The sequence below is a fragment of the Panthera pardus genome, unplaced genomic scaffold (assembly GCF_024362965.1).
Source record: "Panthera pardus isolate Hobbes unplaced genomic scaffold, ASM2436296v1 HiC_scaffold_22, whole genome shotgun sequence".
NCBI lineage: Eukaryota > Metazoa > Chordata > Mammalia > Carnivora > Felidae > Panthera > Panthera pardus.
In genome coordinates, this window is record NW_026526788.1 from 51,167,206 (window position 1) to 51,311,384 (window position 144,179).

At 40.4% G+C, this 144,179-nt stretch overlaps 1 protein-coding gene across 4 annotated transcripts; it reads left to right on the forward strand.

Annotated features, from left to right (window-relative positions):
• The first annotated feature begins 27,950 nt into the window (after positions 1 to 27,950).
• On the forward strand, positions 27,951 to 106,275 carry HECTD2 (HECT domain E3 ubiquitin protein ligase 2). 4 transcript variants are annotated; one of them, XM_019445063.2, is made up of 21 exons: positions 27,955 to 28,281; positions 47,509 to 47,638; positions 63,878 to 64,016; positions 64,720 to 64,822; positions 65,485 to 65,574; positions 67,612 to 67,676; positions 71,651 to 71,696; positions 73,433 to 73,542; positions 74,958 to 75,106; positions 75,673 to 75,796; positions 78,076 to 78,172; positions 82,256 to 82,363; positions 83,223 to 83,355; positions 84,283 to 84,371; positions 88,101 to 88,259; positions 91,364 to 91,438; positions 92,528 to 92,615; positions 92,702 to 92,808; positions 94,080 to 94,195; positions 101,817 to 101,960; positions 103,785 to 106,275. In XM_019445063.2, the coding sequence occupies exons 1-21, from the start codon at positions 28,144 to 28,146 to the stop codon at positions 103,903 to 103,905; spliced, it is 2,331 nt and encodes a 776-aa protein (XP_019300608.1). In that variant the 5' UTR covers positions 27,955 to 28,143; the 3' UTR covers positions 103,906 to 106,275. The 4 variants fall into 4 exon arrangements, 3 of the variants coding, with proteins under 3 accessions (XP_019300608.1, XP_019300613.1, XP_019300610.1); XM_019445065.2 differs by lacking the exon at positions 27,955 to 28,281 and adding an exon at positions 36,847 to 37,154; XM_019445068.2 differs by lacking the exons at positions 91,364 to 91,438; positions 92,528 to 92,615; positions 92,702 to 92,808; ... (1 more) ...; positions 101,817 to 101,960; positions 103,785 to 106,275 and having other exon boundaries at positions 27,957 to 28,281; positions 88,092 to 88,203.
• The last annotated feature ends 37,904 nt before the right edge of the window (positions 106,276 to 144,179 follow it).

Genomic DNA, 144,179 nt, shown 5'->3' on the forward strand with positions numbered 1-144,179 from the left:
ATATTAAGCCACTCGAAGTTGTTCATTCCAAAGCTCTTCAATATTCTTTAGTGTTTTAATGGAGCAATTTCCATGCTATTTTCTTTATTTTTTATTTTTTATTTTTATTTAAAAAAAAAACTTTTTTTTAACGTTTATTTATTTTTGAGACAGAGAGAGACAGAGCATGAACGGGGGAGGGGCAGAGAGAGGGAGACACAGAATCTGAAACAGACTCCAGGCTCTGAGCCATCAGCCCAGAGCCCGATGCGGGGCTCGAACTCACGGACCGCGAGATCGTGACCTGAGCTGAAGTCGGACGCTTAACCGACTGAGCCACCCAGGCGCCCCATTCCGTGCTATTTTCAAGTTCACTCATTGTTTTCTTCTGAAATATCTAATCTGCTATTAATTCCATTCAGTGTATTTTTCATCTTAGACATTGTATTTTTCACCTTCAGAAGTTCAATATGGGTCTTTTTTACATGATCTAGATCTCTCCTAAAGCTGCTCATGTTTCCATATACATGTTTGAGCATATGGAATATATTAATCATAGTTATTTTAGCATTCTTCTCTCTTAATTCTATCATCAGTGCTATTTTTGAATCTGTTTCTAATTGATTATTTTCCTCCTCATTGTGGGTTATCTTTTCTGCTTCTTTGCATGTCTGGATTGATTGGATGCCAGAAATAGTGAATTTTATATGTTGGCATGCTAGATTATTTGTGTTTTCAATATTCCTAAATTCTGTTCTAGAATGCAACAGAGTTTTGAAACAACTTAATCCTTTTGCAGCTTGCTTTTAAGCTCTCTTAGGCAGGACCAGAGCCACTTTTCATCTTAGCAACTGCTCTACCAGGGACAATTTTGACCCTAAGGGAAGGACACATTTGGCAGTGTGACACTTCCAGTTGTCACAACTAGAGGAGTGGATGTGCTACTGTCATCTAGTAGGTAGAGGCTAGGGATCCTGATAAACATTCTATGATACACAGGACAACCCCCAATTATTTGGCCTAAAATGTCAATAGTGCCAAGATTAAGAAACCATGGTCTAGACTATTGGGGCTCCACTACTGAAATAGTACCCTTCTGAATGTTCTATGTGATGCCCCATTTATTAAGAGATTTCTCCGTTCTGGCTGTTGGAAAGGCGAACTAGTTCAGGTTCTTTGGGATGTCCAAGCATTCTTTTCCCTACTTCCCTCTGGTGTCCTCAGGTAGATTCCTCATACATACATGCCAATCAGTCTTTCAGTTGAATGGTGAGAGGACCCCTGTGATGCTTCTCCTCTGCAACACTTTGCGTGCTGGATTCTAGCCACTCTGACTTCTCTAAATTCTCAATTCTGTCCTAAACACAAGGCCCTGCCAGCCTCAGTTTGGGATTTCCTTCCCTGTGCTTTGGACTGGAAACTCTCTGTGAGCAGTAAACTGGGGTAATTGTAGGGCTCACTTCATTCATTTTCCTCCTTTCAGGGATCACTCTTTTGCACTGCCTGTCACCCAATGTCTGAAAGCCATATATTCTGGCTGTATTTTTAGTCAACTGGTTTTAAAAACAGATGAGTTATATGAAACAGTGGCTTCCATCTTTAAATAGTGGTTAATGTCCTACCTAAGGCACAATATGTGGTTAGGTCAGGATTCATCTTTAAACGTATTTCAAATAGTCTTGGTAGCTTAGAAGATTTTCCCCAGCTTCATGTCAGCTCTAATGAGATTATCATTGTTTTTATCTTAATCATTAGATGGCTGATAAAAGGCTCATACTAGGAAGAATATGTCAGCTCTGCTATTTTCTTGTTGGTATTTGCATTATTTGTATTCTCTTCAATCTGTTATTTTTTATCTATTTTATATTTATGACAGAAAAATTCAATCATATACAAAGGTAAGAGGATAGCATAATGAACCCTGATCTTCCCTCCACTCAGGTTCAACAATTATCAATTCACAGCCAATCTTGTCTCATCTATATTCCCACACACTTCTCATAGCATCCTCCTAACCCTGGATTATCCTGGAATGAATCCCAGGTATCACATCATGTTGTCTATAATTATTTCAGTGTGTATATCTAAAAAGCAAACCACAGGTCCATTACCATTCCTAAAAATGTCACAATAACTCTTTAATATGATGAATATATAATTGAGACTCAAACTTTGCTGATAACTTTAGACCTCTTGTTTTTTTGTGTGTTTATTTATTTGAATCAGCATCCAAATGACATTCATACATGGTGATTGGTTATATATCTCTGAAGTGTCTTTTAATTTATAGTCTCTGCTCCATCTTTTTTATCCGCCCCCTCCAATTTATATGTTAAAGAAACAGAGTCATTTGTCCTGTAGAATGTCAGGTGTCATTTAACAAACTCTTCAGTTCCCTGTACCAATTAAACACTGGTAATTATAGGGGTGCCTAGGTGGCTCAGTCAGTTAGTGTCCAACTTTGGCTTAGGTCATGATCTTGCAGTTCAGTGGTTCAAGGCCCGCTTCCGACTCTGTGCTGACAGCTCAGAGCCTGGAGCCTGCTTCGGATTCTGTGTCTCCCTCGCTCTCTGCCCCTCCCCACTCACGCTCTGTCTCTTAAAGACAAACATTAAAAAAAGTTTTTTAAATTTGTAATGATACGTAGAGATTTTCTCAAATTCGGGTTCAATTTATTTGAATACTTCATGAGTGATGTGTGATTCTATCAGGAGGCACATTTGGTAATGCTAGCTGCCCTGGATAACCATTGCATAAATCCATTAATTGATTAGGGATATGGTATTAGTCTAATCTTATCATTCTTTCTTCATTTATTAGCTGGAATAAATGTGTAAAGGCAATCTTTTCTTCATGGTTATATTCTAATTCTATCATGCCCTCTTCATTCAGTAAATTGAATACTTCTATAAAGTTAGTACTTCTTAACTTCAACTATTCCTTTTCCCAAGGGTTAGGAATTGTATGGGAAAAGAATATATGCTCAATCCTTTCCCTTCATGTACCAGTTTTTTAAATAATAATTGTTTTCCTATGATGCTCCATATGTAACCAAAGTTTTTTATATCATTAGGAACTCATGGATTTAAATGTATTTGAAGTATATCAATCCATTGCACTCATTATTCTCGTCAATACTTGACTTGTTCCATTTCTCACCAGTGGGAGCCTATTCAAGTGAACGCTTGTGGTCTTTTGACGTGACCCCAGTAGTCTTTGATGGCTTCCTTGCCACTTGGCTTCACAAGATATTTCAGGCTTCTGTGCTGGTTTCCCCATAGCTTCACCAACTGAGCATTGAGTCAAACTTGGATATTTAGAAATCTGATAGGTGACAAATAACATCCCTGTGCGGTTTTCATTTCCATTGACTGCCATGGGTTAGACTGATCATCTTTAACATGGTTAAAAGCCACTTGCTGTCTATATTCCAGTCCATTTTGCAAAAAGCTTCTTCGTAAGCTATGGTTTCTTTTTAAGACTACCTTCAGCCATGTGCCTGTCCATTTTGTAAAGTCAGTTTAGTGAAAATGTAATATAATCTATCGGTCCACTTAACCAGGCAATATACATTTAAATGTGTGCTACTGCTAAAAGGCCCAAGTGATAGACTTTGAACTATAGAGCTGCCATCTCACTCTGTCCTTGTGATACTTCATGCTCTACATGTGACACTTTGGACCGAGGAATTAAGTGAGGGGGCCACGGCCAATGCACACGTTGTAGTTTAGAAATCTTTATTTTTTTAATTTTTAGATTAAAAATATAATACAAGATACCTCAATAAAGCTAATTTATTTTATTTTATTTTTTATTTTTTTAATAAAGCTAATTTTTTAATGAGCATAGGTATATCTAAATTTGCTTTTCATACTCTAGTAGCTCACTTTACACATCCCCAATGAGTAGACAGAGCCCATCTTGGAGACCACTGACTGCAAGATAAAGTTTAAATCTTTTGGCTTGGCAGAACAGAAAGACCATCAGAATGTGGCCCCTGCCCCTGTTTCAGCCTGTCCCGTGCCTCGGGCCCCCTTGCTCTGGCTATATCTCTGTCCTTGTAGTTCCCTATCCTGCTGTCTGTTTCAGCAGTTTAGGGATTTACTGACCAGCAAGCTCCTACCATGGGCTGCCACATAACCTGCACATAACCACATAACCCCAGGAGCCCTGTTCCTATTCCACTAGGGAGAGACAGCTCCTCTGTGAAACCATCCTGACTTTCTCAGACTGACTTAGGTCGTATCTTGCTCTAGGCTCACCATGAACACTATGGCAGGACTCCTGACATCTCTGCGGAGCATCTAGCAAGCAAGCGCTACTGGGCCTCTTCCCTTGACTTGAGAATCACCCTACAACTCTCCTCCACTGGGAAGGCGGCTTCGGAGGAGGCATAAGAAGAGGTGACTGAGAACAAGTTCCCACCTGCACTTGACTTTCTCTGTGACTTCCCCCATTGCTAGTGATCTGCCCAGAGAATTGGCTGAGGGCTCAGAACCTGGAATGGTTACTTGAAGGCAGGCCAGAGGCGGAAGTCCTCGCCAGACACAACGGGGAAAAAACTGAGCTAGTAGAAAGAACTAAGCCAGAAACCGGGCTTGATAGGTGAAATCTGAAATTCATGGAGAAGTCAGGTGGAATCCAACTGAGAGTAGCTCAGGGAAGCAGAATATAATGTGATTCTAGAAGGGAACTCTTCTGTCAGCACCTGCCCTCTCAGAGACGGTAAGGATTAGAATGAGGGACTCACGTTCACACCTGTCTACCAGGCAGAGTTACCATTTTCCAGCATAGCCCAACCTCTTGTCTCTTGATTCCTCTGGACCTACCCAATTGTACCTGACCCTGCCCCCACCCTTGGTGCACAGAGGCCTCCTAGTCAGGGCCTCCCTGCCGTTCTTCATTTCAGATTCTGAAAGCCCCCAAATCTAAGATCTAATAGAGAGCTGGGAGGCACCTGCCCACTTGTCAAACTAAGCCTGATCAGAGAGTGCTAACTAAAAGCAACACTTAGATCCCCATTTGACTTCTTATATTGATTATTCAATGAATTAGAACCCAGAGGGGAGGAGAGATGAGCTCCTGGCTTCCTAGATGTCACTCAATAAGTTTAACTGGGCAAACCTAATCAACCAAGAACACTTCACTTGAAGAAAGACTGAAAAGATAGTGAATGGTCTGGGGTACCTGGGTGGATCAGTCAATTGAGCACCTGATTCTTGATTTCAGCTCAGGTCATGATCCCAGGGTCTTGGGATTGAGCCCCATGTTGCTCCCATGCTCAGTGTAGAGCCTGCTTTAAATTCTCTCTCTCTCTCTCTCTCTCTCTCTCTCTCTGTCTCTCAGAGCACCTGGGTGGCTCAGTCGGTTAAGCATCCAACTTTGGCTCAGGTCATGATCTCACAGTTTGTGGGTTCAAGCCCCACATCAGACTCTGTGCTGACAGCTAGGAGCCTGGGGCCTGCTTCAGATTCTGTCTCCGTCTCTCTTTGCTGGCACTCTGCCTCTCTATAAAAAATGAATAAACGTTTTAAAAAAATTATTTTAAGATTCTCTCTCTCTCTCTGTCTCCCCCTCTGTCCCTCTTCCCTGCTCATGCTCTCTCAAGAAAAAGGGGGGGGGGGGGGAGGGAATGGTCAACCTAAAACTACATTCAGGCTTTATACATCCTATGAAGAATTTCTAAAATGCAGATTCTGGGGCCCCTCCCTTGAAGTTTTGGCTCTGAAAATCTCGGATACCTGAGTATCTGAACATTACTTTCCTCGGTGAGTTTGGATGCAGGACCCTGTCCAGATGACAAAACAGGGAATTTAAACCTGAAGTTAAATCTGAAGTTGCTGGGGTCATCTAAGCACTGCCCTGGGGATAGTCATTCTGTGTCAGCTGCAACCCTGTTGTGAATTGTGTAGCAAACTACCCTTGTTCTGGTTGTGGGCTCATCATAATTTGACTTCCCTCCTCGCTTGCCCACGGGGACATAACCCACAGATCTGCCCACATGAACACTGTCCACAGCCGTCTTTCTCATTATAAATCAATACATGGGCATTTGCTTCCTTGTTCATTTCTGTGGTTTTGTTTACTACAGGCCGCTCCTGAAAAGTAGAGCTTCTCTCACGGTGCGGGCGCAAACCATTTCCTGCCATTACAGAAAGTGAGCCTTAACTGCGAGCGAGCTGATCAGTCTCACACCCCGACAGGTCCAGAGGAACGTTCCGAACACTAACTTCCTGCTGGAACCATCTGCTCGAATTCCATCAGCTCCCACCGCGCTCAGCGCTCCGCCCCCGCCCGGCCTTTGTTCTCCACTCCCGGGCCACCCACACTGTCGCTCCCCTCCCGGGGCCCCCGGGAGCCCCCTCCCCCCTTTACCGAGTTCTTCCAGTTCCCTACCACTCCTGTCTTTTCAGTCCCTCCGCTCCTGGCTCTCTGATCTCATCTCTTCCCCTCCTCGGCTCTTGGTCCGTCTTGTCAACCATTGCTTTCCCCTCTGCTTTTTGTAGCGCGCAGCTACTTTCCAGCCCCTGCTGGTGGCGGCAGTTCTGGCACAACAAAAGACCCCTTTCTGTCATCCTCGCCTAGTGCGAGGACCCCGGTGCACGCCGGACCCCCGAGCGGGGCTGGGTGTGTGCCATGCCCCAGGCAGAGGAGGGGAGGAGGGGCAGACTCAGCTGCCAAGAGGGTTGAACCAGCCCCTTGGCTGTGTTCAACTCACTACAGTGAATGTCACCCTGTGCCGTCTTGGCAGCCAGCTGGCTTTCCTGGGCGATTCCCCTGTGAATTGCCTGAACTGCGCGCATTAGCATTCACACTGCATCACCATTCAAGGAAAAGAACAGAAGAAAAGCTCCACTAGATTAGACCAATCTTCCTTCCCAGGCAGTTCGGGGGGGGGGGGGGGGGGGGGGGCGGTGTCCTAATAGGGGCCATGACTGACAGGCTGCCCTCCAAGCTATTTACCTCAATAGATTAGGGACAGCCTCACACAGCTTCTTTCCTTTGGTAACCTGTTATTTAAGCTTCTCCTTTATTCCCCTCTATCGAATTTGTCATCATGCCCTGCCAATTTCTGCTGCCGCCGTCCTTCTAATCCTCATTTCCTCACATCCTGGCTCTGGAGAGGGTCTGGCTTCTGTGATGACCTCCCCCCCACGAAAAGCGATCTTCAGCATTTTCACCTTCCCTCTCGGCCCTCCTCGGGAGGTGGAGCCGTTGCCCCTTCCCAGATCTCAACAGCCTGGCTCCACCTGAACTGACCCCTCTTCCCACACATGTTCCCCACTTGCAGTCCAACCCACTCTGGTCCAGTGTGCAAAACTTCACATTCATATCTGCTTGCAGTGGCCTCACCTGTGTTTTCTTTGAAATTCTACCACTTTTTAAAATGCCCACTACAAACCTTGTGATTTCCGTTTTTTTTTTTTTAATGTATTTTGCTTATTTTTGAGAGAGAGAGAGAGAGAGAGAGAGAGAGAAACCAAGTGTGATCAGGGGAGGGGCAGAGAGGGAGACACAGAATCCGAAGCAGGCTCCAGGCTCCAAGCTGTCAGCACAGAGCCCGATGCAGGGCTCGAACTCATAAACTGTGAGATCATGACTGGAGTTGCCGCTTAACTGACTGAGCCACCCAAATGCCCCAAACCTTGCGATTTCAAGTGGGCCACTGGGATAGGATGAGATGCCACTGGGCGTGGTGTCACAGGTCCTGGGTTGCCAGCTTTAAGACCACTTTTCTGAGCCTGTGAGCGTGGGCAGCCTGGATTGGATGGGGATCCACCAAATGTGGGGCATCCCGATTGGATGGGGACCAGCAGCATGGGCAGTGAAAGAATTCACCCACGGCAGAACAAAAGAGTTTATTAAATACATCGCAAGGGAATGACTGTCTGCGACAAGGCAGTGGTGAGGGGCCACAGTTACAGGATGGAGTGAGAGAGTATGGGAATGTATGGAATTTTCCCTTTTTGGTAATCTTAGGAACTGCGCTGGTTGTAATTGGTCAGTTAGGGCCTATGGCTGTTTCCAGGTGGGCCACTTAATGAGCCTGTTTATATTCAGCTTGGTGGTCACTGTGGGCCATTTGGCCTTGCTTAAGTTTCCACTGCTCAAGCCTATTGCCTAAAAGAGGCCTCTACGGGCAGGTAACTTAATGTCTCTGAACTGCAGCATTATTAGATGATAATCATACTTCACAGGGTTTTGTACTTTGAACCAGTTTGTTAACAATCTGAACTTGATGAGGGATACACAGGATATGGTGTTATTTCGCTCCAGCTTCCTGCCTTCCACCAGGTTATATCAACTTGAACAACAGGTTTCTGGAAACTTTGGGTCTTAAGAACAAATCTCAATTCCAAATACTAAAAAGTCCAGTCCAACCCGAATGCAAACCTAAAAGCTTCTCCCCTGCCCTCACGTTTCCCCTCCCACCAATTCAGCTTGACTGGTGGCTCGGGGACCAGCTGGCATCTACCCTTTTTATTCCTTCTTGCTTTTCCATCCCTCTTTGGCCTGCTTCTGGGTCTTCCAGAGTCGAGCAAGGGGAGGCAGAAACAGAAGAAAGGTGGCTGTCTTTTTTCGTAGCTGGCACGGTCTTCACCATGGAGGCCCTCTCCCATGACAGGAAACGAAAGCCTGGGTCTTGTGGTAGCAGATGCCTGGATTCTTGGGTGGCCCCTTGAGGACGGAGCTCTGCATTGCACAGCTCCCAAAGGAAGTCAATGCATTCTTCACCTGGCCTCTTGATCCCACGCCCGGCAGCACACAGCACGTAGCCTCTTCTTGGCAAGAAGGCCCTTTCAGTGGGGTCCCAATAAGATGGACGGAGCCTGGTTATCTTCCCCAATGTCTGATTGACCCAGGAAACCTTTGCGTGTTTTTGCCCTCTCAATACCAGTCATGCAGGCTCTCCCCTCCTCACACTGTCTCTTTCCCTGCCATGGTGGGCAGCTCTAGCCCAGCTTCTCCCCACAGGATGTTGAAGCAAGAAGCTGCTGTTTCACATCATAACCAGCAGTCAGTTAAGGCAAGAGATGCCAGTCTCCCCTAATCGTTCTGGGACCTCACTTCGCCCGGCTTAGGGGAAGGTGGAGCCCAGAGCTTGCCAGTAGGTCAACGAGTCAACAAATCTCTGCCTCAATGACATTCTCCATCATCTGTCTCTTCCAGTCTTTCCCACAAAAGGTGAGTAATGACAGCGAGAGATGAAAGACCAGCCTGTCTGTGAGTCTTCGCAGGGATGTAGCTAACGACTCCAGTAAAAAAAAATGTGGGGCTACTATTATCCACTGTTCTCAGATTTGGAGGCCTCATCTAGAAGTCCAAGACCTGAGGGGCGCCTGGGTGGCTCAGTCCGTTAAGCGTCCGACTCTTGATTTCGGCTCAGGTCGTGATCTCACGGTTCACGGGATCGAGCCCCACATCGGGCTCTGCACTGACAGTCCAGAGCCTCCGGGGGATTCTCTCTCTGCCCCTCCCTTGCTCTCTCTCTTTCTCTCTCAAAAAAATAAATTAAAAAAAAAATTTTTTTTTTTAAGTCCAAGACCTGAGGAAAAGCCCCTTTCAGTATTCATCCCATGTAGAACAGAACAAATAATGTCAAATTCTCCACAGAGCCTGGCATGGTATACACTTAATAAGTGGTCATTTTTACGTGGCTGTCCTCTATGAATGCTAAAAACAGTATATACACATGAGGTCATCTGATGCTAGTTCTCTGTCAACTTTGTGTAAAATTTGCTATCTCTACGCTGCAATAGCAGTCCATTCTATCTTATTCAATCATTTTTTTCATATGTATATGCGTTGGATTTTTCATTAGAATGTAAACCTCTTGAAAGCAATTATGCTTTTTCTCTATTTCATATACCATCAAAAATGGGGCTGAGCATGTCATAATTGCTTAAGTAATATTTATTAATTTGTTCTCTTATTTTCCTTTACTTGATCGTCGATGATATTCAATTTAGAATTCTGTCATATTTTTCCTTCGGGACTTGCCATTGTTTTGTGGGTGCATTTTGCTATACCACGAAAGCCATAGAGTCACTGAGTGTAGGCATGCAAACGTTTGCCTCTTTGCCATCCTTCCTCGGTCTAATCGGAGAGCAAAGGTGAGTAGACAGGAATGGTGGACCACAGGCTGCAGGAGAAAGGTGAGGCCCCACGAGCACACTGCATGTAATGTAGAACGAGGCCATTAGTGACTTTCTGAAGAACGGTTCAGGTCTTAGAGATTCCTAGAGGGAAACTCAGACTCGTTGCAGGTAAGGGTTGTAAGCCAAGAGCAGCAAGCCCATTTCACACTTAAAAGGAAGAAGGCAAAGAAGAAAAGAGAAGACCCTGTAGAGAAAAACTGCCCTAAGGAAGCAAAGGGGATGTTGGAGCAAGTTTATAGATCAAAAGAAAGGCACGCTGTGGTGCGTCCTAAGGGTGACAACGGGTGCCAGCAATAAGAACCTAAGCGGTGGGGTGCCCGAGTGGCCCAGTCCATTCGGCATCCGACTTCAGCTCAGTTCATGATCTCAGGGTTCATGGGTTCAAGCCCTGCATCCAGCTGTGTGCTGACAGCTCAGAGCCTGGAGCCTGCTTCAGATTCTGTCTCTCCCTCTCTCTCTCTCTCTGCCCCTCCCCTGCTCGCTCACTCTCTCTCTCTCAAACATAAACATTAAAAAAATAACATCATTAAAAAAAAAAAAAAAAAGAACCTAAGCAGAGATTGGCCTGGAACAGGCACTCTCAACGAGGGGCGATTTTGCCCCGCAGGGGATATTTGTCACTTTCTGAAGAAATTTTTGATTGTCATGACAGTGTGAATTATTGGCATCGAGTGGATAGAGACCAGAGATGCTGTTAAACCTACTACAACGCACAGGACAGCCTGCCCACCTTCCCCCTGCCCCTCAACAGCAAAGAATTATCTTGCCTGAAATGTCAGTAGCACCAAGGTTGAGAAATCTTGGCCTAGAAAAGGGCGACGTGGAAAGTCAGCATGAGACAGACACCCACTAAAACTAGCACAAGGAAAAATGGAGGGCATTTGACAGGATTCAGGGGAACTTCCCGGAACTCAGGTTTGGAGGCACAGCCTCGTAGGAACTGGAGAGTGATTTGGAGGCCATTGCCTCCATCTTGCTCAGTTTGGGGTCACAGGCTTCCCTTTTCTTCTCTCTGCTCACCTGCTGGGTCTCCTCCTTCCACTCTGCTTTCGCAGTACATGGCCCAGGCTCCCAGTCCCAACCCTGATCCCACTCCTGGCCCATGGTTTATGGTCCAAGTCTGTATATAGGCATTTGTTGCAATCTTGGTGCTGGGAGACCCAGATGGGCCAGTCCCGGCCAATGAATGATCTGGCTTTGAGTCCCACTGTAATCGACTATGGCCAGAGGGCAAGACCCTACCCATAGTCCTCTCAGCAGGGCTGTGGCAGGCAGAAGTGGTTTTTCCCTCAGAGACATGAAGAAAAAGAGTGGGTGAGGCAGAGAGAAAAGTATTCTAAGGAGTTCAAATCAGGTGGCCCGAAATCTTGCTAAAATGGTTACCTGCCAAGACCAGGGCCTCTGAGAAGATCATGGGGAACTGCAGAAGTAGGTGAACTGGAAAAGAATAGCTGTGGGGGATTTGATCAGGATCTGACCAAGAGGCAGGGATTGCCAAGTGGCTCTAAGAGTCTCCACTACAACTGGAGAGGCGCCTGCTTCACGCAATGAAAAGGAGACGGCCTTCCCCTCCCGGATCACAACCGCTGGAGAGCCATTTTTTGGCCTGTGGAGAGACTGGGGCAAGTTCGGTAAGCGACCGAACAGGTGAGAGTTATAGGGGGAGACACTCCAGCCAAACAAGACTTCCCAGAACAGACGGTGAGAGGCTGAGAGCTCACAGGGTCTCATCACTCCTCCCTGGGAAACCAGACAAAGGGGCGCTGCTTCCGTCTGAAGTTGGCCTCCCTCAAATCACCCGAAGTGGATGTCCAGAAAGGCTTCCTGCCTCCCCTCTGCTTGTGTAGTGGGCAAGTTATCAATTTATTGCCTCTCAGTTCCAAATATACGCTTCATTGCCTGCTCTGTGATCATTCAGGTGGGCCCTCTAAGCATTTTTCCATTGCAGCAAGCACGGTGTTACACATGATCAGCATAGGACATTGGAGGGACTCGAGGAGAAAGAGGCTTCTCTTCCTACATCCAGTATGCTTTCATCTGCTTCTTTCTGATCGCACTGCAAAACCTACGGAGCTGTGGAGTGTGGAACATCCGTGGCGTTCCACCCCAGCCAAGAGCCCAGACCTACAACGGCTTGACAAATTCACACCCCTAGCCTGGTGACCACCTTGTGGTGGCCCTCCTGATGGAACGTGGCGTATGTTCTACACACACAACATATACACACGTGCGCACACATGGGACGTGTGCACCTGTCAGCAATCACTCTCTCTATGCTGTGGGATTATGGGTAACTTGTATTTTACTATTACATATATATGTCAGGAATCAAGGCCGAAAAAAGAGGTATGAATTCTCAAATGTCAAAAGATCATCTTTCTCCTGTCTTTTAGAAAGAAAACTTCCCCTGGGGCACCTGGGTGGTTCGGTTGGTTAAGTGTCTGACTCTTGATTTCAGCTGAGGTCATGATCTCACAGGGACGGAGCCCTCCATTGGGCTCTGCGCTGACAGCACAGAGCCTGCTTGGGATTCTCTCTCTCCCTCTCTCTGACCCTACCCACCCCCTCTCAAAATAAGTAACCTTTTTTTTTTTTTTTTTTTTAAATTTTTTTTTTTTCAACGTTTTTTATTTATTTTTGGGACAGAGAGAGACAGAGCATGAAGGGGGGGAGGGGCAGAGAGAGAGGGAGACACAGAATCGGAAACAGGCTCCAGGCTCCGAGCCATCAGCCCAGAGCCTGACGTGGGGCTCGAACTCACGGACCGCGAGATCGTGACCTGGCTGAAGTCGGACGCTTAACCGACTGCGCCACCCAGGCGCCCCACCTTTTTTTTTTTTTAATTAAAGAAAGAAAACTTCTCCAAGTTAAGCTGGTATATATCGGTAGGTTAACTTTCCTCATGTAAGTGCATAGAATTATTACACTGAGCTCTTATATTGGTTTGGAACACATGGAAATATACAGAAACAGAGCAGGCACTTCAAGTCTATTTACCTGCTGCCAAGGACAATAGCAGCCCACCTGGGAGGATATTGTACACAGAAAAATACATCTTGTATTTCTTTCTTGAAACTTGGGATGTGGGAGGAGAAATGAAAAGAAATATGGAATGCAAGCACATAGGAGTAATTATATATGCAAATGTGTAGTTACTTATTCATTTGGGGTGTTTCATTTGCCCTTGCAAATGTGTATTCTGAAACCACACAGGATTAGTGTATACCCTGAATCTCTACCTTAATTGCTTTATTGATTTTGGCATTCCGGGAAGAAAAGCCTCAGGAAAGACAGAGGGGTGGTATGTTGGGGATGGGGTTGCATTTGTGATCATAATTGTGCTGTAATACTTGTGAAGCCCAAATTCTCTGCCCTCTTTTCCGTGGGTTAGAAATGTTTGTCTGTAATATCAAATGAATTTATTCCTTGACATTTAAAAGAAACACTCAAGTAACATAGTTTCAATGGGTTAAATCAATTTCAATTTCTGGGAAATGAAGGAGTGTGTGTGTGTGTGTGTGTGTGTGTGTGTGTGTAAATCATTTTCCAAGCCTCTTGGATTGTGCTGACACCATTGTTATTTCTTGAGAATAGATCCTTCCTAAGTCACCCACTCATATTTTGAAACTTGCCAGGATTTGAAATAACTTGATGCATTTTCAGTGCTAAAATTACCCTTGGAGGAAAAGTTCTACACACCAAACGTTACCCAAAAAAAAGGACTCTAAAAATGCTAATTTGGGGTTGTTCATGCCAGGAAGCAAGGCTGGAGAAGAAGTGAATTCATCCCTGCCCGAGTTAGGGAGGGAAAAAAATATCTGCTGTGCCTCTCGAAGCACAACTCTGTTACCATCGCAGCTTGGAAGCCTGCTCGTCATGCTGCTGTGTGTGCTCCTTCACCTCTCTTTGGCATTCTGATTCTTTAGCTAAGCAAAATGAGGAGTGAATCCAAGATGTCCACATCTGGTGAGTAGCTGGGGTGCAGGGATGAAATGCACAGTGAATAAATCATATTGTTAGCTGAGAAACTTTTTCTTCTTTTTAAGGCAGTTGTCGTAGTCTAGAAAATGCATGACTTTCTTTAAGGAAAACTACATCGCAGGAATATGCATGTATATGAAACAGTATTGGCACCACGATTTCATGAATAATTATCGCTACTTTGATTAGGATTAGAGACACTGTGGTTTAGCTAATGACTTTGATCTGGCTTTAACGAGACCGTGGCTAAGTTGTTTCAGGTATAGGTGATGGTTTTTCTAAGAGGCTTCAGTTACCTGGGCTACAAAACCCACTCATTTCACATCACATCCACCAGGCACATAAATAAATGACCAAAATATGATGATTTAGAAGATTCATTTGATCACAAATACGGATTTTGTCTTCTAGCCTTGATACTCTGTGTTTCCTCTTTCTGGAAAAGTCCCCTCTCTCCATCTTCACCACTCTCTGGCCCCCCCTCACCTTCCACCTTCCCTCCACCCCCAGCCCCCATGCATACTTCCTTTCATTTCCCACAAGACAAACTCTTCTTCCTGATTCACTTTACGTGCCCACTGCATCCCAAAGACCAACTTAAATTAGGTGCCCTTCTGTGCTCCTTCAGCACCCCCACCTATATCAGCACTTATTAAGCTGAATCGTATCTGGTTTTCTCATCTGCCTCCTCCCGCCTGACTGGAGGGCTTCTGGAGGGCAGTGACTGATGCTTTAATCCTAGCATTTTATTCGGCACAGAGTAGATTCTCAGTAAACGATGGTCAAGAGATGTTAAAACGCTGTGCCTCACAGGATTGGCCGAAGATCCAATGAAGTGAGGCAAAGGAGATTGAGTTTCAAATGGCAAAGCCCTTTCTGAGTGTTCGATAGTTTTGACAAAATGGAATACACAAAAAAGTTGTTCTGTTGTGCTCATGTTTAAGTGGAAGTTTGGAACAGCCTACGCTTGTTACAATGAATAAAGGGAGTTGGGAAGGGAACGGATCTTTGCGCATCGTTTTCCCTGTGCCGCACACTTTTTCATATATTCTTATTAATCCCTTCAGCAATCCTGGAGGCGATATTAATATCCCCATTTTATAGAGGAGGAAATTGGAGCTCATAAAGACTAAGACACTTGCCAACATCACACAACTAATAAGTGGCAGAACCAGGATTTGATCCCCATCTGTCTGCCTTCAGAACCCACGTTTGCTCTCCTGCAGGATGATGCTGTTGCAGAGGAAAGAATCTTGGGCCATTCATAATTACCTTGCTCTTTCCTATCCTACCCATCCCCCATTCCACAGACCTGGAAAAAAAGGAGGGGGGGAGGTGGTGGGAGGCAGGGGCGGGGGGGGGGGGGGGGAGAAATTACCCAAGGGCGAAATTGCCTAAGGCATGCAACCCAGTAGTGTCTGAGATGGGGATGGCCCAGGAATCTGCACAAGTGTTGATGCCCAGAAGCCAGGAAGGTACTGCATCTTTTGCACAGCAAAAAGAAAAGGTATTCACCCATAGGGTAAATCAGCAAACCCACAAACCACTGGAGTCTGATAGTCAAATAAGTGTATTTTTCAAGCTCTGTTTTTATCCCACAAATTAAGGAACATAGGAATTTTTGTTTGTTTATTTTTCAGGTAGCCTCCAGCCCAACATGGGGCTTGATTTAAGACCCTGAAGTTAAGAATCACATGCTCTACTGACTGAGTCAGCCAGGCGCTCCAGGGTTTAAAATTTAGAAATTCTAAAAGGGATGGTAAACAGGTGTGCCTGGGTGGCTCAGTTGGTTAAACATCCGACTTCAGGTCATGATCTCAAGGTTTGTGAGTTCAAGTCCTGGGGTCTGGGCTGTCAGTGCAGAACATCCTTCAGATCCTCTGTCTGCTCCCCCCCCCCATCTCAAAAATAAACATTTAAAAAAATATTTTTTAAAAAGGGGATGGTATATGTTTTCACTCTTATGTGGATCCTGAGAAACTTAACAGAAACCCATGGGGGAGGGGAAGGAAAAAAAACTGAGGTTAGAGTAGGAGACAGCCAAAGCATAAGAGACTCTTAAAAACTGAGAACAAACTGAGGGTTGATGTGGGGGTGGGAGGGAGGGAAGGGTAGGTGATGGGCATTGAAGAGGGCATCTTTTGGGATGAGCACTGGGTGTTGTATGGAAACCAATTTGACAATAAATTTCATATATTAAAAAAAAGGGGGGGATGGTAAAACAAAGTCAGTATTATATATCCAAGAAGGGGAGGATGAGAACCATAGCACGTGTTATAACAATAGTCTGGATTATTATTAAGAACACAGTCACTTACATATTATTATATTAATTGTATTATATTATATATAATGTTATATGTATTATTATAATCATGATAGATACAATCAGGGTAGAACAAAATCTTGACTATGATATATAATTAGTGTGTCCTCACATTTCCAGTAGAAAATCTGCAGTAAGGTTGGGAAATGTTTTGTGGGTATACATGGGGAGGTAGGATTATTTTAACATCAGGCTGAAGCACGTTTGAACCTCACATGGAAGGCACCTAGCCATCACCAGAACATCCTGTGTATTCTAATAGCTAATAAAGGACCAGCTTCCTTTACTCAGGCTGCGCCTTCAGTCATGAAGGAACACACACACACACACACACACACACCTCAAAAACTCCTATGCATTTTTGGAGGTGCTGCTCCAGTGTTATGTGTCTGAAAAGCCCTTCCAGACATACTTAGGGAGAATTAGTTACTACTGTCTCCTCTGCGTGCTCATGCATCTTTGTACATACTTCTGCTGTAGTTCCGTTTCACACTGTGCTATGGTTAATGTCCTTACTGCTGGACCAAGAAATCAACAAGAGTAAGAACTAGGTCTTAGCATCTCTCTGTTCTCAGAGGTGATCTCTGAGTGCTATGCAGTAGGTGCTCAATAAATGTTAAGAAAGGCGACCTAAAAGGAAATGTTTACTGCACTTTATACCCTCTTGCACCACTAGAGGGCAATGTAATCAAGATTACTGAACACCACTGTTGTAGTTCCAGATGAATAGATTTGTTTCTTGTTTTTGTTTTGTTTCGGCCATGCCTTTTAATGAATTCTGTACTTCAGGGTGAGCAAACATTTCACAAGTGTAAAAAGAACACTTGAAATAGAGGCTAAGTGCTGGAGTGCCGAGGAGTCTAGGGATTAAGTCCCTGGCCTGGCAAGAAGAAACCACGGACTACAAATGGGATTAGAGATGCTCCTTAGCCCTCTCAGACGTGAAGCGGCGATCTGAAACACTGTAGCTACATCTTTTCACATTTTTACATGCTTGATCCTCCACATTAACCCCAGGGTGAAGTTAAGCATCACTGCGTTTAAGGGAAATCTGAGGGATAAGGGAATTACATTTATGGGGTGCGCGCTGAGGGGATACAAATTGAGCGCAAATTTCAGTCTAAGCAGTTTCTACATGTCCGTTCTGAGGCGTAGCAATTCCACAGCTGGTTTTCCTCCTGTTCTCATTTCAGGCCCTTGGCAGGACAAGAATTCGAGGGGCAAGTTTCTCATGAGACATCTCCTCTGTCAAATGTAATACGCTTTGGAGGAAACTCCACTCAGTGACCATTGCCGTGGTGCCAGAAGATACCTCCAGGAACCCTTTCCAGGTCTCTTCCACCACGGGGAAGCTCTCCACCCTTTCAGCTCCCGTAGGGTTTGTTCCCCGTGAGAGCCCCCGTCACACTCCACCTTGTACTGTATTTATGCGGGTACCTGCGTCTGCCCCCCTCTAGACTGTTACTCCTGTAGGCGGGTTTCTTCATCCTCATAGTGCAAAGAGTGTCTGTTAATACCTTACATGTAGTAGGTGTTCAGTACATTTTGTTTCATTAAACCAAACGGAAATGAGTTTGTGTTCCACTAGCCATGAATCTGAACCTATTTTTTTAAATTATTTAATTTTTTTTTTTTAAGCCTGATTTTTTTAAGTCTATTTCCACTTTCTTTTCACACAGCTGACTCAGCAGCAGCACCTGTCAATTTTAAATTTGGATAGATGCTTGTTTGATTAAACAATTTTTTATCATAAACATTTAAAACCGGTCCAAGATTTAATTAACAGTTACATACTTATTTGGCCTAACTAGTTCCCTCATCTCTATATTTAATGGTGAGGTGTGGACAAAAATAATAGCTTTTTTTAAAAAAAAACAAACAAGTTAATAACTAATGTCCCTTTTCTTACTGTCTCCTGCCCATTAAAGCTATGGTTTGAATGATTTAGCCAATCTAACTGCATTTCGAAATACAAACAAGTTTATTATTGTCTAATGTATTCAAAACATAAATAATTGGCAAACCGTTGAATAACTGTGGTTATAGTACAGACTTGATATAATTCTAGCTCAAATCATTTATTTGTTTCAGGTTCTGTTCTTAATGTTGGGCCTAATGGGAATAACTTCTAGTGGGGCTGAAAACGGAGAAACTTGATGGTTATCAAGATTAAGTAAACCTGTGTAGCAGTACTTAATAATAAATGCGTGACTTAATATAGGCTTTAAAATTTGGAAATAGCTTACAGCTTAATATAGGCTTTCAAAATGCTTCCTGTGTCTAGAGACCCTCTTTGTCTAGGTAACCAGTGGACTAGAGGCATTCTGTGGTCCCTTCTACCTTAAATATGCTGGCATTTTTCTCGACCGTATCAATTCTATGACAAGGCAAAAAATTAACACAAACTTAGCTGCTTAAGACAATACCCATTTTGATCTTACAGTTTTGTAGGTCAGAAGTCTAGGCAGGCTTGGGTGAGTTCTCTGCTTGGGGTCTCACAAGGCTGACGTCAAGGTGTCGGCCAGCTGGCCCTTCCGTGGAGGCCCTGGGAAGAACCCACTTAGGAGCTCATTCAAGCTGTTGTTAGAATGCAGTTAGTTGCAGTTGTAGGGCTGAGGTCTCTGTTTCCTGGCTGGCAGTCACTGAGTCCTCTTGCTCAGCTCCTTCAGGCCACTTAAAACTCCTTCTTGTGGGGGAAGGCCACGATGGCACGTGAAATCCTTCCCGTACTTGAATCTTTCTGACTCCTGCCACCAGCCAGAGAAAGCGCTCCACTTTTCAGGACCCATGGGATTAGATGAGAGCCAGCTGCATAATCACCCTATTTAAGGTCAGCTGTGCCACATAGCACAATCACAAGTGTGACATCTCATCACATTCATGGGGGCTGGCTTTCAGCGAGGGACCTCTTTGAGGATCATTTCAGAAATTCTGCCTTCCATACTGACCAATGGAATTTCCACCTCAAGCAGTCAGTCACGGGGACACCTTTGCTGCCAGACAGGAAGATTTCACCCACGCCAGAATCATATAAGATTATTTTATTTAATTAAATGGACGTCTTTTAAAAGTGCCTGTTGGAATTTTATAGAATCCTTTCTAAGATTGTTCTGGTCCCTTTTCCTTCATGTCATTTCCTCAGAAAACATTACCTTTTTAGGGAGATAATAGGTTAATCACAGATACAATAAGCAGCTTCAAGTAAAAAGAATATTCATATTCATGAGGTGTCATTTACAGAAGTCTTTTTATGCCTAATCGTCTAAGATAGGGGTTAATAAACAATGCAATTCTCTTTTGGCTATTTTCATCTGCCACTCATTAAATTTTAGCATTTGGCTATTTTTATCGGCAGAGTACAGATGTGATGAGCTGGCACCTGAGGGAGGAAGATGACGATAAATGTGCAGATCACTGTTCTAGAACATTTTTTACTTTTGTGGAGTTGGAAGAGTAAAGGAACTGTTAGTTTTGTTTAAGTGTTCTCATCTGACTGTCGACTGGTTGACAGGTGACAGGTCACTTTCCACTAAGTAAACTCTACACTAAACACTACATAAAACTCATCTTCTCCACTTCACCCTGTAAGAGGCATTAACAATTGTTGTCATTGTGACCGCAGCGAACCTGGCTTTTCTGGCCTTATAAAACTAGAGTTTCATCAGCAACAATGGACAAAAGAGCCTAAAATCATAATAAGGCCATCACTAAGAATGCAGCTTCCTCCTTAGAAATGGCTTTCCAAAAGAGGTTTGTAATCATGATGATAAAAGTATATGAGTATCAAGGTAGTCATGGGACTTCTTGACTTTCACCATGAGCTTCTTTACCAATTTATTACTACTTCTATGTTGATAGCATTCCCCCCTCCCTCCCCAAGAAGATGTTCTAGTGCCATTTAGTATTTTGTCACTAAGCAAAGCTCCTGCATGGTGAAAAGAAGGGTCAAAAGAAAGAAACAATGCATCAGAATGCATTAGTACAGACCCTGAAGCCAGGAACCCCTTGAAATTCTGGAAGATGTCCTCATGTTAGCAATCCTCAAGTCACAGGATACTGTTACCTTGTAGGTGATGAAATGAGTCAGTACTTCAGCTCCCTATGAAGAAAAATACAGTAGAAATAGAGTGGACCTAGGAAGGTTTAATGCACCCTCTTTGTTTTTAGAGGAAATTTACCAGGTGAGTGCTAATGACTCTGCCTAAATAGTGATACTGGGAGCCCCAGTTCCTTATCTGTCTGCCCTTTAATAATGAACTCTAATACCTGATGTGTTTCAATAACACAGGATTTACTACAAATCTTTCCAAAATGTCCTCTGTTGCTTTCTTGATCAAAATCTGATTATAACATAGTACGTTGGCAAAGCCCACAAAGGCAGAGTCTCTGTGAAGCATTTAACATTCTTCTGTTTAATAATATTTGTTGAGCCTCTGGGCCAGAAGGTTGCAAAAGGGATTCTCTGTACCTGTTCCAAAAAACTTCCAGAGGCAATAGAAATTATTAGCCAAAGATGCTTAACTTGAATCACCACCTCAATAAGAGCTGATTATTTCAATATCTCTAGTAGAAAATGTTCTATTAAGATGTTAGGCAACAAGGAGGTGCTGGATAGGCCCTCAGTAGCAGTATTTCATTGTGGCCAAATCTGAGTTTACAACATCCTAAATGGTATGCAATTCCTCAAAAGGAATAAAGTGCACCTCTATTCCTGCCACAAACATTTTTTGAGCAACTATTCTGCACTTTTTGGAGAGTAAAGACATGAATCTGCACAATTTACTAGATATGATTATTTAATTTCCCCATCTGTACAATGGGTTTGAGTTCTACGAAACAGAATAAAGGAAACCTTATTTAAAATAGAGTCTAGACGCATCTGGGTGGCTCAGTTGGTTAAGCCTCCAACTCTTAGTTTCAGCTCAGGTCATGATCCAGGCTCAGGTCATGATCTCATGGTTTCCTGAGTTTGAGCCCCGTGTCAGGTTCTGCACTGACACTGTAGAACCTGCTTGGCATTCTCTCCTCTTCTCTCTCTCTCTGCTCCTCCCCTCACGCTGTCTTAGTCTCTCTCAAAATAAATAAACAAACTTTAAAATTGAATCTGGAGGCCAAAGTGGGGAGCGCTCATACTCTACCACTTAGTCAATCACGGATGCAAACTTGGAAGAATCCTACTTTACTACTCCCACGGGAGGAGGTAGGAAGAATTTCTCCTTGCCCAGCAACTAGCTCAGCCAATAAGAAAATACCACAATTCGGCCAATGAGAAACTGTCATTAGCCTGAACTCTCCATTTCCTCCAATGGATGTTAGTTCAAAGCAGCTGCTCCCAACTTCCTTCTTCTCTCTATGAAGTTCCTCTCTTTTGAACTCCAGACTTGCCTATGTTTTGCCACAGCTTGCATGTCCTGGATTGCAATCCCTCTGCTATTCCCAAGTAAACTGGTTGTTTTACTTTTAAAGTCAATAGTCCCTACTCTACAGCAATATTAAAAGTAGGTTCCTGAGAAGAATACATGAGCCAATCCTTGGAAAGTGCGTAGCACAGCCTCTGATACCCAGTACGTGCTCATTGTTAGATTTATTAAAATGCATCACAATTCACAAAGCACTTTGTATGTTTTCTCATTTTGCCTCACAACACCCACGCAAGGATAAGGAAACTAACTCAAAGACAGAGTGATTTTGCCGAGGCCACATAATTAGTTAAAAATTGGAAGAAACAGAAAATCCACTGTTCAAAACTTCTAATTTTACTCTTTCCAATACCTTGCATTGAAATATAGAGGCACCTTTTCTAACTCTGAAGGGAAATGTTCATACTTGTACAGACGTGATTGCAATTTCTGAACTATTCATCTTAGAATTAAGACGACACATTTTACTTGATGAGGATTGTGTTTTCATAACTGAAAGAAAGGTTAAACTGATAGAAATTCAAACAGTTTACTAGTTTTGGGATCAACTAAGATGAAAACAAAACAAAACAAACCGTGTGTGTGTGTGTGTGTGTGTGTGTGTGTACGTGCACACGTGTGCAAGTGCGTATACACACACACACACTGTGTGTAACAGGAATGTGTTCAGCTGCAAATGACAGAATAAGCAATTAATACTAATTTAGGCAAGATAGGGACTTGTCTCATAAAACAAGAAATTTAGATATAGGTAGTCCAAGCTGATGCATCAGTTAGTTCCACAACGTCAGGAATGTTCCAGATGTCTTCCATCTTGTGACTACACTGTCAGTGTTTTGGCATTCATCCTCATACTTGCATCCTCATGGTTACAAGATTGTAGCACCAAATCCACACATCATACACTAATTTCAGGTGGGAAAAAGGTAGCAAAACTTTGCCTAAAACACTCAGCTTACACTTCATTGGCCTAAATTGTCATATGGCCACATGTAGCTACAAGGAAGTCCAGAAAAAAAGCCTCTTTTGATTGGGCATACTGTCATCTCAAATTGAATCAGGGTTTTGTTAGCAAGACAAAGGGGAAGGATGAATAGCAGCGTCTGCCACTTTGACTTATTTTGATGTCGTCAGCAACCTTAGAACATGTAGTTTCTTTTATTTTTTAAATGTTTATTTTTGAGAAAGAATGTGAATGAGCGGGGGAGGGGCAGAGAGAGAGGGGGGACAGAGGATCTGAAGCAGCCTCTGTGTTGACAGCAGAGAGCCCGATGCAGGGCTCAAACCCATGAACTGTGAGATCATGCCCTGAGTTGAAGTCAGACGGTTAACCCACTGAGCCACACAGGTGCCCCAATTTTTTTAAGTTTCATTTATTTAAGCAGTCTCTACACCCCATGTGGGGCTCAAACTTGACTCTGAGATCAAGAGTCACACACTCTTCTGAGCCAGCCAAGTGCCTCCATATAGTTTAAGTTAGATTCATGAAAATTTGAAATAGGTGCATCATGCATGGGATGTTTTTGTTGTGCTATTGTTTTATTGTTGTTTTTTGTCTCATGAGTAGAAAACAAATCTAAAATTGGGGTTAAAGATTTAAAAGAAGTATTTACCTGCCTATACTGAGGTATCTAGGGGTGTCTATGTGTGTGTTGACATACTGCTATTCCTTTGGAAATATCGAAAGATGGAATCCAAAACCAACTTGAAACACTCCATTTTACTGCCATTCACATTTTCTTCTATGTAGCACTGGGCTAAGACAAGATGTTTGTTTCATCCACAAGTGCCGACTCCCATGAAAACCAAGGGAAAAAAAAACTTAAAAAAGGAAGAAATTATTGAGAGTGTTAGGCTTGTTATCAGAACTCTTTAAGATCTGCCCTCATTATCAGGGAAGGTTTGCCTGCAGACATTCTAAAGAGTGAAGTTGAGAGGCAGTAAAGCCCATTAATAAAGATGCCAAACTTAAAAAGTTGAGATGTGACTCCAGAGCTATGCTGTGCAATAGGGTGACCATTAGTCACATGTGGCTGCTCAAATATAAATTAACTAAAATTTACAATTCAGTTCCTCAGTCACAATACCCACATGTAGCTAGCGGCTATCGTACAGGCCAGTAGAGATATAGAACACTCTCACCATTGCAGGAAGTTCCATTGGACAGTATTGGACTTTCAAGAAGCATTTAAGACCAAATTGTCTGAATGAGTACAGCCCATCACTCAGAGCATTTTTCTAATTCCTCTCCGAAAACTGTCTTCAAAGCTCTTACAAACCACACTAAGAAAACATCTTATTTCATTTATTCTGAGCATATCAAGAGCCTCCTTAACAACACACTCCAGATAGCGCTCTCTGAATAGCGATTCAAGGAGTAATTAGGCATGCCCCTTCTGCTCTGTGCCATGACCTACTGGGGGGAATAAATAACTAAGATGTAAGGTAATAGGTGTATAAATGTAAGTATGTACAATATGCTCTTGGAGCAGAGAGAGAGATACAATTGATTCTAATTAGGACATTAAGAAAATGCCTTCTTTGTAAAGAATTCAAGTAAATGCTACACGAGCGAGGGGTTTCAAGGTTTTGCTTTGAAATTTTGAAACAAAGGGCTGACAAGAAGTTACGTATTTTGAAAAGGTCATTCCAGTAGGAATTGGAGCAAGTAAAACAGTGAAGGCAAGACCAAGTGGCAAGCTATGGAAATAATTTGGGTTAGAGGTTGTTGAGGGCCCTTACTAGGTCAATGGCCAATGGTATCTAGAAAGAAAGAACACATTCAACAGAGGTCTGATTCAAAATTCAAAGCTTCAGTTTTGCCTCTACATAAACTTCTGCAATTCTTAAAAAAAAAGCCATCTTGGGGGTATTCTAAAGAATAAGTTGCACAGATTCAAAACGTATTTCAGTATGTTCTGTTATAAAAACAAATCAAGAAACTGTGTGTGTGTGTGTGTGTGTGTGTGTGTGTGTGTGTGTGTGTGTGTGAGTGTGTGTGCGGGTGTATGTATGGAGAAATTTTCTAAAGATACAGACCAAGGTCTTAGCAATTATCTGTAGTTGGGTACGATCCAGAGTTTATTTTCTTCATTTTGCTAACCTGTACTTTCTTTTTCTATAATGACAATGTGTTGTTTATGTAATAAAGAAAAGCTATTTTTTACATAATAATTTTTAAAAGCCACAGTCATTAAACATAGGGAAGAGTTCTAACAATGTTTTTAACGACGTCAACATGGCTAAAATAGTTTCTTTCACCAAGTTTACTACTACTTTAGGACAACAGTTGAAATGTGAAAAGGATGTTTTCTTTAAAAAAAAAAACACCTTAAAAAATAAAACAAGTTTACTATTTCACAGCTATACTTTCTATAATTAAGGTATTAGTTATAAATCACTCTTGAAAGACCCGTCAGAATTTACTTTTCTATTGTTCACTAGATTACTATTGTTCTGTGTAATTATAATAGAATGTTATCTATAATTAGACCTTCCATTACCTTGTAATTTGGTCCTTCCTTTTCTTCCATGGAAATAACCAGTTCTCTAACCTTTCCACTCTTCAAACTCCTAATCCCCATAGGTATAATTAATGGGCTTGGTTTTCTATCTGGATTTAGGAGGGTGAAATGTTTCTCCTGCCTCACTCCCAGTTTTTCCAAGGCTAATGAGTTTATACTTAGATGCCATCACTGTTGCACTTCTGGCTGACACTTGCATAGCCAAAAAGCATCTTCATACTTTTGTATGGAACTGCCAAAGCACGTCCTGCTCCACAACCCTCTCTCTCCCACCTGGGCCCCAGAGGCATGTTAGTGGTGATTGGGAATGAGCCCCTCAAGCCCACTAGTTCCCTGGGAGCCATCACTCTGAAGCTTTCCAGCATCCCCTTCCCTGCCTCCAACCCCCATCCTAGAGTTCATGTGCATCAAGAAGGGAAGGAGTTTTGCCTGGAGAGCAATGTACTTAGTAGGATGTAAAAGAAAACATCAATGAATTATGGTTTGGGGTATGTAACTCACAGGTGAGTTAATCAGTGGGCTTGTTTAGAAATGGATTATCTATGTTGGTGCAGTAGCAGAAATGAAAATTTCTGACTTGCCTGGTTTCGCCAATATTTAGGCATTTTGTTCTATTGAATGGGACTGCATGTACAGACACACTTTTATTTAGTCTCACACATGAAAAGAGAAAGCATAAGGGATGTAACTCAAGTGATTTCTCATCTAAGCATTTTTATCACAAATTACTAAATCTAGTTGAAAACAGTAAGAAAGGATACTTTTCCCCCTCTGGTATGTGTTCTACCAACCTAGCTTGGCAGCTCAGAACATCTTGAATTGTAGTTAAAGGCTTCCCTTTACAAAACAACAGCTAAGTTGTTGCCATTATCAAAAGATCAGCAAGCTGGCCTGCTCAAAGTCGGGTGTGATTATATGTTCCTCCCTAGAAGGTATTTCAGAGGCTTAACAAGGAAAGAAAATCCCGAGAAAGAATTCAAGAAAAACAGGGAGAATGCCTCAAAGTGATGTCTGTATACATTATTTTCCCCCAAGGCTAATTAGCACAGAAATACTTTTTCCTATTACACTTGCCCCATACCTTTTACTAATTAACACTTAAATTGGTGATAATGGCAACGATAACTAGAAAGCCTTTCTATAAATGAGTCATAATTTGTAATTTAGAAATTAATTGAATACTAATTGTTATACTCATTACATTGGTTGCTTCAGATCTGCTTGCTACAAATTCGGGGTTTGAAAAACATGCAACTTCTGCACTTTAGTACTTAGTTATGCTACTAATTCTGAATTATGTAAAACAACAGATGACCCAAACATCATCTTTGGCTTTGTTTCAGATATATTTTTGGTTCTTGGATCTGGGTATCCCTTTATCTGACAATTCACTCAACCTCAAAGCAACAAAGCCACAACCTAAAAATCTGAAGACCTGAATGCCAAGAAATTGCCTACATTTAATAGGCAAAACAGCTCATTCTTACTCTCTCCCTTCTCTTAGATCTGCAGGTGTCCCCGCTGCTCCAGTAGACTGAGAAAAGAAAAAAGAGGGGGCGACAAGAAAGACAAGGAAATTGTCTTTGTGGTTGGGGGTGGGGGAGAGGTTGTAATATCATGATTAAAAAGCTTTCCTTTTCTGTTTGAAAGTTCTTTCCCATATTAATGATCTGACATTAAGAAATATGAGTCTACGCAGCAGCGGAGTTTGAGCCTGTCCATCTGTAACTTATAAAAGGAAAGGAACAAAGCAGGGATAGGAGGCAGGAAAGGGATGCAGGGAGAGAGCGAGATGTAGGCGCGTGGGGACGGGAAGGGAGAGGCGGATTTGGCAGTCAAAGGGGGGACGAAACGAACAGGAATGGAAAGTGTGGCCTGGCCGTCCAGCGCTGTGGTGGAGAAGGTGGAACCCACGGCGTCTCACTTCCCCCCCACCCCCAGGTTTTTCCTTTGTAGGTGGGGGCTCTCAGGGCTTCTGGAAAGGATCGGTGGGCTAAGAAAGGAAAGGCTGTCGCCTGAGGATGCGCAGGCTCGAGACCGCCTCTCCTGGAGCAGGCGGGCAGGCAGGGACAAACAGTGACCCCAAGGCTTTGTGGGCACTGGGCGGGGGAGGGGAGGGGAAAGGCCACCAGCCAGGTCCCGCGGGTCCCGGACGCCCAAGGTCAGGGCTGTCCATGCAAAGCATGTGGCCGCGCCCGCCCCGCCCTAACCAGCGCCAACTCGGGCGCTCTCTATCCCGGCCCGACCCTCTGCAGACCTCCGCTTGTCCCCCGGAGCCCAGACCCTCTAGGGCAGACCCCTCCTCGCCGTGCCTGGCGACAGTCGGCAAACAACATGGCGGCCGGCGTCGGCCGCGGCGCCTCCTCTCCCAACCCCGAGAACGGCCCGGCCGGCAGCGGCGGGCGCCCCGACCAGCAACCCGCGAGCCCGGGGCGGGGCGGTGGCGGCCGCGGCGAGCGGCGAGCGGCGGCCGCGGGCCCGGGCGCGCGCGGGAGTGGTGGCAGGGCGGGGCATCCGGGCTCGCACACCAGGCCGGGCGGCGCGGGGAGCGCGGGCGCGGGGAGCGCGGGCGCGGGGAGCGCGGGCGCGGGGAGCGCGGGCGCGGGGAGCGCGGGCGCGGGCGGAGGCGGCGGCGGCGGTTGGAAGCGGCGGCCCAGAGCCCTCTCGCGGCCGCGGCGGCAGCAGCGCCAGCCCCAGCAGCAGCCCGGCCGCCGCCGCCGCCGCCGCCTCGCGCTCCCGCCGCCCGGCCCGACATGAGTGAGGCGGGTCGGGTGCCCTCGCCTGCCGCGCCGCCGGAGGTGGCGGCGGCCGCTCCGGACGACAGGAAAGGGAAGGAGCCGGAGCGCGAGAAGCTGCCGCCCATCGTGTCGGCGGGCGCCGGCGCGACTGCGGTAGGTGACGGGCGGGGGCAGCCGGGCGCCCCGACGGCGGGCGTCTGGAGGGAGGGCGGGGGGCGCTCGGAGACCCTCGGGGCCCCCCGCGGAGATGCGCCCGGGCCACCCTTCCTCGGGCTGCAGTAGAGTGTGCCTGGTGGACAGCCGCGAACACCTCTAAAGCTGCACCTTTCACCCTCGGGAAATGTTGGGGTGGCCGCTCCGCTGGCTGTTCGCGGTTATTGTCTGCTTTGAGGGGCCCACTTTGTCTAAGGAAATGGCCAGCATCTCGGAGGCGACGTTATCATCTGTTGGATGAGGATAAGGTGTCAGGCAGGGAGGAGTGGGTTTTCCACGGAGGTGCCTGCCTGCCTGCCTGCCTGCCTTAGGGGCGCCGAGATTTCCCCCCTGGCTTCGCTTTTCTTTCCCTTCCCCCCTTCGGATTGCACAGGCTGGGCGGCGAGTTTCCACTTAATTGTGACCTTTCCGTGGCTGTCAGGGTAGTGGGAGATAGATGCCTCGGTGATGGTTTTAGTTTTCATATGGTACAGACATGTGACGTAAGGTGGGGAGGCTTTTTTAACCTTTTATTTAAACTCAAGTTATCTAAGCTTGACAGGGATGATTTCCCAGCTGGATTTTCTTAAGGATTATTTGGAGAGCGCTCAGCGGCTTCAAACTACATATTGCCAGATGATGTAATGGGACAACCCCCCCCCCCCCCCCCCCGCCCCTTCCCTGTTTTTACTGATGGTTATGACTCTGGTACTTTGGAGCACACACACAAAAATTAATCTTTAACTTCTGGGATTTTTATTTGACATAACATGTACTTTCTGAAAGTTTGCTTTGGTACATTTAAAGACCATGACTTGTCATGCATCTGTGCTTGACAAAATAGTAAAAGTTTAAAGAACATGATACATTTTCTTTATTCCTACTTGCAATTCATTTCTTAAAACCTCCCTCTTAAATGACTAAGAAGTTACTAAAATAGCTCACTCTTTAAAGCGTTAGGAATAATGTTTTGATTCTGTAGGTTTTTCAAAAATGTCTAAGGACTGTGATAACTGGAAATTGTTAGAACAAGCTCTCTTCATTAAATCATTGTGGCTAAGTGTGGACAGTAATAAAAGAACACATATGGTAAAATATAGCTACAGTTGAGTGGTAAATTGGAGTTGCGGTTAGGAATCACTTTGGGAAATGCTTTGAAGGAATTCGTCATCCAACTGCTTGCAGACCCATTGGGGTTCCTGTGTTGGTACCCTGGACTTTCAGAGCTTATCCAGGACTTTCTGAACTTGCAAAAAGGCAGTGTTTTAAAAGTTCATTTCTAAATCGGTTGTTTAAAACAATGAATGCATATACTTATGAGAAACAGTTACATGAATGTGGGTCCTCAAGTGAGTGTCCTCCCCAAAACATATTTATCTCAGTGTGGCTGAAAAATTGAAGGCTTGTAACAAAAACTTGGAGAAATTGATAGTACGGACCCAGGACTACAGACTGTTTCCTGAAACCCTTGGAATTCAGAAATTTTCAGATTTTTAGGAAGGTAATTTGGTATATAGGTCATGTATAATATCCACAAGTGGGGTCCTGGCCAGTTCCCTATAATCAACATGTCAGTAGTTCTGCAGTGTAATGTATGTTTGTTCCCACTAAGTGAGGTGAAGTCAGACTTAAGTATAAATAGCGTCAGATCAGTTCAGATCAGGTTGGATTGTCAAAGAGTTCAGGTCAGGTACATGTTTCATCACCATATGAGTTACAAAAGCCTTTCCGTTTTAATAGCTTATGGGGTTTCGGAAGTGTGAATAAAGGATTATGGGCTTTTACCACTAGTCAAACAGAAGAATAGAGTTCAGTAAGCTTTTTTTTTTTTTTTTTTAACCTTGAATTACAGAAGTTAAAGAAAATTGAAGAAAATATGTGTTTGGTTCTCCAGAGGGCAAGAGAGCTGGGATGATGTCTCAGTTCACCAGCAAGTGGGGAAGGCCTTGGTGTGGAGGGGCAGGGAAAGACAGTTTGTGGCCTGTTTGGTTCTTTTTCAGCCTCCATTGTGGATTAGATGGAGCTTCTGGAAGTTTGCTTAGGAACCTGATTGCCATCAGTAACTTTTTTCTCTGGGCTATTTTCGTGATTCTTTTTTGCCCCAGGTGATCAGTTCTGTCTATGTAGACTGAGTTCATGATTCAATTAATGTAACCCTCCATTATTGGCTTTTTCCAAAAATCATTCCGTCACGTTTTTGTGAGAGTTTGGAAATAATTCAGAGTGACAGCTCCCTAGAATAAGTAGAAGGTCAGATTATGAAGACCCTAATGAAGCCTGAGGAGTTGGGACTATATCCTGGAAGTTTAAAGAAATGTGCAGGAGTGGGCTTCAGGGTGCTGGAAAGAGAGCCCTAAAGTGATTGATCCTAAGACCCCTGAAGTGTGAAGGAAGCCCATTCTAGCCAGGAAGTGCCTAACACAGTGGTCTCAAACCTGACTGACCAGAGTTCCCCTGGTAGCACGTCAAAATCCTAATTCCCAGGTCTCCCTCCACAGCGCGGGTTTTCAACATTTGTTGCACCGTAGAATCGCCTGGGGAGCTGTTAGAGCCATCATTGCCCGGTTTCAAATGCAAGCCAGTGAGATCAATCTCAGGCTTCTTTTTACTTCTCACATGTAGCTAAGATTGAAAAATTGATGTTTTATGTACTGAATTAAGGGCTCCATGGAATCTGTGTTTTAACTACATTGCTTCAAGTCTACTTAGTTTGTAGAGCAGTATTTGAAATGGACTGGTGAAAGGTATGGATTAAATGAATGAGGCACAGCAGAAACCAGGGGTGGTGGGAGAACTGAGAGAAAAGGTGGTTAAAGTGGCTCTAGGATGCTCGAGAGGCTCAGGATAGAGCCCTGAGAGAACCATCAAGGTGCGTGGTTTGTGTGGCGAGGTCGTGCAGATCTGCAGAGATGACGAGCCCAAGGAACTGGAAATAGTGCGTGGATACGAAAGGCTGGTGGTGTGAACACTGAATATATGGAGACTGATGGATTAGAGTGGAGGAGAAGATTGCAAATTAGTTGCTACTGTAGTTGCTAATGGAAGTTAGAAAAATATGGTGAATGGGGGAGAAGAAAGTGGTCAAAGGAAGAGCAGAAATGAGTGGTGGTGAGGATGAGTTTGACTGTCTACTTCAACATTTAAATCAGATGAACAGGAAAAGGGAGGAGGTTCTCCACAGGATAGGGTGGCAAGGAGTGGAATGGGTTCTAGCAAGAGTTAGCTTTAATCAGGTCAAGAAGGTGAAGGGAAATGGGGAAATCAGTTTAGGATTTCAAAGAGAAGTTTGCCCACAGTGAGGGCCAGGAGACTTGTCAAGTAGGTGGAAGGTGAGGGAAGGTTTTGAGGAAAGCACAAAGTTTGTGGAGAAGATTTGATAGGAAATCAGTAGCAGGAATGAGAAGTTTGTACACATTCTATGAGGTGTGTATAAATGGGCTTAGTGGAACCACTAGCCAAAATGTAACTACCAGTTATTAAACACCTATTATGTTTAGCTTTGGGCTAGATGCTAAGAAAACCTAAAAACAAGGTTTAAAAACATTCCTGCCTCGGGGTAGGCAGGGCTAACACATAGAAACATAACAAAGCAAAGCAATGTGTAGAAGTCACAGTGAGCCATAGAAACAATTTGCCCCATAGGAGACCAGAGTAAGGAAATCAATGTGTGCAGAACTGTGAAGAAAGGCCTGGAAGTAAAGGTAATTATTTAAGCTGGCTGGCCATTGAAGGATGATAGGATTTGGATGGGCAAAAGAAAGTGGGAAAAGTACTCCAGTGGGGAAAACAACATGAACAAGGCTTACAGAGAAGCATTAGGGAGCCATACAGCGAGTCCAATGGAAGCGTGCTGGGAACTTGTGGGAGGTAAGTAAGATTGCATGGGGGCTGGAGCCAGATCACTAGGCACAGAAGTATGGACTTTTTTTTTTTTTTTTTTTTTTGTCCATGGTTAGTGGGAAGCCACTGGAGTTGCTTAAATAGAGAATGAATGACATAATGAAATCCATGGTGGTGATTAGCGATAGCATGGACAGGAGGAGGAAGAGTGTAAAGGAAGGAGCTTTATAGTTGGTACCCAAGATGACAGGTGCATCCACTCAGGTGGTGGCCACGTGATAACGGTAAGGGATGGAGGAACCCAAGTGATGTGGAACCTTATTAGACAACAGAATGAAAAAGAAGGAAGATTGATACATAAAAGGATTCTGCAGTTTCCAGACAGGTTCTCTCAGAGAAACATGTTTACATAAAAAGGTAATCCAGCCAACATCATTCCAAATGATGTGTATAAACTCACATAAACTCTGTCCCATCTAGTGTTCGGAACAATCTAACATATGGAGAATCTTGTGCCCTTTGTCCATCTTGTTCTAAACAAGAGGTGAGACAGGAAAGAGTGAAGGCTGTGGTGCCGAAGGTATTTTAAGCAATTGAATAAACAACAGATATCACAAAAATACATCATATATGTGTATGCTTAATACATATAAGTCATATAAATAATAGCTAGTATTTGAGTACCTACTCTACACTAAGCATTTTCCCTGTGTCTCTTGTTTAGTCAGATTGCAACCAAAAACAGTCACCACAACCACTGTGATGGTGAGGAAGATAATCTTCTTATTTCACAGAAAAGGAATCTGAGAGAGAGGTTACCTGTTCCTTGCTGGAGGGTAAAATGGCCGGTTAGGAGCAGAGTTGGTTTTAAAATTGAGATGTTTCTGACTCAAAAACTCTATAGTATGCTCTTTCCACATACTGTATTGCTGGTGAGGGGCAGTGTGCTTCAAAAAACCTACAGCAGTATTTGTTATTTTTGAAAAGAGGTTACGGTCCAGTGACAAGTTTGTTCAAAATTTTGTTACTGGAGCTAGAACTATTATGGAGGAGAAAGATGTGTTCAAGGATATCTGATAGTGTCAGTTTTCATGATGGTGTGAATATATCATTAACTTCTATGTAAAATAAAGCAGTCTAATTAGAGAAAAATAATCTGAGAGTCTTGAGATGTAAAAAGGAAGGGCTATAGCTATATAAACACATATCCAGGGTGTCTCTAATTTTGAGTGGGTTGTAAAGTCTGTTTGTCAATTTTTTTAACTGCACAGCCATTATGTAGTTGCCTGCTTATTCTCTCATTCATAACTAATTCAGAATGTTAGGACGTGAGTAATTTGACTATATTTAACAATTGGAGAAAAGTGGTCGTTGTGCGTTGTGAACCAGGGAACCTCCAAAAGTGCCTTATATGATTCTGAATCTTCTTCACAGGGGAAATGAGAAGACTAAATTAATACACAAAAAGCATTTAGGAAAGAGGCTTGACAAAGTGAGCTGAATAAATGTTGGATGATATTATTATTATTATTATTATTATTTGCAAACCAACATCTGTCGCTGGAAAGCTGTTTGTAAGCCAGCCAGCCCTTTCTAAGTCCATCCTGTGGCTTTGGTACTTTCCTTCACAACTTTGTGTATCAAGCCCCGTATTACCCTGTCTTCTTTCTCCTTTCCTTCTGTGCGTAGGCACCACACACACACACATACACACACAGACACTCACACACACTGAATTAAAGGACCTCACGCGTCCTCTGAACTCTTCAGGGCTGGTGTATGCCTGGGTTCACGTGAATTTCTTTTTGGAGAGGAAAAGAAATAGCTTCACAAAGGGATACAGCTAGTGTTGCCAGAGCAGCAGCTTGTTTTGGCATAGTGTTTGGAAATTAACTTATTTTGAGTTTGAGTTGAGGAAGAGAGAGTAGAGAAGGATCAACAGAAGACAAGTGAGGAAGTAGGTGGAGCTGAGAAGGCTCTGGGAAGCTTTGATTTTTGATTTCCCTACTTTTTCTCTGGACTTGCCTTGCAAAAATGTTAGACTGCTACGCCTTATATGAATAACAAGTTGTTCCTAAGTTGATATTTGTAACTTAGTGACATTTTGGTATGCAATCAAAAAACATCTTTGGGGAAATGATTGTAGTAAATGAATATGCCTCTTAAAAATAGAAATTATTGCCTGGGTGCCTGGGTGGCTCAGTCAGTTAAGGGTCCGACTTCGGCTCAGGTCTCATGATCCTGTGGTTCATGGGTCGGAGCCCCATGTAGGGCTCTGTGCTGACAGCTCGGAGCCTGGAGCCTGCTTTGTGGATTCTGTCTCTTGCTCTCTCTGCCTCTCCCCTGCTCGTACTCTGTCTCTCTCTCTCAAAAATAAATAAAACATTTTTAAAAATTTTTTAAATTAGAAATTATTGAAATTTTACTAATTCAACTGAATTGAAAAGTCTGTCTGAAGTCTGAGCCTAGTCATTAAAAAGAGCTCTCTTTCAAATTACCTTGCTTTTGATCCACATGTTTTTATTAAAGAATAGCAAATTGGTTGAGGAATTGCGATTGCATCAAATCAGACATTTTAAAAGTAGTATTTTACTGTCTAAAGATAATCTGTTGATGAAAATTTTTTTTCTATTCCTATGTTGTAAGATATGTGAATAAAATTTCCCATGCCACCTTGCTTTCCTGATAAGTGAATACTGAATTTTCTGAGCTTCAGGACTAACCTTTCTTTTATATTAAGTCGGATTACTTTTCAGTTATTTATAAGATTAATTAATTGCATTGTGACTTTTCTGGTGTCAAGATTTTGTTTCAGAATCCACATCCTTATTCCTAGTCTCCTTTGAAAGAATTGGTTTATGTCACTTAAGAAAAGCAATTCCACTTGGACTGGTGCTACTTAGTTTGGGAGGGAAGTTCACACCTTGCAAGTAGCTAACTTTTCACATCTTAATAGAAGGCTATAGAGCAAAGTTAGCACTTCTGATTTTATAACGCAGCATCCTAATAGGGAACTGTGGAAAAAAAAAAAAAGAAAGAAAAACAAAATGTCTTTATCCAGTAACAGGGCTTAAAATAGTCTCCTTTGTAGACTAAATACAATTGAGACCTCTCATCTGATGTGTCCCTAACTGGTGGTTTAGGTCAGTTTCTATAAAAAAAAAAAAAAAAAAAAAAAAAAATTGATAAAGCAGAGAATCTTAAATGCTTTTTATTTTAACTTAAAACAAACATATAAAAAAATTTAATGTTTATTTTTGAGAGGGAAAGAACAGGGGAGGGGCAGAGAGAGAGGGAAACACAGAATCTGAAGCAGGCTCCAGGCTCTGAGCTGTCAGCACAGAGCCTGACGTGGGGCTCGAACTCACAAACCATGAGATCATGGCCTGAACCAAAATCAAGGGTCAGACCCTTAATCGACTGAGCCACCCAGGCACCCCATTAACTTAAAACATATAAATGTACATATGTTCACCTGCCTTTTGATACGGTGACCTTTGCTCAGTATCATAGAAAGTCACTTAATCTTTTGTAAAGTAGTTTTTCTATGCATGATAGGTAGTCCCCGGACTCCTTAATACTGAATGATACATGCGTTACCTTAGGAGCACTTAAACTGTTGCTGAAATATTTATCTTTGGACTTGAAAAATAAATTTCAGTGAGGCACGGCCCAAAGTATAGATTGCTGTTATCCCTACATGCATATCAGAAATCACCAATGCAAGAAACTCAGTTTTTATCCATTTAGATAATCTTTCGTTCTTTTTCTATATTTTATACTGCATTTATATTTACCACTTTTCCAGCAAAGCCCTTCATCCAAAAGTGATGCAGGGATATTCTGAATCAGAATAATAGTTCTTTTCTTTTTCCTAAGGTTGTATGTTGTATTGAGTCTAGTTTAGGAAAGTATGTTTTCATCTGTCTGGATCAGCTCTGTCGAGTAGAAATATAATGTGAGCCACACATGCAATTAAAAACTTTCTAATAGCTACATTAAAAAGAGTAAAAATAAAGAGGAAAAGTTACTTTTAATAATATATTTTATTTAGCCCAACATATCCAGAAACTTACACTTCGGTATTTAACCAATATAGACACTTCCTGAGAGACTTTGCCTCTCTTTCGTACTAAGTCTTTGAAAATTGTGTATTTTATACTTCATAGATTATCTGTTTGGACTAGCACATTTCAAGTACTCAGTAGCTCCCTCTAGCAAATGGAGTATATGCTCCAGCAAATGGGCATATTAAGCAGTGCAGATCTAGAGAATATCTTCTTGTCCTCCCAAGATTCCTTAAATTCATTCTTAGTTTGAATGCCTATTGTTGCAATCCTCAGAGTGTCCTCCTCCTCCTCCTTGTAGAGATACATGAGGTGGAAACTACTTCTGTGATGATACTAAGTGTAGCATCGGAGTGTAGAGTGTAGTTTTCTAGAGGATACATGACACTTGGTATTGCAACAAATTGAACACAGAAGCAGGTAGAAGAATCCAGCTGTCTTCTGTGAAATCAGATGTTAAAAAATAGATTTGCAAAATGTAAAACAATGGCACTCTTCTCACTAAGAGGTTTGTTTGTTTGTTTGGGAAAATAATATTTTCCACAAATGGGTTTATTGTTCTCTTAAAAGGAATTAATACATGCAATAATTTTTAAGAGGGTAAAGGGATTCTCCGACCAGAAAGTTGGAGACACAGGTTGAATTCCCTTGGTTCTTTATTTGGCATTATTGATGACAGGTATTCTACATAAGTGTGTTTTCCAACTAACGAAGTGTTATTGCACATTTTAGAATGTCCAGATGTTGTTTATTGTATGGAGCATTTTCTAAAATACATCATGTACATGTCAGATAGACGATACTGAATGTAATCTAGCATGTCCTGTTGACTGGACCCCTGCGACAGCTCTGCATCCAGAGCTTATGTATCCGCGGAGCTCTGTGTCAAGTTCATCTAGCTGTACATTTGCAGTGTTGGTCTCTTCCGTGAGTAAAATTTCGGCCAGTTGACCCATCTAAATAGCTAGAATGTAACATTAATTTTCACTTGATACAGTTTAAAATGCAAGCATTTCCAGCTTGTTCACAAAACTAGTAGGTTGAACCACGTTATGAATGAATAATGAGTTTTGTAGGTAGAGAAATTCAATTTTAATTCAGTCTAACATAGTGGTGAGATGCTATGGCTTGAAAATGTTTCATGATGAAACAGAGCCAGCAAGGATTATTTTATCAATGATTGGTTTAGAATGTGAACAAAAATGTTTTATATTGTACAGCAGCTTTTGGGGATTAGAGGATGAGCAAGGTAAATTTTATCACAATCTTGAATATGGTGGAACTTGGTATTCAGCACAAAAGCTATTATGGAAAACTATGAATGTCCTTTTTATTAGTATCTGATGAGAAATATGGTAAAGAAATCAGAAATTTAACTCAGGGGTAGTTTGTTCCTCAGTAAAAGTTGAAAATAGGAATTTGTATTAAAATAAAATTTAAAATAAAGTTGACAGTATTATATGTTAACAGGAGCAGAGCAGTTTTTGTCTATTTGTCTAAGTATTTTTTATTTCCATTTTTTGAAATTGCTTGTGATTATAGAGACCACTGAGGTCAATGTTAGGTACTTGTGAAATGTAATCTTTGATTAGTTATATAATTACTGCGTAAAAATTTTTCTGCTGTTCGTTGAACTCACAGTTGCCTCTGCCTAGAGAGTCAAGTCTATTATTTGCTATACCAGGTTTAAATATTTTGAGTTTTTTCCTCAATGAATTCTTGCTGTTCCCTGCCCCCCCCCCCCCCCCCCCATTTGTGCTTATCTTAAATCTGTAACAGCTGGTTGGGTATCCTGCTACTCTGTGTTCTTCAACACATCCAGCCCACTGTTTGCAGGCTGGCCACATTCCAGGACTTCATCCTTAATGTTCTCCTTCTGTAGGACTCACAGATCGCATTTCCGAAACTCCTCACGAAACCAGATGTAATAGTTGTGGTAGATCCAATTCTTAGATGACTCAAAAAGTAATGATCTCTAACCTTTAATTTAGTCTGATGTTTGATGTCAATTAATACCCAGTAGCTTGTTGAGTTGATTCTCTGATTTTTAGTTTACATGGCACAATATGCTGCCCTGTTTCTTCTCATGAAAGTATTGGTTTCGTGTAAGAGTTCTCTCATGTCTTGGACAAGAGTGTGGGGCAGCGGCTGTTTTGAGAGTTGGCTGTTGTTAACCTGTAGTGTACTGTCAACCTGTAAAACAGTCCACGATTTATCCCATGTCATCTAAGTATAAGGTATCAAGAACACAGCTGTCTTACAAACGAGAGACTTACGAGACCAAGGATTTTTTTTTTCATGTCATTTAAGGTTTTTTTATTAGAAGGAGCAGAAAGTAAGGCCAAATATGCCTCCTTTTTGAAAAAGGTGGGGGACGCCTGGGTGGCTCAGTCAGTTAAGCATCCGACTTCGGTTCAGGTCATGATCTCGCAGTTCATGGATTTGAGTGCCGCATTGGGCTCCAGTTTGGAGCCTGGAGCCTGCTTTGGATTCAGTGTCTCCCTTTCTCCCTGCCTTTCCCCCACTCACGCTCTGTCTCTCTCTGAAAAATAAACATTAAAAATTTTTTAAAAAAGAAAAGAAAAAGGGGGATTTATTGCAATGATACATGCATGCATATCAGAACCAGAAAGCAAAGTGGAAGAGAGACTGGCTACTTTCTGTGCCTCTGCTGTTCTCTTACTCTTGGCTGGGCTCTCTTTTCCATATTCCTTTATCTGAAATCTGGAAAGACCTTCTGATGAAATGCTAGGAAGCATCGATGCCCTTTATGTCAGGTAACCTAATGTGTAGCCACATAGGCTACAGATGGCTGCCTTTTGGTTGAGTGGCTGTCTCCGCTCCCATCCTTGGCCATTCCTGCACAAAGAATAGCAGTAATGCTATGGGGTCAACAGAAGCAAACATTGGATTTGGCAGCCATGAAACATGCTCGGTGTATCTTCCCTCAAACCTTTGTACTTTTCCAGCCACTGGCCTTTCTCCCCTGCTATGAAGCTTCTGGACAGAGCAATCCCTGCTCATTGCCTACATCCCAAATTTCCCATTCATTCACCAGTCCATTTCATATAGTTTCTGCCACTGCCTTCCCTGAATTTGTTGTCTCCAGTGTCCCCTAGATTTCACACTTGCTCATTCTAGTAGGCTCATTTCAGACCTAACCACTCTCCATCATTTAACATCGTTGATCACTTTTTTCTTGAAACTTTATCCTCCCTTAGTTTTTAACACATCACCTTTTCTCGGATTTCATATCTCTTTGGCTGTTGACTCCTTCTCTTCTTTGTCAGCTTAATCATACATGCCTCAGAGATACTGTAGGTTGAGTTCTAGGGCACTGCGATAAAGCAAATATTGCAATAAAGTGAGTCAAATGAATTTTTTGGTTTCCCGGTGCCTATAAAATTATGTTGACACTATACTGTAGCTTATTAAGTGTATAAAAGCATAATATCTAAAAATCAATACACATACCTTAATTAAAAATACTTTATTGCTAAAAAATGCTAACCATCATTGGAGCTTTCAGTGAGTTGTAATCTTTTTCATGGTGGAGGGTCTTGCCTTTTTTTTTTTTTTTTTTAAGCAAAGCCTTGTTACTTATTTTCTTTAAAGGAAGGGGAGAAGGACAGAGGAAGAGTGAGAATCCCACACTCAGTGTGGAGCCCAACATGGGGCTCAATCCCATGAGCCAGAATCAAGAGTCAGACACTCAACCAACTGAGCCACCCAAGCACCCCAGTCTTGCCTTGAGGTTGGGGTGTCTGTGGCAGTTTCTTAAGACAACAGTGAAGTTTGCTGCATCGATTAGCTTTCCTTTCACAAATGATTTCTCTGCGGCCTCTGATGCTCATTGATAGCATTTACCCACAGTAGGATTTCTTTCAAAATGAGAGTCATTTGTCTCAAACCCTGCTGCTGCTTTATCAACTAAGTTTTCGTAATAATCTAAATCCTTTCTTGACATTTCAACAATCTTCACCAGGAGTTGATTCCATCTCAAGAAACCACTTTCTTTACTCATCCATAAGAAGCAACTCCTCACCTGTTCAAGTTTCATCGTGAGATCGCAGCCGTTCAGTCCCACCTTTGGGCTCCACTTCTGATTCCAGTTCTCTTGCTCTTTCCACCACATCTCCCTCCAGTGAAGTCCTGAGCCCCTCAAAGTCCTCCCATGAGGGTTGGAGTCAACTTCTTCCAAACTCGTGTGAATACTGATATTTTGACCTCTTCCCATTAGTCACAAATGTTCTTAATGTCATCTGGAATGGTAAATCCTTTCCAGAAGGTTTTCGGTTGACTTTGCCCAGGCCTATCAGAGGTAATCCTGTCTATGGCAGCTATAGCTTCATGAAATGTATTTTTTAGATATGACTTAGAAATCAAAATGACTCCTTGATATATGAGCTGTAGAATATTGTGTTAGTAGGCATGGAAACAATATTCGATGCCTTGTACATCTTCATCAGAGTTCCTGAGTGACCAGGTGCCTTGTCAATGAGCAGTAATATTTTGAAATGCATCTTTTTTTTCTGAATAGTAGGTCTCAGCAGTGGGCTTAAAATACTCAGTAAACCATGTTGTAAACAGATGTGCTGTCACCCAGGCTTTGTTATTCCATTTATAGAGCACCGGGAGAGTAGACTTAGCATAATTCTTAAGGGCCCTAGAATTTCCAGAATGGTCAATGAGCATTGGCTTCAATTTAGAATCACCGGCTGCATTAGCTCCTAGAAGAGAGTCAGCCTGTCTTTTGAAACCAGGCATTAACTTCTCCTTTCTGTGAAAGTTTTAGATGAATCTTCTTCCAATAGGAGGCTGTTACGTCTACACTGAAAAATCTGTTGTTTAGTGCAGCCACCTTCGTGAATTAACCTTAGCTAGATCTTCTGGATAACTTCTGCAGCTTCTACATTAGCACTTGCTGTTTTACCTTGCACTTTTATGTTATGGAGACAGCTTCTTTCTTTAAACCTCATGAACCAACCTCTCCTAGCTTCCACCTTTTCTCCTGCAGCTTCCTCACCTCTCTCAGTCTTCATGGAATTGTAGAGAGTTAGGACCTTGCTCTGGATTAGGCTTTAGTTGAAGGGAATGTTGTGGCTGGTCTGATCTTCCGTCCAGATCACTAGACCTTTCTTCATATCAACCACAAAGCTGTGTTGCTTTCTTATCATTCATGTGTTCATGGGAGTAGCACTTTTAATTTCCTTCAAGAACTTTTCCCTTGCATTTTCAACCTGGCTGTTTGGTGCAACAGGCCTAATTTTCAGCTTATTTCATGCATCAAAATACCTTCTTCACTAAGCAGAATCACTTCTGGCTTTTGATTTAAAGTGAGATATGCAAGTCTTGCCTTCACTTGAGCACTTAGAAGCCATTGTAGGGTTATTAGTTGGCCGAATTTCAATATTGTTGTTTCTCAGGAGACAGGGAGGCCCAAAGAGAGGGAGAGAGATGGGAGAAAGGCCAATCCATGAAACAATCAGAACACACACATTTATCAATTAAATTTCCCATCTTATATTGGCATGGTTTGTGGTGCCCCAAAACAATTACAATACATCAAAACAATTATACCAAAGATCACTGATTACAGATCACCATAATAATAATGAAAAAGTTTGAAATATTGCAAGACTTATCAAAATGTGGCACAGAGACACAAAGTAAGCAAATGTTATTGGAAAAATGGTGCTGATAGACTTCCTTGATGCAGTTGCCACAAACCTTCAATTTGTAAAAATGCAGTATCTGTGAAAAAGGATAAAGTAAAGCATAACAGAAGGTGTGCCTGTATTTCCCACAGTTCTGTCCTTATATTAGTTGTGCATAACAATGGCTACACAACAGTGGCATAATGATAACCCTGTCAATTAGTAAAATATCCATTATCTTGACATGAGAAACATGCTTTTGCCTAGCAGCGAGCATTGATTCCTTTTCCGGTCACTCATGAATCATAGTCTTATAAAACCCAGTCTAGAATTTTCAAGTTTTTGGTGAGTTGTCAAAGTATGCCTGTTCTCCTGAAATTTAAAATAGAGCATTTTACATTCCTTATTTATTTTGTAATTTATGGAAGAGTTCTGTGATTCTCATTATGCTTCACATTTGGAACTGAAATAGCTGTTACGTTTTGCCGTTGTTTTGGCCCAGCCCTCCATGCCTCTTCTTTCCCTGTTCCTGTTGTCCTGGTTCAGACTTCCTTGGTTCAGACTTCAGATTTCCTCTGATAGGCCTGGTTTAGCTTCTAGTATTAGTCCCTTCAGCCTCTTGCCTACACTGCCGACAGAGTGATTTTTCTAAGATACAGATATGATCATGTCACTCCCTGCTTAGAAGTCCTCAGTGATTTTTCCCTTTCTCCTTCCAGCACATCATCTCTACTCCATAGCCTGAAGCCTTCATGATATGGTTCTGCCTGCTTTTCCAGTCTCATCTTACGGGGCCATTCTCCCCTTCTGATTCTCTATTTCAACCACACTGCTCCCTAAATCCTACTATTGCTAAGTCTTAAATAACGGCTGTCTTTGACAGTTATCAGTGGAAAAAACAAAAACCTTTCTTTGCATATTAATTTATTAGAGATATTTAAAGCTAAGTTAACAAAGCTCCATTATTGAGAGGCCATTCATTGTTCTCATTTTACAAATTGGTTACTTATATTGCTTACTATGTGTAAATGAAATATATAGTGCATCAAATTTGGCATTTGCTCCCACTATCCTTTAAGATATTCTATAGAACAGGGGCGCCTGGGTGGCGCAGTCGGTTAAGCGTCCGACTTCAGCCAGGTCACGATCTCGCGGTCCGTGAGTTCGAGCCCCGCGTCAGGCTCTGGGCTGATGGCTCGGAGCCTGGAGCCTGTTTCCGATTCTGTGTCTCCCTCTCTTTCTGCCCCTCCCCCGTTCATGCTCTGTCTCTCTCTGTCCCAAAAATAAATAAAAAACGTTGAAAAAAAATTTGAAAAAAAAAAAAAAAAAGATATTCTATAGAACAAAACATACAAATAAGCAAACTTGGCCCTAGTAGTTAATAAAATTCTTATTTAAGTATCCTAATATTTATAGTAAGGAATGATTTACTTTTTAAATATATAGCTTATTTTTATTTTATTTTCCTAATCAACATACTAGTTTTGTGAATTTGATTATGCAAATTATGTAATTTACTAAGACTGTTTTATAGAAAAATATTGGATATCACTTTTTTTTTTTAATGTTTTTATTTATTTTTGAGACAGAGAGAGAGCATGAGCAGGGGAGGGGCAGAGAGAGAGGGGGAACACAGAATCCGAAGCAGCTCCAGGCTCTGAGCTGTCAGCACAGAGCCTGACGCGGGGCTCGAACTCACAGACTGTGAGATCATGACCTGAGCCGAAGTCGGACGCTTAACCGCTTAACCGACTGAGCCACCCAGGCGCCCCTGGATATCACTGTCTTATCTCTTTATCCAATTTTCTCTCTCCTTGGGAATCTGTATTCTAATTCTACTAGAGATTAGAATTGATAACTGTTAAATGGCTTTATTGATAGGATCAGTTAGTTGTTATTTTTTATTATTTGGAGATTCCACATATGAACTGAGCAATGTTCTTTGGGACCTTCTTTTATTGAGAAGGGGTAGAGGAAGCAAGAGGAAAATAAAACATTGAGTCTTTCCTGGATTGCTAGGACATCAAATATTTCCTTAAAGTACACTTAGTTTTTCTCTTTAACGTTAATTTCCTCTGCTTAGGTGAGTTGCTCCTAAAGCTATTGAATTTCATTCAGCATATATCTGTAAAAGTCAAGAAGATAATGTCAGCCACAAAAGGTTGTTGTGAAAACAGCCTGTGTTAGGTATAACACACTTACTGCCACAGGATAGATTCTTAATAAGTGATAGCTACTATACCGAGAGACTTTGATATAAGGTGATTTAAGGGTAGAGAGTTCAGAGTCATTCAGAGTTTGAATCCCCATTTACCAGCTTTGTGGCTTTGGGCTTGGCACTTCAGTTTCCTCATTCACAAAGTGGGGTGTAAATACATACCTCATAGGAATGTTATATTAAGGTACTTAATACAGCACCAAGCCTATAGCAAGTACTCAATAAATGACTTGTTTTACTGTGTTATCACAGGAATAGTCATTTCTTGAGCCACTCATTACATCATAGGTTTTGTATAAGACCCTACATAATCCTGTTTATGATTCTGAAAACAGATTCATATCCTACATCCAGTAGAAAACTACTTTACAGAGGTGCCTGGGGGGCTCAGTCAGTTAAGCATTCGACTCTTGATTTCAGCTCAGTTCATAGTCCCATGGTTCGTGGGATCGAGCCCCGTGTCAGGCTCTGTGCTGACAGTGCAGAGCCTGCTTGGGATTCTGTCTCTCCCTCTCTCTGTCTCTGCCCCTTCCCTGCTCATGTGCTCTCTCTTTCTCTCTCTCTCAAGATAAATAAATAAACATAAAAAAAGAAGACTACTTTAGTTAGGCAATATGTTTAATGGGCTGGATTATATAGACTAATCCTAACTCAGAAATACTAATTAGTCTTCACTGAGCCTAAGTCTAGGCAATGAGGAAGTAAAATTTCTACTTGTCCCCATTAGAATGAGCCAGATGGCCCCACTTGTCTGTAAAAGAGTAGGGAAAGTGGGAGCATGAATCCATGGTAATTGTAAACATTTCTGCTACATGTTATATGAGCTGATTCTGAAAAGGCAAATGGAGGTCAGTTTGGTGAATGAGGAAGGAGGAGAAGAAAAAAAGAAACTGAAAGACAAATTAAAGGAGCAATATTCCATAGTATATATACACCACATCTTCTTTATCCATTCATCAATCAACGGACACTTGGGCTTTTTCCATAATTTGACTATTGTAGATAATGTGCCATAAACATCAAGGTGTAGGTACCCCTTTGAATTAGTATTTTTGTATTCTCTGGGTAAATACATAGTGCAGTTGCTGGATCGTAGGGTAGTTCTATTTTTAACTTAAAAAAATTTTTTTAATGTTTATTTTTGAGAGAAAGACAGAATGCAAATGGGGGAGGGGCAGAGAGAGGGAGACACAGAATCTGAAGCAGGCTCCAGGCTCTGAGCTGTCAGCACAGAGCCCCACGTGGGGCTTGAGCCCACAACCCGTGAGATCATGACCTGAGCTGAAGTCAGACGCTTAACTGACTGAGCCACCCAGGAGCCCCTTAACTTTTTGAGGAAACTCCATACTGTTTTCCAGAGTGGCTGCACCAGTTTGCAACAGTACAAGAGAGTTCCCCTTTCTCCACATCTCACCAACACCTATTGTTTCTTGTGTTGTTAATTGTAGCCATTCTAACAGGTGTGAGGTGGTATCTCATTGTAGTTTTGGTCTGCATTTCCTTCATCTTGAGTGCTGTTGAGCATCTTTTCATGTGTCTGTTGGCCATCAGTATGTCTTCTTTGGAAAAATGCCTCTTCATGTCTTCTGCCCATTTTTAAATTGGATTATTCATGTTTTGGGTGCTGAGTTTTAGAAATTCTTTATATATTTTAGATACTAACCCTCTATCAGATAAGTTGTTTGAAAATATTTTCTCCCATTTTGTAGCTTGCCTTTTAGTTTTGTTGTTTCTTTTCTTCCCTGTGCATAAACTTTTTATTTTGATACAGTCCCAATAGCTTATTTTTGCTTTTGCGTCCCTTCCGGAGACATATCTAGAAAGAAGTTGCTGCAGCTGATGTCAAAGAAGTTACTGCCTGTGTTCTCATCTAGGATTTTAATGGTTTCCTGTCTCACATTTAGGTCTTTAATCCATTTTGAATTTATTTTTGTATATGGTGTAAGAAAGTGGTCCAGTTTCATTCTTTTGCATGTTGCTGTCCAATTTTCCCAGCACCATTTGTTGAAGGGACAGTCTTTTTCCCATTGGATATTCTTTCTTGCTTTGTTGAAGATTAATTGACCATATGGTTGTGGGTTCATTTCTGGGTTTTCTTGAAGTCTGGAATTGTGTCTCCTTCAGCTTTGCTTTGTTTTTCAAGATTGCTTTGGGTATTTGGGGTCTTTTGTGGTTCCATACAAAATTTAGGATCGTTTGTTCTAGCTCTGTGAAGAATGCTGTTGGTGTTTTGATAGGGATTGCATAAATATGTAGATTGCTTTGGGTAGTACAGACATTTTAACAATATTTGTTCTTCCTGTCCACAAGCATGGAATGTCTTTCCATTGCCTTGTGTCATCTTCAATTTCTTTCAGCAGTGTTTTGTAGTTTTCAGAGTAGAGGCTTTCACTTCTTTGATTAGGCTTATTCGTAGGTATCTTATTATTTTTGGTGCAGTTGTAAATAGGATCAATCCCTTAATTTCTCTTTCTATTGCTTCATTATTGGTGTGTAGAAATGCAACAGATTTCTGTACGTTGATTTTGTGTCCTGCAACTTCTGAATTCGTTTTTCAGTTCTAGCAGTTTTTTTGGTGGAGTCTTTCAGGTTTTTTATATATAGTATCATGTCTTTTGCAAATAGTGAAGGTTTTACTTCTTCCCTGCTGATTTGGATGTCTTTTGTTTCTTTCCGTTGCGTGATTGCTGAGGCTAGGACTTCCAGTACTATGTTGAATAAAAGTGGTGAGAGCGCACATCCCTGTCTTGTTCCTGACCGTAGAGGAAAAGCTCTCAGTTTTTCCCCATTTGGGATGATATTAGCTGTGAGTTTTTCACATGTGACCTTTATTATGTTAGCATTATCTTTTTAAATTCTGGCACACCCAAGGTATAGTCACAGTGCTTGAAAAGAAATGAACTCTAATAAAAGGTTTATCTTTTTGCCTGAACTTTTCAAGTTGCTGCATCAAAAGACAACAAAACCTTCAATGAATTGATGTGTGAAGTATCACATGCATGTTACCTATTGGAAATAATATTTGTGGAGCTCATAAAAATAAAGTTATCTAAATACAAAATGAAAAGAGCAGTTAACATGAATGGAGCGTGTTGTGCGAGGAGCTATGCCGGTTACTTTATGTGCATTATCTCAGTGAAACCTCACAGTAACCCTGTGAGGAAGATACTGTTAATACCCCTGTTTCCAAACTCTGTCAGTTTATAGCATGATATGACTATTTTCATTGTATATTTAAAACAATTTGGTCCTAGAAAAGGTAAGTCAATGTTATATATTTTGTCTATTATCATACATCTATCATCAAATTAAAATCTCTGTTATAAGTGTTTATGATTTCTGCAATAAAATAATTTAAATATAGCCAGTGGGAATTGTGCTGCAATGTTAACTTTTCTATTTTTAGGGTTTGGACAGAGGATCCAAAGGCCAAATTTCCACTTTTAGCAGTTTTATTTCAACTGTTAACCAGAAGAAAGAAGCTGCTGAAAACAGAAGTTCACCTACACATCTTGTTTTCCCTAACATCAAGAATGGTAAATTAATAATAATTAAAAGTACGCATAGTCTGTATATTTTGGTTGAAAGTATATTATCAAACTATTAAAGAGTCATCTGGTAGGTGAAGTTAATTAATACAGTATGAAAAAGAAATAAGCAGTATAAATATTTACAGAAAGAAGCAAAATTGTTATTTGTAGGCGATTGTTACATAGGGTAAGGTATGAATGACATATAAATCTCATGAATAATAACGTTTGGTTAGGCAGCCAGACACAAAACAAATATACGAAAATTCACTAGATTTCCTTTATTTGAGGAATAATCAATTAGAAGACTTGATGGAAAACAATGAAATACTTAGAAATAAACCTAAAAGGAAACAAGCAAAACCTACATGAAGAAAAGTGTAATACTTTATCAAAAGACTAAAAGGTCGTGGGATGGAAAAATGTCATGAATATCATAAAGATGTCAGGTATACCTGGTTTACTCTCTACATTTAATCAAATTTTGGGCAGTTCTTTGGGGGGGAACTTAAGAAAATGGTACCCTATGTGATCTAGAAGCGTCATTGTCCAAGAAAATGCAAGCAAAAACACTGAGGAAGCCCGTTCCTCCAGAGGACATATATTATAAAGCTATTCTACTTGCATCAAAAGTAGCCAAACGGACAGTAAAAATGCAGTGTATACGTGGTATTCAGCTATTCAAAAAATGGAATCAGGATGACTGGTTAACCTATCAAAAATAATAACTTGAGATTTTTAAAACTAAAAAATACTAGAAGAAAAGGCAGGAGGTTGTTTCTATACAGTCTCCTGGCATGACAACAATGCCAAGAGCCATCAAACAAAAAATTGACAAGTTTGAGTACATAAGAAAATGTAAAACTTCCGTAGGAATTTTTAAAAGTCATAAAGTTAAAATATAAATGTCACAGTTGGTGAAAAACATATCCTTAATCATAAAGATTATGAATAAATCAATAAAAGGCATATTGCAATAAAAAAAAGGCGAGGGGTATGAGCAGACCAGTCAAAAGAGGAGATGTGAGCAGTTAACACGCATGTGAAAGGATGCTCAGTCTCACTTGTATTTAAAGAAGTACAAATTATAACAAGAAGTTAACATTTTCCTCTTCAGTTGCAAAGAGTGAAAGGATTTATATCTGTGATGTTGTCTAGAGAGTGTGAAAATTGGCACTTTTATGAATGGATGGCTTGGAATACTATGCCTCTATTAAGAAAAATGTGATATGTATATAAAGTGTCTAGGAGAAAGAGCCACACAATACACTGTAAAATGAAAAACCCAAGTTACACATAATATGACTCCAATTTTCTAAGAATAGGGAAACCTTTTTTACTTCTTTGAGCATATGAAGAGGCATGGAAGGATGCCCACCAATCAGTTAATGGTTTTCTCAGAAAAGTAGAATTGGGTGTATATTATAAATATGCTTTATTTCTTTATACAACTCTGTATTGTTTTGTCACAGGAAACATCCATTACTTGCATAATTTTGAGTTCCCCTGGCCTATAACAAAAGAAATCTGCAAAGGTTTAAATGTCCCTTGCATCCAAACAAAAGAAAACAAACCTAGAAATGTTTAAGGACACAGTTTTTGGTAAATTATTGTGTCCATCAGGTGCATGTGGCATAAATTATTCTTTTTTAAAAATTTTTTTAAATGATTATTTATTTTTGAGAGAGAGAGAGAGAGAGAGAGCGAGCCAGGGAGGGGCAGAGAGAGAGAGAGGGAGACACAGAATCCAAAACAGGCTCCAGGCTCTGAGCTGTCAGCACAGAGCCCGACGTGGGGCTCAGACTCATGAACCATGAGATCATGACCTGAACCAAAGTTGGACACTTAACCGACTGAGCCATCCAGGCACCCCTGGCATAAATTATTCTTACACAGATTTTTAAGTGACATTCCACACTAGTGCTCGACCTATTGATTTACACTTTTACTTAATTTACTTTTACTTAATTTACACAATAATTTACACTTTTGCAGGTTAGTATTTACATTATCTGATTTATCAACCTTTGCCTTTGATAACTTCCTTTTTCCTTTATTTATATACTCAACAGTGTGCACACATACACAAATTCATATTCTGTCATCTCAGGCTTACTCCAAGGAGGCACTTGTGCCCTTTATGTCACAGTCCCCAAGCCCACAACAAAATAAAATAAACCTGTAGTTTGGTACCATTAAACAAACAAAGAAAATGAGCCTATTTGATGAGGGAGTGGAGTTGAGAGAAATGATATGTATATGAGACATGTTAAGTGCATACCAGCTATAAATTTTATTTGTGTATTATTTGTGTATACATTATTTTATTTGAGCCTCACAGCAGTCACACAAAATAGAATAGATATTAGAATCCCTGTTGTATTAGTTATCTATTGCTGTATAACAAATTACCATAAACCTAATTGTTTTAAACAACACCTATTTATTAGCTGATGGCTCTTTAAGTCAGAGGTCTTGGTGGGTGGGCAGGGTTTTCTACTCAGAGCCTCACAAGGTGTTGGCTGGGCTAGACCCTGGGGAAGAATCCTTCAGGCACCTTCAGGCTGCTGGCAGAATTCGTTGTTTGCAGTTGTAAGGCCAACGTCCCGCCTCCCTGGTGGCCATAAGCCAGGGATGCTCTCAGCTTCTAGAGACCACTTGCACCCTCCACCTCCGCTCATAGACCCTGGAGTATCACAGCTTCCTGTTTTAAGGCCGGCAGCCGGCGCCCTTGTGTTGAATCCTCTTCCTGCTTCCAGTCTCTCTGACTTTATCTTTTGCAACCAGTGGGAGAAAACTCTCTGCCTCTAAAGGTCTCAGTCATTAGGTTTGCCTACCTGGATAATCCCCCTATTTTAAGGTCAACCAATTAGTAACCTTAAGTACTTATTTCTCTGCAGTCCCTTTTGTCATGTAATCCCGATGGAATATTAGAAAGCTGAGACTCATGGGGGCCATCTTAGTTTCTGTTTATAACACCATTTTATAAGTAAGGAAACAGGCTCAGAGAGGGTAAATGACTAGGCCGAGGTCACCGCTAAGTGTCAGAACCAAAATTCAGTCCACAATTTCTGACAACAAAACTCTTGTTCCTCTGACAGATAAAGGAAACTCCTGATTGACTTGTTTCTCTTGCCTGATTAATCATATCACATTAATCATACAACTCTTATTATATCATCTTCATATTCCCTAACGCTTCCAAAATTAAATTAAAAAAAATTTTTACCATGACACTCAAGGATGTTCAAAATATGACAGCTTTTCGTCATTATGTCCCACTTTTCCCCTACATATAACTTACATTTCAACTCTTCTCCTGGATGCCTCCTCACACCTTACCTCAGAGGGGTTTTTTTGCCAGTTTGATCCCACTGCCTGGAATGCAGTCTCCTCTCATCTCCACCTGACAGAGATCCTGTCCTTCCAAACTACTTCTTTACCAAACCTTTGCTGATTCTCTCCAACCAGATACAGTTCTTCCCTTCTTTGACGCTCCATTTAGGTTTATCTTTTGTTATTACCTCTTATTAGTCTCCCAGTCTTATGAAATATCACTTGTATACTGTAATCTCTTAGACCATATGTTCCATGAGGGAATAAATACCTCTGTAATCCCCACAGGCCCTAGGCAGTTACCTTGTCCATTAGAGGTTCTTAGCAAGTAGAGTTGACTCTTAAACAACACAGGTTTGAACCGTATAGATCCACTTATATGCAGATTTTTAAAATAAATACAGTACAGCGAATATATTTTCCTTATGATTTTTTTAACATTTTACTTTCTCTATCTTATTATTGTTAAGACTACAGCATATAATACATCTGACATACAGAATATGTGTTAACCAACTGTTTATGTTATCGGTAAGGCTTCCAGTCGACAGTACACTATTAGTAGTTAAGTTTTGGGGGAGTCAAAAGTTATATCTGGGTTTTCAACTGAATGAGGGGTTGGTTGCCCCTAACCTCCACATTGTTAAGTGGTCACCTGTATATACTACATAGAGTAAAACCAAAGAGAATTCAGAACAGAGGAAATGGCTGTCGGAGTGGATGTCCCCAAGCAGTAACAGCAGCAGCCACAGCAGCAACTTCATGTAGTGCTTACTGTGTGCCACTCACAGTTCTAAGCACTGTACATATGTATGAATTCCTTTAGTCCTTACAGCAGTCTGATGTTGGAATTCTTTTCCCATTTCAAGGCTAAGGAAACTTAAGCCACAGAGACTTTTAAGTGACTTGCCCTGCTTGAATGTACACAGCTAATGAATGGCAGAAATAGAAAAAGGAAAAGAAAGCCAAAAGTGGTTTTTCGTAATGCCTTCATGGAAAGAAGAGTTGGTGAAAGAAAAGGAAGCGAGTCCTGAAAGAGGGAAAAAATCATGTTGTGCTGTGACTTAGAAATCAAGGGGGAAAAAATTAAAGGAGAGGATATAGTCTATAGTGTCATTGCTGAGTGAGGATAAGATGAGTAAGCACTGAGACAAAGCCAAAGATTTGTTGGTTAATGTGTGCATGGGTGACTTAACAGAACAGTTTCAGTAGGATGGTGTGAGGACAGTGCAAATTGTAAAAGTTAAGGGGTGGACTAGTGGCGAGGATGTAAGGGCAACGTAGACTGCCTTTAGAGTAGCTTGAACTGAAAGAAAAGCAGGATCTTGCAGGGTAGTGTTGTCAAGGGCAAGGATCTAATACAGAGGGAGACTAAAGTTTCAGTAGGAACATAGAATAATAAAATGAATTAGTAGACTAGAGAAGTGAGCGGCATGAGGATGGGATCAAGGAAAAACGCAAAGCGTAGGGGTTGAGACGTCAGCTCCAGTGAGGAGAGAAGAGCACCTCTTACTCACACTGTGGAATTAGAAGGAAGAGAGGAAGTAGGAAGAGGAAATGGAAGTAGGAAACTCACTTCTCGCCTTGAATTCACTTCTCTCTGTGGAGGGTATATTAGTTTCCTCCTGCTGCTGTAACATAGAACATAAACGTGATAGCTTAAAACAACAGAACTTTATTCTCTCAAGGTGCTGGAGGCTAGAAGTCTAAAATCCAGGCATTGGGGGAATTGATTGCTTTTGAAGGTTCTGAGAGAGAATGTGTTCCATGCCTCTGTCCCGGCCTCTGGTGGTTACCAGCAATCCTTGGTGTCCCTTGGCTTGGAGATGCCTGTCTCCAATCTCTGCCTCTGTCTTCACATGGCATTATCTCGTGTATGCCTTTCTGTGTCCACATTTCCCTCTTCTTGTAAGGATGCCAGTCATTGAATTAGGGCCCACCCCAATCCAGTATGACCTCATCTTAATTTGATTACATCTACAGAGACCCTTTTTCCAATCACGGTTACATTCACAGGTCCTAGAGTTTAGGACTTCAGTGTATCTTCAAACCTATCTATTTGAAAGACACAGTTCAGTCCACAACAGTGTCAAGAACCTTAAGAACATTGAAATGTCTGCTGTGGAGAATGACAGTCAAAAAGAAAGTCATGATTAGCTGTGACCTTCTTTGTTTGGACTGTTTGTTCAAATTCATTAGCCTTTGCTTCCACACTGATTCCTGTATTCCATTCTGTCCATACTAAAATCCTGATGTCTGAACCAACTTATTTGCCCACAATCTACCTGCCTCCTCCTTGGGTGGGTGCGTTGACTCTGAATATGGTCCATGTGTTTGAGACCCCACTGCTTGTCTGAGGCCCTCTCATCTGTGCCAGTCGTGTGGAATCTGGGCTCAGCCCCAACCTGAACTTGGAGTATTTGTATGCACCACTCTAGAGGAAAAGACCTCTTAGCAGACTTCTTTTACCCTCTTGGAATTCCTAGTGCTGACTTCTCCTAGCTGTTCTGTCTGGATGCCGGCTGGATTCAGGTATGACCTGGAGTTCATATGTCAGGGATGCTGTAGACAGAATTACTTTCTTGAATGGGAAGTTAGACTAAGTCTGACAAATGTAAGCATGTTTATAATTCCTTGATCTTTTGGGAAGCCTCTTTTACTTGCCAGTAAGATGGTTTCCTCAAAGATGCATCATTCTTGGCAGTTATTACAATTTCCTCCCTCTGGTAGCAGGACCTATGCTGGGTATTCTCTAACAGCTTGTCTCCCCATCTGATCTTCAAGTGGTATTAGAGAAGCTGCAAAAGCCCAGCGTGGGTTTACCTAACAGCTGAGGGATGCCTTTCCTCCCTGGAGATCACATGACTAGGTATGTGTGTCGAGTTGGCTGTCCTTTTGGAGATCAGGGAAGTGTAGGAGTTTTACCTACTATAACAGCTGCTAGGGATGATACATCTTCAGAGAAACAATATAAATGGTAAGTAATGGTGGAGGGGGATTAGCACTACCTTCTCTCTTATTCTTTTGTATCTTCCTTTCTAAAGTGGTTATGTCCCCTTTCAGACTTATTTAAAACATCTTTAAACAGCACAGAAAGATTTAAAAGAAATGAAGCAGTATCCTCCCCGTATCTTTTAAAATGTCTTTGCACTTCCGGTAATTCAGAAAAGAGTAGACAGGAACCCTGACATTTCCCTCAGGGTCACTGTCCCTCTCTGGCTCAGTGCATTTGGTGAGTTTAATCTAGAAGAGCCCTGAGGTGACACCGTGAGCTCTGCAGTTTTAGGCGTAACTCCGGAGAAAGGCGTCCTGTGAGCTTTGCCCCTCTGAAATAGCTCTGGGAAACAGAGTGGTCCTCAGCTCAAATGGTGGGTGGAGCCGTGTGTGGCGGGGTCCTGCGACCTCTACACAGGTGAACAGGTGAAGCACCACAGAGTTTGCACGGTTTCTCCGACAGCGGCTTCAGAGGCCGACCGAGCCACAAGCTGTTAGGAGAAATCCAGCACAGGACTTGCCATCTGGGAGAGAGAAAAGGATCTGAAATAGCTGCTTTTGGAATCTTACCCTAGAAGTATCTCCAAAACCTCAGATGACCCCACTTCCAGGTTTCTGGGGAGAATGAACTGATTTTGGACTAAATCTCCAAAATCTTTCCCTAGGTCGGAGTGCGTACCTTGGACTTGACTTTTCCTAACTCTACCTAGGGGAGAAGTACATCTATCGTGAACTCAGAGTGCCTTGCTGCATTTATTTGTTTATTCATCTGTCTCTTTACTAGTCTGTAGGCTCCTTAAGCCTCTATTTTGGAGAGGGAAAGGGCTATCTATCCTTTCTATTTTTTATACTGAAGGTAATTTTTTGAATAGGTAGCACATTTGTGTGTTTCAAAAATCAGTACTATAAAAAATAAGTTATGTTTTGGACGTCTCAGTTTTACATTCCTCCCTGCTGTCTGTTGTATTCTTTCCTGTGCTTCTTTATGGAAATGAAATCAAATACAAATACACATTTTCACTTCCTACCTTTTCTTAAAGAAAAAGTAACTGCATGTGCATTGTCTTGCACCTTATTTTTTTTTAGTCCGTGTATCCTGTGTGTTTTTCTGTATCAGTACATAAAGAGCACCCTTATTCTTTTTTATAGTTTTCTTCCCCTGTATTGGACATACTATAGCTTATTTAATAAGATGATATTAAAAGAAATTTAATGAGTTGTGTCCATTCTTTTAGTGTAAACAGCGTCACACTGAATGAATTTATACGTGTGTTTTTGTTCATATGCCAGTGTTTCTAGGATATTCCTAGAAGTGGGATTGTTGGGTCTGAGAGCAAATGCATCTACAGTCTCCTTGAGTTTTTAATACATCTGTGCATCAGGATCCAGCCTCCACGGTACATGGTGTCTTTACTCAGTGCAGAAATACATGGGAGACCGTTTTTTTCTGGGTTTCTGGTCAGTTTTCCCTGTTGGAATGTCAGACTCATCCCTATAATAAATTTTCAAAGATATGTCCAGTAGCACATCAAAAGGACTTTTTAATATTTTTATAAGTAGACCCACAAGAGAACATTTCGCCTATGCTTTTGTTGCAGTTTTACAAACATAAACATCATTGAACTTCGTAAAAAGTACATCTCCAAAAACTAATGAATATATTGCAGTATATTTGGTTCTGGTGGCTAAAGTCCTATGAGTCAGAGGATTTTCCCCCCTCTCTCTTCCTTTCTCTCTCCCACCTTCCATTTTATTTTTTGCCAAATGTTCAGAAAAGTCACCCTATAGACAATGATGTAAACACCACCTGTTATGACTAATCCACTCTGGTCTCTTTCTGTTTCAGTTGCCTGCCACTACTAAAGTAATCAAAAGCAATAAAAGTACTGAATTGAGGGAGGGATCCTTCAAATTGTAGCTCATTTATTACTGCCTGGTATCCACACATTGTAAATTATAATATTAAATAAGAATTGAATTTTTGAGTTAACTACTACCAGTAATTGTCATTGCGACCTTAGACATTACATATAGCGCTCATGAGCCTTCTTTTTTACTCATTTATAGAGTGAGGAAATGGGGCGTTATGTGTTGAAAATACCTTCTACCTCAAAGTTTTATGATTTAAAGGGTTAATTTTCTAACATACTGATTTTGTTCGATCCTTGCTGAGTTTTGTTTGCCATTTCATAGTTTACCAGCCCCTACTTCCATGCACTTTAGGCTTTAGTTTTGCTACTTGTTTTCCTACATGGTAGAAGGTTTGGCATTATTAGACAGTGGAAAAAACATGGATGTTATGACTTATCAGGGTGTGTTTGAATCCTGGCTCTGTAGCTTACCAGCTGTATGGTCCTGGAAAAGTTATTTAACCTCTCTGTGCTTGTTTTTCCATCTATAAAATAGTGTAATAAAGAAATCACCTCATAAATTTGTAAGGATTAATGAAAAAAAGCATTTAAAAGCATTCAGTTATGGGGCGCCTAGGTGGCTCAGTTGGTCAAGTGTCCAGTTTTGGCTCAGGTCATGATCTCGCAGTTCATGGGTTTGAGCCCCACATCAGGCTCTGTGCTGACAGCTCAGAGCTTGGAGCCTGCTTCGAATTCTGTGTCTCCCCCTCTCTCTGCCCCTCCCCCACTCATGCTCTGTCTCTGTCTCTGTCTCTCAAAAATGAATAAATGTTAAAAAAATTTTTTTAAAGCATTCATTTCTGTGCCTTATGAAATTCAGTAAGTGTGAGTGACAGTATGACAAGCAGTTACATTGGACGGAAGGGATTACAATGGGCAGGAGTTTCCATTACTTATTTCATGAGTAACTGCACAAATTATTTAAAATTTGAAACATCACACATATAGAAAAATGTCATCAACATTTGTGTATGGTTTCGATAATAATAAAAGGAAAGCACACGAACTTAGCACTCAAATCAAGAAAAAGAACATTACGGGCCCCTTAAAAGCCTCATTGAGCCCACCCCAGTTGCATTGCCCTGCCTTTGTGTCCAGAGGTAACTACTATTCCCTTGATTTTTTTAAATTTTTATTTATTTTTCTTAATGTTTATTTTTGAGAGAGAGAGAGAGAGAGAGAGACAGCATGAGTAGAAGAGGGGCAGAGAGAGAGAGACAGAATCTGAAGCAGGGTCCAGGCTCTGAGCTGTCAGCACAGAGCCTGACATGGGGCTTGAACTCACAAACCCAGGCACCCTCCCTTGATTTAAAAAAAAAAAATAGTTTTTATACATTCCTGTAAACAATATACTGCCTAAATTATATAATTATACAGACACACACTCACACACACACACACACACTCACACACACACACACTCACACACACACTGCTTAGTTCTGAAAAACTGAATAGCGAGCATAAACCTTGGATGTTTAAGGGACAATATTGCCACTATTAGGTGAAGATTCCCAGGAGATGATAGTCTGAACAGAGTCTGTGAATCAAATGTGGCTCCAGCTTCCCCAAGAATTTATGAGTCCTTTCTGGGGAAGTCAGTGGGCTTCCAGGCCATGAGTGAGTCCTGGGAAACAAAAGAACCATTGGCATATCTGACAGAGCTGTGATTTGGACTATGTAGTAAATGTCTGGCAGAAATATGGTCTCTCCAGCTGTCAGCAGTTCCCCAGGTTAAAGCAGTGAGGTGAACTGAGTGCCCTCAGCTGATTCAGATACCACAGCAAGAAATTTCATCTGGACCTAAGTACCTTTCTCTTTGGCTTCCTTCTTTTTCTGCTCATTTTCCTTCACGGGTTTCAGGAAGCTATCTTGGCTCTTTGAGTGCTTAATATGCTCAATACTTAGATTCATTCTCTTGGCAAGAATCTTGCCTTTAGCTTGTTTGTTTACGACAGTGCCAACAGCAAGATGGGTAACACTGTAGACTCTTCCAGTTTTGCCCTGGTAACATTTGTGGGGCATTCCTTTTTGAGTAATGTCCATTCCCTTGATGTCAACAACATCACCTTTCTTGTAGATTCACATGTATGTGGCCAAAGGAACAACTCCATGTTTTCTAAAAGGCCTAGAGAACATATGGCAGGTGCCTCTCCCCGTTCCCTTTGAGTTGGTCATTTTAGCGAATCACTAGAAGATGGCGGTTCCAGCCGAAAGGCTGGCGATAGGTTTTTAAATTTTTTCCCTCCCTGCATGATTTCTGACTCTTCCGGGTTGCTTTTGTTTATTTGTTTTGGTTTCTACAATATTGGAATCCCTTGAAGGCTTGTTTACTCCTATGCTGGTGACTGATGCTGGCTGTAGTCTTGGACTTTAAATCGGTTCTAGATGGAACACCTGCACCTGGCCTTTTCGTGGACTGCTTGGCTTCCTCACGGCATGGTGACTGGACCCCAGGGTCAAGCACCCCAAAAAGAGACAAGCAAGCAGAAGTTTTATTACCTTTCGTAACCTAGTCATACAGCATCACTCTGTCACAGTTTTTCATTAGCAAGGATTAACTAAAGCTGGCCCGTATTCCAAGGGAGAAGAGTTAGACTCCATCTTTTCATGGGGGAAATATAAAAGGATTTATAGATGTATTTTATTATTTTTTTTTAATTCAAATTCAAGTTAGTTAACATACATTGTAGTCTTGGCTTCGGGAGTAGAACCTGGTGATTCATCTCTTACGGGTAACACCCAGTGCTCATCCCCACAAGTGCCCTCCTTAATGCCCATCACCCATTTAACCCATCCTCCCACGCACCTCCCCTTCAGCAACCCTCAGCTTGTTCGCCGTATTTAAGACTCTCTTATGCTTTGTCTCCCTTTCTGTTTTTCTCTTATTTTTCCTTCCCTTCCCCTATGTTCATCCATGTATTTTAAAATGACCACACCATGTGAGTGTAAAATCCTCAAAGAGGAGCCAGGTCTTTTGACTCTTGTTTTAGAACTTTTTCTTATATCCTGTTGTAGGACAGGAAATCATAACTAAAATCAGGTGTTTAGAAGACATATGCATGTTCCGTTTCCATGCTGCTTCAGTTTCTGTCATAATGTCATCGTATAGTTCACTCTATTAATAGAGAATTTTTTTCAACTTTTTTGATTGGTTTGTAAGTCCCCCTTTTGTTCTTAAGTAGTTGTAGAGATGGACATTAGAAATTATTAAACTAGTGGTTTTCAAACTTATTTTTATTTTTTATTTTCATAGAAAACACTTTTTTGAAAACTAAAATTTTTCTTGGGGCATCATTATGTTAAAAGCAGAGAAAAGCTAAGCTGCTCTGAGCAAACATATCCACCAGCACCAGTCCCATGAGGTGGTCCTTGAAGTTCTTTGGAACCTTGGGAATAATTAACTTAGGTTATCTCTTTCATATTATCATTATTATTTCTTAGGTTTATTTATTTTTGAGAGAGGGAGAGAGACAGACAGACAGACAGTGTGAGCAGGAAAGGAGCAAAGAGAGAAGGAGACACAGAATCTGAAGCAGGCTCCAGGCTCTGAGATGTCGACACAGAGCCTGACACTAGTCTTGAACCCACAGACTGCGAGATCACGACCTGAGCCAAAGTTGGATGCTCAACTGACTGAGTAACCCAGGCGCACCGCCCCCATCTCTTTCATATTATAATGTCAAAAGTGTGGTCTAAGGAGTTTCAGTGACATGTCTAAGATTATAGGAGTAAGTGAGCCAACAATGGGACCAAGTCCTTACTTTTTTATTATTACTTGAGTGTAAATTATTTGGGATGACACTTAGAGGATGGCATTTTGCAACACTGTGTCACCAGCAGCAAACCTTTTAAACTAGTGTTTCCTTTCCATCAGTAGAGGGATAAGGAACAGGCCCAGGTTCTCCTCCTGAACGCCCAGCCTCCACAGAGACTCGTGTTTACCTCTGATGCTGCCATTGCCATCTGTGCTGGATGGCCAGGAACAGTCTTCAGTGTCCTAATCATGTGGCCAATTTAAAATGTCAGTCTTAATTTTGGTGGCTCCACTTGTGGAAAACCACATATTACGAGTTTCCAACCAGAGTCAGCTTATGATCGCTTCTTGAAAACAGTGAGTGAGCTGGCAAAATTTGGCTGATAATCTCACACCCTTATACATAGTTGTATTATGATCTTCACTCCCCCCCCCCCAATATACTTCCAGCCCCCACCAGAACCCTTAATCTTTTTGCACTGGCTTCAAGTGTTTCACTTAATGTTTCTAAGCAACCAACTAAAATTGGCAGCACTATATTAAAAGCTAGGGAAGACGATTACTGCTTATCAATTTAGCACAAATTGTTCCCAAGTATTGGCTGAATGAAACCAAAATGACAGGTTTTCACTGATAAACATATTTTGGCTTTTTTCAGCGTATTACAGTATTCTATATTGCAGAAAAGCCTGCACGTGATGGAACAAAGAATTGTTCTATTTATAATATCAGTTTGAGATTTAATTAATCTCTCATCACCACATTTATTGATTTTCTCTCTTGAATTAGACTTTAATAACCATCTGTGAGAACAGACTGAAAGCCTGTCTCTGGAAACAATGCCTTGATATTTAGGGGCATGAGAGCAGCTGTGAGCTGTTGTTCTTCCTTTCTTGATAGTTGAAAGTCACATCCTGTAGTTTGGCTTTCATTCACTAATGTGAGCAAATGATCTGCCTTTCTTTCTGACTCAAGTTCCATTTACATAGTACGTTAACATTCTGTGTTACTCTTCTGTCCAAGTTACCTTCTGACCTAAAAATAAATCCCATCTGGGCCTCTGGATCTAATCTCACCCTATAATCCTCTCGGTCTCAGCATTACTATTTCTCTTATATAAGAATCTTCCCACTCTCAGGCTTTGCCAAAATCCAGCTCTCTTACTAACTAGACTTTTTCACTCTTCTTCCACCTCAGCATGGTATTAATAAAAATGAGTGGGTATAAAAATGTATATATACGCTTTGTGAGTGAATAAGTTAATTTATATTTGAATGAGTCTGTGTGTATCTAATAGTGGGTGTTTATAGCCCAGGTTGGGAAAGGTGTGTGGGAAGGGATAGGAAAGGGTGAGCCTGGTGAAGAGGAAGAGAAACTGTAGAGGAGCCTCAAGACAACAGTAACAAGACCGGTGTTGGAGAGAGGAGACTGTCATCTGTTTCTTTGCTGCTGAGATGCCCATTTCTTTCTTATGGTTATAGGTTTCCAAACACAACAAGATACCATTTGTAGAGATACCTAATTTTACTTGCTAATAAATTGAACCTCAGTCCAATATATGCCTAAAGTAAAAATTGCTAGAAATTGGGTATTTCCATATTGAATAAAGTGTATAAAAATCAGTTCTGGAACTGAATGAAAGAAATTTAATCGTCTCTCTTGTACTGTCAGCATCACTGGTCTTTCCTAGTACCCACTGAACAATGTTTCTCTGTGCGATCCTCGGACCGGTGGCATCAGCATCATCTGGTAACATGTTAGAAATACAGATTCTTGGGCCCCACCCCAGACCTACTCAATCGCAAACCTTGGGGAAGGCGCTAGTAACCTGTGTTTTAACAAGCTCTCCAGGTGATTCTGATACACAGTAAAGTTTGAAAATCATTGCTGTTAATTATAAGAAATTGGCATGTCTGAAGTATCCTCTAATATGAAAGATATTTTACTTTAAAATACACCCTGACACTAATGAAATTTATCCTAGTTTATTGAAGTTAGTCATAGATGCAAGGACCGATACTAGACTGGGGGAGTGGATAAGGAAGGAAAGACCTTATAGCTATGTTACGACTGTGATGATTGATACAGCTATGTTTGCTTAGTTGAAGATATATCCTGATTACATAAGAGTAGAATTAAATTCTATATGTGTACATTTCATTATTGTAGAATTTAGGATATGAAAAATATTCATCTACTCTATTGGTTTGGAAGTATTAATAATTCATAAAGTAAAATAACCAAAATAAAATGCTTAGTAGATGGGCTCGAAAGCAGAATGGAGGAGACAGGAATAAATTAGCTGGAACATAGAACAATGGAAGTTACCCCCTCTGAGCAATAGGCAGAAAATAGACTAGAAGGAAAACATGAATTATCTCAGAGACTTGTGGGACTGTAACAAAAGAGGTTACTTTCTTGTCATTGGTGTCTTAGAAGGACAGGAGAAAGAGGGTAGGCTGAAAAAGTACTTGGAAATGACTTAAAGCTTCCTATATTTGGGAAGAGACATAAACAGGTTCAAGAAACTGTGAACCACATACAGGATAAACCCAAAGAAATCTACGTCAAGACATTCGATAATCACATCTCTGAAAAGCAGCCAAACACAGCACCTTACCTATAGGGTAAGATCACTATAAACAGAAAACAGTGAAGGGAAGTAAAAGGTACCATTTCTATACTTCACTCCAACTGGTAAAATGGTAACACCAGTAGACTATGATAAGTTGTATGTATATAATATCTAGAGCAACCTTTCAGAAACACTACAGATGAATCAAAATGGAATTCTAAAAAATGCTCAAAATAACCCACAAGAAGGTAGGAAAAAAATAAAACAAATAGAAAACAAAAAATAAAACAACAGACTTAAGCCCTAATGGATCAATAATTACATTGATTGTAAATGGTCTAAAATACATCAGAAAAAAGAGATTGGCAGAGTAGATTAAAAATCTGACCTGACTGTATGTCATCTGTAAGAAATTCAACTCAAATATAACAATACAGGCAGGATAAACGTAAAAGGATGGGGAAAGATATACAGTAGTGGCTGTATTAATATCAGATAATCTAAGTAGACCTAGAACAAAGAAAATCCTGGAGAGAGAGAGAAATATTATATAATGATAAAATCAGAATTATAAGGAAAGAGGGGCGCCTGGGTGGCTCGGTCGGTTAAGCGGCCGACTTCGGCTCAGGTCATGATCTCGCGGTCTGTGAGTTCGAGCCCCACGTCGGGCTCTGTGCTGACAGCTCAGAGCCTGGAGCCTGCTTCGGATTCTGTGTCCCCCTCTCTCTCTGCCCCTCCCCTGTTCATGCTCTGTCTCTCTCTGTCTCAAAAATAAATAAATGTTAAAAAAAAAAAAAAAGAATTATAAAGAAAGAATTAGAAATATATTTTTTTTAATTTTAGAAATAAACCAGAGGGAACACAAAAGCAAACATACATACCACATAATGCCCTAAGAGAACTAGAAGATGAAAAGGAGGAAATGTTTAAAATTTAAAAAGAAATGAAGAAATTGATAAAAAATTTGACAGAAATTAACTACAATTGAAACAGGCAGAGGCTCACATCTGGGTAATTGGAGAAAGGAGGGGCTTGGTAAGACTGTCACTCAACTGATTCATGATTTCAAAGCTATTTGTCTTCTAATAATTCATTAAGCCATGCATTCCTTTTGTGAGATTCTTCTGTATTTGTTTTGTTTTGCAATTAAAAGATTATGAAATGCAACAAAAAAGCAAACAGTGAACTGGCAAATATTTGCAAAAAGAAAAAGGAAAATATGGAAAAGTGTCATGCAAATAGTTTTTTTTTAAAAAAACTAAAACTACAGTCAATAATTACAGAGGATGTAAATAAATGGTTTACATATATTCAAGAAGGTAATAAACATTAAAAACATTGAGTCTCACTGAAATACTCCCCGAAACACAACTTTCTGGAAAGGAGCAAGGAAAGAAACTTTAAATTTAGTAGATTATATCTGTAGATAACTTTTAATTAAGATACGGCCTAATATTCGTTGTGAGTGAAGTTGGGGTTAGAGGGGACTGGTGGCAATAGAACCTACAGTAGGCGCCCTTTAACTGTGGTGGGTTTTCTGTTATGTGATCCCACGGCAAATGTATTATTAAATAATTCATTTGTTTTCTGTTCACGTTGAGGTAGCCTGGCATTTTATAATTTGGAAAAGTTTTACCATTAATTACATTGACTGCTTTTTTTATACTTCACAGTGAGAGACCTACCACCAATTTGCCTTGATGTTAGACAAAAACAGCGTATCTCTACAGAAGCATCATCATCTGAAATGAAGGCCCCAGTTCTTCCAGAACCTGTTCTTCCTAACCAGCCCAAGACCATCAAAGACTTTCAGTAAGTTTCAGCTCACTGTTATATGTAGACATATGGATATCTGCATGCTAGTACTTTCCATATTTTAATATTTTTGTGTGAGAAATTGGACTCGTGGCTGTTTGTAAGGCATTGGTCAAGAGGGAAGACACAAAAGTTGAAGGTGAAAACAAATGTGTAAATAACAGGGAAGGGGTAGACAATGTGGCAGCAACACTAAATAACAATATAGTAGAAACACTAAATAACAGAATATGAGTTAAAATAGACAAAAAGGAGATGAAGGTGGTGATAAAATAATAAAATGTTGCTTTTTTAAAAAAATAGTATTTCATCTACTATGTAACACGTAAACTCTAAAGCCTATGTCACTACTGAAGAAAGTCCAAATGGATACTTGAAGGGCTGAGTGATAATGGGAAAGTAGAGACAGAGAATGTAAACAAATCTTTCAAGAAGCTTAGCTGTGAAGTGGAGGAAAGGAAGTGTTAATTGTAAGGAGCATGTCAAGAATGACCTTTTTCAAAAGCATGTAGATGGGAAAGCTGAATTGATATCATGAGCTAATTAAGAATTATAGATTCATAAACTATATTTACATTAACTGGAACATACTGAACGGCTTCAGTATTTCAAGTTACATGCTTGGTGACATTTGTAAAGAAGAAATGCTGTTTTATCCGGGTAGTATTTCTGTCATAGTTGATGTATGTTTTCATTTTAGGGAAGATACAGAAAAAGCTAAGTTGTCAGGAGATTGGAAAGCAGTACATGATTTTTATCTGACAACATTTGATTGTTTCCCAGAACTAAATGCTGCATTTAAGGTAATTACACATAAAACACATTTTTCAATTTTAGTTTTCTTTTTTTTTCTTTTCTTTTTTTTCTTTTATTACTTTTTTAATGTTTTTATTTATTTTCGAGAGACAGAGAAACAGAGCATGAGCAGGGGAGGGGCAGAGAGAGAGGGAGAAACAGAATGCAAAGCAGGCTCCAGGCCCCGAGCTGTCAGCACAGAGCCTGAGGTGGGGCTCGAACTCACAAATTGCAAGATCATGACCTGAGCCCTTCAGATGCTTAACTAACTGAGCCACCCAGGTGCCCCTAGTTTTCAATTTTCCAAAGAAGATATGATAATTCAGCTCTTTCCCTACCCAATATTGACTTAAGCAGCCGTTTAAACAGACATTTATAGGTATTAATTTCTGAAATTATGCATATCACAAATAAATATTACTTAACTGATATCTTAAAGGTTGTTAGTATTTGTAATAATGCTGATGCTTCACGCCACTCTTTCAGTTTTAAAAAGGAAAGTGACTAAAATAATTCTCATACGTTCATTTTTATTTTTAGCAACTTGGCCCTGAAAGTTCTTTTTCAACATCCTACCAAGACATTATGAAGTAGTGGTTAGGGCTCAGATATTACTAAGAACAGTCCTTAAATGTTATATATACACTAAACTTACTAATTGAATTTGCAGAAAGATGCCACCACCTCATTTAATACCATTGAAGACTCTGGGATTAATGCTAAGTTTGTGAATGCTGTATATGATGCCTTACTTAATACTGTAAGTATTGTTTGTGAACAGATGCAAATAGCATAACTCTCTATCTCTTCTGTATTTCAAAAGCAGCCACAGAAATATTGTAATAATCACTTTGTAACATAATTATATTAGAAATTCTGATATAATTTTACAGTAAATTTAGTTGGAATTCTCAGAAAATTAGATTTTTTTAATTAAAGAATTAAGCAGAAAATACTTCTGTGTCCAGTTCATCTAAGTCTTGCCGAAATAAAATCACGCTTCACTTAGTCAGCAAAAGAAGATAAATTATTTGATTGTACTGGCATTGCAATGAATTTATAGTGGTTCTCAAACTTTACTATGTATGGCAATCACAGGAAGGGCTTTTTAAAATACAAAGTTTCAGATTCAGTAGGTCTGGGTAGAGCCCAAGCATTTGTGTTTCTAACAAATTCCCAGGATATATTGTTGCTCCTGATCCAGGGACCACATTTTGAGAACCACAGTACAACAGATGAATTTGTGAAGAATTGACATTTTTTTAATCCGTAAGCATGATATATCCCTCCAATTACTTGGATCTTGTTTAGTTTTTCTTGGTGATTCCTTGTAGTTTTCTGGATAAAGGTCTTGCCTGTATATTGTTACATTTATTTCTAGTACTTGAATTTTTTCTGATGCTATTGTAATTTGCTATTCATATTCTAATTACTAGCAGATAGAAATACTTTCATATATTTATCTTTATTTACTTACCATGCCAAATTCACTCACTAATTCTAATAGTGCATCAGTAGATTTATTTGGATTTCTGTATGGACAATCCTGTCATTTGTGAAAAAGGAGACTTTGACCTCATTAGTCCTTTTATCTTGCCCTGGCTAGGACCTCTTGTACACTTTCAAATAAAAGAAGTAATAGATATCTGAGTACTTTACTGTTTAATATACATAAAAAGGTACATAATAATATTTGTCATGAGAGAAATGTAAATAACATTACATATTTGTTCAAAATGAGTAAAAAGTTTTTTAAGCACCTTACCATGAATTGACAATATTGTGGAGCAGATGGAACTTTCATACCTTGATGAGAGATGGATAAACTAGTACAACCACTTTGGAAAATTGCTTGGCATTACTTACTAACTCTTAAGCATGTACATATATACTGTGACCCAAAAATTCCACTCCTAGGACATTTGTCTGACCTTTTTTGACTTGGAATATTGTCAATGTTTTATAGACACTAAAAAATTAAATCTACAACACAAGGGGAAAACTCTCTAAAATGGAAATACGATTTTTTTTAGTATTTGAATTATTAAACTATATAGGAATTTTTTTTATGCCTTTTCCAAATCCAACAATGAGAAAAAGTCTTTCTGTTAATGTTTTATTTTTTTGAGAGAGAGAGAGAGAGAGAGAGACAAAGCATGAGCAGGGGAGGGGCAGAGAGAGAGGGAGACACAGAATCTGAAGCGGGCTCCAGGCTCCGAGCTGTCAGCACAGAGCCCGATCGGGGGCTCCCACTCACAAACCATGAGATCGTGACCTGAGCCGAAGTTGGATGCTCAACCGACTGAGCCACCCAGGCGCCCCTGAAAAAAAGTCTTATTTTTTTATTGAACATAATTTCATTGCACTTAATAGGATTGTGGGTTTAACTGCTAATTATAACTTGGTTCTGGTGGTATTCATATGTTTAAATATATGCAGCCATTTTATACTGTTAAACATGCTACTCTTGGACTTGTGCTCGTGATTTTATCCTGTCAATCCAGGGAGAGTGAAATTGTTTTTCAGTCATACAAAACTGATGTTGGTCATCAAAGGGCCACCGTATATGTTTGTGCAGTTGGTGGTGCATGACCCATCCCGGGGAGCATTCTCATTGTAATCTTATGTCATTGGTGCTCTAGCCCTCTCAGATGTGAAAGTGATACCACCATAAGTGGCAGTTCTGGGTCCTCAAGTCAGATTTTAACTATTGAAACAGATCTGTCACTATAATTAACATATAAAAGTCACCTAAGTAGTTAATCCTAATTATTTTATGATTTTCTTTTGCCTACAGCCTCAAGACATTCAGAAGACGGTATTAAAGGGAATCATTAACAGCCTATTACGAGAATGGAAAGGGTAATTGTAACTATCATTTAGCTAATTGATACAGATAATTTCTACATCCCATACGTCTTTAATATATATGTATGTAGTTTACTCTCAGAAAAAAATTTTAGTTGTTATAAAAACATAGATCAGAAAGAAATTATAAACTTTATGACAGGGGTGCCTGGGTGGCTCAGTCGGTTAAGCGTCCGACTTCAGCTCAGGTCACGATCTCGCAGTCCGTGAGTTCGAGCCCCGCGTCGGGCTCTGGGCTGATGGCCCAGAGCCTGGAGCCTGCTTCCTATTCTATGTCTCCCTCTCTCTCTGCCCCTCCCCCATTCATGCTCTGTCTCTCTCTCTGTCTCAAAAATAAATAAACGTTAAAATAAATAAATAAATAAATAAATAAATAAATAAATAAATAAACTGTTTATGACAAAGCTTTCTAACTTGAGATTTGTGACTTCTCAGGAAGGTCCATAGGTGAGCTTCAGAGGATCTGTGAGTCCTTTAAAATTGCATATAGGGGCACCTGGGTGGCTCAGTCAGTTGCGCATCCAACTTCAGCCCAGGTCATGATCTTGCGGTTCGTGAGTTCAAGCCCCGCTTTGGGCTCTGTGATGACAGCTCAGAGCCTGGAGCCTGCTTCAGATTCTGTGTCTCCCTCTCTGCCCCTTGCCCACTTGCACTCTATCTCTCTCTCAAAAATAAATAAACATTAAAAAAATTGCATATAAAATTTGTTATGTACAGATATGTGTGTGGAACAAAAACGGGATGGGTAGTTACATTGTAATCTAGAATTAAATAACGTGGACATTAAATTTAGCTTTGGACTTCCTGGTAACTAGAGCAAAATTTTTCTTCTTTCTAATATAAGGAAATGTAAGTTTGGCTACTGAAGTATTTTTTTTCTTAGAACTAAATCTTGAATCGTTATATAAGGAATGATGGGCCATGTGATTGATAATGTTGAAATTGTGGATATGCATAACACAACAATATACCTTCAAAAGTCCATATTATTTAAAATGATATTATTTAAGTAGGATATAATGTAAATAATAGCTTCTTTTGAAGCCAAAGAAATACCATTAAATTATAATCCGAATGTTTATATTAAGCCCCATTTAAAAATAATATCAAAATTATTAAATGTTAAATGTGCTCCGTATTTTTAAGTAACATTGCTCTGATTTTCAAAGAAATTCATGGTTATTACAGAAAATTTAGAGAAAGCACTACTAGTATTATTTAAAAGCATAAAAATGTTGAGGCACCTGGGTGGCTCGTCGGTTAAGCGTCAGACTTCGGATCAGGGCATGATCTCAACAGTTCGTGTGTTCGAGCCCCACATCGGGCTCTGTGCTGACAGCTCAGAGCCTGGAGCCTGCTTTGAATTCTGTGTCTCCCTCTCTCTCTGCCCCTCCCCCACTCACACTCTGTTTCTACGCTGTCAAAAAATAAAACATTAAAACAAATTGTTTTTAAAGTATAAAATGTTAACATTTTGCCATCTTTTTTCCTAGTCACCTTTTTTAAACAATTGACATCACACTGTGTAGTTTCCTGTGATTTTTAACTTAACAGTATTTTTCCTAATTTATCATTCCAGTAATAAGTTTACATTTCCTTGAATTGTATGGTTGTGGTCAAACACGTAGTGCTTTACTGAAAATGGAGAGATTTAGCACATGCGGAGCGTTCCGGAGAGATGAGGAAGCCCAGGGACCTGACCCTGCCCGGCCTCAGTCCACGCTCAGCATACTCAGTGCTTTCTAGCCTAGCACATGCCCTGCCGAAGCGTGCCTGAGACACATTAAATGATAATTCCATTGATCTATCTAAGGAGCGTGTGGTCTTTACCCAAAAATCTTGTTTTATTTTGGGTTTAGTAGAATAACAACAAGATCTAAAGCTCGCTGACTATTATGGGCTAGGCACCTTTCTAATAATCATCCATGTGTTTCTCATTGAATCTTCACTACAAGCCTGTGAAGTGGGTAATACGATTATTTTCATTTCACAGTAGAGGAAACTAATTTACAGAAAAGTTACATAAATGGCCCAAGTTAACACAGTAAGTGCTGGAGTCAGGACTAGGACCCAAGCAGTCTGGCCTAGAGCTGTGATCTCCCGCCACAACTTGAGTGCACAGAACTGTGTACTGCATTGGATTACTAGTCCCCAGGACAGGAAATTGGAAATTGGCATGGTATTGCTATAAAATGGAAAAAATAGTGTTTGCCTGTCACCAGGAATTTTAATATTTATGAATTGCCTTGAGCATTTAAAAAAAATTTTTTTTAACATTTATTTATTTTTTGAGAGACATAGACAGAGTGTGAGCAGGAGACAGGCAGAAAGAAAGGGAGTCACAGAGTCCAAAGCAGGCTCTAGGCTCTGAGCTGTCAGCACAAAGCCCAGCGTGGGGCTCAAACTCATGAACCACGAGACCATGACCTGAGCCGAAGTCGGATACTTAACCGACTGAGCCACCCAGGCGCCCCTAAAATACTTCCAAATATAATTTCTAAAACATAACAATAGTCCCATTCAGAAAATAGTATGACAATTATTTAGAATATTACAGACAGAAATAGTTTAGATTTGTTTTAAGCGCAGTTTAAATCCTCATTCAGTCAAGATAGTTCTTCTACAAAGAAATGTTATTGACTAAACATTTTTATAAAAATATGTGTATACATTTTTCACATTTTAATACATATGTTATATATTTTCAGATTATGTAGCTTCACATTTTGTAAAGGTCGTTTAAGACATTTGGGGTAATGGTTTATGTTTTTAGATTTATTTTGTAACTATAACAGAAAAGTAAATAATTATTTAGTGATTTTATTTTCTTAAAGGAAATTCAAGGAGATACTGGAAGGGGAACCATTTTTCCCCAGCATTTAATTTTGAAAATTTTCAAACCACAGAAAACTTAAAGATGATGAAAACTCAGTACATCTTTCACCTAGATTCACCAGTTGTTAATTTAATGCCACATTTGCTTTTTGCCTTCTCGCCCTATGTATGTGAGTACATGTGTAATTATTTTTTGTAGCAAGTGGAAGACACTTCACCTCTAATTACTTCAGTGTGTATTCCCTAACAACATTCTCCTACATCACCATAACACTGTGTCGCACCAAACAAATTTAACATTTTTCTGATAGGACTCTCAAATGCAGTCCACGTTTACATTTCCCCCTGTTGTCTCAAAAGTGTTCTTTAATATCTGGGTTTTGTTTTTCAATCAAGGACCCAGTCAAGGATCATGAATTGCATCTGGTTAACATACAGGTGAACCATTTTTAATTCAAGAAGTTACTTCCAGGTATTTGCGAGAACGTATTCAGTCGATCCCGAGAGGGTGAAAAAGAAACCCTTACCAGCTTTGGAATATCAAAAACTCTTGGTCAGATTTGATAATGTGACAATCCAGATTAACATGGAAGACAATTACCAGTTAGTCATTTTTCAGAGGTATTAAAATATGAATTTAATTTAGAATTTAATTTGAAACATACTAGATATATTTAAAGTGTGATTTGATTTGCAGACATTTCTAGATCTATCTCTTCAGAAATAGACCTGTAAACACAAACATATTTTCTTACTTCAGTGCATCAGTATTTTTAAGTGAGATATCAGCTATCCTTTATTAAAACAAAAACATAAGTGTTCTAAAATTGTTGATTGTTCATAGATTTTTAACTCCTTCCTGAGTTAGTCATGATATTTACCCCCCAAAATGTTATAGCCTACTTAATTCACTTTTTAGTTATCTTCAGAACCAGCCAAGGGTAAGCACAGAGGAACCTATATTCCCAGCATATCGTGAATGTTACTGTCTCAGTAATCATACATATTAACTCAAGTCTCATTTTTGGCTTTTACCAACTCAGTTCTCGCAGAAACATGTAGTGATCATTTTTTGTTAGATGCTATAAGATCAAATACGAATCTATAATCAATTATGCTTGTTTCTTTTACAGTCCACGAACAAAAGATGATCTTAGAGCATATTTTATACTTTTACAGGTAAGAAAGCAAGATCGAAGTTGTCTAATTCAGATCTTGGTCTATGCATGTGTTAAGGGAAATGATATCAAGTACTAAGTAGTATTTTGGGCAACATTATTGATACTTTTTAGGTTATAATATAACCAGAACATTAAAGTTATAACAGATAAACAATGGGAAGCTAAATTATCTTGGAGATTAAAATTTTAATGTAGTTCTTGCCTTTCTGCTGTGGTATTGGGTAACAAGCAGCATGGAAGCTCCTCTTCCTCCTCCAGCCAACCTCTTTTCTTGTCACTAGTTCTAACGGGCTTCACAACTTTATTGTATTTCCCAACTAATAGGTTTCTAACTTCTCTAGGTATTTTCAGTAAATGCTTTTGTTAGAGTTCTAATGGAAAAATCAAAGTGGTTGCTTATATTTGCTCTACAAAGGTGATGAACTTTTTCCTCGTGAGAGATACAGGTTCTTGATATGAAAAACTAAGGTCCAGACAAATGAAAAGCAATTTTTAGTTTGTCTTATTTTTTGAAAAAGAAATATGTTATTACATAGCTAGCATACTGCTTTTGTATAGTCTTTACAATTTACAAAAGGTGCTTGTGTATATTCTTATCTCATTTAAAGGTAAGAAAAAATTATGTTAAATAAGATACGGTGTTCAATTCAATTTTATGTCCAGTAAAAGGAAACCTACATGGTAGGAATAAAAGAAAGGGGAGAAAGGAAAAATGGAAAAAAAGAGGAAGATGGAAAAGAGGTAGTTGAGAGATGAAAAAAGGGAAAGAGAGAGGTAGGAGGACAAAAGCAAAGGTAGAAGAAAGAGAGGAAACATATGTAGATAGTAAAAGCCAGAGAAATGACAGCTTGTTCAGATTTGTTAAGTGCGTATATTAATTAGCAGTCCCCTCTGCCCATGATACCTTCTCTTGAGCACCACTAGGTGAGGCTATCAACTGAGGGCATTCTCTGAATTTGAATTTGTGCTTGCCAGTAAGTCAATTTTGAAAATACATGGTGCTCTCTTATTTCCCACAATTTCAGTTTATTTTTCATTAATAATCCTTTCTTCAATGACGTTTTGAAATGCACATCGTGAGAAGAGTGCTAGATTTTGGAAATATAACTAGAGGTTTTGCTTAGCCTTCAGGTACTCCTTCAGTGTCCCTTTAACATCTGAAAGTTGTCGAAAGCTGTTATATGGTTCTCTCCTTGTTCTTTGTGAGATATGCAACTAACTCATTTCATAGTGGCCAAAGTTTCACAACCAGCTTTTATTTTGTTTTTCCAGCATTGTTTTTTTTTTTTTTTTTTTAATCAAGGAAGAACCAGGTTTTTAAATTGGATGACAGTGATTGCCATCACTTATAACAGCCACCGAGCTAGGTGCCTTACATACATTTTCTTTTTTACTACTTAAAACAAGTAAGATAGGTATTATCATTCCTGTTTTACAGATGAGGAAATTGAGAATCAAAGTTTAAGGAACATGCCTAAGTGGTAGAATCAGCCCTCAGACCCAGATCTGTCTAAATTTCAAAGCCCATGCTCTTTCTGCTGTACCATAGCCAAAATCTAAAAATCTGTTAATTAAATAATCAAACAAATAGATTATTGTTTTCTAGAACTTCACCCAGTATTTCATAATCTCAAATGTAGTTTCCTAATTTACCACTTAGCTCATTAAGCATAGTGTCTTTCCTTTTACATGTTAACAAAATTTTAACACAATTATCTTTAATATCTTTTTCAGAATCCTCAATTTAATAACACATCTACGTATGTCATCTATGCTCACTTGCTACGACAGATAGCTACCTTAGTGGAAGCTGATCATCATTTCCTAGTTCACTGGTTTAAAAAGTAAATCATTCTATGATACTAATAAGAACTCTTATAATCGTACAGTTGCAAGTTTGATATTAGTGCTTTTATAACAAAATATATTTAAATGTTTTCAGGTCTTTAGAAATGATCTTCTAATTAACAGTATTTCAAAGCCAGTTATAAACATATATGTTAGTACCACAGAGAGGGCAAGTAACCATTTGCTGGTGCAAGCTGTTGAGATTTCTGTCCACTGCTTTCACCTTCCTGTCATTGGTTTTCATATATCTCAAAGATGGTGATTGGATTTGCTCAGATACTACTATTTCAGTGTGTGTTTTTTAATTTCCTATCTTTATGTCAGTAAAGACACATAGTGTCTTTTCCTTACCTAATAACATCATCATAAAATATAGATTAGCCATCAATATCAATTTTTTAAAAATACGGTATGTTTTTTCATAGAACTATACTCACATAAACAGTGACTTTTCTCTATGATTGAGAAAATATTAGAGGCAAAATATTTTCAAAATTATTTTTAAATACAGTGGATTCTCATTACTCATGATATTCGTGTTCTGTAAAGTTGCTGCTAACAGTGAATTAACAAATACTGAACCATTGTTCCCATGAGACATGACATGGTTAGGTTCATGTGAGCTGTGGGTCATAGCATTTCCATCAACCAATGAATACATCATCTTGCTTTATCTCCATTCTCTGTAAAGATATCTTATTTAATATAAGTTGTCAATTCATTAACATTGAACTTACGACCAACAGCACTATAATGTCTGAACAAACTTTGTCTAACACAAGTTTATTCTCCATAAGGTACCTCACATTCCCCTTGTACTTAGGAACACTGGACAGAATGTCAGCACTGCATTTTAGGAACTTTTAAAACACAGAATTACAGCAAAAAGCACAAAAGTGTGGAAAACATGACACTGAGTAAATTGTGTAAAGGATACCTGTTTACAGTATGAAAGCTAAAACAAGAAGGGAGAGTGTTTCTTTGTTCGACCTCAGCTGGGAAAATGCACATCTGGCAACTCACATTCTTTGCCCTTCTCCACATCTGCAAATGACCACACATGAAAGCTCCACCAATACCGGTTTTGGGGGTTGCCATTAAATTTTAGCAAGTAGGCGAATTTGCAAATACTGAGTCTGAATAACAAGGATTGACTGCATATTGAAAGCCTTAAAAATGAAATGCTCAAGACTAACTTTATAGTAATTTTGGTGTTTATTTCTTATTTAACCAAGAAACACTATTCAAGGTAAGATTTTGCATCTTTTCAAATGTTTGGCAATTTAAGAAATAAAATTTGAGGGGATATTCTAAAATTGTATGTGTACAGGATGCACTTTGATATCTAACAAATATATTGCCAAAATAGAAAATGTGAATTTTATTGGAATTATTTCAAAATCTTTACCAGATTATCCCAGAAGAGGTTCAAACAATTGGTAGAGAGATTGCTGCAATTTATTTCCTTACGCCTGTTTCCTGCAAAGCCTGAAGAATTTCCACCTATAACAAAGTGCTCCTGGTGGATCCCATCAGCATCTAAAGTGTTGTCTTTACTCAGTAGGTTTTATGATTTTATCTTCTATTTTGTGAAATATTAGGGACGTTTCTATAAGGATCTCAAAGTACTGTAGAGGCATTCTCTTAAATTTTAAAACTTTCCTTTGAAGTGAAGAGTTGTAATCTACTTGTTTTGATAACAGATTTCACAGTCAATTTATAAGCATGGAAAAGCTTTATGCATTTTATTGGGCAGTGTTCTGTGTTATGGCCATCTGCTGCACGTGACCTGCTAAGTAGTGACCCATAAGGAAACAGGAACTTGCATTGATTCCTGAGAATTCCTAGGAGAGAACACACTGACAGGGAAGTGGTGGGAGAAGGTGACCATCTGTGTACTCCCTTTACTATAGTCTTCTAGTCCCCACCACAAGTTATTTTATAAAAGCAAGAAACTATTGGCTGCATTTGGACCATAATTTTAAAACTACTTTTTAACTTCGGAACTACAATTGCTTAAAATAGGAATTTCTAGATAAAGTCTATCTGGTGGACATTAAAGTGTTCTTATTAGAGTGAATCACGTGTATTTTGGAAAAGATCATTGTTAGAATTTATCTTTACAGATACTGCAAACAGTTTGGTTCACCCTCCCCTTATTCCTTATACTGATTTCTATAATTCTACATTGGATCACATTGATCTCATGGAAGAATACCACACCTGGCAGAGCTTTGGAAACTCTCACAGGTACGCTCAAAAGCTCATTTTGGTTACTTACCTAAATGAAATACTGTTCAAAACAATGACTGGACGTTAAATTTGTAAAAATAAATTTAAATCTGCATATGACTTTATATATAAACTTTGGATATCCAGTCCTGAAACATTATTATATTTCTTAAGGCATTTTTTTCTTACATTTTGAGTTTATATACATGTTAATTTGGCTTTGGTTTGATTAACAACATCTTTTTAAGAAGGGAAAAGTTGTATCTTAGTATGCAAGTTTCTTATGTCCTCTTCTTCTATATGCTATCATCCAGTACAGTGGTCACAAACTTTCTCTCTAAAGAACTAGATGGTAAATATTTTTGGCTCTTTGGACTACACCAACTCTAGTGTACCACTGTAACACAAAAACAGTGTTAGAGAATATATAGATAAATGCATGCATCAGTGTCCCAGAAAACTTTCTATACAAACACAGGTGGTAGGCCATATTTGTTCCACGGGCCTGAGTTTGCCAGTGCCTGATCTAACACAGCAATCACACACATGTGCACATACACACATACATTTCATTCTTTTTCTACTTTATTCTGCAGAAAAAGTATCCTTTATACACAATATAAAAAGAAGGGGTGTTAGAGCAAAGGGGCTTCACCACAAAGTATTTACTACAATAGTATAATAGATTTTTTAAACACTTGACCAAATTCTTTAATACACTGCACCTATATCCACATTCATAGTTTGAATTAAACCAGTGAGACTGTCCCAAACATAATTTAATCCCAGACCATGTGATATCCTGGAGAGTGTGTTTATTCTAAAGGAGATTAAGAGATATAGTGTGGATATAAGTATCCTCAAAACCCCAGATTACTTTATAAATTGGTTCAGTCCACCAGGGACCCTTTCTACTAGAATTGGCCAAAACCATAGACTGGCCTTATGGACATATCTCAGTCCATATCTGAACACTCAGAACCAGATAAGAATTGTTTCTGGGGACCTTGTTCTGTCTGATGGATGTTCTTTTGGCAAAGCTGACTTATTTTACAAAGACTTTTTTTCTCCACCTTTAATATAATTGTAATGTTGTAGACAGAACAATTCCAAAAGTTACTGTGCATATTTCAGTGACATCTTTTAATACAGAGCTCTTCTAACCACTGGGCTACAGCATTGGTGTACCAGAATGAGTTACAGCGGAGTTTTGATCCTATGATCCTTTCAGTTTGGGGGAAGCCAGCCTGGACTTAGAGGGAGACCTGGAGCCCTAGAGCAAGTCACCTTTGGCCATGAGCAGATACATCAGTTTATTTGCTTAGTACCATTTTTCTATGTGCATGACTAGGAGAAGGTTGAGACACACTGTTTGAAAGAACAGAATAAGACCGTTATATATCCTGCTAAGCTCATTGTACCTGTTTTATTTCCAGATTTTTAGTTAGCACTTAGTGATTCAAAACTATTACACATTAGTACTGAACAGCTCTTATTAATTGACAGTCGCCTCTTGGAGAAAGCTGCTTTATTTGTGGTTCACACTAGGGCTATCTCCTTTTTCCTCACAATGCCTTCTTTGCACCCAGGGTTTGACTGTACTTGAATGGATTCCAGCTGTAACTGATGGAGTGATTGCAGCCACTTCTGGTGAAAGGCTGGCTCCTGAAGTGTCACGGTTGCCATAGTAGTTCTCTCTAAAGGCATTTCTCTTGGGATAGTTTGTGGCTCTTTTATTAACATAAGATCAGCTCTGATCCAGGAAGGAAGTTAGTTATATTCATGACCTTTGATCATAATGTTGTGTGTCTTTACAAATACATACCATTCAATTCAACTACATCATTAAATACAATGAAGCTTGCACATCAGAAATATCCATGTAATAATGGATTTTTATAATAATTTCCACACATGAATTTTCTGTCCTAATCCTCCTTCATTAGCACTTCTGCCTCCTGGTTTTGGTGCCGGCCATATTTTCACAGGTAATGATCTACAGGTGACTATTCATAAACTGAAATTTTCTGTATAAACCATGTAAGTGATGAGCACGTTTCAGAACGTTCGATGTAGCTTGCTCTAGAGGATGAAAGCATAGTACATCTAGTAATGATCTATGCTTCACAAGGCTGTGGGGATTGAAAGAGATGATACACATAAAATCATTTTGTAAATGGTAAAACACAATACAAAAGCAATGTTTTATATTGTTAGGAGGGGTACCTTAGATTCCCTTAGTATAATTTTGCTAAAAATACACCATTTTGCTTTTTCTGTTTTTACTTGTTGAGCAGGTTTTCCTTCTGTCAGTACCCATTCGTTATTTCTATAGCTGCAAAAAAAATCATTATTCAAAGAGACTCAGAGCAACAGATGATAAGCATCGCAAGGGTAAGCCAGCTACGAAAACGTATTTATGCTGACTATAATCAATATAGTACATAATTTAATAAATAAATCAAGTGTCTTGTGAATTGTTCTAGCATAATCAGGAAATGTTCAAAGTAAAATTCATTTTCTAACTCCCCCCAGAAGTGCTTAAACCTATTCACTATACAAGAAAGAGATAGCCCTCATCAAATTCTCACTGTATTATGAGTAGAGCAGGAAGATTAGAAGCCTCTCACAGATGCAAAGTACTGGGAACTTGTTGGATGCCATTCTGTGGAGACCATATTCCAGCTCCATGGCAGCGTCAGAGCACTGATGGGAACTATAGGAAGGCCAGGCGTGTCCTTACGAGCAAACCTCTCAAACCACTGGAATATTCCCTAGGTTTTATGAAAATCCAACAGAAATAACCTGAAAGTTATAAGATGTACAATGTTGGGAAACTGGGAAATAAGTCCAAAAAAAGTGAAAGACATTTTATCGATTCTCAGGGAACCAAAATGCATGGAGACCCACAGAAACTGGGATGGTAGTCAGACTGGCTGTAGGCACATCGTGCGTTCGGATGAAGTTGATCTCTGGGCCTATCCTTACCACCCCTGCCGCCTGTGATCCAGCACAGCGCAGGAAAACTACGTATTTTATCTAATAGATACAGATCTATCTAATAGATACTGCTCTGAAGGAGCAGATTTTCTTTTATTAGAATGCTAGACTATATATTTAAATGCTCATATATTTGGAGTATCTGCTTTCATGACACTACTTTAAAAATTAGAAGAAAGGTTGGCTGTAGTCTTCTAAAGATAAAAAGAGATCCTCAGAATAAAAAGAAATGATTTCCATGTCTTGTCCAAGAATATAAAAACAATTCTAAAGTATAAATTATAATACTTCAAAATGCTTTTAAAAATAAGAAATGTTTATTCTTAAGTATTCAGTTCCCAGAAGGTGAGTATTTTTTTCTGTCACAGAGCAGGACAAAAGATTTGAGTGACTGGTGACATCCCAGAGTCAGCTTACACTGACTATGAGAATATTAGAAGAAACGTTATTGCCTGTGTGTACCAAGGGAGTTCCAAAGCCACTGTACCCCCCTGAAAAGTAAATTTAAACAGGTATATTTGGCATCAGAATTATTACTTAATCTCGGGTAGATATTGGCTCAAATATTAGTCTATAGAGCTACTCATTTTGGCAGTTTCTATTAGTTGCATTTATGCAATTTCATGCCACTAAACCTTGTCTACCATTAGCAACTTAGTATAACTTGGTTTGCTGGATATTTCCAGTGTGATGGCTTTCCAGGAGGTAGACTGGGAACAGAACATAAATGCAGCCAATAGTTACAATTGTATGCAATTTTAGTACTTTTTTTTAACCTAGGGCTATGATTTTGTACATTTGTAAAAACAAAAAGTCTGAAAGAGCTAGATAGAAGTTTCCCTTAGTTCCTCTGAGCAGTTTTCTGCTGTGGCACTCATTTTTGAAACATCAGATATCTTCTGTGGAACTTTTTTCTAATTAAAAGGAGAGTGGCAGCTGTAGACGCTGTCACAGGCGTCTTCCACAGAGAATGGACACAAATGAGTAGAGATTGAAGACTTAAGTGGAATTATGTGTTATTATGGGTGTTTCCCAACATTTTAACTTGTAAATTGTCACACCACTTGGAATTAATGACTGGTGATCATTTTGACCCAAGGACAGACAGCCTTACAAGTAGTTAATGTAAACAAGAGCTTATCTGAAGTTGCGAAAGAGATTGTCCAACAAAAATAACTTCCTCATCAGACTGTGTCCCAAATTCTACCATTTGGGGCTTACTTCTTTTGTTTGAAGTATTTTCTATTAAATATTAGTTCCTGATGGGAGGAGTAGCCACTAAACCTTGTCTCCCATTAGCATCTTAGTATAAATTTGTTTGCTGATTATTTCCAGAGCTATGGCTTTCCAGGAGCTAGACTGGGAACAGAACATAGGAAAGAGGACAGTAGGGTACTACCCCAGGAGTATAGATCTTTTTGAGTATCAAAGGGAAGACCCAGAGAAGGAAGAAAAACACTTTTAAAAACCTTTAGAGAAAGACAAATACCATGTGATTTCACTCCTACTTGGAATTTAAGAAGCAAAACAAATGAACGTGGTTCATAAAACGTGGTTTTATGGTTTATTGTTAACCATAAAACAGACTCTTAACAATAGAGAACAAACTGAGGGTTGCTGGAGGGGAGTTTGGAGGAGATGGGTTAAATGAATGATGGGCATTAAGGAGGACACTTGTGATGAGCACTGGGTACTTGTATATAAGTGATGAGTCACTAAATTCCACACCTGAAACTAATATTACCCTATATGTTAACTAATATTTACCCTGTAAATGTGAAACTAAAAAAAATATAATAATTTTTTTAGTTGGAGTGTAACTGACATACGGTATCCTATTCGTTTTAGATGTATATCATAGTAATTCTATATTTTTACCCATTATGAAATGATCGCCATGATAAGTCTAGTTGCCATCTGTCACCATATGAAGTTTTTACAGTGTCATGACTATATTCCCTATGCTGTACGTTATATCACTTAGACAAATAAATTTTTAAAAAGAATAAAATTTCTGGGGCGCCTGGGTGGCGCAGTCGGTTAAGCGTCCGACTTCAGCCAGGTCACGATCTCGCGGTCCGTGAGTTCGAGCCCCGCGTCAGGCTCTGGGCTGATGGCTCGGAGCCTGGAGCCTATTTCCGATTCTGTGTCTCCCTCTCTCTCTGCCCCTCCCCCGTTCATGCTCTGTCTCTCTCTGTCCCAAAAATAAATAAAAAACGTTGAAAAAAAAAAAATTTAAAAAAAAAAAAAGAATAAAATTTCTAAAATAGGAAACAAAAATAAAAAGTAAAAGTCTTTAGAATTGGAAATAGAAGAAGTGCTCTGAATTAGAGTGTTTTATTATAGTAATCTATAAAATCATGAGTACAGTGTTATGTAGATTTTTGGTATTAAAATTTTATCTACTAAAGCACTTTGCTGCATGTATTTAAAATGTCTGAAATGTTCATCTCTAGTCTGTAGAGTAATTTTCCTTTACTACCAAAGAAGATGAAGTAGTCTGATAAAAATTATTTAGATAAATTATATAAAATTAATTAAATTATACAAGCTTGTAGATGCTATATGATAAATATTTATGTATTTCTAATAGATATCTTAAATGTTTTTTACATACTCATTACTTATATTTTGAAAAACCATGAAAAAAAGATTTTTTTAAATTACATTTCCATTAGCCAAACATAACAATTGTTAATATTTTGGTAAATTTTCTTCTGCTATTCCTTCTCTGTATTATTTTTAAAAGGCAATAGAGTTGAAACCATTTTGTATACACACTTTTGTTCCCTTATTTTTTCACTTGTACCTTTCTTGGATATTTTCATGGCATTTATATAATTATAACCATCCATTTTAATAGTATTAGATTCCATTATATAAATACATATATAGAATATTTCTAAAGTTCCACTTTTATAGGTGATGCTGTGGTGAACATCTCACTGTATAAAATAGTTTTTGTGTTTAGAATTCCCAGAATTGGAATTATTGGGACAAAGGGTATGGACCTTATTAATGTTTCTGATAAATGTTGACAAATTATTTTCTAAAAGTAGACTAATTGTGCTTTTAGAGTAAATTCAGTACCATTTAAAAAGCTTAAGCCAAGCTTGTCATCAGTAGTATGTACCTCATTTCAAATGTTCCCACTTTGTATCTATTGGACAGAAAGACTTACCATTTAAGAGATGAGACATATGGAAACTGATATGCAACATACTTTACTGTAGAAGGTGAATTATTTTTGGTCCTCCCTTTTGGACCCCGTTTGGTTATCATTATTTCAAAATGAAAAAAATATATAAATATATAATAATAATAATTTGTATAATTGAGTTTATGAAAATATTTATATGAGAGAGGGCATAGAGAAGGATACAACTGGTTTTTAGTCAAGTGCTTAAATGTTTTAAATGAAATTATAGTCTAAGTAAAAACTAAAAAGTAAAATGTTTGCTTTTCTTTTTTAATCAGCAAAGTCTGGTGGATAAAGTATCTCGAAGACAGAGACCTGATATGAACATGCTATTTCTAAATATGAAAGTAAGACGGACACATCTGGTTAGTGATTCGCTTGATGAGGTATAGATCATTTATTCCAACATGGAACTAATTGATTAAAACTTTAAATAAATTCTACAACATGGTGTATTACTGAAATCTTAGTAATCTGTTTTTCATTTCTGTATGCCAGTAGGTGTGCATCCTTATATTTTGATACCATAGTTAAAATCAGTCGTGTATTCACAATTAAGCCTTGTGTTCATTATTTATGTTTCTTAATGGTTTGTTGTTAACTCCCCAGAAAAGGATTTTGTGTTGAACACTGAAAATGAGTAATTCGTGTTTCTGAATATGTAACTTAGATTCTAGACCCACCTTTGTTACTGGTTGGGTGGGTAACAAGTCATTTTAACTTCTCCAGGCCTGAGATTACTCATCTATAGAGGTCTGACCTACAGGGTATATTAAGTATACTCAGGCTCAGAGGTACTTTGATTGTATGTATATGTGTATATTACAGAGCTTCATGTGTTTACGGTGCTTCAGCCAGATCTTCATGTGGCTGTTATAAGATAATGGCTGATGTCATTATGTGATTTTTAAAATCAGGAAGGAAAGTTAAAGAAAAGGAAATTAATTATTTTATGATATAACCTGTTAAATTAAAATCTTGGAGGCAGTGTAAGAACCCAGAAGACAGTAACTTTGGGCAAAGTACTTGATCTCTCTTAATCTTTCTCTTAATCTATATGACAGACATAATAATGCTTAATTCACATAGTATCTGACAAATTACAGGATGAATGGATGAATGGAGTGAGTTTTATGACATTGTAAAGAAAGATAAAGATTGCTTACCACATTTCCCAGAATTGAAAAAGTTAATTTCCTTTTTACTGCTCTTTGTTCATCTCTATAATATAATTTCTTCAAATAGTTAACCCGGAAAAGAGCAGACTTAAAAAAGAAGTTGAAAGTTACGTTTGTAGGGGAAGCTGGTTTGGATATGGGTGGCTTGACCAAAGAATGGTTCCTTCTTCTAATTCGCCAAATTTTTCATCCAGATTATGGTGAGCATTTAATTTTTATGAACTGGTCTTTCTTCATAATTGTTAGATTCAAGTAGTGACTTATTTTTCACCTACCCTATGACTTTATAGGTTTGTTTGTTTTTTTTTTGTCAACCAAAAATGTTGAATAATTTAAGGATTTTTGTTTATATTTTTAAAAGTGACCAAATTGATGATCAAAATGTTTGTTACCTTACTGGGAATCATACACAAAATGTATAAAGACTGTAAGTATATATTTGCAAGGCAACATCCACCTCTTTCCTGAATAAATCAAACTTATGAAAATTTGTCATTGAAATAAAGAACATACAGAATTAGAAACAAGATGGCAGCTTGCTTTACACTAATAGCTGAGGGCTTTTCGTTAGATTGTGAGCCATTTTCATAAATAAGAATTCATTAATTTTTTAAGACAAAAGTAAACTTGAAATTTAAATTTTATTTTTTATTTAGAGAAAACACCTATACAGTCCTTAGTATCTATAAAATATTTTTCTTCAAACAGTTTTAAGTGTTTTTCTTACTTTTTATTTTGTATATATGTAGATATAACCTCTTTCTGGCAATGGAAAATAGAGATGACATGGATAAATTAAAATCCCCAGATAATCCTCATAATTAATTTTGATCATAACTTATAAATTATACATTGTTGTTTTTAAAAAAGAAAATCAACTGATTAATTTAGTTTCTATCTTTTTAATGCATATATACCCTTGGTTCAGGATACCAATAAATAGTAAAATGTTCTCACATACTCTTTGTGTATATATTTTATATATTTTACCATGAAAGATGGTTTATAACAATAACTGGTGCTGAAATGTTTTGCTTCTAATAGTTGAGATATCATGTACATTTTTAGTACTTTGATTTTTTTTAATCAGTCATGTTAATGAAATGTTTCTTTTTTTTTTTTTTCAGGCATGTTTACATATCACAAGGATTCACACTGCCATTGGTTTAGCAGTTTTAAATGTGATAACTATTCTGAATTCCGATTGGTTGGAATTGTATCCTTTAAACTTTCCACTAGGAGGTGCTAATAGACTAGAAATTTTAAATTTTATCAGAATTTTGGAAAACTTCTCATTAAGTCTTGCAGATTAAATATTCTTGTCAAATTTGCTAATAGACTTTAAATCATTTGCAGTATCACAGTATATCAGTTATATGTCAGCAGACTTAATTAAAAGGAATTATGAATTTTTTATATTTTTCTCTGAAAACATGATCTCAAAATAAAAACAGTTCTTGTTTCATATATTATTTAAATTATTAGAAAATTAAGATATTTTTAAAACAAAAGTATCTTTCCCATTCATAATGAGCTATTTTTCTGTTCTTTTACCTTGTGCTTATTTCACTGAGTTTAATAAATTGAAATTGTGGAAATTAAATCTATGTCTTTAATATTCCCCCAAATCCTGAGACATCCATAAAAATTTTAAATTGAATAGAGTGGGAATATTTAAAGTATATGTTGTTATTTAAAGTGTTTTTTTAATTATGTAAATTAATTTACATCCTCTGTGCCATCCTCTGATGCTTCTCCGGTGTATTGAAGATGGCATTCCTGCATTGGGTAGGAGATTGGAAAAGATACCTACCGCATTAGGTCTTTTAATTCTAAGAAATATAATCGTCGGTGGAAGAAAGGAGGGAAGAGTAAATAAGTGAGCTAGCACTGGAGATAACTAGCTTAAAAGAGAGAAGAATATCCACCTTTAAGAAGGTTACCCTCTAGATGGGCAGATGACCACCAATTCAAGGTCATCAATTCTCAGAGTCACATGATTATTTGACATGAAGTGGTAAGGAGTTTGGAGAAGGAAGGGTCAGTGTATTCTTCCCAGAGAAGATAGAGATTTAAAAATGGAACCATTCTATCTGATTAGCACAGGGCTGGAGTGACTGGGAGAATGGCTAGAAAACAGGCTGCATTGTGCTGGGCTTGTTACAGAGCAGTGTGGGGGGCCTTGATTGAAGCAGAGGGCACCCCGGGAGTTAGGGAGGACACCTTCAGCAGTCAGGAATGACCATAGAGAGGGCTTGGAATGTCTCTTATACTTGTAATAAATCCTGAGGATTGTATATTAAAACTGAGAGAGTAGATGGAAGAAAAGGTAGTAGGGAGAAAACCACACATTAAGAGAATAAACTTAATTTGAAATTTTGTATATGTTGTTATGTCCAAAGGTCTGAAGTGCCAAGTTCCACAAAATAGAACGCTTACCAGTTCTTAGACCTATGGTTTTATTTTGTATTATCTACAGTAATCATTTGTTGCACGTTCCAGTTTCACTGAAGGCCTGAGTCACAGATGCTTCTCACTATACTATGAGTATGAGTTGTTTGAATTCCCTCATATATATGTTTATTATACTTTACATTCTTATCACAGCTTAGATTTGGGTGATATTTTGACTTTCTAATATTTATAATGAAGTATTAGAGCTTACTTAGCCATCACATTTTTAGAATGGTATTATACATTAAGTCATGAGCTTACTAATTAGCTTCTTTGGCAAATAGGCATTAGTTTCTATCCAATCATTACCCAAAAAAGCAAGCACAGTAAGCATATTTACATATGCTGCATATTTCAGGTTAATTTATTAAATCTAAATTAAATTATTATAGCCACTACTATCGCATTATTATGTGTCTTTATCTCACATGCACACACATGACAAAACTATAGAAAGTGAGATTGACGCCCAAAAAGCACGATAATATATAGGAAAAATGTGAGATGGTTGTGAGATCACATGGATTGTGATCATGTACGTAGGTGAGAGATCTATCAAAGGTGAGGAGAAGTAAAAATTGAGAACACACATGACAATTGAGAAGATGTAGTTGGTTCTATAACGTATTTTCACCTTATAAATTTCAGTTCCAAAGATTTGTTGTGCTAGTAGTTCTGACAGCATTGCATTCCAAATACTTCATTTTTATATACAGTAAGGCTTTGGAGTTTACAAGAAATGATATAGGGAAACCTATAACAATAATTATAAAATGTTTCGAAGATTGCATGAAGAACCATAGTATACCAGTTTTTAAAAACTAGAATAGCTTTTACCAAAAAGGGCATTGACGCATGGTATTCAAACCCTACCCTGTTTGCACTACATGATGCCTCCCTCAGTGACCCAGAAGAACCTCCCTATCCCTGTCTCGCCCCTGCTTCAACCAGCGCAGCTGACTTACTGTGAAATGAAACACTGTACTCTGCATATGAAAGTGCCCTGTAGCAAATCTTATGAGCCTACTGTTAAAAACCTGCCTTTAGAGTTATGATTTTTTTTTAATTTTTAATCAAAAATGCTTGGAACTTGTCACTCTGATAGATGATCATAAATGGTAACTATAATTATATTATGGTCATTATCATTGTTATTGCAATTATAGAAGTATGTTATAGCTCATTTTCAGTATCTGTCCCTTGAATACACTGCTCAGTCTCTGTCGATATGGCTACCTATAAAATAACTTATCAATTCCTTAAATTATTATTAACTTTTGTTCTGCCTTAGTAAATTGAAATACTGCCTGTCTTCCGATTAAAAATTTTTTTTTGAGAGAGACAACACACACATGCACAAGAGGAAGAGAATCTTAAGCAGGCTCCGTGCTCAGTGCAGAGCCCAACTTGGGGCTCGATCTCACAACTGTGAGATCATGACCTGAGCTGAAATCAAGAGTCAGATGCTTAACCGACTGACCCACCCAGGCGCCCCTTCCAATTTCTAAAAACTATTTTCAGTAATTTAGCCAGCCCACATGTTTAGATTTCCTTTTGAGCCTATAAAGTTAATGATTTCCTTAATAACTTGATATAGTAGTCTTTATTTGGCGGTTGAAATATGACATTTAAAACCCCTCTTTTCGTGGGTTCAAACCCCAAGTCGGGCTCTGTGCTGACCGTCCAGAGCCTGGAGCCTGCTTCGGATCCTGTGTCTCTATCTCTGTCCTTCCCCTGCTTGTGCGCATGCTCGCTCGCTCTCTCTCTCTCTCTCTCTCTCTCTCTCTCTCAAAAATGAATAAATAAACATTGAGAAAATTTTTTAAAACCCTCTTTCAGCAAATGGATAAGTTAAATTCTGCCATATAAGTAATAAATAATATATAGTGGGGCAGGGTTTAGATATATAACATCTATAGCTTTTTAACTTCAGCACTTTGAGTAAACTCCAGGTAATAAAGCCCTTGCAACTATTTCTGTAGGAGACTGATTGTCTTATTAGCTTACCAGTAGCATGTGTGTGCGTTTGTGTGCGTGTATCCATATGGTTTATTCAGTTCAGCTGTCTTTACATAGTCTGTAGTTAGTTTTAAAATAGCAAAATGATCACCAGAATTAGTAGTGTGTTCTGCATCAAGTTCTGAATAAATTGCTGCTACTTATAAAATCACCAAAATTGTTTAAATTTAGAAAATGTTTCCTTGTATGTTAAACAATTTATGAAATGTCTGAAGTTGTTATCTACTGTGATCTTAGATGAATTTTTCTAGGGAAATCATCAAATACTGTCACCTGAACCCTTCCCTCTTTTCACATGACTTTTGGTAATCAAGGAATTATATTATGGAAAATAAAGGAAAGGAAGTATGTGGGATTAATTAAAGTCGGTGTTAGATCTGAAAAAACTGTGCAAGAAATATACTGATGCATAATTCAAAACTCATTTGTTGTCATGGATTTTATGTTAATGCTTAACATTCAGTATGCATAGCTTATGGGACTAGCTGTTTATAACAGCATTACCTTGGATATTCGTTTCCCCCCCTGCTGTTACAAGAAACTGTTGAGCCCTCCCATCATTCCTAGTGATCAGAATACACCAGTAGGCATCTGCAGTGTGACCACTGACGACTTATGTCAAATTATGCCTGTAAGTATAAAGTCATTAGCATCTTATTCCTTAATGCTAAATCATCTCTCTTCTACCTGAAGCCTTTCTCCTTCTAATGCTATTCTTGTTTTTAAATATGGTTTCTCTCTACCTTTGGAACCCATCTCCTTTTTCGTCTTTCTCCTTCCTCATAGAGACACATCACCCACTTTGCAGCACCCCTAAGCTCTTGCAGCATAGTGGAACAGGCTTTGAAGTGAGCTCTGCCACTTACAGTCCTGTGAACTTGGATAGGTTGTTTAATCTTTCTGAACTCTAGTTTCCTTATGTGAACAATGGGATAGCAAAACTTACATACGGAGGATTACATGGGATAATAAAGTTCTTGGTACTTGATTACTTCTGTGGATTCTTATTAAGATGATACTGTGCAGTATCGTTAATAGTATCTGCAAAAATGTCTCTAAAATGAAGACAACAAATGAATTTCATGGTACTGTCTCTTATAACATTCCTCAATTCAGAAATTAGATTTCTGATCATCAGATTTAATCCAAGATTAAAATTTAGTAGAGGAGTGGATACTATCCATATCCTTCTGACAAACCCCTATGATCATGTTTTTTACAGCTGAGTTTTCATAACTATTGGTCAGCAGAAAATTCTCAGTAAAGTCTTTGGCAAATAGCCTAGATGTGGAGAATCTCTGTTGCTAAGTATTCCTATCTAAATACCCCGGTGTTTTAATGGCCTGATGAGTTTGGTGCAGGGTTGGCGCCTTCCTGTGAAAGTTGAGAAACGCGTCCAGAACACGTGTTTGGTTAGAAAACTACTCTTCATACTCCTCAGTGGGTTGACACCAGGCACATTTTTGGAAGTTAGTTTGGGATATTTTCAATTAAGAGCATAAAACCACATTTTTATTAGACTTAGTAGTTAGAAAAAAATAGGATATGAGAGTTTACCCAAGTTAATAGAGTAGGATCTGATTAAGAAACTGAGAGGTCTCCCTTTTATGGTCTTGTATCTGCAACACACTAGCTATGACTCTGGATGATTCACTTAATTTTTTATCTGTAAAATGTTGGGAGTAGACTGATATCTGAGTTACTGTCTCATTTTAGATTTTTGTGATTTTTTTTTTGTCGCACATATCCAGTTTTTGTCAAATTTGTTACCAGTCTTCTCATTTTATTACTGGTTTTGGCCAATAAATTGCCTAATTTTATGATTAAAGTTATTCAAATTTGGCTCATTTAGGTCTAATTTTATTGTTGTTGTCAATAATAATGGATATTTTATGAATAACCATACCAAAACATTGTTTTATATTATGGAGCTGAAGATTTCACTGCACTAATTTCATATTCTTATGTTGGCTCTTTAATGAATCAAGATTCTGCGTATACCAGATCAGCTGTAGAAGAAATTAAGTTTCTATACATGCATTAATCAAGACTAAAAGGATGTAGAAAAACTGCTGTGTTAGAGTAGTGGAATGTGGGTAATTTTTTTTAATTTTTATGAATGGATTATTTATTAATAGCACCTATTAAAAGTTGCTACCTAATTTCCACTTCACATGGGGTAAATATATCCATAAAAATTTTTAATGCTTTTTTATTCAAATCTTTGTTTACCCATTTGTTCACTGTATGTTTCTAAGAAGAGTAACAGGAAAGCAAAGAGAAACATGTAGAAGTAGACAGGTTTCTTAGTTTAAGGACAGTATATGTGAACACAGGATGAAAGTACAGAAAGTAAGTGAAATATCCAACGATGGAGCCTAGTGTGTGCTGTTAATAAATACAGTAATAAATGCAGTAATACTCGACTGTTTCCTTAGACAAAGCACTAGAATTGTCCAGTGGCAACAATAAGAAATCTTCCCAACACAGTCTTGTGAAAATTACACTTGAGGGTTTTAGATGAGAATAGAAGAGACTCCAGAATAACCTTGAATCAGCAACTGTAATATCTCTTCTGCTTAAGTCACTCCCGAATATGTTGTATTAAACAAGACCAGAGTATTCAAATGGTGTATAAAAATAGTATTCAGTATCTTCACATACTCTTTCTTTAATTACACGTTTGCAAAATCATAAGTTTATGTGGGTAACTAATATTTTAGAAATAGTATATTATAGTTAAGAGTCTAAGACTGACAGTACAGGTAAAAAAAAAAAAATTCTCCACAAAAATAGGGGTTTGAGACTACAAAGTCTGGAAATAAAGGGCCTGTAGTCCTAAATAAAACAGATCTGAATATATAACTTCATGACCTATTAACTTTGTCATTAAAAGTTTCACCTCTGAAAGATGAGAAGTCCTTTCCCTTGGGTTCACCTACTAGTCCCTGGAGTTCTTACAAATTTCAAACTCCCAATTATAATTTTCAGCATCCATAATTTTTATTAATAATTGAAGGATGACAAGCATACCAAATCTGTGCCAGCCTAGATTTGTATAAAATTTTCTGACTTTAATGGAATGGAAAATGTATTATGTATGTAAAATCTAACTATTCTGTTGTTTACCTTTTCTTCTAATAATTTAAAATAAATTAAACTATAATATTTTTCATAAAACGTGAAAATTTTTTTAATAATGCATTAATTTTTCTGTTTGTAAATATTTGTTCATGGATAACATGAGTTAGAGGAAACTATTTCTTCCACTGTTCTCACTTTTTGGGGGGGAGAGGAGAGCACTGTAACAAATGTAGGAACCACTTAACATATATGAAATGTGTGTATTTATGCTTAAAAGATGTATCCTAATACAGCAGATTTTTTAAATACTACAAATTCGTAAGTAGTAATGTTGCAGAAAGCAGTGATTTACTATGGAAACTGCACTCTTGCTACCTAAGAACAGATCCCAGAGTCATGCCTCCATCATTTCAACTGGATGTTTTCCTCTTATATGACTTTTTCTAGTGAGTTTTTCCAAGCCTTTTATGTCATAGAAATCACTAACAAACATTTCATTCCCTGGAAAATATATCCCAAATATTACCTTTAGTTTAAAATTGGAGTGTATCGACTCTATCTCACATGTAAGTTAACTGAAGTAGACGTGCTTAACTATTTTAGGTAACGTTATTTGATTTAAAAACACGGGTAACAGATTTCTTTCTACAGGAGTTGGCCCATGGGTTAAGTGAACTCCTATCATATGAAGGCAATGTTGAAGAAGATTTCTATTCAACATTCCAGGTACTATTAAAGGCAAATAGCTTTCTGTTAACCATGTATTTCATATATGAAAAAATGCCATTTGTTATTTAACACCTATCATTAGAAAAGATGAACAAGGATTAATCAGTACACACCATTCCTTGTCATAAAGGATCTTAACTCAATAAAGCAGAGACAGTGAAGTAGACACTTGTAGATGAGCAGTCAAGAGAGTGCCTAAAGAAATTCCTATGACTCTGCTAGGCAACTGTCATATTTCCTTGACTCAGTTACTTTTTCACAGTTTTCAGCTTCTAAAAATAAGCCTCTCCTAATAAAAACTAAAAGAAACAAACGGGAAGCCTGGGTGACCCTGTTAGTTAAGCGTCCAGCTCTTGGTTTCGGGTCAGGTCATGACCTCATGGTTCATGAGGTCGGGCTCTGGGCTGGTGGTGCAGAGCCTGCTTGAGATTCTCTCTCTCCCTCTCTCGTTGCCCCTCCCTGTCTTGTGCACGCATGCTCTCTCTTTCTCTCAAACAAAAATAAAAATAAGCCTCTATTTTAGCTTCATACAAGAAGATAGGAGCATGGGGCACTTGGGTGGCTCAATTAGTTGAGCATCTAACTTCGTCTTGGGTCATGATGTCACGGTTTGTGAGTTCAAGCCCCACATTAGTCTTGCTGTTGCTGCTGTTAGCACAGAGCCCGCTTGAGATCCTCTGTCCCTCTCTCTCTGCCCCTTCCCCTCTCATCCCCCCCCCCCCCACCCCGGTCACCACCTCTCAAAAATGACTAAACATTTACAAGAAAAAAGTTAGAAGCAGGAACTAATGGTTCAGACCAAAATGGTCTCATTTCCATTCCCCTAACAATAATTGGGAGATGGAAATCAGAGTAATCCACATAGCTCCAAAAGCTCCAAAGACCTGTGTATTATCTAAATGGCCACACAAGTTTATGAACAGCTGTTAGGTGTTTAACTGTATTCAACAGAGAGGATTTGTCCCTGTAGTTTCTATATTTAAAACCAGGAAGAAAACTGTTCTTAAATGTCACAGACCAGTTCACTGAATCCTACTATTAAATTAACCATAGCAATAAATATCGTGTGTTGGAATCTCCCATCAGGTTTTTCAAGAAGAATTTGGAATAATTAAGTCCTATAATTTAAAGCCAGGTGGTGATAAAATTCCAGTTACCAATCAAAATAGGAAAGGTAAGTTAGACACCATTTCTTAATTAAAATGCATCAATGTTTACCATTTACTTTTACTGTTTAACAGATGTAAAATTGCTTTCCAGAATATGTACAGCTTTATGTTGACTTTCTTCTCAACAAATCCATCTATAAGCAGTTTGCTGCATTTTATTATGGATTTCATAGTGTGTGTGCTTCAAATGCCCTGATGGTGAGTTTAAAACTAACTTAGGCTTTTAATTAGGTTTTGTAATACTATAATATTGACAAATAACTCCTTAAGTATTTTAATAGATAAGCTTCTAAAATAGAAAATAATTTCTACTTTTTAAAGGTAGAGCTAGAAATAAAGAGTTTTCTCATTTCAGCCTTAATTCTCTAATAGGAAAAAAGGCCAGTCAACTCTATTTTTCTTTCCTTGTGCTGTGTCTTATACTGTCTCTTTTGGGGCTTTAAGAATTTTCCTCAAGAGTAGATGAAGAGATCCCATAGGCTCAAGGTCTTAACGGAGTCAACACATAAGCTCCCGGGCGAAAGCCACAACTTCTGATTAAGGAACATATTGAAACTGTTTCTGGCTGCAGCTCGGAGTTATCATTTACCCATAGGAAATAGTTTGTCTTCAGAATCATGATGAACTCTCGTTGGTTTGGCTTGCCTTAGCTATGTGAATATGGGTCAGCTGCTATATAGAACACTGTGTCGGAAATATCCTAAGATAAAAGCATAGCTTTCTAAAGAAGCACTGCTCTCCACCCAAGCTACGTAGGGTGCACTCCGTCATGCCACTTGTATCTCCCCTCGGTTTTATTATGAGGGTTTGGAGTAAGGTCTTCCATTTGAGTTATTTTTATAGAAAAGAGCTTGTTTTAGAGTAACCTTTGTCACATACTTGTTGTTAAAAACACCTTTGAAAATGGAGCACTTTATTGAGTTCTAAGTGGATTTTGGCTGTGATGCACTGGTAGTTGTGGGGGTGGAAGGAGGGAAAATAAAAATGAAATGGCATAGCATGGTCTCTATTCTTAAGTTTTAATCTCTTTAGGTGGGAGACAACTTATATGGGTGAAAAAACAAGTAGGCGACATGAGACAGACTGTAACCCAAGTACCCAAATTCTGCATGCACCTAGAAGGTGCGTGGGGTATCGGGAGGAGGCTGGAGTAACTCAGAGTTTCAAGCAGGCTGTGGGGGGAGAATTGTAATTTGGATTCATGCTTAGTCATCTGCTTGTTTTTCTGGCAAACAGCTAATTACTATTTGCAAAAGGGAGAGCCTAATAGTTTGACAAGATTTATAAACTTTCAGAAGCAAAAATATCTTAACCTCGGTAGAAAAATAAAAACGGAGATTTTTCCTTAACAAAAATGGCTTGATTTACTAGAAGACATGTTTTGTAATTTGATTCAGGGAAGATAGTTCCAATTTCACTTTTTTAATCATCACTTTTTATTATTATTTTGGGGAAATGACTGTCGGCAGCTGCTTCGTCCAGAAGAGGTTGAAATTCTGGTCTGTGGAAGTCCTGAGCTGGATATGCACGCTCTGCAGAGAAGCACTCAGTATGATGGCTATGCGAAAACAGACTTAACTATACGGTGAGCTCATTTCCTTCTGAAAGTGAGATTGCAGAGAGGGAATGAAAGAGAATGTGACTTATTTGTCAAATTCACAGTCTTTGAATCAAGTTAAGTTAGCTCAAATATTGTAGAGTCCCACCCTACCTTATTTTATCTTTAGAAAGTAAGGTGAGACTATTAAATATGAAATCACTTAGCAATCCACTTGGGAGAAAGTGATCTAAGTAAGTTTCTATAAAACTATAGAAAATTTACTCTTTTTTTAAGTTTATTTATTTATTTTGAGAGAGAGGGAGAGAGAGAGCATGAGTGAGCACAGGGGAGGGGCAGAGAGAGAGAGAGAGAGAGAAAGAATCCTAAGCAGGCTCCAAGCTGTCAGCACAGAGCCCAACTTGGGGCTTGAACTCACAAACAATGAGACCATGACCTAAGCTGAAATCAAGAGTAGGATGCTTAGCCTACTGAGCCACCCAGGCACCCCCTAGAGACTTTACTTAAAAAAAAAAAAAAGACTTTGGGGAGGAGCCAAGATGGCAGAACAGCATGGAGGTTTTTTGTGTGTCTCACATCCATGAAATACAGCCAGACCAACATTAAACCATCCTTCACACCTAGAAAACTGATCTGAGGATTAACACAACAATCTGCACAGCCTGAACCACAGAATTCAGCAGGTACATGGCACAGAGAGATGAACTTGGGGAAAGAGAAGCCGCGGAGGACAGGGAGCTGCTTTTGCATGCAGAGAGAGGGTGGAGACCATGGGAGAGAATATGGGAAAAGTACCCCCCGCTGAAAGCAGCTGGAGAGAAAGTGGAAAATTGGAAACAGCCACAGGGACTGAACTAAAAAGGGAGAAAGGAGAAAGGAGAAAGTTTAAATTCCATTAAGACTATAAAAAACAGGGAGCACAGAGTCTGAAACTCCACAGCTGATACCTGGAGGTGCTCTGTTGGGAAGGGCGAATCCCCAGGAGCAGAGTGGGGTCTGGGCGGTTCTCAGGCCACACGGGGATAACCATTTCCACTGCTGGAAGGACATTAGTTAGAGGATGTGAGGCCATCTGGTCCCAGCAGACCCCAGAGAACAGCCACATTCACTGGTGCTGGAACAAGGTCATTAAGGGTGAAGCCTGGTGCCAGATGTGTGTTGTGATTTCTCATAATCCTTGAAATGCTGCTGCTACGCTATTTCGCAAACTTTTTCTGGGGCGGGCTGGCACCTGGTCACAGTCTCTGGGCATCTGCAGCAGCACGGTCCTGCAAGCGCTCCTGGGTGCGGCCAGCACCTGGCCATTGCTCGGTGAGACCCTCCACATAGGGGCTGAACGGGTCAAAGCCACAGTCCCTCAGATGAAAGGGGCCAGGAAAAACAGCCACATCTGAGACAAAACTCAGGAGGGATGTGCTGCCTGCGGCTTGGTCATGGACTGTGTAAAAGCAGGGAGTGGACGGAAGCCGAGGACAAAGGACAGGTGCACAGTTGCTGATTGGGGAGAACAGAGTTCCAATAGTAGAGACTGGGTAGCTGGGTGACGTAATTTTCACCACTCCGGTGTATACACACCTACAAGCGCCATAACAATCCACCCCAGTAAGCTAAGCAGTGCCATCTAGTGGAGAACAGAACCATTACACTAAGCCACACCCAACTGGGCCAACCTTGCTCTTCAAGAACATGTCTCACTGCTGCTTAGTTTATGGACTATAAAGCACTTCATAGTTTGACTTCTAGTGGAAAATGAAGTGATTTAAGTCGTATTTCAGTCTGTTAGCCAGTCTATCCAATTTTCTTTGTTTTTTTTCTTTTTTCTCTTTTTTGTTTCTCTTCTTTTTCTTGAATACAGAGAGAAAATTCATTTCTATTTTCAATTTTTATTAAACATATTTTTCTTTAATTTTTTTCTACTGTATTTTTTACTTTTGTGTAAATTTTTTCAAATTCTATTTTACTGCAATCATTTCATTTTAGTCTACTTCAGTGTATTCATTTTTTTCAAATATTCAAACAATTTTTCTTTTTTCCCCCCTTTTTTCTCTAGTCTATCAAGCCACTTTGAACACCCAGACCAAAACACACCTAGGATCTAGCATCATTTATTTGATTTTGTGTGTGTGTGTGTGTGTGTGTGCTTGTTTTTAATTTTTTAATTTTAATATTGTTTTAATTTCAATTTTTTATTTTAATTTTTCTACCTCATTAATTCCTTTTCTCCCTTCAAAATGATGAAACGAAGGAATTCACCCCCAAAGAAAGAGCAGGAAGAAACAACAGCCAGGGACTTAAACAACACAGATACAAGAAAGGTGTCTGAACCAGAATTTAGAATCACAATAATAAGAATACTAGCTGGAGTCGAAAATAGATTAGAATCCCTTTATGCAGAGATAAAAGAAGTAAAAGCTAGTCAGGATGAAATAAAAAATGGTATAACTGAGCTGCAATCTCGAATGGAGGCCACAGTGGCAAGGACGGATGAGGCAGAACAGAGAATCAGTGATACAGAGGACAAACTTATGGAGAATAATGAAGCAGAAAAAAAGAGGGAGATTAAGGCAACATAGCATGATTTAAGAATTAGAGAAATCAGTGACTCATTAAAAAGGAACAACATCAGAATCATAGGGGTCCTAGAAGAGGAAGAGAGAGAAATAGGGGTAGAAGGGTTATGTGCAAGCCAGAAAGGAGTGGCAGGATATATTCAATGTGCTGAATCAGAAAAATATGCAGCCAAGAATTCTTTATCCAGCAAGGCTGTCATTCAAAATAGGAGAGATAAAAAGTTTCCCAGACAAACAAAAATTAAAGGAGTTCGTGACCACTAAACCAGCCCTGCAAGAAATTTTAAGGGGGACTCTCTGAGGGGAGAAAAGATGAAAAAATAAAAATAAAAAACAATGAATAAAGACCAAAAGCAACAAAGACTGGAAAGGACCAGAGAACACCACCAGAAACTCCAGCTCTACAAGCGACATAATGGCAATAAATTCATATCTTTCAGTACTAACTCTAAACATCAATGGACTAAATGCTCCAATCAAAAGACACAGGGTAATAGAATGGATAAGAAAACAAGATCCATCTATAAGCTGTTTACAAGAGACCCACTTTAGACCTAAAGACACCTTCAGATTGAAAGTAAGGGGATGGAGAACTATCTATCATGCTAATGATCAGCAAAAGAAAGATGGAAAAGCCATACTTATATCCAACAATCTAGACTTTTTTTTTTTAATTTTTTTTTTTTTAACATTTATTTAGTTTTGAGACAGAGAGAGAGAGAGAGAGCATGAACAGGGGAGGGTCAGAGAAAGAGGGAGACACAGAATCTGAAACAGGCTCCAGGCTCTGAGCTGTCAGCACAGAGCCCGACGCGGGGCTTGAACCCACAGACCGTGAGATCATGACCTGAGCCGAAGTCAGACGCCCAACCGATTGAGCCACCCAGGCGCCCCAACAATCTAGACTTTAAAGTTGAAGACTGTATCAAGAGATGAAGAAGGGCATTATATCATAATTAAGGGGGTCTATCCACCAAGAAGACCTAACAATGTAAATATTTATGTGCCACATGTGGAAGCACCCAAATATATAAATCAATTAATCACAAACATAAAGAAACTCATTGTAGTAATACCATAATAGTAGGGGACTTCAACCCTCCACTCACAGCAATAGACAGATCATCTAATCAAAAATCAACAAGGTAACAATGGCTTTGAATGACACACTGGACCAGATGGACTTAACAGATATATTCAGAGCATTTTATCCTAAAGCAGCGGAATATACATTCTTCTCCAGTGCACGTGGAAATTTCTCCAGAATAGACCACATACCGGGACACAAAACAGCCGTCAACAAGTACAAAAAGATCGAGATCATGCCGTGCATATTTTCAGATCACAACGCTATGAAACTCTAAATCAACCACAAGAAAAAATTTGGAAAGGTAACAAATACTTGGAGACTAAAGAACATCCCCCTAAAGAATGAATGGGCTAACCAAGAAGTTAAAGAGGAAATTAAAAAGTTCATGGAAGCCAATGAAAATGGTAACACCACAAACCAAAACCTCTGGGATGCAGGAAAGGCCATCATAAGAGGGAAGTATATAGCAATCCAGACCTTCCTAAAGAAGGAAAAAATATCTCAGATACACAACCTAACCTTATGCCTTAAAGAATTGAGAACAGCAAATAAAACCCAAAACCAGCCCAAGACAAGAAATAATAAAAATTAGAGCAGAAATTAATGCTATCAAAACCAAAAAAAAAATAGTAGAACAGATCAATGAAACCAGAAGCTGGTTCTTTGAAAGAATTAACAAAATTGATAAACCACTAGCCTGTTTGATCAAAAAGAAAAAGGAAAGGACCCAAATAAATAAAATCAGGAATGAAAGAAGAGAGATCACAACCAACACAGCAGAAATAAAAACAATAATAAGAGAATATTATGAGCAATTATACACCAATAAAATGGGCAATCTGGAAGAAATGGACAAATTCCTAGAAACATATACACTACCAAAACTGAAGTAGGAAGACATAGAAAATTTGAACAGACCCATAACCAGTAAAGAAATTGAATTAGTAATCAAAATCTCCCAAAAAATAAGAGTCTGGGGCCAGATGGCTTTCCAGGGGAATTCTACCAAACATTTAAGAGAGAGTTAACACCAATTCTCTTGAAGCTGTTCTAAAAAATAGAAATGGGAGGAAAACTTCCAAATTCTTTCTATGAAGCCAGCATTACCTTGATTCCAAAAGCAGACAGAGACCCACTAAAAAGGAGAACTATAGACCAATTTCCCTGATGAACATGGATGCAAAAATCCTCAACAAGATACTAGCCAACTGGATCCAACAATACATTTTAAAAAATTATTCACCATGACCAACTGGGATTTATACCTGGGATGCAGGGCTGGTTCAATATCTGCAAAACAATCAATGTGATTCATCACATCAATAAAAGAAAGGACGAGAACCATCTGATCCTCTCAATAAATGCAGAGAAAGCATTTGACAAAATACAACATCCTTTCTTGCTAAAAATCCTCAAGAAAGTAGGGATAGAAGGATCATACCTCAAGATCATAAAAGCCATGTATGAAAGACCCAACACTAATATCATCCTCAATGGGGAAAAACTGAGAGCTTTCCCCCTAAGGTCAGGAACAAGACGGGGATGTCCATTCTCGCCACTGTTATTCAACATAGTATTGGAAGTCTTAGCCTCAGCAATCAGATAACACAAAGAAATAAAAGGCATCCAAATAGGCCAGGAGGAGGTCAAACTTTCACTCTTCAGATGACATGATACTCTACCAATCAAAAGATTCTACCAAAAAACTGCTAGAACTGATTCATGAATTCAGCAAAGTTGCAGGATATAAAATCAATGCACAGAAATCTGTTGCATTCCTATACACCAACAATGAAGCAACAGAAAGAGAAATCAAGGAATCGATCCTATTTACAATTGCACCACAAAACATAAAATACCTAGGAATAAATCTAACCAAAGAGGTGAAAAATCTATACGCTGAAAACTATAGAAAACTTATGAAAGAAATTGAAGAAGACACAAAAAAAAGGGAAAAAACATTCCATGCTCCTGGATAGGAAAAACAAATATTGTTAAAATGTCAATGCTACCCAAAGCAATCTACATATTCAATGCAATCCCTATCAAAATAACACCAGCAGCATTCTTCACAGAGCTAGAACAAACAATCCTAAAATTTGTATGGAGCCAGAAAAGACCCCCAAAGCTGGAGGCATCACAATCCTGGACTTCAAGCTGTATTACAAAGTTGTAATCATCAAGACAATATGGTTCTGGCACAAAAACAGACATTCAGATCAATGGAACAGAATAGAGAACCCAGAAATGGACCATACACGTACGGCCAACTAATTTTTGACAAAGCCGGAAAGAATATCCACTGGAATAAAGAGTCTCTTCAGCAAGTGGTGCTGGGAAAACTGGACAGCGACATGCAGAAAAATGAACCTGGACCACTTTCTTACACCATTCAGAAAAATAAGCTCAAAATGGATGAAAGACCTCAATGTAAGACAGGAAGCCATCAAAATCCTCGAGGAGAAAGCAGGCAAAAACCTCTTTGATCTTGCCTGCAGCAACTTCTTACTCAACATGTCTCTGGAGATAAGGGAAACCAAAGTAAAAATGAACTGTTGGGACCTCACCAAAATAAAAAGCTTCTGCACAGCGAAGGAAACAGCAAAACTAAAAGGCAACTGACAGAATGGGAGAAGATATTTGCAAACGACATATCAGACAAAGGGTTAGTATCCAAAATCTATAAAGAACTTATCAAACTCAACACCTGAAAAACAAATAATCCAGTGAAGAAATGGGAAAAAGACATGAATAGACACTTCTCCAAAGAAGATATCCAGATGGCCAACCAACACATGAAAAATGCTCAACATCACTCACTCATCATCAGCGAAATATAAATCAAAACCACAAGGAGATACCACCTTACACCTGTCAGAATGGCTAACATTAACAACTCAGGCAGCAACAGATGTTGGCAAGGATGCAGAGAAAGAGGATCTCTTGCATTGTGGGTGGGAATGCAAGTGGGTGCAGCCACTCTGGAAAACAGTATGGAGGTTCCTCAAAAAATTAAAAATAGAACTACCCTACAACGCAGCAATTGCACTACCAGGTATTTATCCAAGGGATACAGATGTGCTGTTCCAAAGGGACACCTGCACGCCAATGTTTATAGCAGCACTATCAACAGTATCCAAAGTATGGAAAGAGCCCAAATGTCCATTCATGGATGAATGGATAAAGAAGAAGTAGTATACACACACGCACACGCACACGCACACGCACACACACACAATGGAGTATTACTCGGCAATCAGAAGGAATGAAATCTTGCCATTTGCAACTATGTGGATGAAACTAGAGGGTATTATGCTAAGCGAAATTAGAGAAAGACAAATATCATATGACTTCATTGATATGTGGAATTTAAGATATAAAAAAGATGAACTTAAGGGAATGGAAGGAAAAATAATATAAAAGCAGGAAGGGGGACAAAATATAAGAGACTCTTAAATATGGAGAACAAACACAGGGTTACTGGAGGGGTTGTGGGAGGGGGGATGGGCTAAATGGGTAACGGGCATTAAGGAATGTACTCCTGAAATCATTGTTGCACTACATGCTAACTAATTTGGATGTAAATTAAAAAAATAAAATTTAAAAAAATTAAAAAATAAATAAAAGGATAGATTTTAAATTTTAAAAAATGACTTTGGTTCTAGAATTTTAGGGATGCTATACTTATAAGTAGAATTTTAATAGCACTGTACTGAAGAAATAAGAATTGTAAGTTATATAATAGAGAAATGGCTTTTGTACTATACCCTGTTGGACTACTTTTATAATTTTATAAAAATGTTACTTTTATAATAATGTTAGAAATAAGTCATACATAGAGGCTTGTCATTTGTCAATCTCACATTAAGGAGTATTAATGTATGTTTAAGGGAATTTTTATCCTCAGAGCTTACTTTATGTTACTTTACTCTGACCTGCAGGATTTCTGACAAGACATTTTATATAAATTTCCTTTGGTGTTCTTTAGATATTTTTGGGATGTTGTGCTTGGATTTCCTCTTGATCTTCAGAAGAAGTTGCTACATTTTACTACAGGAAGTGACAGAGTGCCTGTAGGAGGAATGGCTGACTTGAACTTTAAAATCTCAAAGAATGAAACTTCTACTAACTGGTAACTTTCCAGATTGTAATTTTATTTTTAATCTGTAAGTTTTGCTAATAATAATATGCTTGGACTTAGAGGAGTCTTTCAATCTGAAGTCATTTTCATAGAAAAATCTTGGGAGTAAAAACAAGCCTGAAATGAGAGAGTGTGCTTTAAAGTTTCTGTTAATTTTTGAGACTTGCCAATGATAACCTATTGCCTTTTTTACAATGCTAAGTCAACTGCTTTGTAGTCCCTTTTAAAATCTAGCTGGCTTTTAGTAGAATATTGTGTAATGTTCATTTTTATTTAAAGGTTTTTTTAATTAAAAAATATTAAGGTGAGGGGTGCCTGGGTGGCTCAGTCAGTTAAGCGTCCAACTCTTGATTTCAGCTCAGATCATGATCTCATGTTTCATGAGTTCAAGCCCTGCATTGGGCTCTGTGCTGACTGCTTGGGATTCTTTCTCCCCTTCTCTGCCCTCCCCAGCTCGCTTTCTCTCTTTCTCAAAGTTAAAAAAAAAAAAAAAAAAAAAAAGGTAATCTGAGTTACGTAATTTAATACAAAGGTGACATTACATCTAAACTTTTCCTATTATTATTTCAGGGATTATTTTATGAGTTCCCATGGCTTAGGCATGAATCTTCCACAACTCTAGGATTTGCTGTAAGACATTCACAAAGATTAAATATAAGTGACCGTCAAAGATGTATACATCACTGTCGTAGACCCACTAGGTTTTTGTTAAATAAGAATGTTAAATTTTTACATGGTAACAACATTGGTGTAAAGTCAGACTGATCTGAATTTGATTTTCGGGTGTGTGACTTCACCGGCTCTACAACCTGGAACAGATTACTTAACTCGTATATTCCCATATTTAGTTTTCCTCATCGGTAAATTGAGGATAACAAAAATCTGTTTTTTAGATCGCTTTGAGTCTTAAACACTGCATATAAAAGCACTTGGCACAATGCTTATCATAGACCAAGCACTCAGTAAATGCAAACTGACTATAACAATTTTAAGTCTTTCAGTACAGAGGGCTGTCAAAGTTTAGTTTCTAATAAATGCAAACTGACTATAACAGTTTTAAGTCTTTCAGTACAGAGGGCTGTCAAAGTTTAGTTTCTAATAGTATAAACTTCTTTTAAAATGTTCTCCTTTTCCCTGGTACATTCCCTATTTTTGTTCACGGACTTCTCTGACCACCTTTGTGATGCTGTGAAGTTCATAAAGACTGAAGGAAGGGCCTAAGAAATCCATAGCCTCTAGGGTGAAGATAGATACACAGTGTCACGGAGGAGAGGATGGGGGGGGGGTTTGAAGGGGGGGGTGCTGCGTTGAGGGCATCGGCATGGAGAGTGCAGATATCAAGTATCCAGGAGTGATCTTTTTATTACTTTTTGACGGTCAAGACTGAAATTATAGTAACAGTTATATTGTCTACCATCCTGCCTGTTTAAATCTTTTAAACAACCCACTTGGATGGCTTACCCTGTCATGGTGGCAAGGACACTAAGATTTGGAGACATGAAGCTACTGGAACAAGGTCCCACGGCCAGTAGTCGGGGAGACAGCATCAGTCTGACTCCAAACATAATGCCTCTAGGATGAAAGTTTCCCAGGAGCACAGGGACATTGACTGCCTTGTCTTCAGAGGCTGCCTCAGTGTCTAGACTGGTGCCGATACGTAGTAGTCCTCCGTAAGTATCTGTTCAGCGAAGGCATTGATGAGCCGCCTCCTACCATAGTGAAATAGATTTGAATTGCCCTGTTTGAAAGTAGTTTAGCAGCTATCCTGTATGTATTTTGAGGCTTAGTATCTTTAAAATACATTTTTTCCCCTAGGTTGCCTGTGGCCCACACCTGCTTCAATCAACTTTGCCTTCCCCCGTACAAGAGCAAAAAGGACCTGAAGCAGAAATTGATCATTGGAATTTCAAATTCAGAAGGTTTTGGACTTGAGTAACCTAGAAGACTTGAAATATATTTTATATGTAGCATTCACTTCCCTCTTATTGTGCCTTTAACCTTTTCATGTCTCTGTCTCACAACACCTTGACAAAGCTCACCAACTTTAAAATACTGATTTTTTTTTTTAAATCGAGTATGAAGTATGTTCAATGGGGGAGGCACGATTTTCTAAAAACACAGAAATCGCTCGAGTAAGGAAGAGACCAGACGGCAGAGACAGGTGTGGGTCCGGCCCCTCTTTTTTATAGCACTTTATGATTCTCCGTAAGTAGCTTCTCACAGGTGTTCCACTGGGAAAGCAAAGCACAGTGAAGCATGCGTTGACCCTGTAGCAGAGCCCAGTGGCAGATTGCGTGCTGCCAGCACACGTAGCAATGCACATAGCTACGTTCTCATTCATGTAAGGCATGTAGCCATATTTTCATACACCTGAGGGCAACAACAAACAGCAGTATAAATGCAGTTTACAGGGTTTTTTGATATACTGGCTTTGGTCCTATAAGATTCTTTTCAACTGTTGCTGAAAAGCATGTAAATAACTACATACTAGCCTGAGAATAATGGGATTTTGATAGTGCCATTTATTGCTAAAAGATTTATTTTTACAAAGTAAATTCAGGGTTTTAGATGTGTATACAGCTTTTACAAATCAATAAAGATGACTGTACAGGAGTGTTAACTATTTTCAGACCATTGGATTCAAGGTTATGTTCTTTTAAGTAACGTTAGTCTGCATGCACGTTGGCAGTAAACTAGTTAGAGTATTCTGTAATATTTGTATAATGATCATTTCTTCTTAAGGGTCAGAATATTAGAAAGGAAATCAGATCTAACGAATTGTTGATAAATTAAGTCAATTACAAGCACAAAAGAAAAGAACTGTTTTTATACATACTTTGACATACAAGGCTTATTTCTAGTATTTTTGATCACCAGTTGTACTGAAACACTAATTTTTGCTAAAGGCTAGGATAAAATATTTGACAAAAGTGAATACAATAATAACATCTGTGTCAAAATGATATAGCTTGGTGTAAAAATAAAGTTCAACATTTTGGCCAAAATGTTTGTATTTCACTGGATTCTGAATGTAGTAAATTCAAAAGTTCCCTTTTTGGAGTTTCTTAAAAAAGCAGCATGTAAAAAGAAACTACATTTTAAGTGAGACAGTAAATGGTTTTCTTTTTATTTACAGCAACTGAAGCAGTTTTATTAGCATGTTACAAATATTTTCGAATCAAGACTTCTCTATTATACTTTGAATAGCTTTCCTTCAGAAAACTCTGAAGATGTATTTGCAATAATAATGAAGCCAGCATTTAGTACCAGCATATGGTTCACAGGCAAATAATACTGTCCCCCAATTTTTTCTCAGTTACACTGTTTTCTTATCACTCTGCTTCCTGCACCCAACCAGCAGAATTCTTTTAGGGTGGAGGAATGAATTAACTCATTCTCCTGTAGTTCGAAAGCCAATTCGCCAATCTTCAAGGAAAAGGAGTTAATTACTTTGTTTCCTATTCTCTTTAAGACGGAAGTGACTCTGCTTTTCCATAGGGTATACTATGTCAAGGATTTTTCTTCTTAAAAATCTTGGAAAATCCTAAGAAAGTTCAAGGCATGTTGGTTTTGTTTCATTTGCTCTGTTTTTTTATCCATATGCAAATAAAACTGCTTCTCGGTTACTCTGCTTGAAATAGAACGTAAGATGTTTAATGTAGGTTACTGCTTACTAGTAAGCACAAAAGAATCATGTATAAGAAATCAGACTTAAGTGTTTTAAATAAAATGTAAACAGTTTTTATTTGGTAGAGACGGGAAAATTGTGCTGGCTTGGTCTGCATGTTTAACGATGTGCTTGTATAGCGATAGCTACGTCACTTTTAAATAAGTACACAAGCAAGCCAAATTTTTAAATGACAAAGTCCATAAATAACTGGAAAACTATTGTTGTCTGTTGTTAATAAGTTGAAATTTGTAACCATTTATCACTTACTTACACATTGCCTTTATTTATTTATGTTCTGTTTTTGGTTTACAGTGTAATAATACCTCATTTTTTTAAAAAAATCACTACTGTTCTATTTCATTAATTTAAATCGCTAGAAAATTCATGTAGTTGCTTTTTTAAATATAATCTGTTAAGGAATTCTTGATTTTTATATCCGCCACAGTAAATTAAAGCATTGCACAGTATTTATCAGTATTTACAAAATGTCCTGTCCTTTTTAAATCTTTGCTTAATCATATTTTTGTCTGTATGATCAAAAGTTTTTAATGGTCTGTCTTTTTTGTACAAATCTGTATTGTATTAAGTTGTTCATTTCTGGAAGAAAATTTTTCAAATATTAAAGTTATACAATCAGTCAGGCTTCAGCTCAATTTTTTAACATTTGGCAATTCCTTAAAACCATTAGTTGAAAATACATTATAAAAGCAAACTATTCTTTTCACTACACTCTTAAACTAGTGCTTAGGAAAACTGCTAATACATACAGCTTCAAAAGCTATGTGTTAATATTGACACCAAATAAAACCAACTTCTTTCACATTATTTTCAGTATGAAACAATGTATATCCAGTGTCTGGATGGTCACAGATATTCTGTCAAATGAATGTTAAAATGCCATGGAGACCACTGGAAACAAACTAAGTATGGCATTTCATTGGCTAACTTCAGATCTTATGTGTTCCTCCCCAAAACCATTAGTTTGGCCATTTCCCCCTTGCCCACATCTCCTATGCTTAAGGAAAAGAGAGGGGAGATTGTGAGAATGTAGGGGAGAATATTATGGGTGATTAATGGAAGAAGGTAGATAACTGATTAACAGAAGATAGGTAGCTGGGTGGGAGAAAGACCAGGGTGGCCTTTCACAGGAGCAAATACAAGATCAGTTCACCCAGATGGCCACACAGCCGTTAATCCTTTAGGTTTACCAGTCGTGCTTTGGAGCCAGACCGCCTGGGTTGGGGTTTACTATGTACTACTTTTGTTTCCTTGGGCCAGTTACTTACTCTCCTCACGCCTCGATTGCTGCTTGAAAATAATTTGTAAATGGAGCTAACAAACCTACCTACCTCGTAGATAGGGTTGTAGGAAGATTAAATGGATTAATGTGTGTAAAGCACTCACAGTGCCTGGCATATAGTAAACCGTATGATGTGGTGCAAGAGGAACCATGGTGGTAATGTGGTAACATCTTAAAACCCCTGCTTCTGAAGCCTTCTGGAGGTTTTGGTCTATCAGACATGAGGGCCAACCACAGATTAAAGAACGCAAAGAGCTTCTGAGGCATTAAAATGATGTTAAGAGAATATTTCTTATTCTAGAAACAGCTTCAGAATTTATCCCATGATCATTTATGTGTTTGTATGATGACTATTATTAGTATAGATTATGCATCGCAGAGATCTTCTAGTATGAGGCCTGACTTTCATGATACAAATTTTTAACTGTTACTGTAGTCCCTAAAATAAAACATTATATAGTTTGTTTAGATTTAACCACGTATTTACAATCCCCTTGCACACCATTCCCTTGTCTGTTGTTCCTCACACTTACCTCCGGGATCAATTTTCTTCCTCCTAAGTTACAATTATTAAAAGCTCCTTTAATGTTTGTTGGTAGTAAATTCTTTTTTCATTTGTCTGAAAATGACTTTCTTTCACTTTTATTCATGAAAGATTCATTAAGCATGCATTTTTATGTTGATGCTTTTTGTGGTTTTTTTCTCTTAGGACTTTTAATATATTAATCTACTATCTTTGGGTTTCATTGTTGATATGAAGTTAGCTGTCGGTGTAATTGCCATTCCTTGGTAGATAATCTCTTTTTTCTACTTTTAATATTTTCTCATGACACTGCTGAACATCAATGACATATATAGATATATATACACACATATATAAAAACACAGCTTCTGAGGCATTAAAATGTTGAGATGTTTATATATATGCAGTGTATTTTTTATCCCACTTAGAATTCATTATGGTTCTTATATCTATGGATTTGTAACTTTCAATTCTAGAAGATTCTTCAGCCATTTCCTCTTTGAATATTATTTCTTCCCTTTTCTCTCTAATATCTCCTATTAAGCGTATAATGGAACATCTCATTCAACCATTCCATCTCTCTGTGTGCCTAATCTGTTGTTTAACCAACTCACTGAGTTTTTGGTTTTGGTTTTTTTTTTTTTTTCAATGGCTATACTTTTTATTTCTAGAAATTTTTTTAGTTCCTTTTCAAGTTCACCTACTCTTTTTTCATACTGTTCTTTCCTTCATATGGTTTTATTTCTTTAACAATTTTCAGCGTACCTGTTTGATATTCCTGTAGATGGTTCTACTCTTCAGTTCTTGAAGTACTAATTCTCATATTTCTTTTTTTCTTTTTAGGATTTTCTTTTTAAGGATTCTCTACATCAACATGGGTAAAACCCACAGCCTCGAGATCAAGAGTCACATGCTCCACCGACTGAGCCAGCCAGGTGCCCCTAATTCTTGTATTTCTTCATCTGCTGGCTCTCGTAGTGATTTGCTTCCTCATGTAATTTGTAATTTTGTATTTTTGCATTTTCTGTTTAATTTTGGGTCCTGAATCGTGCAAGTGCCCTAGCACAGTAGTTTCATGTTATTCTCAACCAAGGCCGCACATATTTCCCACACCAATTTATGTTAACTTCTTAGATTAGGGTTCCCTTTCCATGTAAATGTGGACACCCTCAACTGTAGTGGGTTTATGAGTAGAATTTTTCTATCCCCTTTTCATAGACATAACAACCCTTTTAAATTCTAGGCTTTCTAAAGTGGGATTAGTTTTTGGCTCCTCTCCTTGAATAGGCCTGAGGCATGTCTACTGAACGCATGCACGTGGAAATCCATGAGAGGTCTCATCACCCCATGAGTCACCTAATCCTGCTTATCGCTTTCAGCTTTTCATTTCATCCTCATTTCCTATAACTAATGATTTCCCTTCCTTTCAATCTTGGACATTTATATTTTAAGATTTTTATAGATATGTTTCCAAAATTTATAAAATTTTACAGTAGTCAATGGCCTCTTCCATTTCAGCTCAGCCTATATAAGCGTGCCCCTTGGTTCTTTTACCCCATCCAATGCATGAAACTTTTAAAAACATTGTTTTCTGTAGCTTATTTGCAACAAGCCTTATTAATTTCTTGATTTAACACTTGTTTATTGATTTACTATTATATTCAGCTGGAGGCAGATCTTCCATTCCATACACCTCTTGGTTATTCTTTACAAACATATGAAGCAGATGTAATTTTAAATATTTATGAAGCATTAAAATATGTATTATAGCAAAAAAAAAAAAAACTTCTCCAGGATTTTCATAGCAATTATACAACTCAATGTTTTCATGCCATTTAGATATTATGACTGCACCCATGGGTATACATACAATAGGAGCATTAGTCCCCATCAAGTTTAGCTGCTGGGTTTTCCAGCAACAAAACTTGTTTTTTTCTATGTGTATGAACACACACACACACACACACACACACCCATCACAAAAGAGAAAAAAAAGAATTATTTCAGTAGAATTTCTCCAGAAGCACAGTCTTGTACCATGTTTCCACTTGTATATAGCCCACCTCTCAATTTGCCTTCCCTATTCGTCTCTTTCTCTCTTACTCTCCTGATTGACTTGACTGGTAAACATTGGTCTCATTTTGACTTTTCTTTCTCTTCAACCTCCTATCAGCAAGCTTCACCTTTATGTTTTATCTCCCAATTTCACCCTTCTTTCTACTCCAGTCCTACAGCCTCCTCCTTGGTTTAGACACTCAACCTTGACATCTAACTGGCCTCCCTGACTGTAGGCTCACTCTTTCCCCATTTATCCTAAGGCTCCTACAGTTAATCTTTATAAAATTCTGTTTTTAACGTGCCTCGCCATCAAATGTTGAAGATATATCTGGTGCTTATCTGACCACCTTCCAACTCCAGAGTCTAACATGCATTCCACTTCTATTTTGCATATTCCCCAAAACCAGCTTCCAAGAGGATCCTCCTTTACTGAACACCCTACTTAGTCCCATCCCTGCTCAACCTAGTGCTTCTGAAGTGCACGTCCTGATCCTCTCCAGCCAAGTCCTCCCTCAGCTCTACCCCAAATCAACTCCACAGTCTCCTGTCCTCCATAGCCTCCCAGACTCGAATTTTCTGTCCCCGGCCGAACCTTTCCCTGAACCATCATTCCCCCCTCCAAACAAAAAAGTTAGCTTGAAGGCACATCTCACTCTTTTTCACACCACCCCACCTATCTTCATTCCTCAGGTGGCGCTTCATGTTTTCAAACTGTTGTGTGGGTCAGTATGTGCATATCAGCAGCTTGAGAATGGAAAATATTTCCCGTGTCCCCACCTAGCACCTAGCACCTAGCACAGTGCTGGGTCAGTAAACTCAGATAAAATCCTACCTGACTTGTTGACTTGACTGGACAGGTGAAACAGTCATCAAATCAGTGGAGTGAACCAGAAAACTACTTACCCTGCTTGGGTAGTTTCATCGTTAATCGTAGCCTATTGTCCTGATTCACGCAAACCCTTTCACACTCTGGCTGGCAAGACTCCCGTGTGTAGGCCTTGGAGAAACAGCTTTTGAACCCCCACCTACCACCATGTTCCCATCAGCCTAGGCCCACCTTTCCACACCAAACTACACAGATCCTTAGCCTGCCTGCCTGCAATTACCAAGTGGTTCATTCACCAAATGAAACAAAACCAAGGAGCAGTGGTGGTCATCATACATTCACTGTGAAAGGGAAGAAAAAAACGACTGCGAATTAGTTCTGTGGTATAATCCAAATTTTGGTTATGAGTGTACGTATGTGTGTGAATATGTATGTGCCTGTGTATGTGTGTGTTATGTTCTGAAAGATTGTATTGCACTTTTTTAATAGTCGTTATCTCTGGGATTATGTATAATTTTACTTTTGTCTTTTTGCTCATGTGTTTTTAATTTCTCTGCATGAATACTTCCTAATAAGGGGAAAAAAAAACTTTTTTAATTTTCTAAACCAGCTATCCAGTACTCTAAGTGCCTACAGAATATTAAATGAAGGAACAGAGATAAATATTTATGGACACTTACGATGTATGAGACATATACATTTCACATTCAGTCTTTACAACAACGACATAAAAATTGAGATGAAAATTGAAACTCAGAGAAGTCTGGAAATTTGCCCGAGGTCACACAGGAACCAAGGCAGAATTTGAACTCATGTCTGTCTGACTCAAAACATTATGATTTTCCATTTCAAATGCTTCCCCAATTAGTGAGACTTTCCAGAAACACCTAAGCTCAAACTATGCTGCTAGATGTGGACAAAATATTTCCTCATTGATTGGCCCAGGAGTCAGTCAGTCTCTGTTCTCATCCTAACTCTGACACTTAATGGCTGGGTAACCTTAGATGATTCCTTTATTTGCCTTTTTTTTTTTTTTCTTTTGTTTTCAAAAAAATTACAAATATTCTTGGAATTTTAAAATATAGTACCGAAAAATAATTTTCTTTGGGTGAAGGAAGAAATTTAGTCTGTAATAATGTCTAGGAAAACCCCAATAGTGAAACATTATATATCCGATCGTCTGGAATATAGGCAAAGAGTGTTTGTGGGGAAATTTATAGTTCTAAATATTTTTATTGCCAAAAGATAAAATTAGTTGATTTGACAAATAAATTAAAATTTCAGTTGGGGGGGGGTGGGACAAAGAAAAATAAAGAGAAAAGGAGAAAAGCATCAATAAAGAACTAAATCAGAAAAGATAGAAACAGTATAAGTGAGACATTAACCCAATAGCAGGTCCCTTGAAGAGGCTGATACAATCAATAAACTTCTAGCAACGTTAAGGGAAAACAGAAAACCACACCAGCTTAGAAAGGAGAAGCAGTTGCAAGTGGTGAGGTGTGTCATAGAGCCCACGTTTATCCTGCTCAGCAGAGGCTGCAGTTTCATCACTGGACAAAAACAGGTTGGACAGGACAGATGTCAGAGACTGTTCTCACAACACCCTCCAGAAACATGGCTAAGGAGAAAGAAACCGCATTGGACCTAATCACCACACCCAGGGACTCCTTCCGGTTATGCTCTGTCCTTTGCCCTAACCTCTCCTCTGAACTCCACTCCCAGATTTCAGCAGCAGCCCAAGTGCTCCCCTCAGGGTCCTAACAGCTCCTTCAAAATGCAGCCACTTGGTTCTCAGATCTTAGATCCTCCCTTCCTCCTCTCATCCCCCGCCGTCCTTCATCTCTCTTCTTCTCCACCTACCTGGTCACTCCAGCTTTCCCCTTTGTCCTTGTCCTTGTCCGAGCAGTTGCTGAGCCCTGAAAATTTTGTCTGTACAGTGTATGTGTTTACTGGTCCAGGCCTCGACCACCTAATCACGTTGGGAACTCCAACCTGGTCTCTCTGTGGCCTCTTTCTTCCCAAATCTGTGTACACACAAGCTACCATCACCACTTTGCTCAAAAACCCTCAACAGCTCTCTGTTGCCCACAACACAAGGTCAAAACATGACAGCAGATTGGAGTCTTTCCATTGTTCAACCCAATTTTCTCAACCTTAGCGCCTACGCTTCTCCTACAAATGTGCCATAATCCTCCCAAACAGACTTGCTGGAAAGCTATGACAAGAGTTCTGAGAGTGTTACTAAGAAATTGTGTAGGCACCCAAGTTGTTCCTCAAACAAAAGAGCAATAAACATATTTGGGTATGCAAGAATTTAGGGAATGCATCCCTTCAAATGCCTGTCTTAACCAGATGAACAAGAACTACTAGATGGCAAATACAAGCTACAAGTAGATGAATCCTAAACGTAAGAAAACAAAAGCAAACATAACGTCTGATGGGGCAAGTGAAACCCTGTGTATGGGGCAAACAAGACATGTTCATTGCAATCCTCAGCAGAGAGAAGGATATAGAGTCGGGTTTTAAGTCCCAGCTCTGAGTCAAACTAGACCTGGATTTAAATCCTCCTCTCCTCTATACTAGTTATGGGACTATGGAAACATACCTCAACGTCTCTGAGCCTCGATTTCCTACCTGTCTACCTACTTACTTACCTATCTTCATCTATCTACTGCATCTATTCATTGTCTAAAATCTATATACCATCTATCATCTACCTCTCCACCTCACTTCTGTCTGTCACCTGTCACCTAGCTATCCATGAATTATAAAACAACTGAATTATTCCATTGCTGGGGAAATCCTGCTTCTTTTCCTACATACCCACACTGACCCCTCCCTCCCACCCACCTCACCCCCACACACACACCCACACACACAAAAGGCCTTTGATTCTCCTCTTCATTCAGGGAGTGTTAGAATGAGAACTTCTCTCCAATCTCTGACTGGGGGCAGGGGACTGGGGCAGCTGCTTTTTGATTGATGAGTGCCTGGGCACATTGGGCCATGGTTCACTGGAGTATGGATCTATGCACGGAAAAGCTTCCCCAGGCCTTGTTCTTCTCTCTAGTGCTCTGGGTGGCCTAGCCACCATGGGTATGTGAGCTTTCAGACTCCTCAGTCAATGGCCACGCCCATGGAGACCCACCATTCTCAAGCTCCTCCATTTGTGGGGAAGTAAGTGCAGAGGGGAGATAGGTCAGTGAAGATCAAGCTAGAGTAACAAAACAGATGCCCTAAACTCAGTGGTTTTGCCCAGTAGAAGTTAATTTCTAACTCACTTAACAGTTCTGGGAGGATAATCAGGTCATCAGGCAGCTGTCACCATCACGATGCCCAGGCCACTTCCATTTTGTGGCTCCACCATCCCCTAGTGCATCACTGATGTCCGTATCCAGTGGGCTGAAGGAGAAAGTGTGGCAGATCCACCCAGAAGATTTTCACGGGCCAGGCCAAAAAATAGCACACACTACACGGGAGAGAACTCAGTCACAGAGCCACGGGCTGGATTCTCAAGAAGCACATGCTGACATGAAGTTCAGGGGTGCACAAAAGTCTTTAGAAAGCAGTGCCTATGGAAGGAAAATGGGGGAAGCAGAACTAGGCAGAGGGAAAAGCCAGGCCATGATAGCACAATCTGACAGTGCCATGGCCAAACCCATGGGGAGCTCTGGAGCGAATATTGCATGTCAGACTTGTCCTTTTTCCGTTCAAAATGGCCAGGCCTTTCTTCCATGCCTCAGGCAGTCAGGACAGCCCTGGGAAGGGTGTGACATTGGGTGAGGTGGCTCCATGTACTTCAAGCTGAACCTGAAGGAGCTGACAGCTGAAGTCTGTCTACTGACTACACTTCCTGGAAGCGGTGTCTGGAGGCACACCTGCGTGTCTGCCATACATGACCACACCTAACTTCCAGGGAGTCTGAAAAATGTGATCCAGCTCCAGGCCCAAAAAAAGGGGAAAGCAGAATGCTGTGACACCCAACAGTCAGGCAAGATCTCAGCATGTTCTCCAAACCCAGGAGGGGCCTGTACTTGGGAGCTAAACGACACAGCAGGTAGTCTGATTTCCGTTTAGCCACGTGTGTTTACTCCATCTGCTACAGCCCTGAGGGTGGGTAATGGGCACAGGAACCTAACCCTGGCAATAATGTCCAGAAAGTACCCGAACAGAAGGTGCCTGATCAATGTGGCTTCCGTCTCCAGGTTTGCCTGCTGCATTGGACTTCTTTGAGAGTATGAGCAGCCCCATCTGGAGCCTTGCTTATCAGCATTGGGAGTGATTTATTAAGTGAAAGGGGGAGATGAAAATGGCCTCTGAATTACACAACTGCTCTTGTTTATGTGTGGGCCCATCGGCCTTGACCTCCAAGCTGCTGAGGGCCTATGATCACTTTCTAGGTCCAAGAGAGAAATCTGGAAACCTAGAAATAAATCCCCCACTTTATACCAAGTGAACTACTTTTCTCTTTTGACTGTCATTTCTGAAGTTCCAATGGTCAAAGGAAGAGTTGGGAAGTTTTCTGTGTAGGTCACAGCTGAGAGCACTGCTGCCAAGCCCTCCTCTTTGATCCCTCACATGAGAACATTGGGAAATTCAAGCCAAACACAAGTCCTAGCCAGGGAGGCTGCCTGGGTTAACCCAGGTCTGGTCATCCAGAACCACAGGCAACTAGCCCTGGGTAGCTACCTCCTCCCTGAGCAGGCAATCTGACAGGCTGCCAGCCCAGGTGGGTGAGGAGCAGGAGGGTTGCAGAGGAGGGCGTGGTGGGATGGGCAAATCTGGGCCCACCATTCTTTCTCCTGTCACTCCTCAGTGGCATCTTAAGTCTGGTGCTCCCTTTGAAGAAAAGAGACGGGCGCCTGGGTGGCTCAGTTGGTTAAGCATCTGACTTCGGCTCAGGTCATCATCTTGAAGTTCATGAGTTTGAGCCCCACATCGGGCTCTGTGCGGACAGCTCAGAGCCTGGAGTCTGCTTAGGATTCTGTGTCTCCCTCTCTCTCTGCCACTATCCTGCTAGTACTCTCAAAAATAAATAAACATTTTTTTAAAAAAAGATGAGAAACCATCACAGAACTGAGAGGAAAAGACCATCTCAGCCCTGCTCAGGCCCTCACCTGCTCTGTGACCTTAGGCAAGTGATCTTGCAGAGCCTCCATGTTGTAGCCATCAAATGGGGGGTGGGGGGAGGAAGAATATCAAGTCCACCGATCTCTGTGGTGGCTTTTTATTTTTATTTATCTTTTCTGGTGACTTTTTAAACCTTGGGTTTGTAGACCTCCAGGCTCTGTGTGCATTCTTTTTGAGGCCAATCAGCTCTCCTTTGTCACTTTTCTTTTTGATTTTGATAACCTAAAATAATTTCTGCAAGATGACTGTGGCTTACCTGAGGGCCATGTCATACTGAGTACTGGAGGTGTCATGATTTCAGACAGTGTTTATGTTTGAATCCAGGGGAGACCAAACAACGTCTCAACATGTAAGACAAATGAATGAAGGTGTATTAGTTTCTTATTGCTGCTATGACAAATTACCACAAACTTAGAGGCTTAAAACAACAACTTTATTTTCTTCTAGTTCTCAAGATCAGAAGTGTGAAATGGGTCTTCCAAGCTAAAATCAAGGTGTCAGAAGTGCTACATTTCTTCCGGAGGCTCTAGGGGAGAATTGGTTTCCTGGCCTTTTCAAGCTTCTGGAGGCTGCCCACATTCCTTGGCTTGTGACCGTGTCCTTCATCTTCAAAGCCAGCAATGTAGCATCTTCTAATCTCTCACTCTGACCCTCCAGCCTCCGTCTTTCGTTTATAAAGGCCCCTGTGCTTATATCAGGCCCACCCAAATTATCCAGGATAATCTGCCCACCTCAAGATCCTTCACTTAATCATATGGGCAGTGTCCCAATGGCCAGCTAAGGCAACATATTCACAAATTCCTGGGATTCAGACATGTATCTTTGGTGGTCATTGTTCTGCCTACCACAGAAAGCTTTCCATTGCTCAGCCAGTCCAGTTGAAGACCAAATGGACACAAGAATAAAGAATGGTCAGAATGGTAAAGCAGGTCTTTCTCATTCACTGTTTTTCTTCAGTGATCCAAGTGTCATTCTTGTGACTTTTTTTATTTGACTATATCTGAAGTATTTGAAAACTAATTTTAGATATTATCCTGTGCCTAAATACAGCACAAATAATATTGAAAATGAAAGAAAGTAAGCTTTATATACTTCATGGTTTCCTCCCTTTCCTAAAGTCCCCAGTGCATTAAGAAGACCTCTTCTTGTGCTAACATAGACCGATGTCGAAAATTCATGGTTAAGTATGAAAAGCGACCTTCAGAGCAGCATGTTTGGTATGATCCCCGTTCCACAAAATAACAGATTTGTGTTTGTTTCTACAGAGCAATACCTACAAGAATATAAACCAAACTATTAACTGTGTTATCCAGGGAAGAAGAGGCAATAGGATTCCAGATTTTCACTTTCTGAGTTACAATTTCAATAAGGTTTGATTGTGTGTGTGTGTGTGTGTGTGTGTGTGTGTGTGTGTGTGTATACATATATACATATATATATGTATATATATGTGTATATACATATATATACAACTTCAATAACGTTTGATTGTACATGTGTATATATATATATACATGCATGTGTATATATAGTGTGTATATATATGTGTGTGTGTGTAAAATATTGTCTGTAATACAATAATATAATATATATGTAATAAACATTATTTTTTATAACCAGGGGAAAATAAGGTAGTACTTGCTTATGTTTAAAGACTAAGGGGCTCTCCTAAAATATAGTTTTTGCTAGAGAATAGCATGAACCAAAACTTCAGGATTCTGCCCAATCAATGAGAACCTTAGGCCTCACCTCTAGGTACTTCCTATTACCTCCTTTCCAATTCCTCATTAGAAATTTGAGATCTGTTCTCTACCATTGCAATCACAGGGAATGTAGGTCAGGTAATTAGTAACCAGGGTTTGTATACTTTGGAAAACACTCAGTACACTCAGGAGAAATAGGTCAGTTCCCATTCCTCAGGACAGTATCCTAGGGCTTTTGACAGAAGAGGGACCCTAAAGTCACTGAAAGCAGGCCCCTCATTGTACCCTGAGACACAGAGCTAGGTCACCGGGTAGGAAGCAGCAGTGCGGGATTCAAGTGAGCTCTATGGGACTCTGGAAGCCTTGTTCTTGCCACTTGACTGCCCCCTGGTCAAATACTGAACACGGCCCTTCCTGGGATTCCAACTAGGGCTCCAGAGAACTGGCAGTGTCCAGATGTGCAGGAATGGCTCCTCTCATGCCCTGTTTCACCTTAGGCTGGGACACTAGTGACCATGGGGAGTAATTGGGTGCATTGGTCACCCAAACAGCCCAGAAATACACATGTTGCAAATGGGTCAAAGGCTGGTTGGGGGGTGGGTGAGGCTGGAGGGTGGCTGGACTGCTCCTGCTGCAAAGCAGCACCATCTGTGTTAATGCTACTGTCTTGATGATTTCTTAAGTAACCGTTGGCCCCTTAAATGTAGACTTTTACAACAAAGCCATTCTCATGAGTGAACTGAATATGTTATGGCTCGTAGACCCCAGAATGGTTCTGGCCAGTGAGAATATCAGTGCAGACAAATTGGAATAGCTTTAGAAAATCACTGGGGGTGTTTACACCACCCACCAAGCACCAGGTGAGTTGGAAAATTCACATGCAGAAAATCCTGAGATTCACCCAGAGAGTCAGGACAGGAGGTCCCAGGATATAGTAGCATTTGCTCCAAGGCTCACCAGTTGGCAGAAATCTATGAAGAAAGGTGGCCCAGCTGGTAGCCAGCCTGGAAATGCTGCTTGCTATTTTCTCACCAGACTCTTTGCTAGTGTTGGTGTGGTCACCATACTCTCCTCTTATCAGGACAAGGCATACAGTGGAAGATGCTGAGAACACATAGCATTGGTGAATGGGGCCGAGCTGCTTCTGTGTGACACCTCCAGGGTGTCACTACCTATGAGCAAAGCCTGACTACAGAAAGTCACCAAGCTTTCTCTCAAACGAAGTGGGATCCCAGTGCCACACCATATAGATCCAGCTACTACACTGCTACATTCCCTTGAAAGCTGGAAACGTGCTTTGTTCTATGGGGATGGGGTGAATAAGGACTGAAGCATCTACTCCAACTCAGAATTCAGAAGCATCTCCTCCAGAGCCTTCCAGAGTTGTTCTCATCAGTCCCAATTTTCAAGGATTCATCAGTGTGGAAAGCCAACCAGCTAATCTGTGTGCCAGAGGGCTGGTCCTTCTATGCAATCAAGAGCACAGAAAGGTCCTTAGGAAAAGAGCCCCTCATCCTTCCCCCCATTGCTTATAAGCCTGTGTTTGGTAAGTGGAGATTGTCCTACCCCCAGGTCTTCCACCTAGAATTCTATCTAGGATGGCAGGTTTTGGAATGTAGGGCACATGTGAGACCAGACCTCAGACACCAGGAAGCTCTACCTTCCAATGGAAGCATTCTGTTCCTTCTGGGTTCCTATGTTCAAATGCCTGGGGATTATGAGGAAGCCATTGTGTACTACTAAAGGTTGATTTGTTGAAGGCCAGCTTCTTTCTTTCCTCCTCATTGTGGACAGTATCATAGCCTGGCTATAAGGGAACAAGAGGCCATAGAAGCAGAAATCTTGTAAGCTGGGTCAGAACTCAGAGGCCACCTAGTGAGGAACACAGCCATACCATCAGGGGCTTTATACACACGATTGCAAAGGAAATGGATGATCTTATGGCACATAAGGCCCCAGAGCTCCAGGAGTCTGCAAAAGAGAACGACCACTTTTCCACATCAGATTTCGGTTTCACTATCCAGGGTGTTCCAGAAAGCAAGAAAAGGCAGATGGTCCCGAGATGCCCTGACCATCTTGGCAGTCTTCCCTCCTTCCTCCACTCTGAGGAGTGAAATGACTCATCACAACACCTTCCTTCCCTTCCCAAGGCCTGATGATTTCCTGTCTAGGAACTGTGGAAGGAGCTGAAATAGGCCAGGGCCCAGGGTAGGAGCAGAGAAAGGTGGTGAGGAGAAGACAGCACCCAGAGATCCAAGCACAGAAATTAGCTAAGAGAAGAGCTACTTCCTTTGAAACGAGCTACAAGGGACTCAGGGCTCTGGCTACCTGGCTTCTGTCATGCAATTCCCCCGAGGCCTCTGCAAGAACCTCAGGCCCTCCAAAGCCCGGGGTAGAAAATGTCATCCATCCAATCCAGTGTCCTCGGGGAGTGACTTCAAGAGGAGTGGGGGGGGGGGGGCAGGAAGGGACCACTTGCCCCACACCAAACACATTCCAGGCCAGGCCCTCTGGGCTCCACCTTGGCTCCCTTGGGCCACTCTTCCTCTTTTCAGGGTTTCTCGGAGCTCTGACAGCCATATCCTCTTGCAGCAAGGCCTATGGGCACATCATTACTGGCCCTAAGTGTTTACATCTAGGCTTCTCCATGCCGTGTGGCCCAACACTGAAGCACATGGTGGGGCTGGAGGCTGCCCTTCCTGTCTCCCAGTCACACTGCCTGATACCTGTAACCAAGCCACTGCAGGACACTGATGAAACACCGTGTGGACAGAGGGGGGTGGGGGGCCCGCAGGGATGATGGGTTGACCTTACTGGCATCTCTGAAAGAGCAGTCTGCACAAGAATGTGGGAATGATGAGTGTCTCTAAATTCCTCCCTAAATCCTGTCCAGGCATTTAATCTTCAAAGCCTTAGGATCTCCACACCACCCCCTAACTCCTGCCAAAGGACGTCTCAATTTACCAGGCTCTGCCCATAAGATCCCAGGATCATTCCTGCTTGTGTCAGCCCCCAAAATTCTGCCCAAGGACTCTACACTAAGCTTTTTTATAATGCAGCTCTGGACTGCCTTCTCTGCTCTGTTGGCATGGGGAGCACGGAAAACACAGAAATGACAGAAGAACCCAGCCCCACCCTTGCTAAGCTCTCCACCTGGTAGAGAGATAGGACCTATGTATTCTAGTCCCATAGATTTCATGGTGGCATGTGCTGTAGGAGAGAATCCTCAAAGAGCCAGGGAATCCCAAGGAGTGATCAGTTTGAAGTGAGTAGATCTGGGCGGGCTCAGAAAGGTTGAGGAGAGTAGAAAGATGAAGACCAAAGCCTTGGGCTGGGCAGACCAGATGTAAATCTTCCACTTCCTGCTGTGTGACTCTGTGCCTGTTAACATCTCTGAGCCCAATGGGGATAGTAATACTCATCCCACCAAACTATTGAAGGCTACTGAAGACTGTACTTGGTGCTTGCCCCACTGTGGATGCTCAGTACACATTATTTCCAAGTAGGAGGAAACTATCTGAGGCCAAGGGCTGTAATAGTTTAGGTTATGGGCTTATTTTACAAATGGAGGAAATCGAGGCCCAAACAAGGGAAGCAACTTACTCAAGGTCATGATACAAGAACAGAACTCTGGGCTCCGAATTCCCACTTTTGTGATTTTTCTACTATACCACCACACTGCCCAGCACATTTTCGTTTGGTAAATTTCTTTCTTGTTAGAAAAAAAAATTTTTATTTTTGAAGTATTGTAGTAGGAAAACCATCTTTTAAATTTTATTTAATTTTTAAATAATTAATTTAATTATTTAATTAATTCTTTTAATTCAATTTACTTAAACTAAAAAACCAAAAACAACACAGTTTACCCTTTTCTCTAACCCCTTCACCCTATTACAAACCATCAATCTATTTTCTGTACCTGAGCTTATTTTTGCTTTTTAATTTGATTCCACATATAAGTAGAATCATACGGTATTTGTGTGACTTCTCTCACTTAGCATGATGCCCTAAAGGTCCATCCAGGTTGTCACAAATGACAGGATTTCCTTCTTTCTCATGGCTGAATAATATTCCATTGTGTGTATACATACCACAGTTTCTTTATCCAGTCATCCATCATGGGCACTTAGGTTGTTTCCATATCTTGGCCATTATAAATATTGCTGCAACAAACATGGAACAGCTACCTTTTCAAATTAGTGTTTTTGTTTTCTTTACTTAAATACCCAGACGTGGAGTTGCTATATTGGTAGATTTTTACCTTTTTGAGGAATCTGCATACTGTTTCAACTTTTTGAGGAATCTCCATACTGTTGTCTGTAGTGGCTGCACCAATTTACGTTCCCACCAACAATGCAGAAAGTTTCCCTTTTCTCCACATCCTCATCAGCGCTTATTATCTATTGTCTTTTTGATACTAGCCGTTCTGACAGTGTGAGGTGATATCTCATTGTGGTTTTGATTTGCATTTCCCTGATGGTTCGCAATGTTGATCATTTGTATGTCTTCATTGTATGTCTAGTCAGATCTTCTGACCATTTTTTATTTGGATTGGTTTTTTTGCTATTGAGTTGTATTATGAGGTTAGGTTTTTTGGGTTGTTTTTTTTTTTTTGAGTTGTATGAGTTCTTTATATATTTTGGATATTGGCCCCTTATCAGATATATGATTTGCTAATATCTTCTCCCATTCAGTAGGTTGCCTTTTCATTTTATTGACGGTTTCCTTTGTTGTGCAGAAACTTTTTAGTTGATGTAGGCCCCCTTGTTTACTTTTGCTTTTGCTCCTTTTGCTTTTTGGTGCCAGATTAAAAAAAAAATCATCACTAAAACCTATGTCACAGAGCTTGCTGTCTATGTTTTCTTCTATGAGTTTTATGGTTTCAGGTCTTAAGTTCGAGTCTTTAGTTCACACTGAGTTAATATACCATCTGTGTGTCAGAGTTCTGCCCCAGCTCTGTTTTAAGTTGAGGAAAACTTGGGCCCCTGAAGGGCAAGTGACTTGCCCCAGGTCACACAGCCAGGAAGTGGCAAAGTGGGATGGGTATCCTTGCTCCTTCCCCTGCCCCACTGGTCCAACCCCTTAAACATGAATGTGCATGTCCCAGCCTGGGGCTCTGGGCTCAGCTCCTACTGTGTCTGACTGACCTTCCTCTCACCACACTGGATTCTGTACACAGTTGGCTGTCCCCCTGGTTGTTCAAGCACAAAACTGAACCTTACGTGGATTTGGGAATGGACATGTTTTCATTTCCTGGGAAAGCCTAAGCCCCCTAGTTGGGGCTGAATACAATAGAATGTGATTTAAAAGTTTTCTTTTTGTTGCAGGACTCCTCAGTCTTTATTATAATAATGTGGATTAATTTCTAAGAGAAAATGTCATTTATAAAACTTTTTCCAAACTTTAAGTGCTTTTTCCCAACAAACACTTACTGATATCTTCATAAATAAAACAGGTGGGAAATGTAGGTCTTATCTTGTCTATCTATTTGCATCTAAAAATAATCATTCCCTAATCCAAAACTCAATCATAATTAAGAAGATACAGATTGGGGTGCCTGGGTGACTCAGTCGGTTGAGTGTCGGACTTCAGCTCAGGTCATGATCTCACGGTCTGTGAGCCGGAGTCCCACGTTGGGCTCTGTGCTGACAGCTCAGAACCTGGAGCCTGCTTTGGATTCTCTGTCTCCCTCTCTCTCTGCCCTTTCCCCACTTATGCTCTGTCTCTCTCTCTCTTTCTCTCTCTCCCTCTCTCTCTCTCTCTCAAAAATAAACATTAGAAAAAGAAGATAAAGACAGGAGCCTCTTCTTGAAATGAAAAAATAAATCCCAACAAAGGTTCAGTGTGAGCATGAGATTACGTGGACTGCCCGTCATTCCTCCAACACCCAGTGTCTGAAAGTTGGTTATCTACCTACTAGCAGGGGAAGCTGGTGGGAGTGTTCCAGATTGTATTTTCCAAAGATGGCTGCACAAATATTCTTGTCCCACTTTCTCTTCCACAATGCAACTTTGCCAAGCTGCCATTAGGAGGCAGAACAGATTTCCCTCCCCTGAAATCTCAGTGGGCTTGGAACTGCTTTGACCAGAGTACGGCAGGAAGTAACACTTTGATTTTGGGGGCTGAGTCATAAAAACTGATGCAGCTTCTACCTTGGCTCACTGGAATACTTCCAGCCATGTAAGAATTCCATCTGCCCCAAGGCTGCCATGGTATCAGGGAGCTCAGGCCACATGGAGAAGCCATATGTAGGTGCTCTGGTCAGCAGTCCTGGTCTTCAAGTCATAGCAACCAAGGCACCAGACATGGGAGTAGAGGAGCGTGCAGGTGACTGTGGCCCCCAGCTGAGGTCCCAGATGTCATGGAGCAAAGACAAGCCAGCCCCTTTGTGCCCTCTCTGAATTCCTGACCCAAAGACTCTGTGAGCATAATAAAAATGGTTGTTGTTTTAAAGCCACCAAGTTTTGGGATGGCTTGTCATGCAGCAATAGTAACTGGAACAGGGAGTGTGTGTTATTTGGGCACAAGTGAGCACATTTCATTGAGGATTCAGCTTGTATCGATATTCTCTTTTATATTGATAAATGATACTGTCTTGTATGCTTTTTTGATTGACATTCAACCTTTTGATTGAGAGCTCCTTTATTTTACAATACATATTCAAATACAGCTATTTGCAGGATCAAAGGGACAATGCACAGATGTGGTACCATCTCCACGGGGCTTATACTTTATGTGGACACTTGGTCAAATGCTGGTTTCACACAGTTGGAAACACTCAACAGGAAGGAGGGACTGGGGGAGGAAAAAGGAAAAAGAAACCCCCTGGTAACCAGGAGATAAATAAAGCTCTGGGTGCTCGAAGCCACAGAGACAGTAAGTCAAATGGCTTGAAGCCGGAAATGGTTTTCCAACCAGCTGTGAATTTGAAAATCCCATATGTGGTACAACATTAAGCTGCTATTTTGGAAATTCTTTCATCTTTTTCAGAAGCATCTCAGGAGCCCTTCCTTCCTCTTGGAAGGCAGCCAGTCCTCTACAGAAATCACTTCATCAGCAGGAGCCGAGGCATTTTGCATGCAACTGTACAATTCTAGAAACAAGGCTTAAAAATATTCTCTCCTGGGTGAAGAAAGAAACATCACAGAGCAGTGTTTCTGTAAGCACCAGCTGGGTAGCTTTGGATGCACTTTTTTTCCCCCTTTTCTCCTTTGAAGTGGCAAAATTCTGGCATCTGCATATAAGCGTAATGCAGCATTATTGATTTTCTTAAAAGAATGATTCCACTTCTGAGTTATTGGGAATTTTCCACTATCACCAATGTCCACGGCACCAGGAACATCCTCTTAAATGTTCAATTGAATTTATAACTATTCATTGAGTATTTGGGCCAGAAACCATCAGGAGCGGAAGAGGGAATAATGAACAAGAGAGTTAGCCTCTCTGCCCAGCGGCAAGAAGAAAAGCAAGGAAGGGTGCTCCCTCAGATGGAAACAGCACTAAAAGCACCTGCATCAGGATGAGTGGGAACCCACCCTGATAAACACATTTTGGACACAAGGAGAAAGAAGTGATTGAGATGGAGAAACGTTAATGCGAACTGGGTATTAGGAATAATTAACTATGTTTATATGATAGTGGCACTGTATATGGGTGGGTTGTTGTAGTTTTGGATTTTGTTTCAGTCCTTTTCTGTTACAGGCACATAGAGTATTTATGAGTGAAATAATATGCTGTCTGAGATTTGCCTTTTAAATGTCCAGGAACACACACACACACACACACACACACACACACACTCCAGACCAGACAACTTCCCAAGTGTCTCCCACCAACCCTTTAGGAATATATCATTGCAGTGCTATTTAAACTGTTCAGAGAACTGAAGATGAATTCACTCATTTGATCCCCATTCTCTCATTTAATGACCCTACAGGGCAAAGAGTGTCCTCACTTTACATGTAAGGTTACTAAGTCACAGAGATGTGAAGAATCTAGTAGGTCATGGAGACAAAGTCAAAACCAGACGATGAAATCCCGGTGTAAGTGCCCCTAACCTAGGGCTACCACATATGGTCCCTGTGGATGGCACCCCCTGGAATTGAGCAGAACACAGCATGACCTCTAGAGTGGGCCTCTCATGTGGGCCTACCTTTATTACTATGCTATTCAGTGTTTCATAAATGAGTAAATGAGAGAATAAATAAATGATAAATGAAGGAATTCTCTTCACTTCTTCTTACTAGTTTCCCCCTCAGCAGATGGGTTCCCTAAATCTTTCCTTGTTCTCAAGAAGGCTGAATGCAGAGGTATCCATGCCAAGGCTGCACTGACTGAATTCCAGCAGCATCTTGGCTAACTCTGCTTTCCTGCTTGGGAACAAATCAATTGTCAAAATTGCCTTTAGGAAATGAAGTGATGTTGGCCTGGCTCCTTTTGGCTGCCCTGTCTTCCTCCAACTAAGAGGAAGAGCAGTCTGCCCCCTGTCAGAAACCCTGGCCTAAGATGAAGGAAAAAGCCATCAACACGGTGGGGTGCAAAAGAAACCAGAGGCCCATCTGCCCAAAAGTACTTACTTCCTTGGACTACTTCTGTGCTTGAAATTCCTGCCATTGGCATCTCTTGCCTAGATTAAGGCCCAATCAAAATGTGAATCTATAAGCTGAGGGTAAGAGCACACAGATGAACTTTGGTCACATGTTCACAGAAACACAAATTCCTTCATCCACAAACTAGGAAATAGTGGGACCAAGAGGAATGGGATCCAAAGGGGTATCATGAAAGGAGAGAGGAATCTCCAGAAGTCCCACGTATGGAGCTATTTATTGAGAGGAACCTGTCTCTGGTGCGATTCCGGAGGGAAGAATGGTCTGGGAAGATAAGCGAGGCAGCATGTGGACATTGGGAGACCAGCAGCAGATCTGCGGGACCAGGAGCTGTGAGAAGAGAGAAGACTGAGAGAGGGTTGGGATGGATGTGTTGGTTTATTTTGGTGTCCACCACTCTCTCCCATGTTCTTTCCTTTGAACCTTTGTGGAATCCCTCCCCATTTCATAAGGTCCCCAGTGAGGCTATCTATCACAGTGTCTTACTCCCATCTCAATGAAATGAGCATGTGATCCAGGCTAACCAGATTCTTCCATGAGATCTATACACAGACTTTGAGAGAAGTCTGCCATCAATGCTTTTTAAAGAATTTTTTTAATTTATATGTTGTTTTCAAAATCCAAACTTACACAAAAATAGCAAGAATAATACAATGAACCTAGTATGTCCTTCACCAAGATTAACACTTTGCTGTATTTGCTTTATGATTCTCTTTCCTTTTCCCTTCTCTGCATATTCTTTTCTGTTCTATTCTATTCTGTTTTGTTCTATTGTATTGTACTTTCTTCTGTGATATTATAGTACTATTGTGGTTGTTGTAATTGTTGCTGAACCATCTGAGAGAACGTCACAAACCTCATGATCCTTTATCCCTAAATACTTTACATTTATCTCTTAAGAACAAGAATATTCTTTTATATAACCATAATACAATGATCAAATCCAGGAAATTTAACATCGAATCACTACTATTACCTAATATACAGTAAATTCCTTTATAACAACTTTTTTCCCCATCCAAGACCTAATCCAGGACCTAGGATGGCACATTGCATTTAGTTTTCATGAAAGAAAATGAGACTCTCTAGTCTCGTTTAGTTTGAGGAACCCCTTAGCCTTTCTTTGTTTTTCATGACATTGGCATTTTAAACAATATGTAGGCCAGTTGTTTTTGTAGAATGTTCCTGAATTTGGGTTTGTCTGACTGTTTCCTCACGATTGGATTCACTTTTGGCAGGAGTACCAGCAACTTTCCTGATAGGGAGAGCCTATCAGAGGAATGAAGCCTTATAGAGACGAGATGAACAAAGAGGTAGAGAAAAAGAACCAACCCTGATGACCCCTTTAGTCCAGTGTACCTAAAGTTATTTGCAGCTCTGGACCTTCCAGTTACATAAGGCAATAAATTCCTCTTTTTTTTTCTTTCTTAAATTAATCTGAGTGGGTTTCTGGCTACTCTGACTCACTCGTCTCTTAGCCAATAATCTTGGGCTACTCAGTATCCTCAAAAGGCCTCAGATGGGTAGGACCAAATGAAGTCTGACCAGAAGGACACGTCCTAGACATTCCACACGAAACTGACCATCTTCCCTAGTAACAAGTCAGAGGCCATAAGGCAATAACTACTTCCACTTGTTTGACCCCTGAGAGCCCTTGACTCTGGAGAAAGCCCATAACCTGCTATGGTCTAAGACCTAATGATACAGAAAGGAATCTGGCTTATCTTTAGTGCAGGGATATACGTGGTCTTTCTCTTCTCTCTGCCTCTTCTCCTTTTCCAGGACCTCCCCATGGGGGCCTCAGTTGTCCTCTCCTTTGTCCTTCAACTTGTAGTCACCAGATGTCCTATCTTCATTGACCATTTATGCCTCATTACTATCTCATTATATGGCACAGGCTGTTGGGCAGTGGTGTGGCGGAGGTCCAGCTGAGGTATGCAGGGGGAACTTGAGACAAGGAGAATCACTAGGAGACCCCCAGCCCCCAGAAACAGAGGCCCATGTTTTGGAAGCTAAAGAGGGGAGAGGCATCCAGAACTAAGAAGGTGGGTGGATCGGAGAAGCACAAATGAAGACAGAAATGGCAGAGCTCCCGGATGAAGCACAGAGAATAAATGCAGAGACAGGGAGACCAAAATTTCCCCTTGTCCAGGGTTGAGGACACACACAGCTGCTCCCCATCTGCATTAAGCCTCACACTGACACCCTGAGTTGGTTAGGAAATGGCTTGGCAAGGTCCCTCCTGGCTTTTTGGAAATTCCCTCTGAGGAACTGTTCATTTCCCCTCCCTGCTCTTCCTTCCCTTTCTCCACTCCTCCTCCTCTTTCCCTCCTCCTCTTCTGGCTCTTGTGGCATAAACATGACCTGGCTTGACCATAACAAACATGACCATAAAACTTTCTGGCTTCTAGGGGAAAAGCTCCCCCCAGCTATGCCCCCAATTCTTGGAGGACAGACGTCCTCACTCACTGGACCCAGAAGATCGGGAAGATGCCAGAATACCTCTGCCTACTACTCCCACCAGCCTGACTCCAGCTGCCTCATCCCCAAAAACCTGCCCAAAGGAGAAGATCCAATGACACAGGAAGACTCCTTTTTTCTCAAAACTCTCCAAGCTGCTGCCACCCAGCTTGTGGGGAGAGGGTACTAGTGGCATTTGGGGCAGGAAGGACCTCAGCTCACTAGAAAGGCTGGCTTCTATTGCCAAGGGACCACGTGTGCTCAGAGGTCTGTGGTCAGGTACGGCTAGCACACCCTGATGTCAGTCTTGGTGTGTGTCCTCAAGGGGGCAGGGCTGCCTCTTCTTAAGTGTATGTGTGCATGCACAAGCACACATGTACGTGCGCACACATACACTTAGGCACAGCAACCCACCCAACGTTAGGAAAAGGTCATTCTAACCCCTCGTTGGTAGAAATGGACTCTTGCAGCTCTAGATGGGAATTTGAAAGCCCAGACCAGCAGAAAACCAGCTTCAACTGCTTCACTGAGCCATAGTCGACTCAATTAATAAATCCTGGTCCCAGGAAGGTCCTGCTGACCTACGCAGACTGAGCCTCCTAAGCCCCCCTCTCCTTTGTGCAGCCATCCTCCCAAGAAAACCATTTCCTACTGCATACAGCACTCTGCACACTGGAGGCGCCCCACAGGTATTGGGCAAAGGGATGTGGATTTTCCCAGAGAAGCCTTTAAACTACCAGTATCTTGGCTGCAAGGCTTCAGCCTCTCCCATTTGTAGTTTGTCCAGGGCCATTCAGTTGAGCAGGGATCCCTGGAACGGCCCACACCTGCAATGCAGGTCATGTTTATGCCACAAGTTTCAAGTCAGGTGCATATCCTCGAGGGTTCTTTCCCAAGTGCAAGGGTTGGCGGATGTGATCACTGTCTGGAATTTGACACTGTCTGAACTTCCTCCCCCATAAGGACACATGTGCACTCACACTCACGTAGACACCTAGACACCTGTGGATATACATACACATTAACATATTCCCGCACACACACGGTCACAACTCTCTTTTTTGCTTTATTCAAGATTTTAAATTTTTTTTTAAAACATTTTTATTTATTTTTGAGACAAGGAGAGACAGAGCATGAACAGGGGAGGGTCAGAGAGAGGGAGACACAGAATCCGAAACAGGCTCCAGGCTCTGAGCCGTCAGCACAGAGCCCGACGTGGGGCTCGAACTCACGGACCGTGAGATCATGACCTGAGCCGAAGTCGGGCGCTTAACCGACTGAGCCACCCAGGCGCCCCTATTCAAGATTTTATAATAACAAGATTTTTATACTTACAGTAGGCAAGGTATTTCAAAGATAATACTTTAATAATCTCAATGCTTCTATGTTATCAGTGTTAGCAGTATGGGATATGTGCTCCTGTATCTTTCTTGGAACTGACACAAACACGTATAAACATTCATCAGGGATTTCTAGGTCTGAAAACAGGATCATTATTAAACTTCTTTTTCAGCAACTTACATCGTTATCACTGTATTTTAGCTATTCCATCAACTCAGTATGGATCTAACTCTTTATAATAGCTGCACGCACACACAATCTGCACCTACTTATGTTTGCATAGACATGTGTGTATAATTACACACACCCACACACATCCATCCCCAAGACTATTCGTGCTGGCGCTGCCCCCAGTCTGCCAAACACGAGGTCACTGCTGCATGGTTTCACCCTCACAACCACTTTCGAGACCTCACCGGTTTGATGCTAGAAGGTGGTTAAAGGCGCGCCACCTGGCCAGCCTGAGCTTCTGAACAGGCTGCTCATGCACCTCCCCAGTCCCTTCCAGGACCTTCTAGAGGTAAAAACTTTAGCCTGGGAACATGGACCATGCTCAGGGCCAGGCAAACACATTCGGAGGCTGCCATGGTGACAGGAGGGAAGAGAGCAAACTGGCAGGCCCAGCAAGAAGCTATGGGGTGTCCTGGAGCAGCAAAAGATCCCCTTTGGCTAGGAATCAGAAACTGGGTTCTAGCCCCAGCCCTGACATTAACTCACTGTGTGACCTCAGGCAAGCCTTTACCCTCTCTGGGCTTCTGTTTCCTCTTCCACGAAATGAGGTGTTAGCACTGATGTTCCTAAGGCCCTTCCAGCACAAGTACTGGGTTTGATGGGTGAGCCTTGCTTCTCCCTCTGTGCTGGCAGCTCCCTCTTACATCTTCCTCCCCTTGGACTCTGCTTCCCACACCCTCAGGGCTAAGGACTCCCGGGAGGGAGCTGGGGAGGCCAGGGCAGAGGCTGTGCCTGCTGAGAGAGCCCGGCAGAGAAGCTGTCCTGGATGCCAGAAGAGACGGGAATTGCCTAGGCCTGAGCAAAGCCTCAACACCTCCTCCTCAGGCCGGAGAAGGTCTTGCTGTGCTTTGAAACCACGTTGCACCGTAATTACACGTGGTGACAGCAAGCACTTTCTTCTCAATTTGCCCAAAGAACAAGGTAATATTTCAGCAAGCGCTGAGCACTTTCTACCTTGCGGAGCAAGTTCTCGTGTGATCTTCCCTGGTGAACTGTGGGCTCCTTAAGTGCACCATCTACTACTTGCCCATTGCTATATCCCCAGGGTCTAGATGATTCCTGAGATATATTAAGTGTAGAGTAAATATTTCTACGTCTAATTGACTCTGATTACAAATATAATCACTTATGTTGCTAAAAAAAATCCTAGCAACACGTAAATGATTAAACTTAGTAAGTGAAAACTTTTCCAAACTTCTGTTCCAGCTTCCTTCCCACCAATACCCATTATTAACAGCTTGGCAACGAACATTCTTTCATGCTAGGGCCAGATAATTCTTTGTCTTAGATGATTAGCAGTCTATCTGTCCTCTACCGAGAAGATCAGTAATATCTCCTCAGTTGAGATGACCAAAAATATCTCCAGACATTGCCACATACCCCCAGGGGGTCAAATCACCCTGGATGAGAACTACCATTCTGTACAGATACAGAAGGAGAGAGAGAAGACAAGTAAGCAGGAGCAAGAGAGCAGGGAGAGTGGTCGGTAGGCATAGGTGTAGACAAATCCATACAACTGGTTGAATGTAAATTAAAATTCCTATTCCTGATTCCCAGTCTTCTGTGGTCCTAGTCTATTCATTTTTTTTCCCTCTTCATTCACCAAATATTTCCTGAGTGCTTACTTACTATGGGCTGGAAACTCTGCTCACAGATATATTTAAAATGCAAAATGACAGCTCTATTTCCTACCATTGCCCCCTTCTTCATAGGCATTTTCAACCCCCCAAATGAAAGGAGAGTGGGAGCAAGTCATTCCCAGATTCGGACGGTTACACCTCAACCTCCAACCAGTACTGACCAGCTCCCTCCCTGCTTCTGCCCACACACCTCCATCTGGCTGGCTGCCATATTGGGCTGAGAAGAGAGAAAGGGACAGAAGAAAGAGAAAAGAGGAAGGGTGTTGCTTGGTGCCCTTGGACTTCCTTGGAATGGACAGCTGGAATAAATGCTGTCTGGAGAGACTGGGGCTCTGGGTCCTCTCCAGCCCACCAGCACCACAAATGCCATCTCTCTGCAACAAATCTCTAAGCACTTAGCGAGTACCCATCTCCCAGATGTATATAAATCCCTGTCCTGCCCAACTGGTCTCAGCCTTAACTGTGTATCTTGGATGGTCCCTGAGCAGAGTCTGTCCACCCTCAAATCAGGCAACTGGCACAGCCTCTGGGTATTGACTGATTCAAAGATTATGGTTGAGCAAACAGGAGCATGTTAATTTTTAATTTCGCTTTGTTGGTTGGTGATCAGGCTTCCTCTTTGTCCTATAACCAATAGTTACCTGGTCAGAAGACACACGCAATCCTTTCCCTGTAATGAAAGTCCACTCGTCTGGCCTTCCTGACCCTAGCTGGGATTTTTAAAGCAACTCCCATATTGATTTGGTCTCTGTCAACAGAGAAATAAGGGACTTATTCTGAGTTGGGCAACCCTGGATCAATGAGAGACCCAAGCTGAGCAGCATGGTCGTCCTAGAATTAAAGAGGAATTCCCAGGGAGGTCTTTGAGGTTTGGGCTTTTGGGTGGGGACAGGGCCTTTCTTCTAACCAAGGAGAGACTGTGACAGGGCAAGTATCTCTTTCCACGGCCCCAGTTCATAATTCACCACCTACCACAGACACCCTGCAGCACAACATGAGGGTAGAAAACACCAGCGATGTTCACCTCATCTTCACAGGAGCTCTGCCATTTGCCACATGCCTTCGTTCACATTGACATCATGTCTTTCCTCGCAGGTCGCTGACTGCACTCCATGGCATGGAGAAGGAAACTGAGGATTATTGGCCTGCCAAAAGCTACACGGTTTTTCAATATCTTATAAGGTCCAATCACTCCATGTAGAGATCAGCCATATATTTTTCTTCTTCCTGTTTTCCTTTTGCTTTTGGGGGCCAAAGTGGTTTCAGTTTGAATACCATGATGAATTTAACATAGGTCAGGAAAAGACACAGAAGTAAGTTTTCCCATCTGGGATGGAGTAGATTTTTCTTTTTTATGCCATGATGTCTACCCTGTCACTAACTGCAGAGAAAACATTCTAACATTTCCCTGAGGTTGTTGAACCAAAAACAAACAAACAAACAAACAAACAAAAAAACCTAGAGAGATAAAAAATGTAGTCAGAACCTGAGTAAAACTTGAATGTTAGAGACCCACTGAGCAAGGATTCATTCAGCTAGCCTGTTTAAAGAATTCACTCCCGGAGCACCTGGGTGGCTCAGCTGGTTAAGTGTCCAACTTTGGCTCAGGTCATGATCTCGTGGTTCTTGGGTTCGAGCCCCATGTTAGGATCTGTGCTGACAGCTCAGAGCCTGGAGCCTGCTTCAGATTCTGTCTCCAGCTCTCTCTGCCCCTCCCCCACTCGTGTTCTGTCTCTAAAATAAATAAACATTAAAAAAATTTTTTAAATAATTCATTCCAGAAAAAGATGTGTTGAAGACACAAGTGTGCAGATGTGGATGTGTGTGTGTGTGTGTGTGTGTGTGTGTGTGTGTATACAACTTCAACTTCATTTACAGATGTTGGCGAGTGGCTAAAAAAGGAAGGAAAATTTTGTTCAATGCTCACAGACAAATGTACCAAATTATACAAGACCCACAGAATTCGAGAACCCGAAGGAGACCAAGAAATGAGTTAGTAAAGTAAGTTAAGGCTTATGACCTTTTTCTGAAAAGCTACTTCTGAGTTTCCTTAAGTTTTAAGATTATAGGAGACATAATCTTTGGTGTGGCTGGAGAGTGAAAGGTGGGGTTTACCGAGCACATACGGCTATCTGCCTGCATTAAAGTCTCACAAGCCTCCCCATCGCCTATACTTGTGTTTCGGTACAATATCAGCCTCACGGGATCCTCTATGCCCGTTTGCATGGTCACGCTTGGTTGGGAAATGCTGCCCTTGGATATTTACAATACCAATCCACATAATAAAGGCTGTTGCATTGAGAAGTCCCAGAATAAGGGAAACCTCATTAACTTTGTTTAAGACGAATACCCAGTCTTATTTCATGATGGTAACAGGTAGGACACAGCTGCAAGTGACAGAAATTCTGACCCAAAACTAGGACGACAAGGAAGTTGATACTTCACAAATCAGACGTTCGACAAGGTAAACAGGCTTGGGAGATTTTTCCTCACGTGATTCTATTCTGGTAGTCTCAGTCACAGTTTCCGTTTGGCAGACTCGTCCTGAGATGGCCATTCCAGGCATCACATTATATTTCCCACTTACTCTACAAGCACACCAGGGGCTTTTTAAGTACAAATAAAACACCAACTGGAAAATCTAATCTGGGGCGCCTGGGTGGCTTGGTCAGTTGGGCGTCAGACTTCGGATCAGGTCATGATCTCACACTTCCTGAGTTCGAGCCCCACATCAGGCTCTGTGCTGACAGCTCAGAGCCTGGAGCCTGCTTCAGGTTCTGTGTCTCCCTCTCTCTCTGCTCCTCCCCCACTTGCGCTCCGTCTGTCTCTCAAAAATAAACATTAAAAAAAATTTTAATAAAAAATTAAAAAAAAAGAAAAGAAAATCACTTCTTGGTGAAGGGTTGCCCTGCACCTCTTAGAATACTCGTCTGTCATGTGGTTATGCCCTGCTCCAGGTCCTAACCCAGGCTGCAAGTTACAGCTCTTATAATCACACCTACCAGCAGAGCTGTGCCCTCAGAGCTTTACTCCAGTGACTTCCACGGCCATCATTAGGCTCTCTGTGGATCCCAAGCCACAAAGCCAGACTCTGCTTTCCGCCATGCCAAGTCCCTCGCTGGAGACTTTGAGGAGATATTCTGTCAGTCAGGTCAAAGTCTGACCACCCCAGTCCACCCCCATCAAATCCCCCTCACTTCCACACTCTGCTCCGTCCTTTCCCTCCCCAGAAGGGCTTTGTATGCAAACTGACCCAACCTTCTTCAGAGTGCTGCAAACCAGAGGGAGAAGCCACTAAACAAGTCCTCATTACACCTTTCTCCCAGGCCACCACAGCCTCTTCCTCTAGAGCCTACTAAGCCAGTGGCTTCTATATTGAGCTGTGTTGGTCACTGTGACAATTGCCAAAGCCGTATGCCCACAGCTGTAATGCCAGAAGGCCCACTCGCTCTGTTACAGTTAATCTGGTGGATGGTAGATAAGGTTGCAACCTTGATCAAATTGCAACCCGGCTTCTGCCTTCCCATGATCATTACTGTTACCTCAGCACCTGCTGTATCTGAAAGGACTGTGAAAAAGGATCCCCCACCCTCCTACAGAAGTATTTGTAAGTCGTAATGCTGAAAGCATCTTAGCTGAGACATACACACTAAGCATTGGGTTGGGTTCTAAAAAGCATATAACCTGGCACGTTCATCAAAAACTAATTCCATTCAAGGGTGCCTGGGTGGCTCAGTCAGTTAAGTGTATGACTCTTGATTTCAGTTCAGGTCATGATCTCATGGTTTATGAGTTCGAGCCCCACGTAGGGCTCTGGGCTGGCAGTGAGGAGCCTTCTTGAGATTCTGTCTCTCTCCCTCTCTGTCTGCCCTGCTTCAACTCTCTCTCTCTCTCTCTTTCCCAAAATAAGCAAATGAACATTTAAAAAAACACAAAAACTAATTCAATTCAAATAAATTGAATATATTCAAAAACAAATATGCAAATATTTATACAGCAACTGCCCTATGATCTGCTGTGTAGTCTGTTTCAATCAACAGTTTGGACTGTCTCTGTCTTTGCTGAGATTAACAATGTACATAGAGTTGTTTTGTAAACATAAATTATTTGAGCTAAGGGGAAGTAAAAGAAAAAGGAACACCTGAGACTGAGTGCCCACCCGCCTACAAAAAAGATAACCATTTGAAGTTGAGATGCTGGACATTGATAAAACTTTCCCCAGGCTCGGGGGCCCAGGTGGAGGAAACATTACAGGTTTCTGAGTGAGTATGGGATCCAAGGGAAGGAGCCAATAGCACTTAGTGGCTGCAGAAGAGCTGGACTTGAGGTCCAGCCAGAAAAGAGTAAATTTCACTAAGAACTGGGGCTGAGAAAACTCACTGAACAGACCGGGCAATCCCTGGAATGCCTATAGCCAGGCCACCCTGGACTCCAAGATTTTGGAGCACACCTGTAAATTGCTTTCCTACATGTCACATATGCCCTGAAATTCCTCGTAGAGGAGTCAAATTTAGCTCTGGAAGGGTCATATGCTTCGGATGATTCACCACCAAACAAGTCTAAGGGGGAAGGAGGAACAAGGAGTCAAGATTTAGGTCTTAGGTCACAGGCAAGAGAAGGAAAAGGCTTTAGTTCTTTGGAGGCACTGAAAGCGACAATGAAAAGGGGAGCTAGCCTCCCATTTGAGGGTGTCATTCAGGAACTGACCACAAGCTAAGAATCATTTGTATACAGGAGGGACCACAAGGTCTCTTAAAAGGCCTAATTGGCAAGAAGAAGGACCCTGCACATGTGGCCATGGTCCCAGCTGCAGCCTGGCTCTCCACTAAGTCATTGGTTCCACAGATGCCCTTGTGATCCCCAATTGGCTGACATCCGTGCACTGAGAGACCCCACCTGGGTGAGCTTTGTGGCAATGCACGGTTCTGAAATCTTAGCTCGTTGTCAAGGTGATCCCCACAAAGAGCATCTGGAGCAAAGATTGGCCAGGACATGTTGATCCAGGGTTATGCCTCAAGTTTCCACGGAGCTCAGACAATAGGAAGGGGCAATTTTTGCCCATGGACATCATCTGGGATATAGGACAGGTCAGCTTTCCAAGGCATTCAAGGACTAAAAAAAAAAAATTCTTGGGGGATAATCAGGAGATGCTTCTAAGGACAAGAGATCAGAGTATTAGCAGAAGGGGAAGGGTTAAGAAGTAAGAATTATTGAATATCTACCATGCGCCAGCTGCTTTATTTGCAGTCTGTCTCTTAATCCTGAAAAAAAATTCCATAAAGGAAATGTGACCTTTCTGCATGTGACAAATGAGAAAACAGATTCAGAGAGAGAGAGAGAGAGAGCTGCCCAGGGATGCTACGAAGTGGCTGGGTCAGGGTGCAAAGCCAGCTCTCATTTTTAGCAGAGCCTGTGTTTTCCCAGTTAGACTGGAAATCTAATTCAACAACAACAACAAAATATTAAATGTCTATTGTTTAATAAGGCATAGAGCTGGGCCCTGTGGGCATATACAAATACGAGCAAGACACACTGTCCCTGCCTCACAGTCTACCAGGAGACGCGAGAACTGTAATTATAAAGTCCGGAAACTAATAGTAGATAAAATAGTCAATATCAACAGCTCTTCAACCTCACCTTGCACACTCCACCCTCAGTCACTGGATCTGGCTAGACTGGACTTCTTGCCCACTCTTCTAGCTCATTCCTGCCTCAGAGTTTCTGTATTTGCCCTCTCCCCTGCCTCTCCTGACCTTCCCCAGCTCCCTTGCCCCCTATGTACACCCTCACCCCCTTTCCTCCCTCCTGGCTTTATTTTCTTCCTAACACTGAGGACAGGCTTTGAAGCCTTATTCTCTGGGATCCAGTCCTGGCTTCACCACCTTCTGTGTGATTTTAGGCAAATTAGTAACTCTCTGAGCTGCAGTTCCCTGCCTGTTGGTCGACAACAATTGTACGTAGTACGTAGTACAGAGTATTTCAGTGAGGGCAGACGAGAATAATTAATGAAAATACCTAGAGCAATGGCTGGCATAGAGCAACTGCTTCACATAGGACAGCTATCGCTATTATTATTAATTTGTTTGCTTCTTGTGTCTCTTCCCCATTAAAATGTAAGCGCCACGAAGCAGGGATGGGGTCTGTTCACCAGGACGTCCTCAGGGCCCAGCACAGGGAAGCCCCACGATAATTATTTATTGAATGAATAACTTTCTACGTGGCAGGCATGGGTTATCCAACTAAAGCTTCATAATAACTCCACGAGGCAAGAACTATCATCATCCCCATTTTACAGATGAGATTCAGAAAGGCTAAATACGTTTCCTAAGACCACACAGCCAAAACATGGCGAGCCAGGACTCAGACCAAGTAGCTCCACCCTCAAACACCACCTGGCTCACAAGCCAGGGGAGGCCGTGGAAATACAGCGAATGAGGCAGACACAACGGGCAGGAAGAAGGAGCGTTGGTCGTTTTGTGGCCTTCAGTTTAGGTACCCAGGAAAAACTGAGTTAGAAGAGGGGGTTTCTGAGTGGGTCTGAAGGATGGGCAGCATTCATGGACAAAGATTGAGGAGAAGGCATTTCTGGAAGAGAAAGGAGGAAGGAGTAGGGCACAGGCCGGAGGACAGGAAAGCTCTGAGCATGTTTAAGAAAAAGCAAATTGTCTGACTGGGATATGAATGCCCTGGGGTGTGACCTGTTGAGTCACTGCTGGCCAGTCACTGCTGGAGCTAATGCATTATTTGTAAAGGGGTGGCTGCTGAGGGAAATTATGCAATGCCAGCCTTTTCTGTGTCCAGATGGTTAGTCACCTTGGAGCAGACTTTTGTATTGATGGGAAAAATCACTTGAGTGATTCCTTATCCGGGGAAGGGGGGAAATGGGGAATTTTTCCTGTGGTCTGGCCAAGGCTGCCCCCTCCTCACCCCTCTGTATGTAGAGCCCCGGAGCAGTGGAGCCAGGAGAGGACGAGAAGCAATTTGCAAAGGAGCCCTTCTGGAAGGGAAGTGACCACAACCACACTTTCTTCCCAGAGTGGGAGGGTGGAAGCAATTAGCCCTGATTATGGCTCAGTTCACAGGAAAGGGCATCAATGGCCCAGAAGGAACTTGCCCCGAGGTAAGAGCCCTGGGCTGGTGCCCTGAGTTTAACACAAAGTTAAGGCAATTGGTGTGGCACAGGGTGATGACACAGAACACAGGGTCCCTCAGACCCCAGCCACGGACCAGTATCATGCTTTGGAAGCATCCACTGGGCACATGAGAGAACTGGAAACCATGACCCTGGGTCATAGCCCTGCTGTGATTGCTCAGAGCTCCCTGCATCATTGAACACATGTCTGTAGACAGGGAGGAATGGAATGCCATAACCAAAATAGTGACACAGTTGGAATGATAGAACATTCTAGTGCTCTCTGCCTAGATATAGAAACAGTATTGATAGCCACTTGTGATGTTTGGCTAATTCTGAAGGAGATGAGCTTCAAAAGCAGGATATCAGCCTTTCTGCTACTAAGAGAAGAGGAGCTAGAGGAACCAACTAGAGAAAAAAAAAGAGATTGAAATGTGACCATATTTTTACTTCAACCTAATGACGTGGTTATAATTTTCTAGAAATAAGCAAAGACATCTCCCAGCAACGCCCTTCAGCAATAACGCAAGTGACTGGTGAGTCACAATATGGTAGGAAGAGGGCGGAGCCTGAGAGCCCAGGACGAGGAACAGTGGCAGGAGAGCAGTAAGGGGTGGGAAAGCAGGCTGATGCCAGGGAAGACACACTCTGTCTATGTCTATGGCTGCCCCAGCCATCAGCTAGTCCCCACCTTACACTTCAAAGATTATAGAGATGTTTAGAACAGACTTAAAACTGCCACGCAAGGACTACACTACAAGTTGTGATCCGTTCTACTGTTGATGGACATTTGGGCAGTTTCCAGTTTAAGGATATTATAAATAGTGTATATACCAGCACATATCTATTAGTGAACATATGTAAGCATTTCTTTTGAGTGTCTACTCAGGAGCACAATTGCTGGGTCATTTGGGTATCACTATGTTCTGCTTTAGTAGACACTGTGAAACAATTACTTAAAGTGACTGTACCAATTTATACCTCGTACCTGAACTGCGTAAGAGTTTCAGTTATTCCACATCTTCACCCAAACTTGGTATCATCAATTTTCTGGTGGGTGTGTGAGGATGTTACATTGTTTTTAAGGTGCCCTAATACTCTACGGACAGAAAAGGAACCTCTGCTTTATTCCTATCCGTATGACCACTTGAGGTTATGAAAATAATGTTCTTGCTTTTATTGTCTAAAGCAATGCTTCTACAATATCCTACAAGCCAACTCAAAGTGTTAGGCCAAAAGAATAACTTTAAAAAAAAAAAAAAAAAAGCGTTTCCTAATTTATACCAAAAAAAAAAAATAAGTGGATAAAAATTTTACTTAAAATTCTCCAGCAAATTTTTCTTATATTTTTGTCACCCATTGTTGCTTCCCACTAGCAAATGCTAGTGGCCAACAAAATAAACAAATAATAAATGAAACAATAACCTCTTCCAGTCCATCACATGGAATTATAGAATATGCAATTTGCTTCTATAATTTTTTTTTGTAACCATAAGCATTTCCTGCTAAGTATACAGGTTCCTCTGTGCTAAAGAGGCCCTTAATGTCCATCATTCTCTCCTTTGAGATTCTATCTTCCTCATAGCTGGGAAAAGGCAGCCCTATATACCATATGATCCTCTTCTGCCCACAACTGATTTCATCAAGAATAAACACACCTGGCTCAAGGTGAGCCAATCAGATCCTCTCTCTTGCAGCAGTTAGGAATTAGGACTTAAAGGCTGAGTCAGTTATTTAGAGCCATATAGTTATATGAAATTGGAACCAAAATTGACACGAAGTTACACGAAAGCCACGTGAAAGCTGATGTGATGTTGGCATGAGCAGAGCTTAGGAATATATTCCTACAAGAGGGTTTGAGAGCAAAATTAAGTATGGGTTGCACAAAATGATTTCAGTCTCAAAAATCCGAATTATTTCAGTTATCTAGTACTATGGCAGGACAAGGGGAGATGAATGTCAGCTACTTTTTGTCATTAAACCAGAAAGACATGGAGCCTGAAACAGAGATCCAGACTCAGAAAAAAATCTCTTAGCCTGTTAAGAAGAGTAATCCTGAAGAAGTCTTCTCAAATAAGGGATGATAAAGGGAAATTAATGGTTCAGATGCCATTGATACTAATTTAAGGTGCATTAAATATCATTGATTCTGGTATTTGACATCATTAAGTATATATCATGATTTTCATTATTTGTGCTATCTTTGTGGTCTATTTTAATGAATGTAAAATAATTCATAAGCTTTCATCAGCTCATCTAGTTATTGTCCATTTAGTGTAATTCTTTCCCATTCAATTCTAAATCTTTCTAATATGAATACTCCAGTCACATGGCTAGTAGGTTGTGGACCTCCAAAGTTGGAGATGAACTATTGAATTAACAGACAAGTTAGGAGGAAATCAGCAGTGCTCCATTTAACAGCTTATTGGTTTATTTTTGGTAAATATATCAGTTAGAATTGGCTAGGTTTTGCCATGGTAACAAAACTCCCAACTATTAATGGCTTAAACAGACAAAGATGTGTTTTTTGCTCATACCACATTTGATGTAGGTTGGCAAAGGACCTCTACTCATCATAGTCACCCTGGGACTCTGGTGAACAAACGCTCATCTCAACGTAGACATCCACAAGGACTATACTACAGGGGAAGGGATGAGGAACATCATGCACTGACTTTAAAAGCTTCCATTCACATTTATTTGGCCAAAACATGTTATATGGCCATGCCCACGAAAGAAAGTGGAGAAGTGCAAGCTCACCATGTGCCCAGAAGAGAACCAAAATATGTGAGACTGGTCTTAATGACTAACGCAGTGCGTGTGATCACAGTGTATTTCTATGTGTATTACCAGCTGGCTTTTCTGCTGGCAAAGTGGCCTTCTCATTTGTATGATGGAATTAAGTAAGTCAATAATTCATGGTATTTCACAGGTGTGCTGACACCCGAGTTCATTTGAAAACTGCTGGTGCACCCCGTAGTGGGAATTCCAGTTAGGTGGGCAGGTATCATACCACATAGACAATGCTGTCCACCATAACTTAGGTCAGTTCTATTTCCAGACTTTGGTGTGCATGAAATATTATAAATCTGGGCACTAGTCTGGGTTTTGGGAACTCTCTGAGAGAAAAGAATGCAGCCAGATATTCTGGGTCCTGTTGGACTTACAGAACCATGGTACAACCACATGTGAGGGAGTGGGGGTGGTGGTGAACACCATAGTGTTATGTCATGAGCTGGCTTTAAATCTCAGACACTCACCTTCCTTTCCTGTCAAGTGAAGAAGTTGAAAAGGAGCAATTTATTTTTATTTGTTTATTTATTTATTTATTTATTTATTCATTCATTCATTCATTCATTCATGCATTTTATTTTAGAGAGAAAGCATGAGCACCAGAGAGGGACGGGGTGGGGCGGGGAGGGGGAGGCAGGAATCTTAAGCAGGCTCCACGCTCAATGCCAAGCTGAATGCAGGTCTGGATCCCACCACCCTGGGATCATGACCTCCGCGGAAATCAAGAGTCGGATGCTCAACTGACTGAACCACCCAGGCGCCCCTAAAAAAGAACAGCTTTTAAGTACACAACCCTTTAACAGAAATAGTATTCAGAATCCCAGTGTATAAAATAGATACAACGTGATGCTAAAATGGGGGGATGAAGGACCAAGCCTCACATCCCATTATACATCACAGAAAACAGCAGTCCTTGAAGCATGTTCACACAGAATCTTGAGAACTCCAGGGAACATGACTTAAACGCTAGGATTCTGTACCTGTAAGATGCTTCCCTGTGATTCTGTTACTCTAGCTTTAAGGCCAGCACTTCCTGGTTCCAGGTCTAAAGTAACCACGCTCTTAGCTCTTCGGGCTGAGCAGGGGGTAAGGGAGGTGGGCTTCGCTGGAGGCTGGGGGGTTGAGAGGTGGGGAGTGGGCAGTGGCAAGAATGTTGGCGACCAGAGTAATTATTCTAATCTGCAAGCGAGCTGTTCCCACCTCCGTGCATGTGCGAGCACCTGGAAATGTGAAGCGTGAAGACTATGCTCTCCCCGGTTATGTCCACCAGCGCCACTATCCCTTGCCTAACGCGGCCCACGTCAAGATCTCTCCGCCAGCCAGAAGGCCTTGAAATAAAAGGAGACCCCCTCGAGCAGCCTCTCCATTGATGAGAATGTGGAACTGGGCCCCATGAATTTCAGCCCGAGCTTTCCGGACGCGAACGGGAGTGCGCAGGCGCGCGAGGCGGCTGTGGGCGCCGCCATGTTCAGATCTGCGAGAAGCGTCCCGCTCCGGTTCAGATCTGCGAGAAGCGCTGCCTGTAGCGTCCCTCCTGCACACCTTTTAAGGGGAGAGTGTGCCCAAGCAGATTCAGAGGATGCTCGACGTGAAGGTCAGCCCGATTCAGGGCTTCCCAGCCCAGTGGGACTACGACAAGAACGACTGGAAGTAATAAGAACCATCTGCTTGTACATCTGAGCCTCCCCTTGTTCTACCACCTCCGTGCAGCTCAGTGTATTTACTGGAAACTGTTATGTCGCAGTACCGATGCTAACAAGTGAGCAGTTTGCATGGAAGAAAAAATAAACAGCCAGCATTCACAGCCCTCCTTCCCTGGCTTGGCCCAGCCTGGACCTGGCCTCTCACCCCTCCATGCACCAAACGGCCACCCTCGGCTACTCCCCATGCCTTGAAAACCGTTATTATTCCGATCCCAAAGCTGCGTGCCCGGGACTGCCAATAAGGCTGACGTCTTTTGCCTCTACTTGCAAGAGGGCAAGCCATGCCTGTGATTTAGAAATCTCACAGGCCAAAGCTCTTCTGTTTCTGTGCCCAGGCTCCGTTTCCTCTTCTCATCAAGTGCAGCTCTTCTGTCATCTAGGTGTCATGAGGTGTGGTGAGAGGCAGTGGAAGGAGGCTCTCATCCCGTCTGAGAATTCCTTGGTAATTCTCCAGGTAATTAATGAGGACTCTGGGAGACACTGGGAACGCCTTTGGAATATTAAATAAAGTGGCTTTTATTCTGGCTCTCTTGCTGCTGCTGCTGCTTCCTCACAACAAAGGGACTTACTGTGCTGTTGTTGGGTGTGTCTGATCATCACTTGGCCACCACAGCCCCAGTCCTTCCTTTGACTTGTTGGGTTGGTCTCCTGTTAGAGTGTTGCTGATGGGAAAAGGATATACCTTTACTTTAAGACTCATAACTATCAGGAGCTCCCTTTCCAGTCATTGACATTGAAAGGCTGTACTATTTGTCAATAAGCCTGTCTTTATCTAGGTCATTTGCTTTGTCTTCATTTGAGTCATTCTCTAGCTGCTTGCTACTCAGAGTGGTCTGGACCCTAGACATCACCTGGAAATTTGCTACAAATGCAGAAAATGGGCCCTATCCCAGACCAACTGGGCTCAAAATCTGCCTTTTCAACAAGATCCCCAGGTCATTGCTCTAGTCTATAAAACTGTAAAAGATTGAGTGACATTGTCAATGGTGATAGCCCAGCTGCCTCGGCGAAGGACATTTTCACAAAAAGCAGTCATCCAGGACTGGGGAGACCTGGCTTCCAGTCCTGACTTAGCCACTAACCCGCTCAGTGGC

What these genes read in the sequence shown, in the direction of transcription:
- HECTD2 (XM_019445063.2), top strand. Translation starts at nt 28,144, where the DNA reads ATGAGTGAGGCGGGTCGGGTGCCCTCGCCTGCCGCGCCGCCGGAGGTG. An exon ending in AGATGATAAGCATCGCAAGG is followed by an intron (nt 78,173 to 82,255) that starts GTAAGCCAGCTA and finishes TTTTTTAATCAG; the next exon opens with CAAAGTCTGGTGGATAAAGT. An exon ending in AATTCCGATTGGTTGGAATT is followed by an intron (nt 84,372 to 88,100) that starts GTATCCTTTAAA and finishes CAGTATGCATAG; the next exon opens with CTTATGGGACTAGCTGTTTA.